Source organism: Lissotriton vulgaris, chromosome 5, assembly GCF_964263255.1.
Source record: "Lissotriton vulgaris chromosome 5, aLisVul1.2, whole genome shotgun sequence".
Classification (NCBI taxonomy): domain Eukaryota; kingdom Metazoa; phylum Chordata; class Amphibia; order Caudata; family Salamandridae; genus Lissotriton; species Lissotriton vulgaris.
The window spans coordinates 156,955,893-157,100,071 of NC_141693.1; the positions used below are offsets into that span (position 1 = coordinate 156,955,893).

The 144,179-nt window shown below is 46.3% G+C and overlaps 1 protein-coding gene across 1 annotated transcript; it reads right to left on the minus strand.

Annotated features, from left to right (window-relative positions):
* Nucleotides 1-12,512: 12,512 nt before the first annotated feature.
* Nucleotides 12,513-115,669, minus strand: LOC147710404 (uncharacterized). The gene is made up of 2 exons (XM_086919352.1): nt 114,612-115,669; nt 12,513-12,573 (listed from the first exon to the last, which is right to left on the minus strand). The coding sequence occupies exons 1-2, from the start codon at nt 115,667-115,669 to the stop codon at nt 12,513-12,515; spliced, it is 1,119 nt and encodes a 372-aa protein (XP_086775478.1).
* Between the last annotated feature and the right edge of the window lie 28,510 nt (nt 115,670-144,179).

A 144,179-nucleotide genomic window follows, 5' to 3' on the forward strand; every position in this document is an offset into this window, starting at 1 on the left:
TTAAATATCGATCTAAAACAGTATTAACTGCACAATATCAACTTGCACAATATTGTCAAGATAAGCAGAACAGTGTAGCCAACTTAAGTAGACATAGGGGTAGAAAAATATATCTACACTTACTTATGCGTACCATGCCAATATTGTACAAGTTGATATCATGCAGTGTATATTGTTGCATATTCTGCTATGCAGTATTTTGACTTGCAAATCTTGTACCATGTGTCCACTTGCTCTGTTTCTCATCGGCCTGTATGAGTCAACCATGTTAATGATGCTAGGCTCCTGCTTTGTTTGGCTGTATCAAAGAGCACATATCCAGCATACTATGATTATGATGCACATTTCTTGCACTGTAAGTCAATGCACATCCCACATCTGGATTAAAACGTGCCTGGGATTGTTCTCATTCCTTTAGCTGTTCTTTGGTTTTAAGTCTACCTCCAGCAAGGCAGGCAGAGGTATAGGTCACAAATGTCCATTTGATGCTTCCAGAAATATTTTATGAGGCAAATGCAAGTAGTCCTATCAGATCTGATGAAAACTCAGTTGTTTGATGTCCAAATGTGGTTTTATCATGTGACCATAGAGTACGAAGGTATTTTCAATTATTTACATATTGGTTCATATTAATGCTTCACCAAGTAAGCTCCCCAGTAGGGGTGTCTATCATAAATTCAAAGGGCAGTGTGCCCGCAGATTTTCATGGAATTAACTTTTAGTAACCGAATAAAACTGATCATAATAAAACTCATTTACATAGTGACTGGTTTTGCTTAAAAATAGTCATGGTTTTGACCCTTCCAAACCTAGGGCCTCATTTATGAAAAGTGACGCTGCGCAAGGAGTTACAGATATGTCAGTATTTCTGAACGTTTCTGTAAGCGCAAAAGTGACGCATTGCTGGAGTGTGTCACAAAAGTGACACAACTCCAGCAATGCGTCCATTCACATGGGGCAAGCCCCATGTGAAAGGGCCTGCGTCAGTCTTACGCCTGCTGTGAGGCAGGCACAAGATTGTGACGCAATGGCGTCCTAGAAGTGATGCAGAGATATCTCATAGATTTCACTGCGTCACTTCTACGACCCTTTCTTGCATCAATACGCCCCCCTTGCATACATTATACCTGGCACAGGTATAATGTGGCGCAGGGGTTTGCAAAGTGACGCATCTATCTAGATGCGTCACTTTGTAAATATAGCGCAACAAGGCGCGTTTTTTACGTCACTGGTACGACACAAAATGTGACACACCGGCCGCGTAAAAGTGACGCAAGGGCTCATAAATGCGCGCAAAATTCACTTAATGGTAATCAGGTGCACGTGTGAAACCAGCGCAACCGAATAGAAGGGGGGTTGCAAGGACTCAAATGGTAAATATAGCACCCAGGCTGCCTCGTTCTGCACCAATACGTGTTTCTCAGCCTTCACGAGGGTGGATTCCTTTTATAAATGACATTTTTATATTAAAAATGGCTCAGCGGACCAGTGAACCAGGATTCAGAAATGACAGGAGTGGGTAAAACTCTTGGGACGCTAAAAGGAAAACTATTTCACCGATGCTGCAATTTGGCACTCAGAGCTGCATACTCAGAAGCATTTGAGGCTAACAGCATGCTTTTAGCCATCCTTCAGAACTTATGTATAAGCTTAGATGTGGAATTACCTCCAGAAATTTCTTCTGCATCCTTGGAGATACATATGAATACAAGTTGAAAATGAGATGTGGTTTAAGGATGAAAGAGGCTTCAAATGGAAGTTTTTTTTGTAACCTAAAATAAATGCTTGCACATCTGTGGTACCCTAAGTTCCGAAGAGTCAGGCACAAAAAAGTGCTACCTGAAGCCTTGACTTACTGACAACCGCCCCCTCACAATCTTCAGGGGGTCTTTGTGAAGTGAAGATGTTGTACAAGAAGACCATGACAAGGTAGTGCTCCAAAAGAGTGAAGCCAATGAAGGGTTAATACTTGATTAGTAGTTCAATGAATAGTCTAGAATTAGTATGCGGAAGTCACATAACTTCCTTTTTTAGGTCGCGCTTAGACAGCGCATGCGCTGTGGCAAGACCTGAAGTAAATAGAAAATCGAGGGTAATTTCTCCTGCCGCTTGCCATTGGTTAAATCTGGCATTGCTCTTCTTATCTTGCTTATTGTTTGCTGGCGATTGGATGTGTCACTTCCGTTTTTTTTGAGGAAGCAGCACGACCAACTACAGTTAAGTTACACTGCAGGGCTGTATCTATTAATTTAGGGACTACTTTGTTGTTTTTTTGCCATGGCGTCTAGACGTCATGCGCATATGTTCAATATACACGGTTCCATGCCCCACTACGGCCTGTCCCTATTGTGTGTGTGTGTGATTTACTGTCCCATGACTGATTCTCAGCGTCCTACTGCACAGCTCCCTGTCCCTGTACGTCCTCTCCTCCATGTCCTCAGTGTGTGTGAGTTACTGGGAGAGTGACTGATTCTCTGGGTCCTACTGCGTGGATCACCTCTGTCCCATTACGGACTGTCCCTAGGGTGTTTGTGTGATATACTGTCCCATGACTGATTCTCTGCGTCCTACTGCAGAGTTCCCTGTCCCTTTACGTCCTCTCCTCCATGTCCTTAGTGTGTGTGTGATTTACTGTGAGAGCAACTGATTCTCAGCGTCCTACTGCGCGGCGCCCAACTGCCCCATTACGGCCTGTCCTCAGTGTGTGTGTGATAACTGTCCCAGTGACTGATTCTCGGCATCCTACTGCGCAGCTCCATTCTGCCCGATTAGGGCCTCTCCGCCCTGTCCTCATTGTGTGTGATTTACTGTCCCAGTGACTGATTCTCCACGTCCTACTGCATAGCTTCCTGCCCCATTGTGGCCTCTCCTCCCTGTCCTCAGTGTGTGTGATTTACTGTCCCAGAGACTGATTCTCCACGTCCTATTGCATAGCTCCCTGCCCCATTGTGGCCTCTCCTCCCTGTCCTCAGTGTGTGTGATTTACTGTCCCAGAGACTGATTCTCCACGTCCTATTGCATAGCTTCCTGCCCCATTGTGGCCTCTCCTCCCTGTCCTCAGTGTGTGTGTGATTTACTGTCCCAGAGACTGATTCTCCACGTCCTATTGCATAGCTCCCTGCCCCATTCTGGCCTCTCCGCCCTGTCCTCATTGTGTGTGATTTACTGTCCCAGAGACTGATTCTCCACGTCCTATTGCATAGCTCCCTGCCCCATTCTGGCCTCTCCGCCCTGTCCTCATTGTGTGTGATTTACTGTCCCAGAGACTGATTCTCCACGTCCCACTGCATAGCTTCCTGCCCCATTGTGGCCTCTCCTCCCTGTCCTCAGTGTGTGTGTGATTTACTCGATTAAAGAGGCCTGAGGTGGACTCCAGACCACCAGCCTTTGTATAGGCGCCCCTGACATCCCATAGCCCCTCCCACTGAGTTGGAGCGAAACTTCGGGCCCCTGCTTTTATTCTTTTACAAATTAAGCACTGCAGAAATATTGCCTTTTCAGGGTACTGAGAGGACGGGTCACCCCTACATTGCATGTATGCAAAGGAAGTTTACATTAGCATTCTCCTTGTATCCGAAAAAGGCTAAATGAGAAATTAACTTTTCCGTATGATTCACCCACATGCAATTCTTCACTGGGCTTACGTTACACGTGGGCTCTAAATACCGATTTCTGCAGAAGGAGTAGTGTCTGCTTCACTCAGTACTACAAGACCCGTGGTACTACCTCCTGAGGTAATGCAATATGACGTAGTATTGCAGCTTACCCGGGGACAAGACCATCAGTTCAAACCCAGTAGAACGTGTCCACACACTATCTCAAAATTCTGTAACATAGTGCAGAAATCAGCAAGGTAACGAGGTCTGGGCAGTAAATTCCATTCCGCTCACGGAATTTGGGTAGTTTTGCATTCCGTGGAGAACGCGGAATTGCCAAAAATTCGGAGTGTAACTAGTACTCCCCCTGTAATCCCTCATCTCAGAATTACTGATGCTAGAAGCAGAGGTAAAACATGAGTCCTTCCCACAGAGGGTTTAATACTGGGAGCCCTGGGAGAAAATTATTCTAAGTAAATTGTGCGCGCCAGGCACACTTACGTAAACCAATAACTGTTGTATTTCACTTGTCTATTCCTGGCATTCTATAACAAGCATTTTCAATGCAATAGGTCTCTCATTTACATGAGTCTGAGGTATTGACATTGCAAATAACAATGCCTTTTATTTTTGCTTTCGATTTTAAAACATAAAGAAAAGCCATTATCATTTACAAATTCCAATAGCTTAAAGTTGCGTAAACCCGAAACCTATTGCATTGCAAATGCTTGTTTACAATCTTCCTTACAAATAGGTATCAAAAGGTTAAGAAGATGGACGTGGTCACAGTTGGAACCATTTACTTGAAGGCCTTCGTTGGCATCCATAGGGGCGTCAGTTTAGATCGAAACACGCTCACAACTTTCCATCTGTGATCAGTATGCAGAAGATGAATACATGAAACTAGTATTGACATAATTAAAAACACTACTGTTTAAACATGTCTAATAAATATTTGGTGGTAAAGTTTTTACTCTAATTTTGTGCGTTATTGTTTGTTTATTTTCTATGTATTAGGCACTGCATGTAGCGTGTACTCCAACAGAGCTGAGTAGCTCATAAGAGTAGCTTTCAACATCAATTGTCCTAAAAAGGGTGATCAGCCTCTCTGACCCATGACTCACTGTGGGATACCTAGCATTGTGTCCACAGAAGCATATAGCTGAACAGGCTTATTTGCCCTGGAATCCATTTTCCCCCATCCCTGCAATGGAAGAGTCACAAAAAAAGCTTATCCGGTTTTCATTGACATATATAGGAAGACACATTGGGCCGTATGTTGCACTCACGTGAACTGTTCACATTACAAATGTATGCACAAAGGCAAAAAGACACCTGGTGGGGATGCTGAATGTGGCAATCATGCACCTTTCTGACCATGTGTTCTTCTTAGTATATTTTGGTTATCTGCTTAAAGGTGCGCGGAGTCAAATACTACTGCTCTCCATGGTAAGACCAGAGTCACCTCAGTCAGGGTCAGTAGTGGCCAGCATTATTCACGGGTTTTGGGGTGGGTGCATGCGTGCAGAGGGGGGAGGGAGTAGGGCGAGGGGGGCAGTAAGGGAAATGTTAAAAAAATAAAAATAAAAGTAAAACTTACCTTGCCGTCTGGTCCTGCATCTCTGCTCCTGCAGTCCTCATCAGACCGAGTCACAGGAAGCAAGTAAAAGGCTCCCCTGACCAATCACAACTCTGCAATGCAGCGTTGAGATTGGTTTGGAGCATCCTGGTTCAATGCTCCACCAGGGAATGGGGGCCTGGGCTTGTTCTCCATGGAGAATGGGGAAAGTGTGCATGACTTGTTTGGGCGGCTCCATACAGTCATTGCGCACATAGGAGTGGATAAACCACTCCTGCCCTGCTCCGAGAGCAGAGCATCCCCGCTCACTCTGCCGCCCGCAAAGAAAACATAAAGGGGCAGATTTATGATGCCCTTGCGCCTCTTTGCACCGCAATTGCGTCACTTTATTTGACGCAACGGTGGCGCAAACAATGCGCCCTATTTACAACGTGACACATCTAGGAGATGAGTTACGTTGTAAAGCCCTGCGCCATAAGGAGGCGTTCCTGCGCAGGGGGGGGGCGTTCCTGTGCAGGAACGCCTCCTGAAAGTGGCTGAGTGAAATCTATGAGATTTCACTCAGTCACTTTCAGGCCAATGCTGCGTCAAAACCCTGCGCCTGCTTGAAGCAGGCGTAGGTCTTGATGCAGCACTGTGAAGATGGGACAGGCCTGAGCCTTGCTGGAGCTGCGTCACGCTTGCGACGCAATCCAGCCACCTTTCCGGCACAGATGCAGTTTTTGCACCATGGTGCGCCGCATTGTAAATGCGGCGCACCATGGGCGGCGGAGCTGTGGCGCACTGTGGCGTACGTTAACTGGCGCATCCCTGGGGATGCGCCAGTTAACATAAATCTGCCCCAAAGTGATAATAACACAGGGGCAGATTTACTACTTCTGGCGCATCTCTGCTAATCAGCAGGGATGCACCAGAAGAGTGGCAATACATCTTCCCACCCGTGCGCCACCACTGATGCGCCACATTTACAATGCCATAACATAACACGGTTGGTCCTTGAGGGCTCATTTATCTCTCAGTTAATGTTTGGTAAAGTCACAGCAGTGAACATAATTTGACAAAACTCATAAGATTCATAGAAAAACAGCTTTTTATGTGATAGAATGAATCAATTATCACAATTACAATGCAGCGCACCGTGGCGCACGGATGGGCAGATGCGTGTCGCATCCCCCATCGGAAAGGCGGCGCATTGCTGGAGTTGCGTCGCAAGAGCGACGCAGCTCCAGCAAGGCTCGGGGTGCCCTATCCCTAACATGCTGCATCAATCCTTACGTCTGCTTCAAGCAGGCGCAGGGTTTTGACGCAGCATGGCCTTAAAAGTGACAGAGTGAAATCTTGTAGATTTCACTCAGCCACCTTTGTGAGGGGTTCCTGTGCGGAAACGCCTCCCCCTGCGCCGGAACGCCTACAGGTGGCGCAGGGCTTTACAACGTGCTGCATCTCCCAGATGCGTCATGTTGTAAATGCCCTGCAGCATGGCGCTGGCTTTACTCCGTTACAAAAGTGATGCAACGGCGGCAAAAAAGAGGCGCAAGGGGCTTGTAAATCTGCCCCTTAAAGTTATTATAATTTTATATTTCCTTTACTTCACTACTCAAAAGGAGTGGGGCGACGCTCCTCCTGCCCAGGGTGCCTAGTACCTTGATAACTGCAGGCAAGAGCTCAGGGCCTCTGCAAGGCAGGTTGCCTTACGGAACAGCGTCATGGCACTCGCCAGGGCATCCATCAAGAGCTAGACAGGCCATGTGTACACTGCTCACTTGGGCAGCAGAGCACACGTTTTGTAATAAGAATCATGATAACTGGGGCTGAGACAGCAATGATGCTGTGTTTTCCCCACAGTGAGAGGAATGAGAGCTTTCACCAAACCATGTTAACCTCCTGAGCTTTAGTTTGTGATTTGCAGACTGGGAGCACGTCATTACGTTATCACGTGTGAAGCTGGCTGGAGAAGAACAGAACTAAACACTATCCATTGCTTTGTGTGACAAAGTCAGTTATTTACAGCGCTTGGAGCTGCAACTCTGTTGCCCTTTGCGCTACATGATTACGAAGATAAAGCAGAATGTAGTAAATCGCCCGTTCAGAAAGGGAGCCGGGCGTCTGGAATCTTCTGTGCCATCTAATGCCCACGACGGTGGCTCCTCTCAGCTCGGAGATGGTGCCTGGCATCCAGTGTGAGACAGGCGCCGGATGTCCCTGGCAGCCATCACCCAGGCTCAGGCAAACATCACATCGAAATGTATTGCCCAACCTGCTCCCAGTACATTTGTTGATGAACAGCGCAGAGTAAAGGGATTATTTGTTACAGATTTTGCTGTGGTAAAAATCTTTATAGCTCTAAAGTGTTAGCTATAAATGTTCCAAGTGTTTGCCAGATGAGAGTACAAGGGAGAGTGGGGAGGGGGTGAGGCAGAGGGAAGTACAGAATGAGGTGAGAGAGGGTCTCTATCGTGTATTGGGTGAGACAGGGCTGAAATCAGGTTTTTGCATTGAGACACTGCACATTATGGGCCTGATTTTTATGTAAGTTTATGATTGTTACCTATTCACACAGGTATTTTACTAGTAGTTTCTTTATGACTGTGGAGTCTTCGTGCATAAAAAGATAACATAGCCGTTCTTTTTTGTATGTGCGGAGACTCGCAGTCGTAAAGAAACTACTAGTGAAATACCTTTATTTTATTACAAAACCTTGGGCTCATATTATGCTGTCTTTTCTTGCTTTTCATTAACAGCAGCCAAGCAAGATAAAAAACTACATTTTCCAGAAAAACTGGTAAAAGGAGTACAAACAGTGACATCACAATAGAACAACCAATAGGACGTTGAGTACCCAATAATTATCTGGACTGAGAGCAACAAATACTCTTTTCTTGCTGCTCGCAGTCAAGATAAGTATTATATTCACTTTCCATTGTAATCTGCCTTTATTGTTAATATATATGTCAGTTTCTACCATTTTATTAATGTTCTTTGTGATATTCTCACTTGCCTCAGCGCATGCGCACACTTCCTTGTTCCTCTGTGCTCCTCAGGTCGCCTCTTCACAGCCGCTTTGCGGCAACATCTTTCCACTACTTGCTCTTTCTGGCTCGCAGTCCTTTCTTAACAGGCAAATCCTACGCTTCTACACGCCCATTCTCCTCATTGCTATGCTCCTTAAATGTTCCTTGACCTTTAATTCCTGCCTCCAGTACCTCTTTCTATTCACCTTGAGGCAATATTTAGGAATTATTCATTGTAGTTGTATTTCCTGGGGTTTTGAAACTTGTTTAGTGATATAAAAGGTTTTTTATTGTCCTGTTTTTTAGTCATAATGTCTGAGGAGGAGGAAACTCAGGTTTTTAAGAATAATTTAAAATCCTTTAGTAAGGATATTGTTCAGCAGGCTGTAACTGTTTCTATGCTGGATGTATCTAAAAATTTAGAAGCTTTCCTTTCAAATGTTTTTTTCCCCTTCTGAAGTTCCATCAAAAAAGGGCAAGAAACATCCCTTTTGATAGGCTCAACCTTGGTATCCCACTCTGTTGAAGCTGGCCTCAGACTTCCCAGTCGGGTTTCCTCACATTCCTGATTTCCTTCTCAACCCTCAGGGAGTTTGGCACAGCATTTTTCTAGAGGGGTTTCTTTTTCTGATCGCCTGCAGAATTTCAGGTCTTCCTGGAGAACCCCAAGAATTTCGGAGGATGCCATAAACCTCATTAAAAAATCCTGGTCCCTGGCACTTCAAAGCTCAACAAGTCAGCCTATTTGGCCTGGTGTAGCTGGTGTATGTACAAGAATTGAGATCCCATTTCAGTAGATGTAACTCTGGTAGTTAATTTCTTAGCCTCTTTAACTTATCAAGAAAATGCCTATCGTACAAACAATCAATACAAGTCGAACCACTATCTCTCCCAGCCATCACCAGTATCCATGGGGGTCCCCCAAGGTTCCACCCTATCCCCCATACTCTTCAATCTGTTCTTGGAACCCTTAGCTAATGCACTCAATTCTGCTGACATTCTCTTCCATATGTATGTGGATGATTCACAACTCTATCTGAAAATCTCCTCCCCGAATAACCTCATATACATCAACTCTACCCTAATACTCAAAACTGGTTAACTGAGAACCACCTTTTGCTGAACACCGCCAAAACAGAATTCCTTCTCATTTCTCCCCCGAATCACATCCCAAAATAGACCTTTGGATGAACCACCTCACTTCCTTCAACTGCTCCCCCTTCATTGTTGACTCAGCCAAATCTCTCAGACTCACTCTAGACAAGCATCTGAACATGAAAAAGCATATCAGCAATGTGTGCAAGGGAGGTAATCACCTAATGAGGATACTCAGGAATCTAAAACCTTTCCTCCTACAAGTGGACTTCAAGCAAGTGGTATAAACGCTTGTTTGCCGAGGCTAGACTATGGCAGTGCTATGCTCTGTGGCCTCCCCAAATATAACTTGGCCCCACTAAGGGCTTCTCTGAATGCGGGGCCAGATTGGTCAAAGGTACCTAAAGAAACAAGCACATCTCCCCAGTCTTAAAATCCCTAAATTGGTTGCCCTAAGAAGAAAGAATTTAGTTAAAGATTCAATGTCTTTCTCACAAAGCCCTCCATTTCAAAACCCTCGGTTATCTAGCGCAAAAGCTAGAATTATCTGGAGGGGGTAGACCTTCTAGGAGTGCTAACACTCTCCTCCTGAAACCACAGATCTTTTGCAAAAAGAGAATGTGTCAACAAACTTTCTCCGGCTCTGCGCCGAAGATCTGGAACTCTCTCCCACTGGAAATATGCAGAATCTCCTCCAAGGTTTCCTTCAAATTGGAAGTAAAAAGATTCCTCATGAGCATGTTCCCACCTTAAAAGGGTCTCAGATCATCTGTGCTAATGCTCTGGACTTACACCCTAAGTCCTGCCTTCGGTATTATTCTGCTTTACTAGTCACTTGCTCCCCCCCCAGTTCTCGATGGTCCAATTATTATATTTCCCTTTGTTGTCTCTTTTGTTCGTAACCTTTTGTTTGATATGCATATTTGATCTGTTTGGGTCGGTATTCCTTTTGATGAGTGTACTGCAACTATTACCTTCCTCTCCCTCAAATTGTAAAGCGCTCTGATATCCTTCGGGATCATGTTCGGGCTATGTAAAACTTTATAAATAAATAAAAATAAAATACAAATAAATACATATAGATCGACCAATTCAGCGGATTATCTCAGGGTGGATGGAAGACCCATTAGAGAACAACCTGCCTATAAAAGGAAGTAAGATATATGAATCCTCCAGTTCCCAAATATAATACAATGTGGAATGTTACTTTGGTGTTAAAAATGTTTATTTCATGGCAAGATAATGTACAACGAGGATTTTATGTTTAATTTCCTTGAAACGTTCTTCCAGTGTTAAAGCATTAGATGTGTCCTCTTTCCACTATTCACCCTTTGGAGTTTCCTTTCAAGGTCACAGGTGTTCCAAAACCAATTTATCGACAATTCAGTATTCTTTTATCCCTTCTCAACGAAAATTATGTGTAGGAATCTTACATTTCACAAACAGCAGACTCAAGGTCACCCGCTCTGTGGAAAATTAATACGGTTTGGTAAACATTATCTGCGCCATCTTGCCTTCTGTCCCGATGCCACACTCTTTGTCGTGCACACCCGCCATTTTAGGTACCTTGGTCAGAACCACCCTCTGCACGCCACTGACCCCCACCACGGCTCTTCGCCCTCACAAGCACCCCCCACGCACTGGTCACCCCCGCTCTCTCATGCATGGGCCATAAACCCTCCCCATCTGCGCGGCTCTGCCTCGGAATCCTATCCTGTTCCCAGCGCGACACCTCCCTTCATCCCTTTCATGGTCCCAGGTCCTTTGATACAAACCCCTTTTCCTGTGTGCCCGTTTGTCTTCCTCGTTCCCAGACAACCACCTGGCCCTGCGGATACTGTTTATTGCCCCCCCCGTACAGTAGGAAGCTTCCCCCACTAAAGGACCCTCAAATTGATCAAAGCCCCCACCCTATGAGATCCGATCAACCCCACACATTCCGTGAATCGGCGGAATGTCCAGCTGCGCGATAATCATCACCTGTTGTGACCGGGGTGGGACTTAAACTGTAAATGTGTGTGGGAACGGGCCTGAAGGGGAGATTCCGAGGATATCCTTTCATACTTCAAAGCATTGCAAGAATGTGTTACATGCAATAAAGATCATAAACTTGTGTATAAGAGGCCAGGCCTCAGAGATGCGGTTAGAGCACCTCGTGACGATACTTGCTGTCCGAACTGATGTGTTTCTCCTCCGGAGAGAATAAAACTTCTGTTTCCTGCCTTCCAGTCTCCAGCGCCTGCCTCTATGTTTGGTAAACTTGAGTGGGTATAGAGGCGGCTAACGCCGGGCAACTTCGGAAAAGGTCTTCTGCCTCCACCTTTTTCAACAATTGGCGTCCCAAACGTGGGGCCCATCAGCGACACGTGGATCCAGTGGGAGAGGTCCTGACGACAGAGTGAACGACTGCAACGATCGGGAGAGCTCCTGCCCAATAGACCCTCGTCTGGCAGCCGATCATCCGAACTTCACTGGTTCCGAACAGACCTCTCTCGAGTGATCTACGGTCCTGACTGGGAACCATCAGGAGTGCCGCGAGGAATACGGAGAAAAGAGGACGATCGGGCGCTGGATTTGGAAGACAAGAAACTGACCATGCGGTCCGGGTAAGGTCGTGTAAACACGACAAATTGCGAAATGATTGTTTGATTGTTTGGAAAATACTTTTCTCCCACTTTGGTCAGTTAGGTAAAATGGATCATGTCTATGACTGGTATTAATATTGATTCCTATGGCGCTTATTCGGCCAGAGGGTCTATTGACTGTAGGGCCTTTTGAGCATCTGGTAGTTTGCATAACATTCTCAAATATGCAGATTGGTCGAACATTAATATTTTCTGAACATTTTAATGTAAACAAATTTCCCATTTTCTGTTATTGCAATGATTTCAACAAGGATTGAATGAGAATCCGGTCTTGTAATAAAATTACCAGCAGCCAGGCAAGCAAAAAAACTACATTTCCAAGAAAACTGGTAAGAGGAATTAAAACAGTGACATCACAATAGATCAACCAATGGGATGCCGGGCAACACAATAATTATCTTGACTGAGAGCAACACATCCTCTTCTCGTGAAGCAAGTAAATCAGTAAGAGGCATGAAGAGAAATACCAACACTGAATAGAAAGTAACCAGCATAGTCAAAATGTCTGCCAGGCAATCCAAAAGGAGGTGAGGAACTCTGCTCTGACCAGGAAGAGACGATCCGTGAAATGGTTCAGCAAATTGAATCAGAGAGGAGAATCAAGCTGGATCAGGTTGAAGTAGCAGAAGTGGAAGAAGGTGTTGGAACTGCAGAAAAAAACAGACCAGGGAGGGTTAATGAAACAGTGGTGGGATAATACACACCTCTGTGCCTTTAAGAAAATCTAGTATTTCTGACACAAAGGCTAGGAAAATCTAACTTAAAAGCAAGGAAAGACAGTATAATCCTCGCCTTCTTGCCTTTAATAAAATCTAGCCTTTCTGACATCAAGGCTAGGAAAACCTAACTTAATAGCAAACAATCATAAACTCACACAAAAATGTAAGTTTACCTTTCTGAATCAGGCCCAGGGTGTTCGGGTGCCGCAGCATGAGTGCGTAAATGTGAGCTCATGTAGGTTGGGAGCGAGAGCTTGTCAGCCTGGATTTTTTCACATCACACTGGCTAAGCAGCCAATCAGCATAATTTTAATAATTATGTTTTGTTATTTCAAAGCCTGTAATTGTGCATTTTACTATTATGCAAATTCATGCCTCAAAATAGTGATAACTTGTGCAGAATGCGAACAACAGCCTCCAATATTCGATTTGTTCAAACTGTTGAACAAAATCTTGATTATGCAATGTGATTAAAGGTATAATCTCAGGTATTTTGATATTTGATATTTATTGGTTTATAAAGCGCCTGAATCACCCCCAAGGGGTATCTCTGCGCTATGGAATTGCTACAGCTGGCCACAGAAGAGGAACAGATTAGAACAGTGCAGTTTTGAGGAGCAACCATTGTGGAATTGGCCACCCCAGTGGTCTGTTATTACACAGGTTGAACAAGATCTTTGCACAACACAAGCACCTCAGAGGGGCCAATGTTTTCTAACATGGTGACTGTAATGGGGGTGCTGCTGTGTAAAAAGTGTCCAGAACTAAGCAGCTTTAGAAAAACGTTCCCATTTAATGAAAAATTTGAAAAACTACAGTAAAAGGCTATAAAATAGCAGGCGGTGACCCAACCTAATTTGGCATTAGCGCCACTGGGTTAATGGCAAGGCTGCCCTTGCCACCATACACTTCTGACACAGGTTAGTTTCCCAAAACGGAGGGATTTTCCAGGTTGACTTCCCCTCACTGCTGGGATCTCAGGAAAAAAGCGCCCAGCAAGTTACCACTAATAGAACTGGCCTCTCAGAATAACAGAGAAGCCTCATACTTGCCTGGAGGGCTAAGGTTGTAAGCACCAGGCTCTCACAGCCTTCACCTGTAGGCTTCACCTGACTTCCAAGCCATCCAGTCTCTCAATTGTTACAAAACACTTATTTGGTATATGACTTCTGGCCCGCCGCGACAACAGAGATGCAGCCGCTTCGGCCGTCTTCCCGCTGTCGCACCGGTAGCCCGGATTATGGCTGTGCGCTGTGGCGGGAGAGAAAAGACGCTGAAGAGGAGCCGAGGTGGCGGTGATTACAGCGCCGAGGCGGCGGCCACCATTACGGCTGCGATTCCCTGCACGCAGATCGCAAGACTGGGAGAGGCAGGCAAGTGCACTTTGAGACCCCGATTTCCCCCCCCTGTTGTCGGTGCAGACCGATGGGACAACAAAGAACTTCGGCCCGCATCTACACCCGGACCTGAGGCTGACGAAATGGTAAAACATAACTGAGAAGTGATAGAGTGAGACTTTCCTTCTCAGGGTGGTGTCTTTCGGCACACTTCAGGGGGAGCAGATCTGTGGACCTCAAAAGGGTGGCAACATTGGCTTGGTTTAATAGACTGGTGGGACCACCCCCTCCTCTACCCCTGTGACCGATTTTCTACGCTACTAGGGGCGGAGGTCTTAGCCTTGGACACGCTAGTGACTACCTAGCTGGGAGCTGTAGTATGTAACGACCTGGGGACGGTGAACTGGATGTGAGCCCGAGAAGACCAGCGTTACTACTAGGTGGGACTGAATCCACTGGAGCTGCTCCGAGGGAGGCCCTCACTGGATGGTGGAATGATCAGGAGTACTGGAGAGATGATGCCCCATGCCGAGGTGACACATTGAGGGCGGACAAACTGACACTGGGCCTCTGAAATCCTCCGGGGTTCGTAACTGGATTGTTGACCCTGTACTCGGCACATCGCGCACGTGGAGGCTACTGTTCCGACCCTGGCTGTTTGCTCTCAGCTGAGTCCTGCCTTGGACGGTGGAATAGATCGTGGAAAAGGTTCTGGTGCCAAGAGCTCAAAGGCGGTCCAAGCTAATAAATAAACTAGATCAATATACAATCACTAAGGAGACGGAGCGGGGAAGATTATCTGAGGAGACGGTGAAGGGTAACCCCAGTGAGGAGGAGCCAGAGATTTCCCTGAAAGATGTCATGGAAGCTATCACAGGGGTAAAAGCCTCGAACACAGAATGGATTCCATAGCCATAGACATTAATCTGACTTCCTTTTTTTCGTTCTTATTCACTTATATTCTTGTGTGTCTTTCTTTGTTTTGCAACTTTTACCACAACAAAACTCTAATCACCTAATCACAACAAGTCCATCAGCAGCACTGTCTTCATCTTATTTTCCTTATTGATTTGAAGGTGCTGCAGTCTGCATTCCTGAGGTTCACAAGTTCACAACTCAATCATGCTCCTCTATACTCCTTCTCCAGACTCCCCCTATCCACTTCCCTCAAGGCAGATGGATGGATTATGACGAGTCCCCTGAAGTGGGACTGAAATTACTGACTGGCTACATGCCTGCTGATTGCTGACAGAGTTGCTTCTGATATTGACAGGAGAGGCTGCCCTGTGGGCCCTCACTTTCCGAAGAAGATGCGGACAAAAAGTAGAACAGGTAATGATATAGAGAAGATGGCATGCAGTGGACAGCAATGGCTGTCTGGCTCTGATGAAACCAATTGCTGTTTGTTTTTTGTGCATGAAATGATGAATCATATGTCTTGTCTTATTATTTAATCTTTTACACAGTAATTGTAACTCATGTCAACTATGTTAATTTTTACCTTGTTTAATTCAAATTGTACTTCAAATTCAGGGGCCACTATGTTGCATTTTACAATATGCAAAATGTCCTTGGAGTGGACTCACTTGCCAATATACCATGATGATTGATTAAATAATATATCTTTTTTCTTTACAGTTACTCACTGGGATGGATTGATCATCAGCGATAGTTTACGGAAGAACTATGGCCAATTCGTGAGTGGCAAACAGGTAAACCAGTCTACAACAACTACTACAGCAGAACTACATGTCTGTCTATTCGTGGCAGTGTACTGTTGTTGTTATGCCAGGCAGAGCCCACTCCAGACAGCAGTTCATGTGAAATTGGGGCTATGTGGCTTGCTGCATACAATTAGATATGCTTTGTCTGTCTGACAAAGAGCCAAGGTATGCTACATCAGGTTGCTTTACTCAGTGGTGCCTGCCTTGACCGTCTGCATGGCACTGCCTCAAGCTTGGGCCAAACATCCGGTATTTTTGCGAAATTTGCTGTTTTCCCCAAATCTCACGAAATTACCGAAAAATCGCAAATTTGTGAGCGGAACGGATTTTTGGCCCATGCATGCGGCAGGGCCATGCAGACGGTCAAGGCAGGCACCACTGAGTGAAGCATCCTCCTGTTGTAGCATACCTAGGCTCTTTGACACAGACAGACAAAGCATATCTAGGGTTTAGGGTTCAGTGCGATTTACTAGGGTTTTTAGGTTTAGGTTGGTAGGGTTCCCGCTGAGTCTAGGGCTCATGGCCCGATGCAGGCTCGTTCATAATGATGTTGGCAAGGTTTTAGGGGGGTTGGGTGTTCTTTGGTCCAGAATTGGCAGAATTATGGCCATTTTTGGTGTTTTGCGGGCACGTGTGTTTGGGTGACAACTAGTCGTAGACCTTCTTCTTCTACTTCTTCTTCAAAGAGCGCAGTGGTTCGATTTTGTTCTGCCTTGCTGAGATTCTTGGGAATGGCTGGAACAAGTGTCCAGGTAAGTTTCAAGAGGATCGAAGTAGTGGAAGTGCTCAAAAGAGCATTTTTTTGTGAACAGCGCAATTTGCCATGTTTTGAATATACCAGTATTGCATGTTTTTGGGGGGCTGTTTGGGGGTGTTCTAGATTTGTGGTGGTGAGTCGGGGGTTTTGGTAGCACTGCTGGGATAGTCTATTTTGATTGCGAGTGGTTTGAAGAAAATCCATGGTGGAAAAGGGGGGTATTGGCCTAGTTGCAGACAGCGTTTGGCACAATTTAAACTGAGGCCTAGCAGTATTGCGTGTTTTTGGGGGGCTGTTCGGGGGTGTTCTAGATTTGTGGGGGTGGTCTGGGGGTCTTGGAGCACTGCTGGGATAGTATAATTTTGATTGCAAGTGATTTAAAGAAAATCCATAGTGGGAAAGGGGAGTTAGGGCCTAGCTGCAGAGCGCGCTTGGACCGATGTTGCTTGGTTGGCTGAAAATTTTCTAAGTGTGAGATTTTGCATTTTTGCTTTTTGCCTGTTTGGGGGTGTTCTACTTTTTTGTGGGTTGGTTGACGTGTCTGGGGGCATAGCTGGGAAGGTCTAATATCGGGAGCAAGTGGTTTAGATAAAATCCATGGTGAAAAAGTTTTTCCGTTTTTGCTCACTTGCCTGTTTTGGGGGGGCTGTTTGGGGGCTTCTAAGTTTTTGGGGGTGGGTTTTGGGGTCATGGAGCACTGCTGGGATAGTATACTTTTGATTGCAAGTGATTTGAAGACAATCCATGGTGGGAAAGGGGAGTTAGGGCCTAGCTGCAGAGCGCGTTTGGACCAATGTTGACTGGTTGGCTGAAAATTTTCTAAGTGTGAGTTTTTGCATTTTTGCTTTTAGTCTGTTTGGGGGTGTTCTACTTTTTTGTGGGTGGGTTGGCAGGTCTGGGGGCATAGCTGGGAAGGTCTAATATCGGGCGCAAGTGGTTTTGATAAAATCCATGGTGAAAAAGTTTTTCCGTTTTTGCTCACTTGCCTGTTTTTGGGGGGCTGTTTGGGAGGCTTCTAAGTTTTTGGGGGTGGCTTTTGGGGTCTGGGAGCACTGCTAGCACAGTCTAATTTTGATTGCATTTGTTTTTAAGAAAATCCATGGTGGAAAAGGGGAGTTAGGGCCTAGCTGCAGAGCGCGTCTAGACCGATGTTGACTGGTTGGCTGAAAATTGTCTAAGTGTGAGTTTTTGCATTTTTGCTTTTTGCCTGTTTGGGGGTGTTCTACTTTTTTGCAGGTGGGTTGACGGGTCTGGGGGCATAGCTGGGAAGGTATAATATCAGGTGCAAGTGGTTTGGATAAAATCCATGGTGAAAAAGGGGGGTTAGGGCCTAGGGTTAGGGTTAGGGTTCTAAAATCGCAGTTTACATTTTTACACCTAGCTTGAGGGAAAAGATCCGCAAATTTCGCCCACACTAATTTATCCTTGAAAAGGAGACACAGAGTACGCACTTTCGAAATGATGCTTGTATGTTTTGTAATACTGTCGACTCTGAAACTGAAAGTGTTATTTTTGCACTACACAGCGTCCCTTATATTTTATTCTCTGTGGTGTTGCAATATCACTTCCTGTTTTTCCATCAATAATTACAGGCCGGCTTTTACCCTGTGCAATGGCAAAAAGGATGACCTCAGGCTTAGCGAACCGCAATTCAGCATCCACCAGGCAGGCAGTGGACAAGGTATCTTCTGGTCCCCAACATTGATCGGCGGAGCGTCAGATGGAATGGAGGAGTACCGCGAAAAAGAGGAATGGCTGGATGCATGCAACTTCCCAAATTCAACAGGACAACTACAACAACATACAGTTACAGTATCCATCTTCATTTCTACTTATCTTTTAAGTAATGTTATTGCTGTGAACTTCTGTGAGTGTGACTCTGTGCATTTTTGTGTGCTCTCTGCTTCAATTCATCCCTCCAGCCATTGTATACTTTTTTCTTTGCTATTTTTTAAACTCATTTAATGTACTAAGTGGTTCTTCTCTCTGAGGGCAGATAGGCAAGTGAAATTGAGTAATTACTGCAGCCCTGTACTGTTACATTGTTTCTTCATAGTTAGTACATTGTACTTCACAGTAACCTATCCATTTAGCAAACAACTTCATACATGCAGTAGGGCATGCACTTCCTTTATGTCCCTTAAAAGATTTATGGATAGCTTTGTATCCAAAGATTTGTTTATCTTCATTTGTTGTTTGTCCATGCTGTTTTTTTTCCCCTCTCCACAAAACTTTCCCCACAAACCCCATTCCCATCCAAGTTTCAAACCCTAACCCTCTTTCCCCTGTGTGGTTTTCATTGAGGTGTGAGTAAATTGCAACAATAATTCCACACACTTTCTGGGGAGGATAAGGTCAAAGCAACAGAAAACATCCTCCTCCTACACGTGGCGAATGATTACCCTGCTGTGCTCTTCACCTTCAGTACTATTTCTTGTAGTAGCCAAAGCCAAACTCGACGCAACTAGTATATGAGTGTAGTTCTGCAGAAAGTCAGCCCTGCCACATAAGTTAGAATTGTAATACACCTTGCTTTTATAGGTTTTTAACACAGATATGATAGGCTTATTTCTTGTACAGTACATGGGATTCTGTAATTCCTGTATATCCACCAGTCTCTAATTTCTTTATAATTGGCAACTAGTGACGCTCCCAGTTGCTGTTTATAAAGAAAAAATACCAGAACTCAACTATTATGAGTTATTACAGTCAACCTCTGATGTCACAATGCCTGCTGCCAGAGCCAGCAGCTGAGGTGAAAGGCTAGTCATGGAGCCTAACTGAAGCCGCTGTTTAGAGAAACAAAAATAGTATGCTGCTTTTCTTTCTCTGCTCTATTTTAATAACTTTCAAGGAGAAAGAATATGTTTATTTTTTGACAGCTAATGAGGAGTCTGGCCCTGGTTTTCCCCCTTGACCGTCACCTACCCATCCGGACATTGGGCATTGCTCTTTCTCGTCTACCCGCTATTACTCCTTCCTCCCGTTGTTTGTTCACTGTACCTACTACGCTACTGTAACTGATGTCATTTGTAACGCAATCTTCCTCTGCTATAGCGCTCTGATACCTACGGGTCTAGCCAGCGCTTCATAATCCTTTTGATGTACCTTCTAATGCAACGTTCCCCTGGTTATGCGCTCTGATACCTCCGGGTCTAGATAGCACTATGTAACCTTCGCAAATTCAAATAAACTAAAACTGTTTTTTCCTGAACGCTGAGACCTGAGCAACATGGCTGCTGACCAGTGGAGCTGCTTGACAGCTAATGAGGAGTCTGTCCCTGGTTTTCCCCCTTGACCGTCACCTACCCAGCCGGACATTGGGCATTGTTCCTCCTCGTCTCCCCACTATTACTCCTTCCTCCCCTCTTCGAATTACTGTAACATCGGTTATGTGTACTATTCCTTACTATGCTTTTGTATCTGATGTAACTTGTAACGCAACAATTCTAAATGTAAAGAGCTCTGATACCCTCTAGGGTCAAGTTTGCGCTATATAAAACTTTATAAATAAATAAATACTTTGGAAACGTTAGCATTTGTTAGGCTAAATTTTGACACTGTTCTTGTGTACTATGCTATTTATCGTACTGTTGTAATGATCCGCTCAGGCCACTCAAGGTTTCATTTGCTTTTTTTTCATATGCTGCTACTGCCACTGTGTACCACCACTACCACTACAACAATACCATTTCATCCGCCCAGGATTGCCAACCTTCATCGCCAGTTGCCATGCAGCTAGCCCTGTGCCTAGCCCTAGGCCTATTCTCAAACACAAATCACAGGTAAGATAAGCGTTTGGGGGGGAGGAAGAATAATGGAGTAGGAGAGAGGAGAGACTGACGGTAGTACTAATAAAGTAGTAGGACAATTGAATTCACTAACTCTGTGAGTGGCACTTACTTTTGTAAACATTTGGGCGATTACTTAGACAATTTGAATCAAGCAGTCAGTTAAGTTTCAGGAAAACAAACGAACAGTTAACCCCCCCCACCCCTGCAAAACAGTAAAAACGCGTATGCAATGTTTAAGTTGAAAGTAAATAATTATTTAAATCCATAACAAAAATAAACTATCCTGCAAGACCCGACCCACCCCGCTCCCTAACCCCAAAGAATGTCTGTGAAAAAGACCCCAAAGTCCAAGAAAAAACCCAACTCCCAATTCCCACCCCCCAAAAGTCTTTAAAAAAGGGGCAAGGGGCAGTCTCTCCTCCTCTACTGCCACCAGCGGTGTCCTTTGGCCAGGTGGGCCCGTTGCTCCCCGGAGGTTCTTCTTGAGCAGGCTCTTCATTCTCTTCATCTCCTGCTCAAGGTTGGACACCCTGAGGGTTAGGCGTTGGATGCGGGCCTTGCACCTGCTGTGGGGGGCAGCTGATTTTTAGGCTGCTTGGCGGTGGCGGGTGGCTGAGGTACCACGGCTCCATACCGCTGGAGGCTTGCGTTGACTGGCTGACCCAGGGAGCGCGGAGGAGGATTCAGCTGTCGCTGTGGATGTTGTGGTGGACTGCAACTGCGTGTCCTCCTCCTCCTGGGCCACCAGCCGCCGATATTCGCGACAATCGCATCCAGCTTCCTTTGCCGTGCCCGTCTAGCCTGCTCCTTCAGTGTCAGTTTGGATGGAGCATCTATATGAAGAAAGGAAGACATACTGTAACCAATGCTCTTCAAAATTAACACAAAATAATTCAGCAGAAAGTTGTGTTACAGTAGAACTAGCAACTTGCAAGCACAGTACATAACATTTGTGGCCTGTATCTATCTAACCTCCCACTTCATCAGCCTCTGCTCTAACATTAGTGGGAGTTTCAGGAATCAATTCTACGGACATTATATGGACTCACTACATTAGAGTCAACTATGACAGTAAACCAGTCTTATTCTTCTTCTTCTCTCTTGTTTAGTGAAATTGATACGTAAACTTGTGGAAGCCGGCATAATGCCAGCGCAGTCAACTTGCACCCGAGAAAAACAGACGCAAGCCATGATGACACAGACTTACATTACTGTACCAGTCCAGTACATGCAGGTGGTGAAGCTCTTACTTTTCTATTAAGGGTGGCACTGAAAATACTCTGTTACAAGTGCTACTGCTTCATTAATTTAACTTTCATCCTACAGTGCCAATGACTACTAGAAAAGGAAAATGAAGAAGATAAATAATATGATTATCTATCCCTTCACATGATATTTGCTTACATATGGGACGACTGTAGGTGCTTTGTTTTTTATTTTCGTGAACACTGATAGGCCACACATGAATGACAGAGTTGTACTAAAATTATTAACAGAGGTAGTGAGTGGCCCCCATAATCGCCGGATATATGCTATGCTTGCAATACAATCTACTGCTACTATTCATGGTAGTATTCGGAAAAATTACAACTTCTTTTCCTTGCCTTTGCTACACTGGTACGGACGTGCTGGTGCGGTGTTACATGCTCTTCAAAGTAACACTTACTTCATCCAGTGATCATCTACTCTGTCTACAGACACATATGCTATCTATGAGTCAGATAGTATCATGATCCAGGCATCCATCCATTCAAAGTAAATGTCAATCATTCTTCTTAATGTACAAACCTTAATTTTTCTCACGGAAAAACAACATTTTCATTTTATTTTGGAAACCACAAGCCATACATCCGTGCTTGACTTGCATTTGAATTTGAAGCAAAAGATATATTGCGCACACATACAGTTTCTGTTTCACCCACCCAGGCAGTCCTCTTCCCTTTCTCCTTCCACCCATCCTTGCTTCATCCTTCAACCGGCCATGGATCATATTCCCAGCCACCTTGGGCAGCATTCAGAAACACGTATCATTCTTTACCAGTCATCATTACTTTTTAACTTGCTCGTCCTTCCACACTTATTTACACCCTTCTTTCCCTTTTCGTTCATCCCATCCATCAAGTTCATCTCTGTTCTGACTTGGCTTCTCGATAAAACTTTCACAGCTGATTTGAATTCAATTTAGAGGAGGCTACTACCTGGTTGATAAAAACTTAGAGGCATATTACCAAGCAATAGCGATAATTATCGCTATTGCTTGGTTAGAGACAAAAATGTACAGCTGAGCTGCGGCGATTTTTACCGCAAATAAACCTTGGTAATACCAAGGTTTATCGCAAATGCGATAAAAATCGCCGCAATGCATGAATATCGCTGAAAAGTCAGCGATATTCATGCATTACCGAGCTAATGCTCTTAGCCATGTTATCCACCTCCCATTGGATAACATGGCTAAGAACTGCTCAGGGCAGGTGTTAGCTTTTGGAGATATTCCCGCTTAGCGCGAATATCTCCAAAAGTTGGTAATAGGAGATAGCGATGTTAGCGACTGTTTCCAGTCGCTAACATCTTGGCACGCCCATTTTGCATGTCATTAGTGATAAATATCACTGACATGCAAAGTGGGGCCCAAGATGGTCGCTATCTCCTACTAGCTGTCGCTAACTGGTGTTAGCAACAGCTAGGTAATAGGGAGATAATTTTATCTCCGCTTTCTTGGCTTTTAAAGCCAAAAAAGCGGAGATAAACCCCCTTGATAATATGCCCCTTAGTTCTAAATTTGTAAGTCTTCTTAACAGTAAAGTATACTTGTACTGTACAACATTTACACCCGTGCAGAGAGCACACTCTGCAGTCTGCAATCTCAATAAGTAAGGAATATAATAGCTAACCACTGCCCGCCACTCCCTTGGCATCCCCCACAGCAGTTCCCGCTGGCTGTTGCACCGCCTCCGCCCCAGGAGTGCCCACCTCCGCGCTGGCCCCGGCACCGGTGGATGGCTGTGCCGATGTTCCGCCTAAAAAATACATTTCAGATTCTTAGATGCCATATAGACCACTCCCTAGTATTTTGTCTAGGAATGAAAATTTTTTACTATGACTACACAAACAAATTTAATAATTTCTGACTCTCTAGTCTAAACTACAAATTGCCCTTTTTTTAGGGAAGGGTGTTTTTTAGTTATGCTTAGCCGTAACATGTCTTGCTACACTTTTTGGCACAACTGATGAATGCTTGCTTTTTAACACACACCATTTTTCTCATAACAGACAGAAGCTTCCCTTCTAAGAACAAGAGCAAGATCAGATCATCATCACTTGGTCGGAGTCAGCAACGATTCAGCACCACAAAGAAGACTTGAAGTTCCAACCTGGTGAGGGCTCGCCCACAATTAATGTGTGAAATCACTAAGCACTTTTCAATTTTCAATCCACCATTTATGTTGTATGCTGAACTTGATTTTAATAAATGTTTTTACTTTTAATAAAGCTTTAACCCCTTCCGTGCGGGGCTGTTTTCCCCGCTGTGCTGGGGGTGCGGGGGGCGCGTACAGCGCCCCGGTGCTCATGACGAGGTCAGCTCGTCATGAGCTACGGCGCTCCGGTGCTCATGACGAGCTGAGCTCGTCATGGCCACACCTGTTCCAATAGAACGTTCAGCACAGAAGGGGAATCAGCCCAGCATGCGAGCGTTCCACGGAACGGGCGAGTTCATAACGAGCTCAGCTCGTCATGAGCACCAGAGCGCCGTAGCTCATGACGAGCTGACCTCGTCATGAGCACCCACGGGGTTAAAACTTACATAGACTCTGTGGTTTTAGTTCATGAGTGAGTGAGCGAAAGGGTTTGCAATTTGCAAGCATGAGTCCGTGGCTCTGAGAGGTCGGGACTCTGACTCCGTAGTCTTATGTCCTGGGTTGTATAATCATTGGGGATCAATCATCAATGAATTTGGAAGCTAAATGACTCTGATACACTAGCTAGTCAGTAAGGAGATTGGGGGTTAAAATTCTGTTATGACTAAGGTATGTGGAAAGTCTAACTGCGCCTATTTATAATAAACAATGCACTGTTTCGTGTCCATAGTTCTGTTTGTGCCGAATAGTCCCTGCAACAGTAGTAGTATGGATTGTCCTCCTATCTATCAAAAAGTAAACTAGTATCTTATTCTTTCTTGGTGGCCATTGACATTTTATTGTTGGGAATTGTCAAAGCATAAACATTTAGAAGACTTCCAAAGACATTATGGACAACCCAGTGGACTGCACTCAGTGCATAGAGCTATTGCTGAATAGAATGGGAGTTTTGTTTAACACCTTTTGCCGACTGTGCAAGCTTAGTTAGCTACACAGACAGACTAATAATAATCTAGTAGTACCACAGGGAGTCATAGCAGAGGCAGGATAAGAATTTAGAAACAGTCTACAAGAAGATCAAAGACGATTTAGAAAAAATCGAATGAGGAACGTTAGGAAAAAATAGGTGCTGTAAAAGATAGGGAAGTACAATTATTATTATTAACAGGAAAACTTACTGGGGCCAGCAGAGGAACCCTCGCTGTACTGATCCTGGCCTTCCTGATCTTGTCCCTTCTCCGCCGGCGCCGCTACCTCCTCCTGTGTCCCCTTGTCCCTGGGGGTTGCTGATGTACAACATGAAAAAAAGACACAAACATGGATGATTGTTGTCAACCAAATCAAACATTTCAAAAAAACAATAGCAAATTATTTCGGGGAAATAGACAACAATTGCACTAAATTTATTGACCTATCTGATGTGGTGTACTAGGATATTAGTATTGCTGGATTCGCGGACCGTCTACTTGGAAAGTTATGTAACTCACTAAACCAACTACAAAAAGGTTCGACTAGGACTGGCAGGCAGCACTCCGCAGCACGCGAAGTGACAGACACAGTCCATCGTGATTGCACACCAGTGAGAAGTTGAACACTAAAAAGTTTCTTACTAAATAACCAATCATAATATACTCAGACTATCAATCCACCACCACTATCTCTTCTTAGTGGCAGGAGTACAAAGGAAGGACTGGACTTGAGTCTCTAGGGGCAGATTTACAAGCCCCTTGGGGCTCTTTTGCTCCATCGTTGCGTGACTTTTGTGACGCAGCGTCAGCGCAAAAGAGGCGCCATGGTGCGGGGTATATTAACAACGTGACGCATCTGGGAGATGCATCACGTTGTAAAGCCCTGCGCCATCAGGGGGCGTTCCGGTGCAAGTAAGGGCGTTCCTGCGCAGGAACGCCTTCTAAAAGTGGCTGAGTGAAATCTAAAAGATTTCACTCAGTCACTTTTAGGCCAATGCTGCGTCAAAACCCTGCGCCTGCTTGAAGCAGACGTACGGCTTGACGCTTCATTGGGGAGATAGGGCACCCCAGAGCACTGCTGGAGCTGCGTCGTGCTTGCGACGCAACTCCAGCAATGTGCCGCCTTTACAGCACAGATGCGTGACGCATCTGTGTCGTTTTTGCCCCATGGTGCGCCGCATTGTAAATACGGCGCACCATGGGTGGTGGAGGCGTGGCGCACAATTACTGGTGAATCCCTGCTAATTTGCAGGGATGCGCCAGTAATTGTAAATCTGCCCCTTAGTGTCTAGCATTACACAGTTCTGTAAAGTACACTCATAAATAATCACTCAGGCCAATGAAATGAGCACAAAATTGAAAACAAGTAAGCATAGTAGCACCGCCATTGAGCAGGCGAGCAGTGCACCTGCTATGCAATTACAGAAGATTTTGAAACATTATTTACCTACAATGTATTCGGCAGCATTATTGCTCTTCGGAAAAAAAAACATTTGCAATATGATGACATAGAGCAGGAGAAAACAGAGTAGTGATTAAATAGCTACTACTACTCACCAAGCCCAGGGATCTTGATGCCTAGCAATTCGTGTTTACGGTCCAGGCTATCGGACCACCGGTGCGTGGCCTGGCTGTAGGTGCGTCAGACCCGAGACTGCCGATACATGGCCCGGCACACCTTCCCCCACAGCTGCCGACGCACCCGGAGCCCGTACCCGCCAGCCATCCTGCCGCCTGCCGCGGTGGTCTTGGGGAGGCGGCGCTGGACATAAAAAATCAGTGCGACCACCTCCTCTGCGCTAAAGATCTCCCGGGCTATGACTTGCTCCCCCCTCAATCGCCCGCATGGGAGCCGGGTACGGGGTGCGGGATGCTTCCCCATGTCCTTACGGGCTCCCTTTGCCATGGTCCTGGACAGGAATGGAAATAATAAATAGGAAAGAGAATAGGGAAAAAGTAAAAAAAAAGAAGATGTAAAAAAAGTAGTTTTAAAGTAACCAAAAGAAGACGAAAACACAAAATATAGACCTAGAAAAATAGAGGGATAGATAATAAGTAAAAAAATCCCAAAAAATTCAAACAAACAAAAGATGGCACAGATTGAAGCTGGATAGAAAAAGCATGCCCAGAACCATAGCAATGAATGAAAAACAAGATGGCCGCGCCCATTGAGGACCGCGTGGGTAAGTTTGCACGATATTTCCCCCGCGAGTACGCAAAAACACACGCGAACTCGTAATAGCGCGCCGCACACAATGCAAGATTGATAATAGCGCCCAGAAACGGAAATACGCAACGCGCACAAGATGGCCGTGCCCCTTGGTAACTTTTGGTCGGTGTGCTGCAAGCGGCCAGTGAATACGCAAAAAACCCACGAACACGCAAAAAAAAGAAATCCGCAAATTTTGCGGATCGCAAATTCGATTTTGCACGAATTCGCGGACCGCAAATTCACAAATTTCGCCCATACTTAATCTGCATAATCCCATAATTCGCAAAGACCTAATTGCAACGCTGGATGAATACTTTACTAATAATGTTGGATTTGTGTCCTCTTCCCAGTCCCTATGGGAGGCCTTTAAAACTGTAATCAGGGGTCAAGCCCTGTCTTTGATAGCGGGCTCTAAAAGGGAGAAGCAGAGGGAGGTGGTGGAGCTGGAGACTGAAATTAGAAGGCTGGAGGGAGAACTGGAGCCGGGAGAAACGCGGGCCAAACTTCATCTGTTGAGCCTGAAACAGCATGACTATAAGGCGTTGGTCACTGATAGGGCTAAGGCTCTTGGTTGGGAACGGCAGGATAGGTTCTATGACCTAGGGGACAAGGCATGGAAACTCATCGCATGGCTGGACAAAAGAGATTGGGCTTGCCGTCTCGTCCCAGAACTCCTAATGGAGGAGGGGGTATCACTTACCGAACCACAGGATATACTGGATAAATTTGCTGACAACTTTCAGACGGTTTACACCTCAGTCTCCCCTCACTTGGAAGTTTACTCCGAGCTACTGCTCTGTGACATACAGCTCCTGTGTCTTTCCCCTGTGGATACAAGTTTATGGATAGCGCGTTAGCAGTGGACGAGATTGCCCAGGCCATCCGTTCACTAAACTCTGGTAAGGCACTAGGCCCCAATGGGCTCCCTATCAAACTCTATAAACTCAAACCGGATAAACTGGCACCTTATTTGAAAGACATGTTTCTGTACTCTAGAGAGAAAGAGGTTCTGCCTAGGGATCAGAGACTGGCTACGATAGTCGTGATTCATAAGGAGGGCAAGATTAAAACGAACTGTGCCTCGTACAGGCCTATTTCTCTATTAAATGCCGAGCCGAAGGTTCTGGCCAAGCTCCTGGCAAGTAGACTGGTAAAAGTAATCAGCGGTCTGGTTCACCCCGACCAATCGGGCTTCATGCCCCATAGGAACACGGCCCTAAACTTACGTAGATTGCATGGGGTGATAGCCAGAGTTCAAACTCTGCGAGAGCCAGCTATAATTACATCGCTCGATGCAACAATTACTTTTGACACGATTGAATGGCCCTATTTGTGGGCGGTCTTGGCCAAATTTGGTTTTGGTCCCGAATTCATCAGATGGGTATGTCTGCTATACACGGAACCGCTTGTCCAAGTAGTGGTAAACAACAGAGCTTCAGCTCCGTTTTTGCTGGGTCGGGGCACCATTCATGGTTGCCCCTGTCCCCCCTTCTTTTTTCATTGGCCTTGGAGCCTCTTGCCACCTGGATACGTTGGGAACCTTCGATCAGAGGCATGCAGTGGTCCCCTGGATGGGAGGACCGCTTATTATTATATGCAGATGATATTCTGCTTTACTTGACCTCTCCCCGTAAGTCCCTTATTGTGATCTTTGATGTCCTGGCCTCCTTCGGGAGAAATCCAGGACTCTCAATCAACTGGGAGAGATTTGTTGTTTGTGTTGAGGGGAGATCCCCCTGTCCTTCCGCAAAACTGTCTCATACAGATCAACACAGAAGGCTTCAAGTAATTGGGAGTCTTTGTCTCGTTGGATCCCTCTGTTAGATATGCCTGAAACCTCCTTTCCCCCCTGCAGACCCTGTGTATGCCATGGATAAATGGCTTCTTCCCGGGGGTGGGTATAACAGAGCCTTGTATTCACGACCGAAGAAACTGACACTAACGGGGCCAACTAAACACACAGTTCAGATCTGGCATGATGCCACAGGTTCACTGGGTTGGAAAATCAAACTGACCATGGCCACCCCTGCTGTGGGACTCTGAAAGGCTTGGTAAGCTCTGGAGAACAAAAGGTTTCAATAAGTGGGATCTAATAGGAATCTCCACGGTCAGGGATATCTGGGAGAAGGGGAGAATTAAATAGTTTGAGAAAATGCAGGTGGAGTATGAACTAACATATGCCGAATACTTGAGCTATGTGCAGGTTCGTCTCAGCACTGCCCGGGGATACGGAGCCCCAGAGGCCTCCCCCCTGGAGGAAGGATACTGGATGGCCACCTTCCTGAAAAACCGATCTCCGTGATATATAAAAAACGAATCAACCACAGAACCTATCCTCTTGAGGCGCTAAGGGACAAATGGATGCAGGATGGGATAGAGCTGGATGAAGAGGATTGGCAGACAGCAGTATCATCCCCAAGGGAAGTCGCAATCCCAGCTCGCCTGAGATTGGTTCAGCTTAAGATTCTGCATAGGGTCTACCTCACGGGACCCCGACTAGTACATATGGGATTGTCAGATATGGGGTTATGCAAGTACCTTTATGCATATCATTTGGGAGTGTGAACACATCAACACATATTGGAGCAAGATACATGACACTCTACATAAAGTGCTGGGGGTCTCACTGTCACCGGAGGCGAGGAGGTGCTTACTGAACATCTGGGAGCGTACCAACTTAAATACCTCACAGACGCAATGGGCTACTCTGGTTTTCTTGTTAGCTAAAAGAAATATAGCCCAGTTATGGGGAGGGGAGCAACCTCCCACTCTGGAAGTGTGGGAAAACAATTTAGATTGGTGTATGTTTATGGAGAAAACTACATACCTTGCGAGGGGACGCCCTCGAAAGTGGTCACTGGTTTGGGGGCCCTAGAATAGTTACAGAGGAGAAATTTGTACGCCTCCCAGGAAAGCTGTTCTTGATGACCCCACCCCGTGAAGTTCCTTTACAGTTGTAGGTATTGCTTATCCTGTGACCCCCCCGATGGGTGCTCTGCAGCTTTGACTGAACCTCTATAATGTGATTTTTGCTGATGTTTTCTTCAATAAAAAGAATTATTAAAAAAAGAAAGCTCCTGGCACCAAATCCACTATGCCTCCTAAGTCTGCCCGCTCTGTTCGTGATCGGAGTGGAGAAGTCGGGCAGCCGGGTCCAACAGCTGTCACTAAGGGGGTGTGCCCTCCCCCACGCTCCAAGGGACTAAGGACTATTCTCTCCTGTGGAACTAAGAACGCCCACAAAGGAAATAAGTGCTTGGAGACCAATCCCAACAAGAATAATGCCAATGAAGATAAGGAAGGGACAGGGGCAAAAGTGGACTCTCCCCTGCAGCAGTCAATCAGCTCTCCACCCACATGATGGCAGCCGCTGGAGGATGACAGAACATCACCAGTGAGATAGGAGGTAATTGGGGCAGTGCACCAATCTACAACTCAATGTAAAGAACTGAACCCCAATGATGGTGCTAACATTAAGAGGGGCGGGTCCGGGCCAGAACAAGTGGTATACAACCCAGGGAATGAGACTTTTTCAACAGCCCCAGTCCATGAAGACCTAGGGGTAGGGCAAGGGCAGAGTGTCACCCAACCCGAGGAAGTGCCTCAGACCACAGAGTGCAACAAGACCATGCAGAGGCTTCATGTCTCTCGTCTTGTAACAGGGTAGGGCTTGAGACAAAGGCGTTAATTAAGCGGGTCGCAACTCTCAGGTCCCTTGAAGAATCCCTAGACCTAGGGGACAAGTGCTTTTCCCTGACGGATGGCTCTGATACGAGTGCAGCAGTATCTGAGGGGGAGAGCGTGTCTATTGCCTCCAGCTCTGACCCTAGCAGCCAGTTGGATGGGCCCGATACAGTAGTCCGCAGGAAGAAAAATCTCAGGCAAAGCAAAGAGCAGATGTCCCTGGGGCAGGGCAAGGAGGGTCTGAAGAAACAAGGAAGTCTCGCCATAAAGTGGGATTATTCTGCCACACAAAATGCATAGGAAGAGCCTTATACTGAGGTCAGAAAGGTGCACATTAGTCAAAACCCTGAGGAACTGACCTTGAGATTGATATACGACTCGATCAAACAACATCAAGAAGAGACGCAATGAGACAGCAAAACAACCCGCCTGACAACAAAGAAATTACAATGGGCAGTCAGAAAGGTAGTGAAAGCCTGTACTGAAATTGGTGAAAGGATTACAGAAGTAGACGAAGCACGACTGGCTTAGAGAATGAAGTTGCGAAAGGACAAGATCAAACAGATGCCCAGGGAGCAAAAATAGTGGGCATGCAATGGAAGCTTGAGGACTATGAAAATCGGCTAAGACGCAACAACCTAAGGATCTTGGGCACAGAAGAAGGCATAGAGGGAGGAGACATCAGAGCCTATGTCCTAAAACTGCTGAAAGGGGCTTTACCGGAGATCCAGCAGTGGAACTGGGACATTGGAAGCCCAACGGGTCCTTTGCCATCCTCTTTTGCTTAAAAACTCCAGGCAGACTTCCTTAGGGGGTATATAACAACCAAGAGCCATCATAGTTTATTTTGGGAACTTTTATTGCGTGAGGCAGTATTCCTTACAGCTTGTCTGGATTCCAAAAGATCATATGAAGGACAGTCATTCTTCACTCGACCCACCTTTTGTCATGTGACTGTGGAATGACGCTGGCGCCTGAGACAGCTGATCTAAACTTGTGAAGCGCAGGGGGCAGCGGCGTATTTGTTCAATCCAGCATGCTTGAAAATAGTTTACAACAGCAATGGGAGAGTCTTCACATCTGAAATAAAGGCACAGGAATATCTGGACGAAATATGGAAGTAGAGACAGAACAAGAGTGATGAAATAAATTTGTCATTGATACGATGAAGGGACAAAATGGGGCAGTGAAGAGGGGATTTGCCTAGATGCTCCCAGACACAAGGGTTGGTTATTGATGGGGGTATTGAGAGGCGAGGGGACAAAGGCACCATCACCCAGACCTCAAAGGGTCTGCTTGTCTCACTAATCGGTTGGGGGGACGTAAAGGGGGAGGGAGGGGGTTTGAGGGGGAAGGGAGGACTTTTGGGGAGGGGGAAAAGGGGAGGGAATCGTGGGGACAGGGGTAGTAAAGGGAGGAAATGGGGCACAACAAGCACTAGGGAGAATGCAGACAAAAACAGAAAGCAAATCTAAGGAAAGGAACAGCAGAATAGGGTATTCAATAGAGGGAGCCAGCTTTTCCTGGAGGCAGAAAAAAGACTGTTATGACTAACTTAAGGATAGCCTCGGTTAACATCTGTGGCCTAAACGACCCTGGAAAGCTACGTAGAGTTGCAGAGACAGGAAAATGCTGCAGCCTGACATCGTCTGCCTCAAGGAGACGCATTTTTGTGGATGCTGAAAAAAAGCTTTAGAACAACTAGGGAATAATCCCCTAAGGCATACCACAGAGTGCACTAGAACTAGAGGGGTTGCTATTTTAACTCAGAGAAATGAGATTGCGTGCAAGAAACAATCGGCTGACAAATAGGGGTGCTGGTTTATTGTAGAGCTACATATTTCTGCATTTTCATTCACCTTGTGCTCCATATACAGGTCAAGGGGGACAACTCTCAGGTCTTTAAGTTTCTGAATCTGGAAGTGGCTGGACGGCGGACCCTGATTATAATGTGTGGGGATCTGAACATTAACAGGATCAGTGTGCGGTAGGGCGGTAGCCCGGGATCATATAAAGGCCGGAAGCCCAGGGACTATAGGGCTCTGTCCCATTTAGTGGAAGGGAATGTGTTATTAGATGTATGGAAAAAGTTAAAAACGACAAACCTTGATTCTGAAAGCACCTACTTTTTGGCTCCTCACATAACAGTTTCCTTGCTGGATTACTTTTTTGTTTCTCGGTGTCTAATTAGGAAATGCGCTTTGAATAATGTCCCAGAGTAATATCAGACCACAACGCCCTAGTCCTAGAGATATCGCTGATTGAGGGGGGGAGGGCAAAAATAGAATTGGACCTTTGAAAGGGGGATGCTAGTGGATGAGGAGTATATTGCCCATATGAAAACATGGTAGAAGAGTTCCTGGGACATAACAGAGGGAGTGCCCGTATCAGTATGGTCTGGGATGCCCTGAATGCGGGCATCCGTGGAGAGACACTAAGTTTTAGCCTACACCGCTCTAAAAAACAACATCAGCAACTAACTGAACTATATCAAAGATTAAGAGTAATTGGAGAAGAACTAGTCAGGGCGATAGAGGCTGGAGAGAATATGGAGGTTATATTGAGCAGGCTTGTAGTTATAGCCAAGGTTACTGCGAAATATATGACACGAAGAGAGGAATGCTATGACTGCAGTGAACGGGCAGGACGTATATTGGCAGTGCGTATAGACAGAAAAAAGTGCGAAGCGAGATAACAGCAATTTAGAATGAGAAAGGGAATCTGACCATCACAGCTCTCTCTGAGAGGAATTTGCAGGTTTTATATTAAATTATATGATCCTGAGATGGGCAGCAAGTATAGCGGAGAGAATGCAATTAGTGAATATCTGGCTTCTGACTGGTGTGAGAAATTCTCCTCGGAGGATCAAGACGTTCTGGTAGCTGCCTTCCTACCCAATGAAATATTCAGAGCGCTTAGTGAACTTGCAGCAGGAGAAGCCGTTGGGCAGGACCGAATTTCGCTCGAGTTTTATAACGTTTTTTGGCCCTCTCTCGGGGCAGATTTTTCAAGCAAGCTCTATCAGGTACAGACAGGGGAGTCTCCCCCAGAATCCTGGGTACAAGCTAGTATAGTGGTATTCTTGAAGAAGGGGAAGCCAGCCATAGACCCAGGTTCATATCGACCAGTTACTCTGATGAATACGGGTACCAAAATACATTCCACAGTTTTGGCGAATCGTTAGAGCCCGGTCAACGGATGAGTCATCTCGTCCAGGCAGCATGGTTCATACCTGGGAGGGAGATCACAGAACATGTCAGAAGAGTCCTCATGCATTTGATGCTGCTCCAGTCGCAGTCATATTATTTGACGCAGAGAAAGCATTTGATAGGTTCTCCTGGGAATTTCTGTGCACGGCCCTTGAACAGCTGGGGGTCAGAATGGGTTTTATTAAAGCCTTACATGTTTTGTGTGCCTCTCCTACATCTAGTCTCGTATTAGCAGGAGGATGAACTGAGGAGTTTAAGATAAAAAGGGGGACCAGGCAGGGCTGCCCATGTTCTCTAATAATGTTCGCCTGCTATATCGACCCTCTAATTCGTAGGATTGATGCCAACCTAGGGATAAAACCTATAAGCGTTCATGGGTATGAAACCAAAATCTTAGGTTATGCAGATGATTTAGCGGTCCTTACATCACTAGCGGAGTCAGCACTGGTTGAAATACCGAAAGAAACACTGGCCTTTGGGACAGTATCAGGGTACTCAATCAACACAAAACACAAATTTTAACTATCAAATATCTTGGGTTGAATGATCCTCGGGTCGACAAGTCAGCAATGTATTTAGGGGTAAATATTTCATCAATATAGGGCAAATCGTGGAGTTGAATCTATCCCCTATCATTCAGAAGGGGTCACAGGATTTTTTGCGGCTGAATAATCTCCACTTATCATTGATAGACCACTGTAAAGTGGTGAAAATAATTTTTTTGCCTAAACTTTTATTCTTTTTCAGGTCAATACCGTTGATATTAGATACAGTGTAAATCAAGAAGTTAGAGGGGATGGTAAATAGATTTATATGGGCATACGGGAAGAAAAGACGGATCCTGAAGTTCATATCTCTCCCCAGGGAAAGAGCAGGATTGTCTGTCCCAGATTTTAGATTATGTCACCCTGCAAAATATGTGTGGATTAGTTGGGGGAAATCCATTTGATCCCTGGAATCGGGGAGGTTACCGATTATCTATGAGTTACTGGTAGGGAAAGATGCCAAAAACCTCTATTTAAGGTTTACTGAACCTTGTTACTACAAGAAGGTGAGGTTAAAGACTTTATTAGCAGCAGGTCAGGTCTGGAAGGTGACGAAAAGAAATGGGGATAGGGAGAATAAATGACTACACCCCCCTATACATGAATCCAGCACGACCAATAGTCTTTCACGATAATATAATGAGACGGTGGAAGGGCTTAGGAGTAGACATGATTGGGGACTTAGTTGATGTAACTGGATTCAGGTCATTTTCAGAGATATGAGATAGATATGGGGTAGACAGGAAATATTTGTTAAATATCTACAGGTACGTAGTTACTGGGGTAAGAAAACAGGGGGCCCAAAAGGGTTAGCCAAGAACATTTAGATGGACGGGCTAAGGGACGAAGAAGGCTGTACCATCAGTAGGCTCCATAGCGAGCTGATTGACATGCAGCTAGACAACCTAGATAGACAAGCCGATAAATGGGACCAAAGGCTTGGGATAGAAGGATCCGGCTTCCTCGACTCCTTAGATAAGGGACACAATATACTCTGTTCGTCAAAACTACAGGCGCAGCATTTTAAAACGATTTTAGACTTGTACTACACACCAAACAAAATAGAAGAGTGGGGGGTATCTGTGGGTATCAGCTGCCCCCGTTGCCAAGCCCTTAGGGCAGATGTGGTTCACATGTTCCCAACCTGCCCACGGCTGGATGCCCTTAAGAAAGATATAGAACAGTTCCTAGAGCTAACCCTGAAGGTGAATGTGGTTTTAACCCCAGTACTAATGCTACTGGGGGTAGGTAGCTCAGGATCAGTTGGTATCCAACCATACATCATGTTACTGGCGATGGCAGTGGCCAAAATCTGTATCGCCACAGCCGGGTTAGACCCGGTGTCCCCATCCTTTTCACAATTGCTTGCCCGGTTCCTTTCCACTTTTAATTTGGAGAAATTAATCTATAAAAGAAAAGTACAAAAGGCCCAAAAAATGGGAAAAACAATATGGGCTCCAGTCTATCGGTGGAAGGCCGAGGTTGGGGGCCTTTCAAGCAATAATGAACTGAAATATTGAATATCAAAATAATGCCTCTATTAAAGTATAGGTTTTTACCCCAATGCTTATTTTAATACTATGAAATCTCTCTGAATAATTGTCTGTATATGTAATAATGAGCTGTAAATACTGCATATGAAAGTAATGCTGCTTCTAATGTATAGGTTTTTACCCCAATGCGTATTTTATCTCTATGAAATCTCTCTGAATAATCGACTGTACATGAATTTATTTCTGTGCCCCACTCAAAAATACCTCAACAAAAATATTTTTTATTAACAATAATCCAACATACATGTAATAAGAATATGACTTTAAAAAGGTTTCAAACAACTTGGTCCACAGAAAACTGTGATGCGTAATTTCTCACAAAGTACCTGTAGATGCATCAAAACTCACAAGGCCAAATAGCAGTAGAGATGGGAAGCATTGAGAAACAAAGAGATGCATCAGTTCCTAAGACCATGGGGAGGGGATGCAACAGTTCTGCTGCATGCAGGAGAAGTGATGATTCGAATATGGTTTGTAGGGGGAAGTGATACATCAACTCCAAGACGGGTCTGGTCCACACAGGTCATGCGTCGGGAAAACTCAAAGTAAAGTTCCAGTCTTTGGGGCCGATTACGACGCCCGCCCGCCATTGCAGCTGGAAATGGGACTGCTCGCCATAGGTGTGGCGGTCTCGCTATACGGATTAGGATGCGCCTGCTACATTGGCGAGCGCATTCTGTATTTTTACATTGCAGCGGGCGGAAGCACCCGCCACAATGTAAGAATTAACTTTTTGCATTTGCATGTACAACGTGACAGGCACCGTGCGGTGCCTGCCACCTTGTACATGCAAATGCAGGGGGGTACCATAGGTCCCCCCATGTGCACCCCCCACTCCCCGGGGGCCCGCAATGGGCCCCAAAGGCATTCTCCACCTGTCTTTTTTGCGGTGGGATCTCTGCTGTTTACGGTGGGATCTCTGCTTAAAAAGACAGGCATCGTAATGCCCACGGCAGTGCCTTCACGGCACCGCTGCCATTGCCCCATTGTACCGTGTCCCTCAAGGTGGGTGGAAAAGGACTACCTTGCAGGACCATGGCGGACGGTCTTTCCGTCTGCCGCAGTACCATTCCCATTCCCACCGCCATCCTAATTTGGCGGTGGGAATATTCAGGCTAATGGCGGGTGGATCGCCATCGCCGAGCCGGCGGTCCTCACCACCGGCCCGGTAGTGGCGGACTGCCCGGCATGGTAATCATCTTCTTTGTCCTTTCCTTGGCAGAAACAGCAACTGCAGGCCAACCCCCACACAGCCCACACCAAAGGGGCAGTCATCCTCCTCACAGATCATCAGCTCTTCTCCTTGGCAAAGGTTCCTCCTAAGTCCAGAAGTAATCTAAATCTCTTGAGTTTTAGGTCTACTACATATACCCCAAAATGCCTTTGTTCACTTTGTGCAAGGTTCTATGAGCCCAGTCAAAAACCGGTTCTGTCCACAGGCGATGGAGAAAGCATTGTACAAGGAAGACAGGCCCTATTGAGGTGCAAGGAAATCTCCTCCCACTACTCTAAATTCAGCCAAGGTCTATTCAGCTCAGATTCATCCACGAAGGGCCAGGCACACCTCGACCCGGTGGTTGTCTACAGAGAATGCACATCCCCAGCCGCTTTCACTCCAAAACCGGACAGTCAAACACAAACTGACAGAGGCATTTTAAAACACATAATTTAAAAAACATCTTTTCTAAAAGATGTGTTATTGAAGTCTGAGTTCAGAGACACTAAACTTTATTTCTCTATCTTGTCCCAACAGGAAGTTATACTTGTAAGAAGTAACAATGCATTTCCAATTCTATCCTATGGGGCAGGATAGCCTTTTAATAGTGAAAAATAAAATTGGTAGTATTTCACTATCAGGACATGTTACACACACCAGTACAAGTTAACATACACTGCACCCTGCCCGGGAGGGTTCCTTGGCCCAACATTAGGGGTGCCTTACATGTAAGAAAAGGGAAGGTTAGGGCCTGGCAAGTGGGTGCACTTGCCAAGTCGACATGGCAGTTAACAACTGCAAATGGTTGTATGTCAGAACAACGAGTTCCTCAACAACGCCTACCTTTACAATGCGGTCCCTACAACAACCGTGTCTCAACCATGAATTGCTTTACCACACATTCCTTTACCACAAATTTTCGTGGTAAAAGCATGCATGGTAAACGGCTATTCGTAGCTAATGTTACCAACTCCTCCCTCTCCCACTGAGCCCTAAATACACGCCCAACCTCCTAAGAACTACCCTGAACCCCCTACCCCCTAAAAACTACCCTGAACCCTCCACCCCTAAAAACTACCCTGAAAACCCCCCTAATCCCTAAAAACTACTCTGAACCATCCCACCCCCTAAAAATTACCCCGAACACCCAATCTCCCTAAAAAGTATTCAGAACCACTCTCATCCCCTAAAATGTAGCCTGAACACTCCCCACTCCCCTAAAAACTTCCCCGAACCATCACCCCCTAAAAACTACACATAAACCCCCACCCCCTAAAAACTACCCCAAACCCTGCCCACCCACTAGAAAACTACTCTGAACCCCTCCCACTCCCTAAAAACAACCCTGAATACCCCCACCCCCTAAAAACTCATTCAAACCCTTCCTACCTGTCCTTTTCACTTTCCAACGCTCCTTTCTCCCCATCCATCCTGAACACTAGACCAGCTTTGCCTTGTTCACGCACATGCGTGGTTAAGGCAAAGTCGTTGTTCGGGCAAGTCGCTGTTCGCCTTGCAGGCTTGCGGAACTCGTGACTCTGGCCTTGTTGTTCCGGATGTTTCCCACGGCGCACAAACCCTGCCGTGGCAGGTCTGAGATACCTTTTCAGGGCTACTCATGTGGGGCACAATCAGTGCTGCAGGCCTACTAGTAGCATTTGATTTGCAGGCCCTGGCACACTTCAGTGCACTTTACTAGGGACTTACCAGTAAATCAAATTTGCCGGTCAGAGTGAACCAATTGTAACAACAATTTACACAGGGAGCACTTGCACTTTGACACTGATCAGCAGTGGCAAAGTTCCCAAAGCATCTAAGCCTGCAAAAACGATATCCACCACAGAATCATAAATACAGGAGGAAGAGGCAAAAGTCTGGGGATGCCACGCCAAAAATGCCATGTCTAACAGGAAAATGCCAGGGTACTGAAGGCAGAGAAATTCTGTAGGTACAACAACCAAATATTTGTTTGACAAAATAGCGACAACAAAGATATTTTGGTACAAAAATACTGTAGTCAAATCATTGACCACAAAAATACGGAATTTACATACGAAGAAAGAAAAAAAAAAAGAAAGAAAGAAAGAAAGAAAGAAAGATGGGTTTCAAAGATTGAGCACACTCATGAACTTATATTCAGAGTTCATGTGAGCTGCTGCTTGTATTACTGTTGTCCTTTAAAAGGCTGCTTCTCCACAATTTTTTCAGAGTTGTTCCGGAGTTAATGCACTATTTATTGCAGGGTGAGGATTTTGATACAAACTATTTCACAGATACTTTATGACACAAAGAATGCTGACCATTTATAGACTACATAGCACCAGAAGGACACATTTTGCCTTACATATTCGGATAGCCTGCTCATAATCAACCCACTGAGATATTTTAGCAGCTCGTGAAGGTATCATTGATTCCACTGTAATGAGCTGTCTACCTGGCTCATGGATGCATACATAATTACACTAATAACTAATGATCTTGCGGGCTTCAAATGTATCCATGATATATTGTAAATTAAGTAACTTCCTGACACATGAAGATAAATGTAATTCCATTTTCAGATACTGAAGCGCCCAGAAGTTTCTAGTTTTTTTTTTCTAAAGGTCACAGGATAAAATATTGGACGCTAAAACCTAAATTTCACCCAACCTATGTTTAAAAATAAGTTTTACATGTTTGCTACAAATTAAATACAATAAAGGTCAATTTGCTCCTGGACAAAGTTAATTAAAGAATCATTGGTGAAACTGAGACCCGGATAAAAAGATTCTGCAGAATTGTCCACCTTTGTGTTCACATCCGATAATATTGAAGCTTTGGTTTCTGTATCATGTTGGAATAGATAGATGTAATTAAACTTCACTGTATGCTTAATGAAAAGAGGATAACTTAATACAGAACCATTTCAATAAATACATTCTGGTATGCTGTGAAGCAGCACCAATCAGATAATCAATCACTCTCAAAGGAATTTACAGCAGCATTGGCAGGAGACAGAAACTAATTTTGCTGAATTGTGTCCTGGGCTCACATCAAAAGTGTCTTGCCATCACTCCCAGCTTTAAGCACAAAGTCAACACTAATGTAATTATAAAGTAAAAATAAAAACACTGGCATTGAGGAACTACTTTGTGTGCAGATGTCCTCTTGTGAAACGGTGAAATGGAGCCAATCAAAGGGAAGTTAACAAGTGGCTTAAGTAGGCTGACCCCTTGAGCCATGTTACATGCTGTAGTGGGTGGAGGCAAAACATTTATAACACAACAACAATAGATGTCGAGAGGTTGCTGTAAGCCCCTTTAAGTAAGGAAAATATACGTAAAGTTTTACTAAAATCGAAAGGTCTGGGCTAACCAAGGCCTTAAAATAAAGCGCTTGCTGGACAATGACTTTTCATGCACATGTTTGAGCTCCAACTCCTCGTCACCTCTTAGAATAATTCTATAGTGCTTGCCCACCTCTTCTTTGTAGATTTAAATTTCAATAATACACTTTCAGTACTCAATAGTGCGGTAACGCATAAGGCTCTGGGATACCAGTAGGGAAGAAGATTTTCTCATCAGAGAACTGCCTATTTGCTACTAAGTGGCCCAGGAATTGAAGGCAAGGCCTTACATGATCCCAGACTCTGCACAAACAATGCAGGAAGCGCAGCGGGAGCGCCGTTTTCGCGCCAAAGGCGCGCCTAAGGCAAACCCGTCTGTGCCCGTCATCGCCAGGACATCGCCTCTTGCCTGTAGCCCTGCTCAAATCACACAGCACAAATATCGTTATGATAGAGAATGCCTCCTTGCACTTAACGCAGATACTAGATGCAGCAAGCTCGTAGGCTGCCTTGGACAAACGTGTCTGCATTGTAAGTCCTGTAACTTTGCCACACCCAAACCCGGTCTATCTGGGCATAGAACTATCGTGCCAAAATATCCCCCCTTCTGGTCCTCCAATTGAATGTCAGGTCCCTTGTTAAACACCATTCTGAAGTTAACACTCTCCTAACGGATGAAAGCCCAGATATCTTGTTTCTATGCGAAACCTGGCTCCGTGATGATCTGACTAGCATTCGGAACCTCACGCTGCCTGAGGGATTATCTATGAAATCTATAATAGAGACACTAGGGGTGGCGGTATAGCTGTTATATATCGAACGGCATACACCTGCTCCTTCACGAAGGAAGATATCTGGGGATGCGAAAGCGCACGTTTTAAGATCATTACGAGTCCTCAGTTCGCCCTTTCGGGACTCTATATCTATCGTCCCCCAGGTCCTACCTCTAAGTTCATTGAAGAACATTTAGAGGCAGCTCACACCCTTGTAGTGTCTTCACCCAACTTCACTATACTGGGAGATCTTAACCTCCATTTCGATTCCACCTCTGACCCAACCATCAAAAATGTGTTGGCGGATCTTACAGCCTTACAGCTTAACTCTCTCATTCATACCACCACTCACTCTGCCGGACATTTATTAGATCCCGTTTTTACCAACATTCCAGAGGCCACGGCTGACCTACCCAAACCCATGGGTTGGACTGACCATTTTCTTATTAGATTTACCATGAAGGTTAGAGAACCGCCCACTACAAATACGCCTAGTTCCTGTTATAAGAGGCCATGGCCTAAACTCCTACCTGGCGATCTTATCACAAACTTAGGAGAATTTCACCCCACTGCTACGAATAGTGACATTAACACGTCCTACGCTGCCTTCCAAGATTGGATTACTACAGGGCTTGACGCCCTAATCCCAGCTAAATGGACTAAAACTCGTAGTTCCCCATCTAACCCATGGTACAATGAAACTCTTAAAACCATGCGGAAGGAGTGTAAAAAAGCTGAACGCTGCTGGAGGAAGGAGTATAATGACAGTGATAAAGCCCTCTACTTGTCTAAGTTAAGACTTTACCACAAAGCTATACGTACTACGCGTGCATCCTTCTATGCCAAGGAAATTAATTTAAGCACCAATCCCACTAAAACAATTTTTAAATTAGTGCAAAATCTCCAAAACAGTTCCAACCCAGTACCTTGTATCACTTCTTCACAACAGTGTGAGGATCTCGCCACTTTCTTCATAGAAAAAGTGAGGAAAATATACAACACCTTCCCACAGGATTTTCCTGAGCTCCTTTACCCCCTTAACCCGTCGGCCGTAAATTCTAGGCTGTCACTTATACCCGAAATATCCCATGACGACCTAGCCAAACTGTGCAGACAGGTTAAGTCCGGCTCCCCCACAGATCCTATGAGACCGGCCAAATTCCTTGAATCTTTAGACCACCCTACTTAACCTCTCCTTTTCCTCGGCTGTGGTCCCTACCTGCTGGAAGCAAGCATGGGTCTCCCCATCATCAAAAAGCCTACGTTAGACCCCACAAAGCCAGAAAACTTCAGACCTATCTCGCTGCTTCCATGGGCGTCCAAACTGGCAGAAGCCCATGTGAAGAAAGTCTTGTCCCACCACATGGTCCAAAATAACATGTTGGACCCATCCCAGAATGGTTTCAGACCGGGACACAGTACAGAGTCCGCCCTGCTGACTACCACTGAACACTTCCGGAACATACTAGACGCCGGTCAGAGTGCTGCGCTGATTCTACTTGATCTCAGTGCAGCCTTTGATACGGTCTCCCAAAATATCCTGTTAAAACGTCTCGAAGATATAGGGATTTGTGATCTTGCCCTTGAGTGGTTTCGTTCCTTCCTGAAAGATAGGTCCTTCCGGGTTTCGGCCCTTCCATTTATCTCCCGGTCCCATTCCATCGACCAAGGAGTTCCCCAGGGTTCGGCGCTTAGTCCATCCCTTTTTAATCTGTATGTTCAGCCTAACTCAGTAGTGGCGAAAGAGTGGGACCTCATGCTGGTGTCGTATGCTGATGACACGCAGCTGGTCATCACTCTTACTGAGGGCCCCTCAATCTCAGCTGCTAAATTTAGGGATGGCCTAGCTGCAGTCGCTCAATGGATGACGCGCAACTGCTTACAACTGAACGCTGGGAAAACGGAGGTGCTGCTCCTTGGAAAAAACTCCTGCTATTGGAGTGAACACTGGTGGCCTTCTCTACTTGGCCCCATCCCCGCACCAAAAACTTTGGTGAAAAACCTGGGCGTCTGGCTGGACGCCTCGCTTAATTTTCAGACCCACACAAAGAAAGTGGCAGCTACTTGTGTGGGTCTGCTGAGGAGTCTCAGCCCGATACTTGGCTTTTTTGACTCAAAAACGTGCCAACTAATTGTTCAATCGATCATTCTTGCTCGGCTGGACTATGCCAGTGTTTTATTTCTAGGCGCCAATAAAGCAGAGACAGCACGGCTGCAACGGGTTCAAAACTCAGCAGCAAGGGCAGTGGTGGGCCTTCCCCGTAGGTGCTCTGTTAGAGCTACCATTCGGAAATTACATTGGCTGCCGATTGAGTCTTGAATTCAATTCAAGACCCTCACCATTGCTTTTAAAATTCTTAGATCAGGCTGCCCTGAACTCTTACGCCCGCTCCTGGTACCCTATACTCCCCAGCGCACGCTGCGCTCCTTAGGTCAGCACCTTGTGTCTGTCCCTCGCACCAGGCTCAGCAGAATGGGTGGCCGCTCCTTCAAAGTTTTGGGGGCCAAACTTTGGAACTCCCTGCCACTTCACATTCGCTCTCTGACCGACCTAACTGCCTTCCGTAAAGCAATTAAAACTCATCTGTTCACTCTGACCTAGAATTCCTGCTGTTTCTCCCCTCCCCTCAGGTGTCTTTCATGGTTTAGCGCCCGGACGCCCCGTTTCTGGGGCAGCTGTTTTGCACTTTAACAAATTTCTAACATAACATAACATAACACTCAAAGCATTCCTAAGGTGCCAGAACCGAGACACACAGTCAGAGTTCGTGCTGCATTAAGGCCACTCTAGGCAGCTGACTTATGGAACCACCAGAAGCAATTATATGAGGGTGCCCAAGCTCAAGAAAATGTCCTAAAAAATCGAGCTTTGTTAGGGGAGAGGAAAAGCATAAATGATTACCTTTCACTTGCAGGAGGGCATCAAAATTGCACCAAAACTACCAGCTTTGTCAGTGTAGTTCCGCAACAGCTTCTTCATCCGGTACTGGGAAGGCACAGCATTAAAGATGTATCTCTTAGGTTTTAAGTTGGCTTTGTATTGCAAGGATCTCTTGTTTCTAGCCCTGGACTTTAACTGACAACCTCAATTCATTCAGGGGCAGCCAAACCTGAAAACAAAAAAGTTAAGTTCAGGAGTGGAAAAGATGAGTACTTCTGCATGGTGCTATATTGTAACACTAAGGGCCAGATGTAGGTAGCCCTTTACTGATCGGAATCGGCCGAAAATACCGATTTTCGCCCGTTTCCGATTGGTAAAGGGCTATGGAGATGTAGGTGCACATATTCGGTAATTTTACCGAATCGGTATTATTACCGAATCGGTAAATTTACCGATTCGGTAATATTTACCGATTCGGTAAAATTACCGAAAATGCTAGATTGAAATGTGGGTAGCCAATTTTCCATTGGCACATGGCTTTCAGAATCGGTATTTTACCATGGAATACAAATCCATGGTAAAATACTGATTCCTGTGTACATGCACATCTGTGCATGTACACATGTGCCATGTGACAGACAGACGTGCCCTTAGGGCATGTCTGTGTGCCACATTGCACACATGCCCGTTTTGGGGGTGCTAGAGGGTGTTAAAGTGACCCCCCCCTGCACCCTTGACAAACTCGGTATTTACCGATTCGGTAAATACCGAATCGGTATTTGCATTGAATCCTATGGGCTTCAAGGCCCATAGGATTCTATAGCAAATACCGATTCGGTGTTTTAAGGTATCGGTAAAAAATCCAGATGTTGGTAACTACATCCCATTTACCGATTTTGAAATACAGAATCGGTAAAATTCGGTAATATTCGGTATTTCAAAATCGGTAAATGTGATTTACCTACATCTGCCCCTAAGCTCCTTACCTGCAGCACCCCCTGTTTTTCCATTTCAGATATTTAGCTAATGGCTCTGTTAGCTCCGTCATGATCAGTGGTCCCTCTGTTATACTAGGTCAGGGACCTGTGTAAGCACCTCCCAGTGCCAGATATAGAACATTTAAATGGATCCTAATTATCTCCTTGAACAGATAAAGTTTCACAGCGAAGCCTTTCTTTTTAACGATCAAGTGATCTTTCAATGCTCAGTTGCTTCATTCTAGAATAGCACTTTGCTCAATGTTGATCCTGGTAAATTAGTGTGGGTGCCTCTCCCCCTTTGGGATGGATCTAAACATGGACCAACCTTGTATTTTAAGAGTCGACCAACCCATTTCACTACATGATCTTATTTGGTGAAGACAAAAGCCATCCTCACTGTTCCAGTGGTGTACTTTGGCATCTACTAACTGCCTTACTTTCAGCAATGGTTGGTGACACCACACAACATCATTAAGCATGTCAACAGGTCTCCATATTTTGTGACGTTTCCATGGTCCTCTCTCAGAGTTTGTCTTTGAGTGTGTGCACACTCCTATGCCAATGTTTGTAGACACATGGTGCAAACAATTGAGGGAATACTTCCCTGACATTTGTGCCTCTATGACATATATATGCATTTCCTATGAGTATTCTAAGCACACCTTTTCAATGTTTGTCCATGCCTATATGGGAGTCAAAGGATTCAGTGGCAGTGGCTGGTCACCAGAGAAGGTCAATGTGAAAATATGTGCCTAGGCCTCATTAGCCAGTTTCCCTCTCATGGGTGTTTGATCAATTCTAAAGCTAGGAGAGTTTCTTGCACAGGTGATGGGATTTCCTTACTCAGTATCAGTTAATGGTTATTTATGGAGTAAGGAGCGGCGAGCAGAGGTTCCCCTCTCTTTTGCGGACCTCCTGCCAGAGCGTTGCCCTTATGCCTGTCCCACCTGTCTCGGGGTAGCTTGTAGCTATCACATGGAGCACACTCCCTGTACTATGAACATCACACGATGGGGGAATCTCTTCTCCAAACACTCGACTGGAGCAATTCTGTTCGGTGCAGCAATTTACAAGCACAAATTCAAGACTCTGCTTCTGATTACAATTGAGCCTCAAATGCGGCTTTGGCTTCAAACCTCCTTTTGACTTGGAAAAGGGATTACAAATTGGGTGGAAACTAAAATGAACGTAGTTAAAGCCTGCTGCAAATCGTGAGGGCAAATAGTACAGATTGCCATTTTGAGCACCTCTGAATGGTGGAAGAGAAGCTCGGTTAGGGAGTTACCACTCATTCCGACGTCTGTAACTCAGACTTGTGTATAAATTGATCACCCAATAATTACCACAACCCATGCATATGGTAACTTGCAGGAATGACATTTGAGCCCACAGTAGCACCCAATTCAATCAAAATACTTTATTTCCCAGAATTAACTTCTTACAGAAATATTGCACATCATGAATAGGCCACATTACATTGCATGTGTTTACAACGCATGACATTACAATGTGGTCATTACAACGACCGCATTGTAACATCACATACCATTGCAGCGCAAGTCATTACAACGACTTGCTGTAGGGGGGGTGTTGGATTTTGGAATAGTATAATTTACAATTCCAATTCCAGGCTGTGCAACAGCAGGGAAGGTGTTGGATTTTAAATCCAACACCTTCTGCCCACTACAGCAAGTTGTTGTAATGACTTGCGTTGTAATGGTATGTGATGTAACAACGCGTTCGTTGTGATGATCAAGTTGTAATGGCTTGCATTGTATCGTATGCGTGGTAAACAATGTTTCCCGTTTTATCCAATTCATAAATAGACAGTCCCAAATTCATATTCAGTTCTCCGATTCCTAATCCTCTCTAAACCCACTGCAGTCAGAGAAATGGTCTCTTGTCTCCTTTGGTCACGTGGGAGATGAAGTGACATCAGACACGTGCTGTGTGAACAAAAATGGCAAGAGGGTTATGCTTTATATGGTTTATGTTCGCCATCACCTTGATTTAGAGCAGGGCGCATATTTTTGTTGACAAACTGTACTGTGTCCTTGCACTAACAATCCTAACCTCTGCTGCTTCACACTGTGACAGTTTATGCTTCTGGTAGTTTATTGTTCTGGCAGAAATCCTTGAGTCTAGTGCTCTTGAGAGTCTCTCTTATTCCCTACCTGGTTTCCTTTCCCCCAGCAGCGGTTTATCAAAAGCTCTCTAATCTTCTTTCTCCTAATGTTGCCTCTTTTTGCACATAGCTCTTAATTTGTCTTTTTTGTCGTTTATCCATTTCTCTTCTCCTCTCTCTTCTCTTTCCTCTTCCCCCTTCTTTCTCATGGCTTCCCTCTTACTTTTCCTTTACACTAACTGCACTTCCTTTCAGTCTGCTTTTATTACTGTCCCGCCTGTTTCATCCAGGACTTCTCATTTGTTTTTCTTTCCCTAGTTTCTCCCTCCACCTCTCAGCCACCCTCCCCTTCCATTTCTCTTCTTTTGTAACCTCCGCCATCTTAATTCCATCTCTATCACTGTCCAATTGAAAATTATATTCATAACTGAAAGATGTTACGGCAGATTGTCTTACAGAATTCCTGGTAAATTTTGGTCTACCAAAGTCCTCGTCATGGCATCTACCTTCAGAACAGAGAGCTTGAAACAGTTTGTTGTGGAACTCGTGTAATTCCGAAAATCATGTCCAAAAACTCAGTATTGTGCATGCGTCCTATCCTTTAACTCGTTGGGGGAGATTTACGAAAAATTCATGCAGCACAGCCCCCGCGAGGCTGCGCTGTGTTGCGCGACAGGGAGGGAGCGTGAGAGCTACATATTTTCTATATGGTTCTCTCCTCCCCTTTCCCTTGTGCAGTGCGCCACTCACACAATTTAGCGCTAAAGCACTAGGGTGTCTGTGTGTGAGTCCAGCATAGGTTGTGTACTGGAAAGTTACCCTTCCTTTACAAAATTCTATGCCCAGACACGAGGGAAAGCTTTCTCCACGTTGTATGCGTGCTCCACAGTGCAGCACGCGTGCAAAGGACGTAAAAGGAAGAAGAAATTAAAGCATTTCTCCTTCCTTGCGTCTAGTTTAAAAGGGCGCAGTTTTCTCACCCTAATCCTAATCTACTGTGTTTAGTAAATTGGGTTTAGTGAGAGAAACCTTGGTTGCTTGCATGGGAATGCCCATGGACCGTTCTTGGCACGCCCCATTGGTGCAAAGTGCTTTGCATGGCTTTTCTGCTATTTCCAGCTCTAAACAAGCTTAGTGCTGGAAAGTAAATGAGAAAAATAGGTTTTTGCGCATTTTTTGCATCACTTTTGGGACGCAAACACCGCACAAAGCTTAATACATCTTCCCCTTTATCTTTCAGCTGAAGGCATCCATCGAGTCCATGAGAGAAGACTGGTACTGTTCTAGGTCCGGTCCCTGTCTCTTTTTAAAATTCCGTAATCACTTGTTTCGACCCCTGCGAGAAAAAAGCAATTTTCAGCTGATTCTTATTGCATCTATTGATCCTTTCAGTTTTGCCAAAATTCCATCGTAAGTGCTCTATAGGCCAGGCTGGTTTCAAGTGTGCTCCTTGAGAGCCTGAATAAATAAACCTGATGTTCTGTTGACAGACATGATATTATATTTTGCATTTATTGCTTTAATATCTCTGGGGAGGCATGAAAGGGAACAGAAGCAATGGCTCTAATGAAACAGAAAAATGGACTCAAACCAGGGACGATGCAATGTTTAAAAGCTATAATTATTGTATTGTTTTATGCGAATAATGCATTTACGTTGGCAATTCCGGTTTGTCTGGGTTTGCTGACAAAGCATTATCACCTAAAGTCTTTGAAGAAGCGTCAGCAAATGCGAGAAAGGAAGGAGGGGAAAGAAACAAATATGGGTCTGGAGATAAAGGCTTATGCAGCACTGATGAAAATAAAAACACGCATTGGCACAGCCAACAGGTCTCGCCTTTTGGACCTTATAAGAGTGTGCTGGGGGCCACAGTCCATATGGATGGACTGTTGAGTGTGCTGGTGGCCACAGTCCATATGGATGGACTGATGAGTGTGCTGGAGGCCTCAATCTGTATGGATGGACTGTAGAGTGTGCTGGGGGGGCCGCAGTCTGTGTGGATGGACTGTAGAGTGTGCTGGGGCCTCAGTCCGTATTGATGGAGTGTAGAGTATGCTGGGACTCAGTCCGTATGGAGTGACTGCAGTGTGTGCTGGGGGGGCAGTCCATATGGATGGAGTGTAGAGTGTGCTGGGGGACATAGGCTGTATGGATGGAGGGTAGAGTGTGCTGGGGGCCACAGAGTGTGCTGAGGGCCGCAGTCTGTACAGATGGACTGTAGAGTGTGCTGGGGGCTGCAGTCCACATGGATGGGCTCCAGAGTAAACTGGGGGCCACAGTCCCCAGCCTTACAACGTATGGGGTATTATCACAGCGTGCTTTCCATGCATTATTGGACACCGTGTTTAATGACAGGTTACTACATAGGGCTGTATATTACTGCTCTGTATTTCATTTACTTACCGTTCTGCAGCAGTTCTGTCTTCGATACCTTTGATGTATCATGTACTCTGTGTGTTCTGTTGAATCTTCCGTGTGGTCCTCCACGGTACATCATTCTGTTTCATTCACTGTGTGTGCACAGTCGCAATCTCGAGCATTGCGCTTTTCTGCATTGTAATGCTTTGCACAGATCTTCTCCAGTTGTGCATGTTCAGTTATCCTGCGTGTTTTGGTATGCCAATCTCTCCCACTTTGCGCAGTTGTGCTGGTTTTAAATGAGTCAGTTGAACTCTGCAAGTTGTTGCATCTTCAGATGTTTGTCCTGCATCGAACGGGGACGCCTGTTCCCAGGCACAGCCTTTTTGGGGGGCCGTTGTTGTGTGTGATGAGGAGGCAATGAAACTTCTGGGCATAATGTGGACCATGCGTGCAGTGACTTTTGTACAAATCTTTGAATCCAAAACATGACACGGGTATCTCGTGAAGCACTTGGAAGCCCCGCCTGTCTCGAGGGTCCCTATATGACGTCATGTTCGTGTAAAGCGCCTAGGGCGTGTTTCGAGCAGATCACAAAGCCCCTTTAAAAAGATCTGTATTGGTAAATAGCTATGTACTTGAAGTTACCCGGGGCCTTTGGGTGTGTGTTTGTGTTTCTGTGTGTGTCTGTGTATTTGTGTCTGTGTGTCTGTCTGTGTTTGTGTGTTTTTCTGTGTGTGTCTGTGTGTGTGGGTGTGTGTGTGTGTGTGTTATTGTTATTATTATTATTACATTTATATGTCAGCGCAACAGCTACCCAAGAAGGGTTTCCCGGTGCCGTGAGTGGACAGCAAAGAGACGGGAGAGCACTACTGGCTAAAAGCCAGGTCTTCAGAGACTTGCGTAACATAAGGAGGTTGGATTGTGCATGGAGAAATAAAGGCAGGGCATTCCATAAGACAGGACCCAAATATGCGAAGGAGTGCCCTCCATATGGGAAAGTCTGACCTTGGGGACGTGGACTTTCACTTGTGTGGAAGACCGGAGAGTGTGTGAGGGACATAGAGATAGACTAGGCGGGGAGACGTTGCATGCTTAAGGCGGAACATGTACGTGAGGGATTTAAACACAGACCATTTCTCCATCAAACGCCAATGAAGGTTCCACAGCAACCTGGAGGCCAATGCGGTTCCGGAAGCTCGGCAAAGTAATCTGGCAGCAGAATTTTGAACTCGCTGCAATTTACACGTTACATCTTTATTGACGCCCAAATAAATGATGTTCCCGTAGTCCAACCTAGATGTAACAAGGGCCTGGACTACGGTAAGCTGGGTATGAGCAGGCAGTATCCACACAATCTTCCTCAACCATTTTAAGATGGTGAAGCAGGTGGCTGCAACCTTGGTGCCTTGCTGACGCATGGATAGTGACTCGTCGATGATAAAACCAAGGTTGCGTACCTGGGTCGAGGGTTGTGGGAGAATACCCATTTCTGAGGGCCAATTTTGGGGGCCCCAGAGATCTTTATCTTTGCCCAGAATCAGGACCCCTGTTTTTTCGCCATTAAGTTTTAAGAGGTTGGCGTTCATCCAGGTCTTAGCTTTGCTGAGGCCTGTCCTGAGAGTTGACGGATCAGAAGACTTGCCAGCTGAAAGGGAAAAAATTATCTGGGTGTCGTCAGCGTAAGAAAAAAGCGACAGCCCGGGATCCTCTGCCAACTCTGCCAGGGGTCTAACATAAATGTTGAAAAGCAGGGAGAATTGAACCCAGTGGGACCCCAAAGGGTAAAGAGTAAGGCTTGGATTTACCGGTAGATGAAAACACCTGGAAGTTTCGATTGGAAAGAAAGGACGAAAGCCAGTCCAGAGCCGCTGAGATAAAGCAATACCAGGGCCATAGTTCCACCTGCATCCAGGCTCTGTTGGAGCATTTCAGTAACACCTAAAAGTGTAGACTCCTTGGAATAACCGGTCTTAAAGCCGGATTGGGAAAGATGTAGAAGCTCATTGGTTTCGATGAACTTGGATAGATGTCCATTTATGTGTCTCTCCAAAATTTTAGAGAGAGAAGGGAGTTGCGAAATTGGACGGTAATTTGAGGGAAGCGCGGGTTCCGAGTTGTTTTTTTTTTTAGTAATGGGATGACCATTGTATGTTTCCAATCTGGGGGGATAAGGGACTCCGTTAGAGATGCATTGAGAAGGTCAAGGATATAACACAGTGATGGTTGTTCAATTTGCTGTAGCACCGAGATGGGAAGTAAATCGCAGGGAGATCCCGATTTGATTTTACTTAGGTATTGTATAAGTGTCACCATGTCCAAAAGTGGCCAGGCATCATGTGTATTCTTACATGTGTGATCAAAAGCAGAGGTAGTACAGCATTCAGGTGTAGGACCAGGTCGGTCAGAGATCTCAGTAGGCGAAGGGGTGGAAGGAGGGATGGACCTAGCCAATGCAGAATATTTTGTTTCCACTTTGTTTAAGAAGAATTGTGTCTGTGTGTGTGTCTGTATGTGTCTGTGAGTGTGTGTGTCTGTATGTATTTCTGTGTGTCTGTCTCGGTGTGTGTATGTCTGTCTGTGTGTCTGTGTGTGTCTGTCTGTGTGTATCTGTGTGTCTGCCTGTGTGTCCGTGTGCCTGTGTGTCTGTCTGTGTCTGTGAGTGTGTATAATAATAATAATAATAATAATAGGGGGTCTTATAGAGCGCTTGGTGACGCACCACGGCGTGTCCCCGCGCTGAAAAACGAGTGCTACCAGGAAAGTACCGGGACAGGGACCCAACTACCGGGCAAATAAGAAGGTTTTTAACTTGGCTCTAAAGGTGCGCTCTGAGGGTTCCAGGCGCAGTGCCACAGGAAGTTTGTTCCAGCTTGAGGCCGCCAGATACCTAAAGGATCTGCCGCCCATCCGTGCTTTAGATACCTTAGGAATGGATAGGCGCCCCGAGCCAGAAGATCTGAGATCACGGGGGGCTCGTATTGTGTTAGCAGGCCCTGCAAAGGGAGAGGAGCCCTGCCGTTAACAATCCGGTGGCATGTGCATAGTACTTTGAATTCCACCCTGGTTCTCACCGGAAGCCAGTGCAGGGCCTGGAGCGCATCTTTAGATGATGCTCTTCTGGGTAATTTGAGAACCAGCCGCGCCGCAGCGTTCTGCAGGACCTGCAGGCGGCTCAGGTTCTTCTCAAGAGTCCCCAGGTAGAGCAGGTTGCTGTAGTCCATCTTGGACGTAACTAGTGCATGCACTAGAGTTTGACGGGCTTTGATTGGCAGAAGCTCCAAGGCCTTCCTAAGGCTCTTAAGAATCCCGAAACAGGCACCAACTACCCGATTCACCTGGGGTCCAAAAGTCAGCTTAGAGTCGAACCAAACACCCAAATTCCTCGCCTCCTGGCAGGGAATTGGTGCTAGTCCCAGGCAAGGAGGCCACCACGCCGATGTCCAAGCTGCTTGGTCTCCCCCACCACCAGCACCTCAGTCTTGCCTCCGTTGAGTTTAAGGCAATTGGCAGACATCCAGGCAGCAAGATCTTGCATGCATGCTCTGAAGATGTCCGCCGCGAGACTTGGTGCTCGCGAGAGGGAGATGACCAGCTGCGTGTCGTCAGCGTACGACACCATGCTCAGCTCGTGACTCTCCACTATGGTAGCAACCGGGGCAACATACAAATTAAAAAGGGTTGGACTCAGGGATGAGCCCTCCAGCACCCCCTGGTCCAAGGCAACTCGCTCGGAGTAGCAGTCTCCCTGCCTGACTTGAAAACCTCGGCCAGAAAGAAATGATTGGATCCATTTCCGCGCTGCCCCTCCTACTCCCCCTTTGTTCAGACACTGTAGCAAGATGGAATGTGCTACAGTGTCGAACGCAGCGCTAAGATCCAAAAGGATCAGGGCCATAGTCTGGCCCTCATCGGCACCCTTCCTAATGGTTTCGGAAGCCATGAGGAGCGCTGACTCCGTCGAATGTCGGGGCCGAAATCCAAACTGGGTGGGGTGTAGCCGGTTAGTGTCTTCTACATAATGCATTAACTGCATATTAGCCACCTTCTCTGCCACTTTGGAGAAGTAGGGTAGAAGGGAGATGGGACGCAGGTTGTCCAGTTTCTCAAAGCTGATATTCGGCTTCTTGCGGAGGGGAAGCACCACGGCTTGTTTCCATTTCTCTGGCATGGTGCTGGACCTAAAGGAGACATCCATCAGATGCCTAATGTAAGGTTCTAGCGTTGTCAGGCTGTCCCCCAGCCGCTTGGGTGATGCTGGGTCCCGTGGAGAGCCTGATTTCACAGATCTACATATTTTAATCAGGTCGTCTGCTGGGGGGGTGGTGAAATTAAGCAGCAGATTTTGTCCACCTGCCTCTCTAGCAGATGCTTCAAACTCTCCTCCTGCCTTGGGTTGGGTAGGGAAAGCTGAATAAATTTTAGACACTTTGTCACCAAAGTAGTCAGCAATACGATTACAGGCGGCAACTGAACAGCCCTCCAATCCTACTGAGGACTTGGGGACAGTCAGGGATTTATAGACACTAAACAGTTCTTTAGCTGAGTTATCAGCACCCAAGATCCTGTCTGCATAATAAGCAGTTTTCGCTCTCCTAATCAGGTTATGATATGCTCGTCTAATGACGAGATATCTCTCTCTCGCCAGGCTGTCATAGGCTGCTCTCCACTGCCTTTCTGCCCGCTTGCAGTCCCTCTTAGCGCCTCGTAGTTTCTCATTGAACCACGGTGCCGTTCTCTGTTTACGGCCGCCCTCCTTCGGTCGGCCTAAAGCGACCGTACGATCCAGTGCGCCAAGCTCAGCGCCCTCCTGAAAAACCAACAGCGGACCCCACCGACCTCAAGAACTTCCGCCCCATCTCGCTCCTCCCTTTTTCGGCCAAAGTTGTCGAGAAGACCGTCAACAGACAGCTGGCCGCCTTCCTCGAGATGAATAGATCCCTCGACCACTCGCAGTCCGGCTTCCGAGCCAACCACAGCACCGAGACCGCCCTCATCGCAGCCACTGACGACATCAGATCCCTGCTCGACAACGGGGAAACAGCTGCCCTCATCCTCCTGGACCTCTCCGCAGAGTTTCAACACTGTCTAGCACCGCACCCTAGTTCAGCGCCTCAGCAACATCGGAATCCAAGAAAAGGCGCTGGAGTGGATCATCTCGTTCCTCGCCGGAAGAACCCAGAGAGTCCGCCTCCCCCTGTTCAGATCCGAGGCCACAGAAGTCATCTGCGACGTACCACAGGGATCATCACTCAGCCCCAACCTCTTCAACATCTACATGAGCCCCCTCGCAGCCATCGCATGCCAACACAACCTCAACATCATCTCCTACACCAACGACACCCAGCTGATCCTCTCCCTCACCAGCGACCCAGCCACCGCCAGAACCAGCCTACACGAAGGGATGAGAGACGTCGCCGAGTGGATGAAGAACAGCCGCCTGAAACTGAACTCAGACAAGATGGAAGTCCTCATCCTGGGGTCATCGCCCTCCGCCTGGGATGACTCCTGGTGGCCTCCGGCCCTGGGCACTGTTCCCAAGCCAACGGACCACGCACGTAACCTGGGCTTCATCCTGGACTCCTCCCTCTCGATGACCAGACAAGTCAACGCCATCTCATCATCGTGCTCCAACACCCTAAGCATGCTCCGAAAGATCTTCCGATGGATCCCCACCAAAACCAGGAAGACGGTCACTCAGGCACTTGTCACCAGCCGACTAGACTACGGAAACTCCCTCTACGCCGGAACCCCAGCCAAACTCCAGAAAAGACTCCAACGCATCCAGAACGCCTCGGCACGACTCATCCTGAACATCCCCCGACACAGCCACATCTCCGGCCACCTGAGAGACCTACACTGGCTCCCTGTCAGCAAGAGGATCATGTTCAGACTCCTCACCCACGCACACAAGGCTCTCCACGACCAAGGCCCCTAGTACCTCAACAACCGCCTGACCTTCTACACGCCCACCCGCCAGCTACAGTCGACCAGTCTCGCCCTCGCCGCCGTCCCACGCATCCGCAGAGCCACCGCCGAAGGAAGATCCTTCTCTTACCTGGCAGCCAAGACATGGAACTCCCTCCCCATCCACCTTCGGCTGACCCAGGACCATCTCACCTTCAGGAAGCTACTCAAGACCTGGCTTTTTGAGCAGTAGAGGACCCCTCTCCCCCAGCGCCTTGAGACCCTGCCGGGTGAGTAGCGCGCTATACAAATGTCATGATTGATTGATTGATTGATTGATTGATTGATTGATTGATTGATTGATTGGTGGCAGAGTGGGAAACGCAGTTTTGGAGTGCATCTTAAAATAGTTGAATAGATTGCGGTTTATCATACCTTCCAAAACCAGCATGAAAATCAGCCCGACTGGAAAAAGAGTGTTTCTATAAAAAACAATAATAATAACAGGCTTGATAAAGGTGCCACACTCACCTCCATCGCCGCTATGAAATGTTAATAACTTATAGTTATGAATGACGGCGTGAAGACAGATGAAATGGCGCAATACCGAGGCAGGCAAACAAGGCACAGCGCAGGACCAGTCAATGTAAAAAAGGAGTGCGCCAAAGACACACTATGTTAAGCAATGAATGAGACGACATGTGAATGGGTCAGTCGCCACCAACGTCACAACACACCTAAAGGCGGGACAACAAGCAGCGTTTCGCCAAAGAAAAGTGAGCAATTTTGACTGGCATAGGATGGAATAAATGGAAAGAGGTGGGCATGGTCTATGGCACCAGAGTACATATCCCATGCCTCAAAGAGCAGCGCATGCGCGCTACTAGTCTCGACCTAAAAATTGATATGCATGGCATAGTGCGGCCATTGAAATGAGTGCATACTGCATATCGATACTGGGCTTATGTGTCATATGGACCCGGGAGGATGGGTTATCTATAAGACTAGTGCTTTAATGAGCGGAAGGGCCTAATCTAGTTAGTCGCATGTGAAGTCTGAAATATGACGTATTGTGCTCTATAACTACCAGCCTTTCAGAGACAGATTGGATGACCTGGACATTGAGAGGTCACCTGACATGACTAAATCGGTGGAGAGTCAAAATATCGATTTCTAAATATCAAAGCACATTTATATTGAGTTTTAAATATCGTAGGGACAGAATATCGAAATCAAGAATATCGACAACCATAATATCGATGTTGCAAATATCGATGTTAGTAATATCGATAGTTTCAAGGCTCTCTGCATCGCCTATAAGGCCATTCATCAGACTGGACCAAAGTTCTTAAAGGAAGCTTTTCAGGTGTACATACCTGGAAAGAATCTAAGATCAGCAGCAAGCTACCTATTGCATGTTCCTCGAACAAGAACGGCAACATGGGGAGAGAGACGCTTCCTGGTAGCGACTCCCATACTGTGGAACATACTTCCCCTGCATATTAAAACAGCACCAACACTCATTGCCTTTCGTAAGGCCCTGAAAACTTGGTTATTTAATCAATAAGTACGTTTCCTGAATTTGTGTATCCTAGAGTATCTCATTGCGCCTAGACACCCTAGGGTATTAGTTGCGCATTAAAAATCCCATAAATAAATAAATAAATAAATAAATAAATTATCGATGTTAATAATATCGATATTTATATGCGTGTTATGTATTTTAGTATGTATTTTATATATATGTGTTCTATATTTTTTGTTAAGTATTGTACTGTTTTTTAAATATATATATATATATATATATATATATATATATATATATATATATATATATATATATATATATATATATATATTTTTTTTTTTTTAGAAATTAGTAATTTTTTTTAAAGTAAATTTTGCGTTTTCGTACCGTAGCTGGTTGTGGGTTTATAGGGGAATAGGGTGGGAAGTAAATTATTTGTAACTAAGTGCCCGATGTAGGTCACCAAATACCGGTCGGTAACGGCCGAATTTGGCCGTTACCGACCGGTATTTGGCGATTGAGATGTAGGGGCCATTATTATACAGAATCGGTAAATTTACTGAATTGGTAAATTTACCGATTCTGTAAAATACCGAATCGGTAATTTTTCCCGATTCGGTAAATCCCAGATGTAGGTTGCACTGTTTACAGTGCTACAGGCCTTCAGAATTCGGTATTTTATCACCCAATACAATTGGGTGGTAAAATACCGAATTCAGGTGTACATGCACATCTGTGCATGTACACCTGTGCCATGTGACACACAGACATGCCCTTAGGACATGTATGTGTGCCACATGGCACACAAGCCTGGAATTGGGGTGCTACAGGGTGTCAAAGTGACACCCCGTTCACCCTTGCAGGATTCGGTATTTACCGATTCAGTAAATACCGAATCGGCATTTCCCATTGATTCCTATGGGCTTCAAGGCCCATAGGAATCAACAGGAAATACCGATTCGGTATTTACCGAATCGGTAAATACCGAATCTTACAGATTCGGTAATTCTAAAATAAGAATTACCTACATCTGCCCCCTTCCTATTTACCTACTCTTAAATACCGAATCGGTATGATTCAGTATTTAAGAGTAGGTAAATAGGAATTACCTACATCGGGCCCTAAGTAATTAATTAAGAACAATCGAGTATTGAAAAGTATTTTTTCTATTTAATTATTAATTGGTTATTAATGTTTAATAAATATCGTGTATTGGTATTGATATTTATTTGTTGTTAATTAGTTATTAATTGCCTATTAATATTTATTAAATATTATTTATTGGTAGTGATAATTATGTTTTTGTTCATTCATTGCTAACTCGTTATTCATTTTATTACATATTATTTCTTGTTATTGGTAATTAATTGTTATTTAATTATGATATGCAAATTATTATTTTTTAATTGGTTAATTGAAAATTCATTTCATTTTGTGAAATTTTATGTGGAGTGGGTTCTGTGGTTATTGAGGAATAGGGTGGGAATTATTTAATATTATTGAAGTAATTATTATTTTTGATATGTTTGCAGTTTTCTTTTTTTTCTAAATTTATTAATAAATCATTACTTAATTAGCATATTTATTTCATTTATAAGTATGTTATTTTTACTACTATGCGATCCAGCGCTTTCCCTACTGTTGCACTCTCTGGAGTGGGGAAAGTAATTTTTATCCCTATGCTATCCAACGCTTTCCCTACTGTTGCACTCAGTAGAGTGGGAATAGTAATTTTTACCCCTTTGTATCCTACGCTTTCCCTAATGTTGCAATCTCTGGAGTGGGAATAGTAATTTTTACCCCTACGCGATTACAACGCTTTCCCTACTGTTGCACTCAGTGGTGCGGGAAAAGTAGTTTTTACCCCTACGCTATCCAGCGCTTTCCCTAATGTTGCACTCTCTGGAGTGGGAATAGTCATTTTTAACCTACACTATCCAACGCTTTCCCTAATGTTGCACTATGTTGAGTAAATATATATACATTTATATGTATATGTTTAATTTATTTTAACATTATATATTAATTAAAAAATGTAAATATGTTTTAATATTTTTAACTATATTTCTTTTAATTATATGTATTATTTACTTAATTTTACATTATTATTAAAACATTTTTAAAAACGATATTTTTAACATCGATATTTTTGACAACAATATTTTTTTTAAATATTTTTGCACTTACCTTTATGTATATTGGACTTTGATATTTTTTACTTTGATATTTCTGTGTCGATATTTTTGTAGGTCGATTTTCTGTCTGTCAATATTCTGTCAGACATTCGACTAAATCAGAATATGTTTATTGGGCTTCTGCATAGTTAGTCTCAGGCCTAATATGTGATTGATTGTTCCTCACCTCTATTGGCCTTGCAGAGAAAGGCTAGTTTACTTGGAAACAGACATATTACCTCACAGGATTGTTACCATATACCATTTGTTCTGCAACACAGCAAGGGGAATATTTACAAAGAAGTGGCCAATCGTGGAGTCAGTCTCCTTTGATTACCGCCGCGCTCCCCCACTTCAGAAACGCAAGGCTGCACCCTGGCGCTACATTTAGCAGCCTAGCTCCAACGCAGGCACCCTTGCGTCATAGTGCAAGGGTGTCTGCATTGAGAGAAACATTGTTTATGTACAGAATTGTCTCCCTTCCTGCACAAAAACAATCTTTAAATGGCGTTTTGCTTAATGCAGCACACATAGAAGTGGCAAAGCATCTTTTTTTATTGTTTATGTGCAGGAAGGGACAACTTCCTGCACATAAACAATCAATGGGGTTTTGCTCTTTCTATGTGTGCTGCACAACAAGGCAGCATTTAGCCTCATTAAGTGGCTTAATGCATGCCTTGTAAATAAGACAAAGCCCCTATCATCACCTAAAAGTGATGCTGAGGTGGCAATAGGCAATATCAGAAAAACAATGGTCCAAACCGAAATAGTTCATTGAAACAATAAATAATGCACTCACAGTTATTCATTTTTCATTATTCATTGAGTATTTGAATTGATCTACTCTATAGAATCAATCAGTAGAAATTGTTTAACAAAGCAAAATAAAGCAACTACCTATAAAAACTGAATTTATTCCAAAAAGGAGTTTTTAATAAATTACTCCATCACAGCAAAGTTAATTATATACATTTATACATCTTCAATACTAACAGTAAAAAGGGGGAAGCAACCTGCTTCTAAAGAGGGGAGTGCCAGAAAAAGAAGAAATTGGTGATTAAAGAAAAGGGTGTAAGCCTCAACGAAAAAGTGACATAAGATTTGAGATAAATTGAAAAACAAAGCTGTAAAAAATCCAGCTGGTTATGCAACAAGGCCACTGTTATTTGTTATTCTTTTATCATTTATACAGTCTGAACTAGCATGTATAATGACATTTCTTTTAAATAGTGGTCCTATTTGCTTCTAAAAAGAAGAAGCGTCGACGTTTCGACCCGTCTTGGGGTTCAGGGGTAGCTAGGAACCTCGACCTGCGGGTCTTCCTCAGGACGTGTGTGACACAACCTTCATACCGTAGATTTTCGAAATGTGAACCTAGGGTAAATCAAGGCAATGTTCAGGGAGTTGCATGGATTGGAACTATAAAATGGATCACCAACCTCTATTTTTCGCTTACCCAAGAATTTTTCAAGGGGTGCCCTCAGTCCTCCTACACCTGGATGGACGATATATGTGCTTGGCCGTTGTTTGCCCAACACCTGTAATTAATAAGGTGCAAACGGTCTATCAGAGTCAATTCTTTGTCTACAGTCATAGTTGTAAGACTTTCTGGAGTCCTCAAAGTTAACTTACCAATTGAAATTGGGGTGGCCGTGTGTCGTGGTCAGTCTTGGACGTACCAAAAATGGGGGGCCAGTTGAAGACCCAGAGGAGGCAGACACAGCTCACAAACAGACACCGTCAATTGCTATAAAGGGACACATTAAATGTGTGTTACCAGGATGCCGTTTCTAAATGTATGTGATTTCTACAATAATGGTGGCAATAGGAGCTTGTAAATAAACCCTTAAGTCTCTTGCCCATTGGAGCGCCCTGCCTGCCAGGATCTAGCTTGAGATCTTCTGCACTGTTTCCAAGCCTGTGAAATCTACAACACACTGTAGCCTGGAGCCAAGCATAAGACCTCATCTGCACTACATACAACACACAGTGGCGGTGCCTTCATGAGAACGGAGGATTGTTGCCTTTCCGCTGGAGAGCAGAAAACATGAAAAATAAAATGATATTACAACATATTTATTACCATTTTTTTAATGTGCTGGCAGCAGCCACGTATGGGTGCTGGGCAGCAGCCGAGAGGAATACTGTGCACTTCAGTTTAAAGTGCGTATGTCACTTTGGCCGACTGTCTTGCAATGGCCATCCTGACATGCACACTTTAAACACTCCAACCCAAGCTTTCTCAGACAGCTAAGTGGAGAACGAGCACAGATCCCCAGTACTTTGAGGAGCATCGCACCAGGACGCTGCAGACAATCCTGGTGCTTCTCTCATGCTACTGAGAGAAGCATCTGGATTGTTAGAGGCAAGTTGCTGGCTGGAGTTCCGGGAGCCGCTGCTGCTCAGAATAAGAGCATTGCACCGATGCAGTAAGTAAGTCGATCTTTTTATTTTTTTTCAAAAGTTGTTTGACGCACTGTGGGAAACTCGCACTGCCTTCAGTCTCAACTCCAGGGCTCTCAATTTAAAACAGACTACTATTGAGAGCCTTGGCTTTGAGACTAAGGGCTCTGCTGGTTATTATTAGTGCCTGTCAGTGGTTATACATTTTCTCATCACCTCACCTGTTTTGTTGGCCACTGGCCACCACTGATCAGAGGACTAATCAGTCTGAGAATCAATAAAATGCTGGAAGGTGAGGACAAGATGCCAGGAGTTCTCTTTCCATGCTCCTAGAATATTGAACACCATCCAAGTTCAGATCCGCCATGCTCCATTCTTTGACCATTTCTTCGATCTGATTTGTATTGAAATAGAGGGAGCACCTAACAAGATGATACATGAAAATGGTCCAGGCAGCTGCAGTGTAGTGGATCTCATGATAAATCTGAAATGTAACTGAACAAGCCCAATCCCAAACTGGCCTTGCAGGCCTGAGGTATACACAGAAATCTCCTTATTTCCCTACAGCCCAATAAGAGAGTCTCTAACTTCTTAAATGGACACTGAGAATCAGGATCATCTTAACCTTGATGAAGTCCAATCAAGTAGTAAGCATGGGCGAATTTTGCGAATCTGGCGTTCGCAAATTTGCGTATTTGCGAACTCGCAATCCGCAAAATCCGCGAATTCTCGCGAATTTGCAGATTTAATTTTTTTGTGTGTTCGCAAGGGTTTCTGCCAGTTCGCGAGGGTTTTGTACCAGTTCGCAATTGCGAACTTACTTGTCGGCTCGCAACGGTCGCGACTATGTTGTTTCTACGTCTGGTTCATCATCACAGGTTCACAGCACCCTCTGTTTAAACACTGCCACCCTCTGTTTCACCCATGCCACCCTCTGGTACATCAATGCCACCCTCTGGTTCATTACTGTAGACTATGGGGGGGAAAAGCAAGCACACCTGCCCTGCTTCAACTGACATCAATTAATTTGGGGTTGATTTATTAATGTGTCACTGTTTTAAAATTCCAGTCTGGCACCTGCTTCCTTATCTGTAATTTGCTTTCTGTTGCAGTGCAATTTTTTTTTCCAGGACCTTTGTGGCCTACTTGTATCTATTCTATGAGCCTGCTGTGAGGGTCAGAGCAGGGTCATACAATTGTTGCAACTAGCAACTGAACTCTGGAGGGGCCCCAGTCAGGAAGCACTACAGGGAATGGTTACTAATGATGAGTTTGAACTTTTGCACCTGCTGAGTGCTTTCAGTTTTGCAAAACTCATTTTTCTGCAATTTCGCAGGATTCGCGGGGCGCGAACTTGCGCGAGATCGAATTCGGAAGCCGCGAATTCGTGCGAATATGCGATTTGTTTTTTTGCGGCGTGTTAGTTCGCAAGGTTTTGTGCGTTTTAGCGAGCCGCTTGTAGCGCAAGGCGCAAATTTACCCTCACGGTCGTTCACGGGCGCGGCCATCTTGTTTGCATGACGTATTTCCGTTTCCGGGCGCGATGTGTAATCTCGCAAAGTGTGCGGCTCGCTAGTACAATTTCCTGTGTGTTCGCGAGGAAAATCTCGCGCGAACTTACCCACGCGGTCGTGAACGGGCGCGGCCATCTTGTTTCTCATTCATTGCTATGGTTCTGGGCATGGTCTTTGTATCCTCTGTCAATCTCTGCCATCCTTTGCTTGTTTGAAGTTTTTTTTTATCTATTTTACTTATTATCTATCCCTCTATTTTTCTAGCCCTATATTTTTGTGTTTACTGCTACTTTTGGTTAATTTTAAACTACTTTTTTAAACTCTTTTCTTTTCTTCTCTTCCCTATTCTATTTTCTTTATTCCTTTCCGCCCAGACCATGGTGAAGGGAGCCGGGAAGCATCCCGAGAAGGGGAAGGGTCCCGCACCCCGTGTCCGGCTCCCGTGCGGGCGTTTGAGGGGGGAGGAGGTCGTACCCAGGGAGATCTTTACCCCGGAGGAGGTGGGCCAACTCATTTTTTATGTTCAGCGCCGCCTCCCCGGGACCATCATGGGAGGCGGCAAGATCAGTGCCGGGTACGGGGCCCGGGAGCGCCGGAAGCGGTGGGAGAAGGTGTGCCAGGCCATTTACCACCACTCTCGGGTCTGGCGCACCTACAACCAGGCCACCCACCGCTGGACGGATGTCCTGACCCGTGAGCGAGATCTGCTCGACCTCCTTGGCCTTGAGATCCCCGGGCTTGGTGAGTAGTAGTAGCTATTTCTTTACTACTATGTTTTCTCCTGCTGTGTTATTCTATTGCAAATTTTTGTTTTTTACCAAGAGCAATAATGCTGCTCATTACATTGTAGGTAAATTATATTTCAAAATCTTCTGTGCATTTCAGGTACACTGCTCTCCTTCTTCTCAGTAGTGTTGCTACTATGCTTATTTGTTTTAGATTTTGTGTTCATTTCATTGGCCTGTGAAATTATGTATGAGTGTAGTTTAAAGAACTGCGTAATGCTACACACTAAGGTTCTGATTTTTAATTACCGGCGCATCCCTGCAAAGTAGCAGGGATGCGCCAGTAATTGTGCGTCACGCCACCATCACCCATGGTGCGCCGTATTTACAATGCGGCGCACCATGGGCCCAAAACGTCACCAAAGCATTACGCATCTGTGCCGTAAAGGCGGCGCATTGCTGGAGTTGCGTCGCAACGATGGTGCAGCTCCATCAATGCTCTGGGGTGCCCTATCTCCCCAATGCTGCGTCAAGCCGTACGTCTGCTTCAAGCAGGCACAGGGTTTGAGTCACGCATCATTGTCCTCAAAGTGACTGATTGAAATCTTGTAGATTTCCCTCAGCCACTTTTAGGATGCGTTCCTGCGCAGGAACGCCCTCCCTTACGCCGGAACGCCCCCTATTGGCGCTGGGCTTTACAATGTGATGAATCTCCCATATGCGTCACGTTGTTAATATACGCCGCACCATTGCGCCTCTTTTGTGCTGTCGCTGCGTCACAAAAGTCACGCAGCAATGGAGCAAAAGAGCCGCAAGGGGCTTCTGAATCAGCCCCTACAGACTCAAGTCCAGTCCTTCCTTTGTACACATGGCGATAAGAAGAAATAGTGGTGGTGGATTGATAGTTTGAGTATTTTAATGACTGGTTAATGTAGTAGGAAACTTTAGTGTTGTCGCTGATCTTCAATCACGATGGACTTTGGCTGTCACTTTGCGGGCTGCGGACTGCTGCCTGCCAATCCTAGGCAAACCTTTTTAGTACTTTGTTTAATAGTGAGTTACATAGGGTAGTTTCCAATTCGACGGTCCGCAAATCAAGCAATTCTAAAGTAATAACGTAGTCGACCACATGAGATTGGTCAATAATATATCCCGTGGAGTCGTTCCCTATTTGCTATTTCGCAAAAATATTTTGTTAGTTCTTTTGAAATGTTTGATTTGGTTGAGAAATATCATCCATGTTTTCTGTTTTTCTTTCTTTCATGTTGTACATCAGCTTCCCACAGGGGCAAGAGGAGGACACAGGAAGAGGAGGAGGAGGGTGCTGTTGACGATGCAGGCCAGGACCGGGCAGGCGAGGGCTCCTTTGCTGGCCCCAGTAAGTTTTAATTTTAATATAGAGTACTTATTTTTTCCTAGCGTTCCTCATTCGATTTTTTCTATATCGTATTTGATCTTCTTGTAGACAGGATCTAAATTCTTATCCTGCCTCGACTATGACTCCGTGTGGTATTACTAGATTATTCTTATTAGTCTGTCTGTGTAGCTAACTAAGATTGCACATTTGGCATTTCCATTGGACTCCCATTCTAGTCAGCAATAGCTCTATATGCACTGAGTGCAGTCCTCTGGGATTGTCCATAATGTCTTTTCAAGTATTCTAAATGTTTATGCTTTGACCATTGCCAACAATAAAAAGGTGAATGACCACCAAGAAAGAATAAGATACTACTTTACTTTTGGTTTGGATAGGAGGACAATCCATTCTACTACTGTTGCAGGGACAAATCTGCACAAACAGAACTATGGACACTAAATAATGCATTGCTTAGCTTATCAATTATAATAGGTGCTGTTAGACTTTCCACATACCTCAGTGATAACAGACTTTGTAGTTGAACCCCCAATCTCCTTACTGACAAGATAGTGTGGCAGAGTCATTTAGCTCCCAAAGTCACCGATGGCAGAGGCACGGACTCATGCTTGCAAAAATTCCAAAACCTTTAGCTCATCCACTCTAGTCTGGAGGACCAAAAACCACAGAGTCCATTTAAGTTTAAAAGCTTTATTAAAAGTAAACACATTTATTAAAATCAAGTTTGTCATAAAAGTGAACGTGTAACTGAAAATGGAAAAGTGCTTAGTGCTGACGATTAATTGGACACATTTCTTGTGGTCGAGCCGAGCTCTCACCTGGTTTGAACTTGATCCTGCTCGTGTTCTTAGAAGTCAAGCTTCTGTCTGTTAGGAGAAAAAGTGTTGCGTGTTAAAAAGTAAAAAGCAAACATTCATCAGTTGTGCCAAAAAGTGCAGCAAGACAACAGCCTTCCCTGGAAAAAGGGACATTTTTACTTTAGAGTACACAGTCATAAATTATTAAATTGTATACTGCTTTTTTTCACATTTCTTTCTTCCTCCTAGACCAAATATTATATAGTAGTGAGTGGTGTATTCTAACATTATTAAATGTACTTTGTAGGTGGAACATCTGGAGACGGGGCCAGCGCGGAGGTGGTGGTGGCATTGGACGAGGAGGACAACTCTGGGGAGGAGGCGGTGCAAGTGCCGGACAAGGACATGCCTGTGAGGGTTCACACGGTGGTGGCGGGCAGAGGTAAGCTATACATTCCTTAGTCATTGAGATTGAAGACTGCAGAGTGTGCTTTCTGCACGGGTGTATTATAAATAAACCAGGTAGTAGCCTCCTCTAAATGTACTTCGACTTAGCTGTGAAGATTTTGGCGAGAAGAATCCCAATCAGATCTGAGGTGAACTTGATGGATGGGATGAACGAAACGCCAAAGAAGGGTGTAAGTAAGTGTGGAAGGACGAGAAATGTAATGATGACTGGCAAAGAAGAATGAAATGTGTTTGCTTGGTCCCCGAGGTGGCTGGGAAGGAAAGAATATGGCATGGTGCATGGCTGGGTGAATGATGAAGCAAGGATGGGTGGAAGGAGAACAGCCTGGGTGGGTGAGACAGAAACTGTATGTGTGCATATACTTTGAATGGATGGATGCCTGGATCATTCATGGTACTATCTGACTCTTAGATAGCATATGTGTATCTAGAGAGAGTAGACGGTCACTGGATGAACTAAGTGTTACTTTGAAGAGCATGTAACACCGCACCCCCGTTCCAGTGTAGGAAAGGCAAGGAAAAGAAGTTGTAACGTTGTCCAAATACTACCATGAATAGTAGCAGTAGTTTGTATTGCAACTGCAAGCACAGCATATATCCGGGTATTACGGTGGACACTCCCTACCTCTCTTAATAACTTTAGTTTAGTAGTAGTACGTCATTCATGTGTGGGGGTATCACTGTTCACTCAATAATAAGCAAAGCACCTAAAGTCATCCCATATGTCATCAAATACATCCCATGTGAAGTGATAGATAATCAGATAATTTAGCTTCTTCATTTTCCTTTTCTAATACTCATTTGCACTGTAGGGTGAAAGCTAAATTAATTAAGCAGTAGCCCTTTTAACAGAGTATTCTCAGTGCCACCCGTAATAGAAAAGTAAGAGCTTCACCACCTGCATGTACTGGACCGGTACAGTAACGCAAGTCTGTCTTACTCACAATGGTGTGCGTCTGTTTTTCTCGGGTGCAAGTTCACTGCGCTGGCATTATGCCGGCTTGCATAAGATAACGTACCAATTTTCCTAAACAAGAGAGAAGAAGAAGAATAAGAGTGGTGTACTGTCATAGTCGACTGTAATGGAAGTCCATAGTGCTCGTAGAATTTGTTCCTTAAACTCCCACTAATGTTAGAGCAAGGATGAAGAAGTCGGAGGTTACATAGATACTGTCCTCAATAGTTATGTACTGTGCTTTCAATTTGCTACTTGTACTGTGACAACTTTCTGCTCAATCATTTTGTGTTAATCTTAAGGAGCATTGGTTACAGACTATGTCTTTCTTTTTTCATGTAGTTGCTCCTTCCAAATCCAAGACACCATCAAGGAGGAAGGAGCTGGCTCGAATGGCCCGGCAACGGAGGCTGGATGCCACTGTCGCTGAATATCGGCGGCTGGTGGCCCTGGAGGAGGAGGAGACGCAGTCTGGTACAACAACAACGTCCACTGGGACAGCTGCATCCTCCTCCGTGCGGGCTGCCAGCCAGCGTAGTGCTCCAGCGGTACGGAGCCGGGCTACCAAAGCCAAACGCCACCGCCGAGCAGCAAAGAAAGCAGCTGCCCCTCACAGGATTTGCAAGGCACACCGGCGCCGCTTATCCCTCAGACTGTCCTACCTGGAGCAGGAGGTCCATAACTATAAGAACTTGGTGGAGGGCCTCCGCTTCGAACTTGCCACCCTCCGCAAGGAGCATGATGCCCTGGCTGCTAAATCCAACAGCACCCTGCCATAGTGTCCCTTGCCCCTTTTTTAGAGACTTTTGGGGGGTGGGAATTGGAAGTTGGGTTTTTTGGGGACTTTTGAAGGACAATCGTTGGGGTTAGGGAGGGTCTTGCTGGAGATTCTTTTGTTAGGGCTATAAAAATATACTTTTTGAAACTTTATCTGACCATACCTGTTTTTTACTGCTTTTGAGTCTAGTGGTGGGTGGGGGTTTAACAGTAAATTTGTTTTCCTGAATAGTCCTAGGACTTTGGTAGTACTACCGTCAATCCAATCTCTCGTCTCTCCTAATACTCCATTATACTACCTCCAACCAAACGCCTATCTTACCTGTAATTTCTGTTTGCAAGTAGGGCTAGGCCCAGGGCTGGCTCCACGGGAAACAGCGAATAAGGTTGGCAATCCTGGGCGGATAAAATTTCCTCATAGCGGTGGTACTAGTGGTGTGACACAGTGGCAGTTGCATGCCTATGAAAAAAAAGAAAATGAAATCTGGTTTGTCCTCTTGAGCAATACAACGGTACAATAGAGAATATAGCAGGTGACAGAAGTACACTAGAACAGTGCCACATTGTAGCCTAACAAATGGTAAAGTATAACTAATTCGGTTGAAGTTCTTTGACATTAGCCATGGGTCTTTGTCAAGCAGAGTAAGAATATATCCTCGGATTTCTTCACCAGCCTGTTGCTATCACCTTATCCTCCCCAGCAAGTGTGTGGATTTATTGCTGTAATTTAGTCACACATCAATGAAAACCACACAGCCCGGGGGAAGAGGGTTAGGGTTTGAAAAATGGATGGGTACGGGGGTTTTTGGGAAAGGTTTTGGGAGACAAGAAAAAATAGCACAGCATGGACAAACAATTGTGAACATAAACAAATGTTTGGGTACAAACCAATCCATCAATCTTTGAAAGTGCATGCACTACTGCATGCATGTCAGTGAAAAGTAAGTAGTACTTTCGACAACTGTGGAAGAAAGAATGCGACAGTACAGGGCATGTGTGGAATTATTGATAACTATATTCAACATAAGGTCTCTGTTGCCAGATACCTGAGAGTCTTGCTGGTCACTATAAATCCATTCACAACACTCAATGGGGTTGGTCTGGAAGGTATAGTAGATAGAAAAGGAGAAATTGCTCTTTTTATAGGTGTCCCCTCACTCACCAGGGTTGCCCCTTGGTGACATGCTTCATCATTGGGGCCATCCCAGTCCTCTACGGGCTGGGGCGTGCTGCGACTTGCGAATTACGTAGGAGCACTTACAAATGACTATGTGGGGTGCAGATGTGATAGTGGAGTGGACTAAGTGATGTGTTAAGGGATCAATTTACAAGCAGAGAGAGATCCAAGAAATGCAGTCACAGTCAGAGAAAAAGACAAAGGATACTGTATCTGTATGTTGTTGTAGTTGTCCTGTTGAATTTGGTAAGTAAGTTGCCTGCAGAAAAAAAATCCTCTTATTAGCGGCACTTCTCCATTGCAGCCGACGCTTGGTCCATCGATGTTGGTCACCAGAAGACACCCTGTAAAAAAAGCACAGCATGGACAAACAATTGAACATAAACAAATCTTTGGGTACAAACCTATCCATCAATCTTTGAAAGTGCATGCACTACTGCATGCATGTCAGTGAAAAGTAAGTAGTACTTTCGACAACTGTGGAAGAAAGAATGCGACAGTACAGGGCGTGTGTGGAATTATTGATAACTATATTCAACATAAGGTCTCTGTTGCCAGATACCTGAGAGCCTTGCTGGTCACTATAAATCCATTCCCAACACTCAATGGGGTTGGTCTGGAAGGTATAGTAGATAGAAAAGGAGAAATTGCTCTTTTTCTAGGTGTCCCCTCACTCACCAGGGTTGCCCCTTGGTGACATGCTTCATCATTGGGGCCATCCCAGTCCTCTACGGGCTGGGGCGTGCTGCGACTTGCGAATTACGTAGGAGCACTTACAAATGACTATGTGGGGTGCAGATGTGATAGTGGAGTGGACTAAGTGATGTGTTAAGGGATCAATTTACAAGCAGAGAGAGATCCAAGAAATGCAGTCACAGTCAGAGAAAAAGACAAAGGATACTGTATCTGTATGTTGTTGTATTTGTCCTGTTGAATTTGGTAAGTAAGTTGCCTGCAGAAAAAAAATCCTCTTATTAGCGGCACTCCTCCATTGCAGCCGACGCTTCGTCCATCGATGTTGGTCACCAAAAGACACCCTGTCCACTGCCTGCCTGATGCTGAATTGTGGCTCGCTAATGTGAAGCCTGACTCCATCCTTTTTTCCCCATTGCACAGACTGAAACCCGGCCTGTAATTATTCAACGAAAAACAGGAAGTGATATAATATTACAACACCACTGATAAATAAATATAAGGTATGTAAGCTGTGGAGTGCAAAAAGTCACACTTTGATTTTCCTAGTAGACAGTACAATATTTTTGAAAGTGCGTACTCTGTCTGAGTCACCTTTTGAAGGATAAATAAGTATGGGCAAATTAATGTAGCAGATCTTTCCCCTCAAACTAGGTGTCCTGTAAACTGTGTTTTAGAACAAAATTAGATCTTCCCAGCAGTGCTCCCACCCAGACCCTTACTAAAGCCAGTCGCAAAAATGTAGAAGACCCCCAATCAAATCTCAAAAAACGAGGCCTAGCAGAAAACTGGTGACAAAACGTACTTTGAAAGTAAAAGTAGGCCCAAGTACCCCCTTACCCACCGTGGATTGCATTCAAACCACTTGCAAGCAACCAAGCAAAAGTATCCATAGCCAGCATCGCTCCAAGACTCGAAAACCCCCCCACCCAAACACATGCAATAGAAATACCGCTAACCCTAACGAACCCCAAGTTAAGAATAGTGGCAAAGGCTTTCTTTAACTATGCCAAATCCCCCCTTTCCCACCATGGATTTTCTTCAAATGACTTGCAACCAAAATTACACATTCTCACGAGTTCTCTAAGATCCCAGAACTCAGTTGCAAAAATCTAGAACACCCCGAAACACATGCAATCCTGCTGCTAGGGCTAACCCTAATGAACCCTAAGTTACAAAAAGTGCCAAAAGGCTTTTCCGCGATGATTTTGTCCCAACCACTTCTACCCGGTATTAGACCTTCCCAGGAGTGCCCCAAGACCCCCCAACCCACCCGCCAAGAAGCATAACACCCCCAAACAGGCCAAAAGCAACATCTCCTACTTACAATATTTCTCGGCCTTCGGTCCAAACGCGCTGCGTAGCTAGGCCATAGGTCCGGTTTGCCACCACGGATTTCCTGAAAAGCAAATGCAATCAAGATTAGAGTGTCCCAGCAGTGCTCCCAGACCCCGAAACTCACCCACAAACACCAGGAAGCCCCCCAAACAGGCCCCCGAAAATGCTACATTGAGAAAAATGTCAGAAATAGCAACAACAACAAAAAATCGGCGTGGATTTTGTCCCAACCACTTCTATCTGGTATTAGACCTTCCCAGGAATGCCCCAAGACCCGCCAACCCACCAGCCAAGAAGCATAACACCCCCAAACAGCCCAAAAGCAAAATCTCATACTTGCAATATTTCTCGGCCTTCGGTCCAAACGCGCTGCATAGCTAGGCCATAGGTCCGGTTTGCCACCACGGATTTCCTGAAAAGCAAATGCAATCAAGATTAGAGTGTCCCAGCAGTGCTCCCAGACCCCGAAACTCACCCACAAACACCAGGAAGCCCCCCAAACAGGCCCCCGAAAACGCTACATTGAGCAAAATGTCAGAAATAGCAACAAAAAAAATCGGCGTGGATTTTGTCCCAACCACTTTTATCCGGTATTAGAGCTTCCCAGCAATGGCCCCAGAGCCGTCAACCCAGGAGAAAACGAGTAGAAGACCCCCAAACAGCCAAAGAGCAAAAGTACAAAAATGGGGACTTTGTCATTTTTTTCCAAATTTCCCAAATCACTCCGCGCGCGCTCTGCAGCTAGGCCCTAACTCCCCTCTGCCACCATGGATTTGCTTCAAACCTCTTGCAAAGTAAAGTATATGTAGCCAGCAGTGCGCCCAGACCCCGAAACACACCCACAAACACCAGGAAGCCCCCCAAACAGGCCCCCGAAAACGCTACATTGAGCAAAATGTCAAGCAACAAAAAAAACATCGGCGTGGATTTTGTCCCAACCACTTCTATCTGGTATTACACCTTCCCAGGAATGCCCCAAGACCCTCCAACCCACCCGCCAAGAAGCATAACACCCCCAAACAGCCCAAAAGCAAAATCTCATACTTGCAATATTTCTCGGCCTTCGGTCCAAACGCGCTGCGTAGCTAGGCCATAGGTCCGGTTTGCCACCACGGATTTCCTGAAAAGCAAATGCAATCAAGATTAGAGTGTCCCAGCAGTGCTCCCAGACCCCGAAACTCACCCACAAACACCAGGAAGCCCCCCAAACAGGCCCCCGAAAACGCTACATTGAGCAAAATGTCAGAAATAGCAACAAAAAAAATTGGCGTAGATTTTGTCCCAACCACTTTTATCCGGTATTAGAGCTTCCCAGCAATGGCCCCAGAGCCGTCAACCCAGGAGAAAACGAGTAGAAGACCCCCAAACAGCCAAAGAGCAAAAGTACAAAAATGGGGACTTTGTAATTTTTTTCCAAATTTCCCAAATCACTCCGCGCGCGCTCTGCAGCTAGGCCCTAACTCCCCTCTGCCACCATGGATTTGCTTCAAACCTCTTGCAAAGTAAAGTATATATAGCCAGCAGTGCGCCCAGACCCCGAAACCCACCCACAAACACCAGGAAGCCCCCCAAACAGGCCCCCGAAAACGCTACATTGAGCAAAATGTCAGAAATAGCAACAACAAAAAAATCGGCGTGGATTTTGTCCCAACCACTTCTATCTGGTATTAGACCTTCCCAGGAATGCCCCAAGACCCGCCAACCCACCCGCCAAGAAGCATAACACCCCCAAACAGCCCAAAAGCAAAATCTCATACTTGCAATATTTCTCGGCCTTCGGTCCAAACGCGCTGCGTAGCTAGGCCATAGGTCCGGTTTGCCACCGCGGATTTCCTGAAAAGCAAATGCAATCAAGATTAGAGTGTCCCAGCAGTGCTCCCAGACCCCGAAACTCACCCACAAACACCAGGAAGCCCCCGAAACAGGCCCCCGAAAACGCTACATTGAGCAAAATGTCAGAAATAGCAACAACAAAAAATCGGCGTGGATTTTGTCCCAACCACTTTTATCCGGTATTAGAGCTTCCCAGCAATGGCCCCAGAGCCGTCAACCCAGGAGAAAATGAGTAGAAGACCCCCAAACAGCCAAAGAGCAAAAGTACAAAAATGGGGACTTTGTCATTTTTTTCCAAATTTCCCAAATCACTCCGCGCCCGCTCTGCAGCTAGGCCCTAACTCCCCTCTGCCACCATGGATTTGCTTCAAACCTCTTGCAAAGTAAAGTATATATAGCCAGCAGTGCGCCCAGACCCCGAAACCCACCCACAAACACCAGGAAGCCCCCCAAACAGGCCCCCGAAAACGCTACATTGAGCAAAATGTCAAGCAACAAAAAAAACATCGGCGTGGATTTTGTCCCAACCACTTCTATCTGGTATTACACCTTCCCAGGAATGCCCCAAGACCCTCCAACCCACCCGTTAAGAAGCATAACACCCACAAACAGCCCAAAAGCAAAATCTCATACTTGCAATATTTCTCGGCCTTCGGTCCAAACGCGCTGCGTAGCTAGGCCATAGGTCCGGTATGCCACCACGCATTTCCTGAAAAGCAAATGCAATCAAGATTAGAGTGTCCCAGCAGTGCTCCCAGACCCCGAAACTCACCCACAAACACCAGGAAGCCCCCCAAACAGGCCCCCGAAAACGCTACATTAAGCAAAATGTCAGAAATAGCAACAACAACAAAAAATCGGCGTGGATTTTGTCCCAACCACTTCTATCTGGTATTAGACCTTCCCCTGAATGCCCCAAGACCCGCCAACCCACCCACCAAGAAGCATAACACCCCCAAACAGCCCAAAAGCAAAATCTCCTACTTGCAATATTTCTCGGCCTTCGGTCCAAACGCGCTGCGTAGCTAGGCCATATGTCCGGTTTGCCACCACGGATTTCCTGAAAAGCAAATGCAATCAAGATTAGAGTGTCCCAGCAGTGCTCCCAGACCCCAAAACTCACCCACAAACACCAGGAAGCCCCCCAAACAGGCCCCCGAAAACGCTACATTGAGCAAAATGTCAGAAATAGCAACAACAAAAAATCGGCGTGGATTTTGTCCCAACCACTTTTATCCGGTATTAGAGCTTCCCAGCAATGGCCCCAGAGCCGTCAACCCAGGAGAAAACGAGTAGAAGACCCCCAAACAGCCAAAGAGCAAAAGTACAAAAATGGGGACTTTGTCATTTTTTTCCAAATTTCCCAAATCACTCCGCGCGCGCTCTGCAGCTAGGCCCTAACTCCCCTCTGCCACCATGGATTTGCTTCAAACCTCTTGCAAAGTAAAGTATATATAGCCAGCAGTGCGCCCAGACCCCGAAACCCACCGACAAACACCAGGAAGCCCCCCAAACAGGCCCCCGAAAACGCTACATTGAGCAAAATGTCAGAAATAGCAACAACAAAAAAATCGGCGTGGATTTTGTCCCAACCACTTCTATCTGGTATTAGACCTTCCCAGGAATGCCCCAAGACCCGCCAACCCACCCTCCAAGAAGCATAACACCCCCAAACAGCCCAAAAGCAAAATCTCATATTTGCAATATTTCTCGGCCTTCGGTCCAAACGCGCTGCGTAGCTAGGCCATAGGTCCGGTTTGCCACCACGGATTTCCTGAAAAGCAAATGCAATCAAGATTAGAGTGTCCCAGCAGTGCTCCCAGACCCCGAAACTCACCCACAAACACCAGGAAGCCCCCCAAACAGGCCCCCGAAAACGCTACATTGAGCAAAATGTCAGAAATAGCAACAAAAAAAATCGGCGTAGATTTTGTCCCAACCACTTTTATCCGGTATTAGAGCTTCCCAGCAATGGCCCCAGAGCCGTCAACCCAGGAGAAAACGAGTAGAAGACCCCCAAACAGCCAAAGAGCAAAAGTACAAAAATGGGGACTTTGTCATTTTTTTCCAAATTTCCCAAATCACTCCGCGCGCGCTCTGCAGCTAGGCCCTAACTCCCCTCTGCCACCATGGATTTGCTTCAAACCTCTTGCAAAGTAAAGTATATATAGCCAGCAGTGCGCCCAGACCCCGAAACCCACCCACAAACACCAGGAAGCCCCCCAAACAGGCCCCCGAAAATGCTACATTGAGAAAAATGTCAGAAATAGCAACAACAACAAAAAATCGGCGTGGATTTTGTCCCAACCACTTCTATCTGGTATTAGACCTTCCCAGGAATGCCCCAAGGCCCGCCAACCCACCAGCCAAGAAGCATAACACCCCCAAACAGCCCAAAAGCAAAATCTCATACTTGCAATATTTCTCGGCCTTCGGTCCAAACGCGCTGCGTAGCTAGGCCATAGGTCCGGTTTGCCACCACGGATTTCCTGAAAAGCAAATGCAATCAAGATTAGAGTGTCCCAGCAGTGCTCCCAGACCCCAAAACTCACCCACAAACACCAGGAAGCCCCCCAAACAGGCCCCCGAAAACGCTACATTGAGCAAAATGTCAGAAATAGCAACAAAAAAAATCGGCGTGGATTTTGTCCCAACCACTTTTATCCGGTATTAGAGCTTCCCAGCAATGGCCCCAGAGCCGTCAAACCAGGAGAAAACGAGTAGAAGACCCCCAAACAGCCAAAGAGCAAAAGTACAAAAATGGGGACTTTGTCATTTTTTTCCAAATTTCCCAAATCACTCCGCGCGCGCTCTGCAGCTAGGCCCTAACTCCCCTCTGCCACCATGGATTTGCTTCAAACCTCTTGCAAAGTAAAGTATATATAGCCAGCAGTGCGCCCAGACCCCGAAACCCACCCACAAACACCAGGAAGCCCCCCAAACAGGCCCCCGAAAACGCTACATTGAGCAAAATGTCAGAAATAGCAACAACAAAAAGATCGGCGTGGATTTTGTCCCAACCACTTCTATCTGGTATTAGACCTTCCCAGGAATGCCCCAAGACCCGCCAACCCACCCTCCAAGAAGCATAACACCCCCAAACAGCCCAAAAGCAAAATCTCATATTTGCAATATTTCTCGGCCTTCGGTCCAAACGCGCTGCGTAGCTAGGCCATAGGTCCGGTTTGCCACCACGGATTTCCTGAAAAGCAAATGCAATCAAGATTAGAGTGTCCCAGCAGTGCTCCCAGACCCCGAAACTCACCCACAAACACCAGGAAGCCCCCCAAACAGGCCCCCGAAAACGCTACATTGAGCAAAATGTCAGAAATAGCAACAAAAAAAATCGGCGTAGATTTTGTCCCAACCACTTTTATCCGGTATTAGAGCTTCCCAGCAATGGCCCCAGAGCCGTCAACCCAGGAGAAAACGAGTAGAAGACCCCCAAACAGCCAAAGAGCAAAAGTACAAAAATGGGGACTTTGTCATTTTTTTCCAAATTTCCCAAATCACTCCGCGCGCGCTCTGCAGCTAGGCCCTAACTCCCCTCTGCCACCATGGATTTGCTTCAAACCTCTTGAAAAGTAAAGTATATATAGCCAGCAGTGCGCCCAGACCCCGAAACCCACCCACAAACACCAGGAAGCCCCCCAAACAGGCCCCCGAAAACGCTACATTGAGCAAAATGTCAGAAATAGCAACAACAAAAAAATCGGCGTGGATTTTGTCCCAACCACTTCTATCTGGTATTAGACCTTCCCAGGAATGCCCCAAGACCCGCCAACCCACCCTCCAAGAAGCATAACACCCCCAAACAGCCCAAAAGCAAAATCTCATACTTGCAATATTTCTCGGCCTTCGGTCCAAACGCGCTGCGTAGCTAGGCCATAGGTCCGGTTTGCCACCACGGATTTCCTGAAAAGCAAATGCAATCAAGATTAGAGTGTCCCAGCAGTGCTCCCAGACCCCGAAACTCACCCACAAACACCAGGAAGCCCCCCAAACAGGCCCCCGAAAACGCTACATTGAGCAAAATGTCAGAAATAGCAACAAAAAAAATCGGCGTGGATTTTGTCCCAACCACTTTTATCCGGTATTAGAGCTTCCCAGCAATGGCCCCAGAGCCGTCAACCCAGGAGAAAACGAGTAGAAGACCCCCAAACAGCCAAAGAGCAAAAGTACAAAAATGGGGACTTTGTCATTTTTTGCCAAATTTCCCAAATCACTCCGCGCGCGCTCTGCAGCTAGGCCCTAACTCCCCTCTGCCACCATGGATTTGCTTCAAACCTCCTGCAAAGTAAAGTATATATAGCCAGCAGTGCGCCCAGACCCCGAAACCCACCCACAAACACCAGGAAGCCCCCCAAACAGGCCCCCGAAAACGCTACATTGAGCAAAATGTCAGAAATAGCAACAAAAAAAAATCGGCGTGGATTTTGTCCCAACCACTTCTATCTGGTATTAGACCTACCCAGGAATGCCCCAAGACCCGCCAACCCACCCGCCAAGAAGCATAACACCCCCAAACAGCCCAAAAGCAAAATCTCATACTTGCAATATTTCTCGGCCTTCGGTCCAAACGCGCTGCGTAGCTAGGCCATAGGTCCGGTTTGCCACCACGGATTTCCTGAAAAGCAAATGCAATCAAGATTAGAGTGTCCCAGCAGTGCTCCCAGACCCCGAAACTCACCCACAAACACCAGGAAGCCCCCCAAACAGGCCCCCGAAAACGCTACATTGAGCAAAATGTCAGAAATAGCAACAAAAAAAATCGGCGTAGATTTTGTCCCAACCACTTTTATCCGGTATTAGAGCTTCCCAGCAATGGCCCCAGAGCCGTCAACCCAGGAGAAAACGAGTAGAAGACCCCCAAACAGCCAAAGAGCAAAAGTACAAAAATGGGGACTTTGTCATTTTTTTCCAAATTTCCCAAATCACTCCGCGCGCGCTCTGCAGCTAGGCCCTAACTCCCCTCTGCCACCATGGATTTGCTTCAAACCTCTTGCAAAGTAAAGTATATATAGCCAGCAGTGCGGCCAGACCCCGAAACCCACCCACAAACACCAGGAAGCCCCCCAAACAGGCCCCCGAAAACGCTACATTGAGCAAAATGTCAGAAATAGCAACAACAACAAAAAATCAGCGTGGATTTTGTCCCCAACCACTTCTATCTGGTATTAGACCTTCCCAGGAATGCCCCAAGACCCGCCAACCCACCAGCCAAGAAGCATAACACCCCCAAACAGCCCAAAAGCAAAATCTCATACTTGCAATATTTCTCGGCCTTCTGTCCAAACGCGCTGCGTAGCTAGGCCATAGGTCCGGTTTGCCACCACGGATTTCCTGAAAAGCAAATGCAATCAAGATTAGAGTGTCCCAGCAGTGCTCCCAGACCCCGAAACTCACCCACAAACACCAGGAAGCCCCCCAAACAGGCCCCCGAAAACGCTACATTGAGCAAAATGTCAGACATAGCAACAAAAAAAATCGGCGTGGATTTTGTCCCAACCACTTTTATCCGGTATTAGAGCTTCCCAGCAATGGCCCAAGAGCCGTCAACCCAGGAGAAAACAAGTAGAAGACCCCCAAACAGCCAAAGAGCAAAAGTACAAAAATGGGGACTTTGTCATTTTTTTCCAAATTTCCCAAATCACTCCGCGCGCGCTCTGCAGCTAGGCCCTAACTCCCCTCTGCCACCATGGATTTGCTTCAAACCTCTTGCAAAGTAAAGTATATATAGCCAGCAGTGCGCCCAGACCCCGAAACCCACCCACAAACACCAGGAAGCCCCCCAAACAGGCCCCCGAAAACGCTACATTGAGCAAAATGTCAGAAATAGCAACAACAAAAAAATCGGCGTGGATTTTGTCCCAACCACTTCTATCTGGTATTAGACCTACCCAGGAATGCCCCAAGACCCGCCAACCCACCCGCCAAGAAGCATAACACCCCCAAACAGCCCAAAAGCAAAATCTCATACTTGCAATATTTCTCGGCCTTCGGTCCAAACGCGCTGCGTAGCTAGGCCATAGGTCCGGTTTGCCACCACGGATTTCCTGAAAAGCAAATGCAATCAAGATTAGAGTGTCCCAGCAGTGCTCCCAGACCCCGAAACTCACCCACAAACACCAGGAAGCCCCCCAAACAGGCCCCCGAAAACGCTACATTGAGCAAAATGTCAGAAATAGCAACAAAAAAAATCGGCATAGATTTTGTCCCAACCACTTTTATCCGGTATTAGAGCTTCCCAGCAATGGCCCCAGAGCCGTCAACCCAGGAGAAAACGAGTAGAAGACCCCCAAACAGCCAAAGAGCAAAAGTACAAAAATGGGGACTTTGTCATTTTTTTCCAAATTTCCCAAATCACTCCGCGCGCGCTCTGCAGCTAGGCCCTAACTCCCCTCTGCCACCATGGATTTGCTTCAAACCTCTTGCAAAGTAAAGTATATATAGCCAGCAGTGCGCCCAGACCCCGAAACCCACCCACAAACACGAGGAAGCCCCCCAAACAGGCCCCCGAAAACGCTACATTGAGCAAAATGTCAAGCAACAAAAAAAACATCGGCGTGGATTTTGTCCCAACCACTTCTATCTGGTATTACACCTTCCCAGGAATGCCCCAAGACCCTCCAACCCACCCGCCAAGAAGCATAACACCCCCAAACAGCCCAAAAGCAAAATCTCATACTTGCAATATTTCTCGGCCTTCGGTCCAAACGCGCTGCGTAGCTAGGCCATAGGTCCGGTTTGCCACCACGGATTTCCTGAAAAGCAAATGCAATCAAGATTAGAGTGTCCCAGCAGTGCTCCCAGACCCCGAAACTCACCCACAAACACCAGGAAGCCCCCCAAACAGGCCCCCGAAAACGCTACATTGAGCAAAATGTCAGAAATAGCAACAACAAAAAATCGGCGTAGATTTTGTCCCAACCACTTTTATCCGGTATTAGAGCTTCCCAGCAATGGCCCCAGAGCCGTCAACCCAGGAGAAAACGAGTAGAAGACCCCCAAACAGCCAAAGAGCAAAAGTACAAAAACGGGGACTTTGTCATTTTTTTCCAAATTTCCCAAATCACTCCGCGCGCGCTCTGCAGCTAGGCCCTAACTCCCCTCTGCCACCATGGATTTGCTTCAAACCTCTTGCAAAGTAAAGTATATATAGCCAGCAGTGCGGCCAGACCCCGAAACCCACCCACAAACACCAGGAAGCCCCCCAAACAGGCCCCCGAAAACGCTACATTGAGCAAAATGTCAGAAATAGCAACAACAACAAAAAATCAGCGTGGATTTTGTCCCCAACCACTTCTATCTGGTATTAGACCTTCCCAGGAATGCCCCAAGACCCGCCAACCCACCCTCCAAGAAGCATAACACCCCCAAACAGCCCAAAAGCAAAATCTCATACTTGCAATATTTCTCGGCCTTCTGTCCAAACGCGCTGCGTAGCTAGGCCATAGGTCCGGTTTGCCACCACGGATTTCCTGAAAAGCAAATGCAATCAAGATTAGAGTGTCCCAGCAGTGCTCCCAGACCCCGAAACTCACCCACAAACACCAGGAAGCCCCCCAAACAGGCCCCCGAAAACGCTACATTGAGCAAAATGTCAGACATAGCAACAAAAAAAATCGGCGTGGATTTTGTCCCAACCACTTTTATCCGGTATTAGAGCTTCCCAGCAATGGCCCAAGAGCCGTCAACCCAGGAGAAAACAAGTAGAAGACCCCCAAACAGCCAAAGAGCAAAAGTACAAAAATGGGGACTTTGTCATTTTTTTCCAAATTTCCCAAATCACTCCGCGCGCGCTCTGCAGCTAGGCCCTAACTCCCCTCTGCCACCATGGATTTGCTTCAAACCTCTTGCAAAGTAAAGTATATATAGCCAGCAGTGCGCCCAGACCCCGAAACCCACCCACAAACACCAGGAAGCCCCCCAAACAGGCCCCCGAAAACGCTACATTGAGCAAAATGTCAGAAATAGCAACAACAAAAAAATCGGCGTGGATTTTGTCCCAACCACTTCTATCTGGTATTAGACCTACCCAGGAATGCCCCAAGACCCGCCAACCCACCCGCCAAGAAGCATAACACCCCCAAACAGCCCAAAAGCAAAATCTCATACTTGCAATATTTCTCGGCCTTCGGTCCAAACGCGCTGCGTAGCTAGGCCATAGGTCCGGTTTGCCACCACGGATTTCCTGAAAAGCAAATGCAATCAAGATTAGAGTGTCCCAGCAGTGCTCCCAGACCCCGAAACTCACCCACAAACACCAGGAAGCCCCCCAAACAGGCCCCCGAAAACGCTACATTGAGCAAAATGTCAGAAATAGCAACAAAAAAAATCGGCGTAGATTTTGTCCCAACCACTTTTATCCGGTATTAGAGCTTCCCAGCAATGGCCCCAGAGCCGTCAACCCAGGAGAAAACGAGTAGAAGACCCCCAAACAGCCAAAGAGCAAAAGTACAAAAATGGGGACTTTGTCATTTTTTTCCAAATTTCCCAAATCACTCCGCGCGCGCTCTGCAGCTAGGCCCTAACTCCCCTCTGCCACCATGGATTTGCTTCAAACCTCTTGCAAAGTAAAGTATATATAGCCAGCAGTGCGCCCAGACCCCGAAACCCACCCACAAACACGAGGAAGCCCCCCAAACAGGCCCCCGAAAACGCTACATTGAGCAAAATGTCAAGCAACAAAAAAAACATCGGCGTGGATTTTGTCCCAACCACTTCTATCTGGTATTACACCTTCCCAGGAATGCCCCAAGACCCTCCAACCCACCCGCCAAGAAGCATAACACCCCCAAACAGCCCAAAAGCAAAATCTCATACTTGCAATATTTCTCGGCCTTCGGTCCAAACGCGCTGCGTAGCTAGGCCATAGGTCCGGTTTGCCACCACGGATTTCCTGAAAAGCAAATGCAATCAAGATTAGAGTGTCCCAGCAGTGCTCCCAGACCCCGAAACTCACCCACAAACACCAGGAAGCCCCCCAAACAGGCCCCCGAAAACGCTACATTGAGCAAAATGTCAGAAATAGCAACAACAAAAAATCGGCGTAGATTTTGTCCCAACCACTTTTATCCGGTATTAGAGCTTCCCAGCAATGGCCCCAGAGCCGTCAACCCAGGAGAAAACGAGTAGAAGACCCCCAAACAGCCAAAGAGCAAAAGTACAAAAATGGGGACTTTGTCATTTTTTTCCAAATTTCCCAAATCACTCCGCGCGCGCTCTGCAGCTAGGCCCTAACTCCCCTCTGCCACCATGGATTTGCTTCAAACCTCTTGCAAAGTAAAGTATATATAGCCAGCAGTGCGCCCAGACCCCGAAACCCACCCACAAACACCAGGAAGCCCCCCAAACAGGCCCCCGAAAACGCTACATTGAGCAAAATGTCAGAAATAGCAACAACAACAAAATCGGCGTGGATTTTGTCCCAACCACTTCTATCTGGTATTAGACCTACCCAGGAATGCCCCAAGACCCGCCAACCCACCCGCCAAGAAGCATAACACCCCCAAACAGCCCAAAAGCAAAATCTCATACTTGCAATATTTCTCGGCCTTCGGTCCAAACGCGCTGCGTAGCTAGGCCATAGGTCCGGTTTGCCACCACGGATTTCCTGAAAAGCAAATGCAATCAAGATTAGAGTGTCCCAGCAGTGCTCCCAGACCCCGAAACCCACCCACAAACACCAGGAAGCCCCCCAAACAGGCCCCCGAAAACGCTACATTGAGCAAAATGTCAGAAATAGCAACAACAAAAAATCGGCGTAGATTTTGTCCCAACCACTTTTATCCGGTATTAGAGCTTCCCAGCAATGGCCCCAGAGCCGTCAACCCAGGAGAAAACGAGTAGAAGACCCCCAAACAGCCAAAGAGCAAAAGTACAAAAATGGGGACTTTGTCATTTTTTTCCAAATTTCCCAAATCACTCCGCGCGCGCTCTGCAGCTAGGCCCTAACTCCCCTCTGCCACCATGGATTTGCTTCAAACCTCTTGCAAAGTAAAGTATATATAGCCAGCAGTGCGCCCAGACCCCGAAACCCACCCACAAACACCAGGAAGCCCCCCAAACAGGCCCCCGAAAACGCTACATTGAGCAAAATGTCAGAAATAGCAACAACAAAAAAATCGGCGTGGATTTTGTCCCAACCACTTCTATCTGGTATTAGACCTTCCCAGGAATGCCCCAAGACCCGCCAACCCACCCGCCAAGAAGCATAACACCCCCAAACAGCCCAAAAGCAAAATCTCATACTTGCAATATTTCTCGGCCTTCGGTCCAAACGCGCTGCGTAGCTAGGCCATAGGTCCGGTTTGCCACCGCGGATTTCCTGAAAAGCAAATGCAATCAAGATTAGAGTGTCCCAGCAGTGCTCCCAGACCCCGAAACTCACCCACAAACACCAGGAAGCCCCCGAAACAGGCCCCCGAAAACGCTACATTGAGCAAAATGTCAGAAATAGCAACAACAAAAAATCGGCGTGGATTTTGTCCCAACCACTTTTATCCGGTATTAGAGCTTCCCAGCAATGGCCCCAGAGCCGTCAACCCAGGAGAAAATGAGTAGAAGACCCCCAAACAGCCAAAGAGCAAAAGTACAAAAATGGGGACTTTGTCATTTTTTTCCAAATTTCCCAAATCACTCCGCGCCCGCTCTGCAGCTAGGCCCTAACTCCCCTCTGCCACCATGGATTTGCTTCAAACCTCTTGCAAAGTAAAGTATATATAGCCAGCAGTGCGCCCAGACCCCGAAACCCACCCACAAACACCAGGAAGCCCCCCAAACAGGCCCCCGAAAACGCTACATTGAGCAAAATGTCAAGCAACAAAAAAAACATCGGCGTGGATTTTGTCCCAACCACTTCTATCTGGTATTACACCTTCCCAGGAATGCCCCAAGACCCTCCAACCCACCCGCCAAGAAGCATAACACCCCCAAACAGCCCAAAAGCAAAATCTCATACTTGCAATATTTCTCGGCCTTCGGTCCAAACGCGCTGCGTAGCTAGGCCATAGGTCCGGTTTGCCACCACGGATTTCCTGAAAAGCAAATGCAATCAAGATTAGAGTGTCCCAGCAGTGCTCCCAGACCCCGAAACTCACCCACAAACACCAGGAAGCCCCCCAAACAGGCCCCCGAAAACGCTACATTGAGCAAAATGTCAGAAATAGCAACAACAAAAAACGGCGTGGATTTTGTCCCAACCACTTCTATCTGGTATTAGACCTTCCCAGGAATGCCCCAAGACCCGCCAACCCACCCGCCAAAAAGCATAACACCCCCAAACAGGCCAAAAGCAACATCTCCTACTTACAATATTTCTCGGCCTTCGGTCCAAACGCGCTGCGTAGCTAGGCCATAAGTCGGGGTTGCCACCACGGATTTCCTGAAAAGCAAATGCAATCAAGATTAGAGTGTCCCAGCAGTGCTGACAGACCCCGAAACTCACCCACAAACAGACGGAACCCCCCCTAAGAGCACCTCAAAGGCAAGCAAGTCAGCAAAAACACTAAAACATTTGCGCCTCGGATTTGGTCCAAACCACTTTTATCCGGTATTAGAGCTTCCCAACAATGGTCCCAGAGCCGTCAACTCACCTGCAAAGAGGTAGAACAGCACCCCCACAAGTGCTGAGTCTTTCTTCATTGGGCGTAAACCAGCCCTCTGCTTTGATGGAAATAGGAGTCTGGAGGAGGAGGATAGAGGAGCATGTTCTTCTGAACTTGTGAACCTGAGGAATGCAGACTGCGGCACCTTCAAATCAATTAGCAAACCAGTGAAGACAGTTCTGCTGATGGGCTTGTTTTTGTGATTATCTGATTAAAGTTTGAAATATATTAACTGTGCACAACAAAGAAAGACAGACACACAGGAATAAAAGTGAATAAGGACGAAAAAGAAAGTTATTGATTCGTTGTCTCATTTTCAGGGCTCGGTATCACGGTCCAGGAATAAGAATAAACTTCGTCATCATACTCTGCGAATTCAGGCAGGGTGAGCTCAGTGTCACCTGACAGAGTAGAAATTCCCTCATCTATGTTGCTGGCCACCTCGTCTTCATCAGGCGCGCTTTCTAGTACTCTGAAATCTGGTGGTATGAGGTGCTGATTCATCTTGATCATTGTTAACCTCTCCACATTTTTGGGCGTGAGGCGGCTCCGTTTGGAAGTTACAATGCCACCAGCAGCACTGAAAACACGTTCAGAAGACACGCTTGCGAGTGGGCAAGACAAGTAGTTTAAAGCCAGGTTGGTGAGCTCTGGCCACAATTCTTTTTTCCCATGCCAAAACGCCAATGGGTCAGCATTAACATAGACCTCTGTTGAGTCATTCAGATAGTCCTTCAACATCGACTCAAGGTCCTCTTCCAAGGTTCCTCCACTTTGCTTAGCTGTTGCTGTGCCTCTGCCCTTTTGAGAACCATACCCAAGCCGAGCTAGCCAATCCTCTTCAGCCTCGAATGTTTCTGTTGTGTCTGGTGCAGATGATCCGGTTGCTGGTGTCTTTAACGGCTGAGAGGTCACTTGTGCCACAGCCACAGGTGCAGAAGTAGATTGTTTTGACTGGGGATGGCCTGCTGATGTACTGCCATTTCCTTCAATTTTCTGCCGTTCTCTTTCAAACCTCTTGGCTGACAAGGCTAGCCAACGTTTGTACTTTGGAACATGTTCATCATCAAAAGGAAAGAATGCTTGGCCTGCCAGCACCTTTTTGTAGCGTGGATCCAGAATAGTAGCACAAATGTAATGCTGTTCTGAGTGGATCATTTTAAGACGTTCATCACCTTGTAGGAGCTCTAATAATTTCTCAGCCAGAACAAAAGAGTCTTGGTTTTTTACATCTTTTTCAAACACAGAACACACCTCCTTCAGTTGGTGCTCCAGCATGTACAACAATGGGATAGCTTTTCCCAAATTACAGTCCTCCTTGCTGACTGCACGTGTGAAGAACTCAAAAGGACGAAGCATGCGTGTCAGGCTTTGAACTATGTTCCATTGCGCCGCACCCATCCTCAGGTCCTCCTGAGCTGTACCCTCTGTAAAGAAATATTGATCGAGTACCGTATACTGCTCATACAGACGCTCAAGCATGTAGAAGGTTGAGTTCCAACGTGTTACCACCTCCTGGATGAGTGCTTTCACTGGCATTTGACGTTGATATAGCAGGCTCCTCAGCTGCTTCCGGGCCTTAAAAGAATGGCTGAAATGGTTGCACATTTTTCGGCAGGTGTCCAATACTCTGTACGCTGCACTGCCTTTATTACCCAAGAATTTTTGGACAACCAGGTTTATACAGTGCGCCAAACACGGCACTCTGAAATAGTGACCCAGCTTCATGGCCTTAACTATATTGGTGCCATTGTCCGTGGAAACATAACCAACCAGGCGTTTTTTTGGGGACAGCCAGTTAAGGACCTTTGTGTTAAAGACATCCAAAATGTTTTCTGCTGTGTGACGTTTCTCCAAACCAAACATGGCTAGTGTTGCATGTTTCTGAGCAGCTTTAAAAACAATGTCCGGGTCAACACCTGTGTTTAGCTTTGCTTTAGCCCCTGAAAAAGAGACCCAGTGTGCAGTGATGCACATGTAATCAGCGCCTGGCCACTGGTCCACATGTCTGTTGTCAGATGTATAGTGTGAACAGCACTCTTCTGCAAAGCTGCCCCAATCACCTCCAGAACATCTTCATGTAGTGCTGGAACAGCAACTCGGGCAAAATAGAACCGGCTAGGAACCTTCCATTTAGGGCAGAGCGCTGCCACTAATTCTAGAAAACCAACCCCTTCTACAAAAGAAAAAGGGAGAAGGTCCAGAGCTAGCATTTTAGCCAGCTTAGTGTTATACAGACGCGTCAGTGGGTGGTTGCGTTCATATTGCACTTCTGTAAACAACATCTTTTTAATGTTGCCCTGGACCAAGGATTTACGGGATGATGATGATATCTTCGACCCAGTTACGCTCGCTGATGAACTTTTCCGCCTTGATGTCTCACTCTCTCCCAAACTCTTAGTGTGGCTCACATGAGGTGTGCTGCTGACAGGGGTACTGGGTGTAAGTGAAGTGTTTGAATTGTCTTCTTCCTCCTCGTCATCATCAGATGAAAAATCAACGTTTTCATTACGTGCAATTCGGGCTTCCTTGACCGCCTCTAGGTGCGCAAACCATTGGACAGGGTGCGCTCTCCTAAGATGACCTCTCTGGCCTCCGGTACCATAGTTGGTACCAAACTTACCACGACTAACTCGAAACTTACACATGCTACAAATGGCTACGTTTTCCATTCTTGGGCAAACACTAAAGAAGTCCCAAACTGGAGACTTGAAATGTCTTTGGGGGCCGGAGGAGGCGGCGATACTGGTGGTGGTGGTCCTGCTGCTAATGCCAGATGAAGTGGAGGATGTGGATTGCCGAACTTCAGTACGTTTTGTACTTTCACCACCACTAATTGAGGTCGAGGTGGATGGAAGTCCCTTCTTGCGAGGAAGAAATATGGAAGCGGTAGGTGTTGGTGTACTAGTTAACTCCAAATCCAATGATTGTTGTGTTTCCATTGACTCCTCGTCGACATCATCATCACGCTCAGCAGCTTCTCGGGATAGGGTCAAAATGTCTCTTTGCTGCATGCCCGCTGGGGCTGCAGTGACCATTATGATGACTGGATCGTCGTCGTGAAGGGCTTCATCAGCAGCAGTATGCGTCACTTCTTGTTGAGCCTCATCACACTCCATAGCTATGAGTTTTTCGACGACTTTCCTTTTACGCTCAGGTATCTTTGTCAGATCATGGTGTGCCTCACTCTCAGACTGCCGTGGTGGTATCCATTCGTCATCCAGATCATCAGTAGGAGGTGAGCTTGAAGAAGATGTAGACACCCCCCTTGATCTTTTCCTTGCTAGGGATGTGGAAGACAATGAATGATCATCAGGAGGAGTGGCTTCCTCAAATGATACCTCGGTCTGATTGTCAATTTCCTGATGTGCCCCTACTTCGGGAGGAACAACTATTGTGGGCACTTGTGACCCTCCATGCACCTCTGCTTGCGCATCTCCTTGCGCTGCCTCTCCTTCCACATGTACTTGGGCTTGTACTACTTGCACATGTTGTTGCGGCTGTGGTTGTTCAACACTTGTCAGATGAGTTACAACAACCTGTGTTGATTCAGGGACATTGCTGCTACTTTCTTGCGATGAGCCAACATCACTGGTCGATGGTGATTGGAGAAGTACACTGACTGCCTCTGAAGCACTCAAGGGCTTTGACTTAAGTTGGCGTGGTGGTGGAGGCACTGAACCCAATGGAGCGGGGGTGCTGCTCCCAGCTTGGTCCCCAGCAGATCCTGCTGCTGCAGGCGTACTTTTTTTTTTGCTCCCAAAAAACGTGGCGGTTGGCACACCAGCCTCCTTGGTAACTTGCTTCTTCTGCTCCTTACTAGCAACTTTCTTGCTAGAGGAGCTACGGAGACCTTTTTTTGGGGCCATCTTCTTCAGAGCAGGTCAGACAGCAGGCCGCAGTTGCACGAATTGTAGAGTTGTCTGAGGCCAGACGTGACGTCGCGTGACGTTATGCTGCACACACACACCGCTGCAGGACTTCTTCCTGGCACTGGTGGTTCTCTTGAGTCTTGTGCACCTAAAAACAATGGAAGACAGAGGAACATCAGTTCAGTTATACACCCCAAAAAAATCGAAAAAAAACCCAGAAAAATCAGCACAATCCCATTCCATCCATGCCCTCCATGATGTTTAAGTTCAAGACACACCACAGAAAGACTAGGCCCATGCAAGACTCAAATACCCCTAGTGAAAAGGCCACAAGTACAGCCCCCAAAAACGAAAATCACTGAAAAATCAGCACAATCCCATTCCATCCATGCCCTCCATGATGTTTAAATTCAAGACAACCCACAGAAAGACTAGGCCCATGCAAGACTCACTACCCCTGGGCATGAAGGTTGAAAAGTAGGCAAAATGGTTGCAGGCCTAACAACAATGCCTACATTCAAAATGGCCACTTGCCTCCCTGCACATGGCCAGGCCCTGTAGCAGCACTCAAAATGGCCCCCAGCCACATGGCCTGTCCCTCCCCATGAACACCCCCAAAAATCGAAAATCATTGAAAAATCAGCACAATCCCATTCCATCCATGCCATCCATGATGTTTAAGTTCAAGACACCCCACAGAAAGAAAAGGCCCATGCAAGACTCAATACCCCTGGTGAAAAGGCCACAAGTACATCCCCAAAAAACGAAAATCACTGAAAAATCAGCACAATCCCATTCCATCCATGCCCTCCATGATGTTTAAGTTCAAGACACCCCACAGAAAGACTAGGCCCATGCTAGACTCAAATACCCCTAGTGAAAAGGCCACAAGTACAGCCCCAAAAAACGAAAATCACTGAAAAATCAGCACAATCCCATTCCATCCATGCCCTCCATGATGTTTAAGTTCAAGACACCCCACAGAAAGACTAGGCCCATGCTAGACTCAAATACCCCTGGTGAAAAGGCCACAAGTACAGCCCCCAAAAACGAAAATCACTGAAAAATCTGCACAATCCCATTCCATCCATGCCCTCCATGATGTTTAACTTCAAGACACCCCACAGAAAGACTAGGCCCATGCAAGACTCACTACCCCTGGGCATAAAGGTTGAAAAGTAGGCAAAATGGTTGCAGGCCTAACAACAATGCCTACATTCAAAATGGCCACTTGCCTCCCTGCACATGGCCAGGCCCTGTAGCAGCACTCAAAATGGCCCCCAGCCACATGGCCTGTCCCTCCCCATGAACACCCCCAAAAATCGAAAATCACTGAAAAATCAGCACAATCCCATTCCATCCATGCCCTCCATGATGTTTAAGTTCAAGACACCCCACAGAAAGACTAGGCCCATGCTAGACTCAAATACCCCTAGTGAAAAGGCCACAAGTACAGCCCCAAAAACCGAAAATCACCGAAAAATCAGCACAATCCCATTCCATCCACGCCCTCCATGATGTTTAAGTTCAAGACACCCCACAGAAAGACTAGGCCCATGCTAGACTCAAATACCCCTAGTGAAAAGGCCACAAGTACAGCCCCCAAAAACGAAAATCACTGAAAAATCTGCACAATCCCATTACATCCATGCCCTCCATGATGTTTAAATTCAAGACACCCCACAGAAAGATAAGGCCCATGCAAGACTCACTACTCCTGGGCATAAAGGTTGAAAAGTAGGCAAAATGGTTGCAGGCCTAACAATGCCTGCATTCAAAATGGCCACTTGCCTCCCAGCACATGGCCAGGGCCTGTAGCAGCACTCAAAATGGCCCCCAGCCACATGGCCTGTCCCTCCCCATGAACACCCCCAAAAATCGAAAATCACTGAAAAATCAGTACAATCCCATTCCATCCATGCCCTCCATGATGTTTAAGTTCAAGACACCCCACAGAAAGACTAGGCCCATGCTAGACTCAAATACCCCTAGTGAAAAGGCCACAGTACAGCCCCCAAAAACGAAAATCACTGAAAAATCTGCACAATCCCATTCCATCCATGCCCTCCATGATGTTTAAGTTCAAGACACCCCACAGAAAGACTAGGCCCATGCAAGGCTCACTACCCCTGGGCATAAAGGTTGAAAAGTAGGCAAAATGGTTGCAGGCCTAACAACAATGCCTGCATTCAAAATGGCCACTTGCCTCCCAGCACATGGCCAGGGCCTGTAGCAGCACTCAAAATGGCCCCCAGCCACATGGCCTGTCCCTCCCCATGAACAGCCCCAAAAATCGAAAAACACTGAAAAATCAGCACAATCCCATTCCATCCATGCCCTCCATGATGTTTAAGTTCAAGACACCCCACAGAAAGAAAAGGCCCATGCAAGACTCAATACCCCTGGTGAAAAGGCCACAAGTACAGCCCCAAAAAACGAAAATCACTGAAAAATCAGCACAATCCCATTCCATCCATGCCCTCCATGATGTTTAAGTTCAAGACACCCCACAGAAAGACTAGGCCCATGCTAGACTCAAATACCCCTAGTGAAAAGGCCACAAGTACAGCCCCCAAAAACGAAAATCACTGAAAAATCTGCACAATCCCATTCCATCCATGCCCTCCATGATGTTTAAATTCAAGACACCCCACAGAAAGACTAGGCCCATGCAAGACTCACTACCCCTGGGCATAAAGGTTGAAAAGTAGGCAAAATGGTTGCAGGCCTAACAACAATGCCTACATTCAAAATGGCCACTTGCCTCCCTGCACATGGCCAGGCCCTGTACCAGCACTCAAAATGGCCCCCAGCCACATGGCCTGTCCCTCCCCATGAACACCCCCAAAAATCGAAAATCACTGAAAAATCAGCACAATCCCATTCCATCCATGCCCTCCATGATGTTTAAGTTCAAGACACCCCACAGAAAGACTAGGCCCATGCTAGACTCAAATACCCCTAGTGAAAAGGCCACAAGTACAGCCCCAAAAACCGAAAATCACCGAAAAATCAGCACAATCCCATTCCATCCATGCCCTCCATGATGTTTAAGTTCAAGACACCCCACAGAAAGACTAGGCCCATGCTAGACTCAAATACCCCTAGTGAAAAGGCCACAAGTACAGCCCCCAAAAACGAAAATCACTGAAAAATCTGCACAATCCCATTCCATCCATGCCCTCCATGATGTTTAAATTCAAGACACCCCACAGAAAGACTAGGCCCATGCAAGACTCACTACCCCTGGGCATGAAGGTTGAAAAGTAGGCAAAATGGTTGCAGGCCTAACAACAATGCCTGCATTCAAAATGGCCACTTGCCTCCCAGCACATGGTCAGGGCCTGTAGCAGCACTCAAAATGGCCCCCAGCCACATGGCCTGTCCCTCCCCATGAACACCCCCAAAAATCGAAAATCACTGAAAAATCAGCACAATCCCATTCCATCCATGCCCTCCATGATGTTTAAGTTCAAGACACCCCACAAAAAGACTAGGCTCATGCTAGACTCAAATACCCCTGGTGAAAAGGCCACAAGTACAGCCACAAAAAAACGAAAATAACTGAAAAATCAGCACAATCCCATTCCATCCATGCCCTCCATGATGTTTAAGTTCAAGACACCCCACAGAAAGACTAGGCCCATGCTAGACTCAAATACCCCTGGTGAAAAGGCCACAAGTACAGCCCCATAAAACGAAAATCACTGAAAAATCAGCACAGTCCCATTCCATCCATGCCCTCCATGATGTTTAAATTCAAGACAACCCACAGAAAGACTAGGCCCATGCAAGACTCACTACCCCTGGGCATAAAGGTTGAAAAGTAGGTAAAATGGTTGCAGGCCTAACAACAATGCCTACATTCAAAATGGCCACTTGCCTCCCTGCACATGGCCAGGCCCTGTAGCAGCACTCAAAATGGCCCCCAGCCACATGGCCTGTCCCTCCCCATGAACACCCCCAAAAATCGAAAATCACTGAAAAATCAGCACAATCCCATTCCATCCATGCCCTCCATGATGTTTAAGTTCAAGACACCCCACAGAAAGACTAGGCCCATGCAAGACTCAAATACCCCTAGTGAAAAGGCCACAAGTACAGCCCCAAAAAACGAAAATCACTGAAAAATCAGCACAATCCCATTCCATCCATGCCCTCCATGATGTTTAAGTTCAAGACACCCCACAGAAAGACTAGGCCCATGCAAGACTCAATACCCCTGGTGAAAAGGCCACAAGTACAGCCCCAAAAAACGAAAATCATTGAAAAATCAGCACAATCCCATTCCATCCATGCCCTCCATGATGTTTAAGGTCAAGACACCCCACAGAAAGACTAGGCCCATGCTAGACTCAAATACCCCTAGTGAAAAGGCCACAAGTACAGCCCCCAAAAACGAAAACCACTGAAAAATCTGCACAATCCCATTCCATCCATGCCCTCCATGATGTTTAAATTCAAGACACCCCACAGAAAGACTAGGCCCATGCAAGACTCACTACCCCTGGGCATAAAGGTTGAAAAGTAAGCAAAATACTAACAACAATGCCTGCATTCAAAATGGCCACTTGCCTCCCAGCACATGGCCAGGGCCTGTAGCAGCACTCAAAATGGCCCCCAGCCACATGGCCTGTCCCTCCCCATGAACACCCCCAAAAATCGAAAAACACTGAAAAATCAGCACAATCCCATTCCATCCATGCCCTCCATGATGTTTAAGTTCAAGACACCCCACAAAAAGACTAGGCCCATGCTAGACTCAAATACCCCTGGTGAAAAGGCCACAAGTACAGCCACAAAAAACGAAAATAACTGAAAAATCAGCACAATCCCATTCCATCCATGCCCTCCATGATGTTTAAGTTCAAGACACCCCACAGAAAGACTAGGCCCATGCTAGACTCAAATACCCCTGGTGAAAAGGCCACAAGTACAGCCCCAAAAAACGAAAATCACTGAAAAATCAGCACAATCCCAATCCATCCATGCCCTCCATGATGTTTAAGTTCAAGACACCCCACAGAAAGACTCAGTCCACCCACCACTGAGTACCCCTGGGCAAAAGGCCCCAAAACAGCCCAAAAATCGAAAATTCCAAAATTGTAGTTGCAGCAACTGTAATGCCCCAAACAAACTTACTTGTAAAATTTCTAATCCAACAGTGATCCAAAGAAAGTCAAAAAGGCCTCAAATCCAAATATCCAGCAGCATCCACAAAAAGTAATCCTTCCAGCTCCAGATCCAAATGAAAAGTGACCAGGAGATGGACAAAGCACTGGGAGGAGCCTGCTGGACAGGAACAGGAAGTTGAAGACTGTGGGGCACTTCCTTCCTCCCACCCCCCTCCTCTCCTCCCCAAAATGGACTCCTCGCTAAAAAAGTGCAGGCAAATGTCAACCTAAGGAGTTATTCAGATAAAAATCATCATTTCAAGAAGGTTTATGCTGCTTGCTGGTGGATTTCTTGTGCAGAATTGCAAATTTTATATTTTCGCTTGTGCGAGATTGTTGCTGCTCGCCGCATCTCAAATCTCGCAATTGCGAAGTACCGCGAGACGCGATCTCGTCGTACTCGCGTTGACAAACTCTCGCTGTGCAAGTTGGCAAGCCGCGATGACGTAATCGCGCTCGCCAAATTCCCGCAGGATCCCGCAGCAAGATCCAAAATGGCACTCGCAAAATATCGAGAAAAACAACTCGGCAAACGATGATAAATGGCGCGCGCCGCAAAATTGTATCACCAAGAAAAAAAAAATCTGCTGCATGCGAATTTGCGGATTTTGCGGGAAATTCGCAAATCTCGCGGATTGCGAATTTACCGAAAATCCGCAAAATCCGCGAGCGTAACGGATTTTCCGCCCATACTTAGTGCTCCCGCATGCGCAACAATGGGATAGCTTTTCCCAAATTACAGTCCTCCCTGCTGACTGCACGCGTGAAGACCTCAAAAGGACAAAGCATGTCTGTCAGGCTTTTAACTAGCTTCCATTGCACCGCATCTAGCCTCAGGTCCTTCTGAGCTGTACCCAGTGTTAAGAAATAGTGATCGAGTACCGTATACTGCTCATACAGACGCTCAAGCATGTAGAAAGTTGAGTTCCAACGTGTTGGCACCTCCTGGATGAGTGCTTTTACTGGCATTCGACGTTCATGTAGCAGGCTCCTCAGATGCTTCCGGGCCTTAAAAGAATGGCTGAAATGGTTGCACATGCTTCGGCAGGTGGCCACTAACTCGCACGCTGGACTGTCTTCACTCAAGAATTTTTTAACAACCAGGTTTATACAGTGCGCCAAACACGGCACTCTGAAATAGTGACCCACATCCAATATCCTTAACTACATTGGCGCCATTATCCGTGGAAACATAACCAATCTGGCGTTTTTTTGGGGACAGCCAGTGAAAGACCTTTGTGTTAAACTCATTCAAAATGTTTTCTGATGTGTGACGTTTCTCCAAGCCAAACATGGCTTGTGTTGCATGTTTCCGAGTAGCTTTAAAAACTTGGTCCGGGTCAACACCTACGTTTAGCTTTGCTTTAACCCCTGAAAAAGAGACCCAGTGTGCAGTGATGCACATGTAATCAGCACCTGCGCCACTGGTCCACATGTCTGTTGTCAGATGTATAGTGTGAACAGCACTCTTCTGCAAAGCTGCCCCAATCACCTCCAGAACATCTTCATGTAGTGCTGGAATCAAAACTCTGGCAAAATAGAACCGGCTAGGAACCTTCCATTTAGGGCAGAGCGCTGCCACTAATTCTAGAAAACCAACCCCTTCTACAAAAGAAAAAGGGAGAAGGTCCAGAGCTAGCATTTTAGCCAGCTTAGTGTTATACAGTCGCGTCAGTGGGTGGTTGCGATCATATGGCGCGTCTGAAAACAACATGGTTCTAATGTTGCCCTGAACCATGCATTTACGGGATGATGATGATGATGACTTCTTCGACCCAATTACGCTCGCTGATGAACTTTTTCGCATTAGTGTCTCACTCTCTCCCACACTCTTAGTGTGGCTCACATGGGGTGTGCTGCTGACAGGGGTACTGGGTGTAAGTGAAGTGTTTGACACGTCTTCTTCCTCCTCGTCATCATCAGATGAAACATCAACGTTTTCTTGACTTGCAATTCGGGCTTCCTTGATCTCCTTTAGGTGCGCAAACCATTGGACAGCGTGCTGTCTCTTAAGATGACCTCTCTGGCCTTCGGTACCATAGTTGGTACCAAACTTACCACGACTAACTGCAAGCTTACAAATGCTACAAATGGCGAAGTTTTCCTTTCTTGGGCAAACACTAAAGAAGTCCCAAACTGCGGACTTGAAATGTCTGTGGGGGCCAGAGGAGGCGGCGATACTGGTGGTGGTCATGCTTCTAATGCCAGATGCAGTGGAGGATGTGGATTGCCGACCTTTACTACGTTGTGCACTATCACCACCACTAATTGAGGTCGAGGTGGATGGAGATCCCTTCTGGCGAGGAAGAAATATGGAAGCGGTACGTGTTGGAGTACTAGTTAACTCCAATGATTGTGGTATTTCCATTGCCTCCTCGTCGACAACATCATCACGCTCAGCAGCTTCTCGGGCTAGGGTCAAAATGTTTGTTTGCTGCATGCCCGCTGGGGCTGCAGTGACCTTTATGATGACTGGGTCGTCGTCGTGAGAGTCTTCATCAGCAGGAGTATCCGCCACTTCTTGTTGAGCCTCATCACACTCCATAACTATGAGACTTTGGACGAACTTCCTTTTACGCTTAACTACCTTTGTCAGATCATGGTTTGCCTCACTCTCAGTCGGCAGTGGTGCTGGTTCCCAATTTTGATCCGTATCATCAGAAGGAGGTGTGCTTGAAGAAGATGTAGACACCACCCTTGATCTCTTCCTTGCTAGGGATGTGGAAGACAATGAATGATCATCAGGAGGAGTGGCTTCCTCAAATGATACCTCGGCTTGATTGTCGATTTCCTGATGTGCCCCTACTTCGGGAGGAACAACTATTGTGGGCACTTGTGACCCTCCATGCACCTCTGCTTGCGCATCTCCTTGCGCTGCCTCTCCTTCCACTTGTACTTGGGCTTGTACTTGCACATGTGGTTGTTGTTGTGGCTGTGGTTGTTCAACACTCGTCAGATGAGTTACAACAACCTGTGTTGATTGAGGGACATTGCTACTACTTTCTTGCGATGAGCCAACATCACTGGTCGATGGTGATTGAACAACTAGACTAAGTGCCTCTGCAGCACTCAAGGGCTTGGACTTAAGTTGGCGTGGTGGTGGTGGTGGCACTGAGCCCAATGGAGCGGGGGTGCTGCTCCCAGCTTGGTCCCCAGCAGATCCCGCTGCTGCTGCAGGCGTACTTTTTTTTTTACTCCCAAAAAATGTGGCTGGCAGCACACCAGTCTCCTTGGTAACTTGCTTCTTCTGCTCCTTACTGGCAACTTTCTTGCTAGAGGAGCTACGGGGAACTTTTTTTGGGGCCATCTTCTTCAGAGGTCAGAACAGCAGGCCGCAGTTGCACGAGTTGCAGAGTTGTCTGTGGCCAGACGTGACGTCGTGTGATGTTATGCTGCACACACACACCGCAGCAGGACTTCTTCCTGGCACTGGTGGTTCTCTTGAGTCTTGTGCACCTAAAAGCAATGGAAGACAGAGGAACATCAGTTCAGTTATACACCCCAAAAACTCGAAAACCACACAAAAATCAGCACAATCCAATGCCATCCATGCCCTCAAAGATGTTCAAATTCAAGACACCCCACAGAAAGACTAGGCCCATGCACCACTCAGTACCCCTGGTCAAAAGGACACAACAACATCCCAAAAATCGAAAAACACAGGGGGGCCTATTCCAGACGGGGACACTTACCTGCGGGCACCTGCTCTTACACACCCGCTGCTGCACTCGCTCTCCCCCCTCGCCGGCGCCGCTCCTGACATCGTGGTCGCCGCGGGGAGAGAGCGAAGGGGAGAAACTACAGTTCCCGGCGTCCCCTCTCTGCCACCGGGGGCGCCGAACCGCCAGATCAGCCTGCAGCGCCCGGAGGCGCATAAGAGGCAGCCGCCCCTGCTGTTGAGCGGGGGCCTATTCCAGACGGGGACACTTACCTGCGGGCACCTGCTCTTACACACCCGCTGCTGCACTCGCTCTCCCCCCTCGCCGGCGCCGCTCCTGACATCGTGGTCGCCGCGGGGAGAGAGCGAAGGGGAGAAACTACAGTTCCCGGCGTCCCCTCTCTGCCACCGGGGGCGCCGAACCGCCAGATCAGCCTGCAGCGCCCGGAGGCGCATAAGAGGCAGCCGCCCCTCCCGCCTCGCGGGACGCTCGCGGGACCAGCCGGGCTAAGCCCGGGCAAAGGGCGGGCCCTCTGTGGCCCTCAGAGGACCCGAGGAGGACGGGGCGGGCCACCCCACTTGGCCCCATCACTGAAGCAGGTACTCAAAACATTTGTCATTTGTCCCTGACCCGTTCTGTGTCTTGTTCGTAGGAGCTCCTGCTGTCCCAACAATATGTCTATTTGGGAGGAGCTGAATGCCTGGTGTGGCACAAACTATGTCCCTAACATATCAACTCCGCCCACAGTTGGCAGAAACATTGACCCTACAAACCACCCTCCCCAGGAAGTACTTTTCTCGCCTGAAACGACATCCACTCAAGCCAACACGCTGCCCCAGGCCCTATTCACAAAAAGGAACATCGAGGAGATTCCAGCAAATGTTGATCTAATGTCCTGTAGCCCCTCATTACCCCCCGATAACTCAACTGTTTTAACGCCACATAAGGTGGGGGCCACATCAAATGACTCTGTTTCCCCCTTCCAATCGACCCTACTGGCCCACATTGAACGATTGCTGAATGCGGCCCTATCACCCCTGGTCACAAAAATTCAGGATCTGGGAGAAAGGTTGTCCAGCGTGGAAAAAATAGTAAAAAGGATTAATCCATTAAATGCAAACACTGCTCCCCCTTTATGTTATATACCCTCCACCAACCTTGAGAAACCTAAGTCTACAGAACACAGGAAAGCACGATCAAATGATTCCTCTACCAGCAAATCCATCCCAAAAAGTTGTAAGATTACTCCCAAACCAACTTATGTACCTTTAATAGCACCTAGGATTCCTCTTGAAAGAAGGCCCCGAATTAACCTACCCCCTGAAGCCGCCCCCTAGGTGACCGTCCTCTCTGGGGTGCCAGAGCTTACTCAGGGCAAATTTGAATCAAACCAGGACCTGCTGAACAAAGCCATCTTCTGGCTTAATAACAATAGACCGCTGCCACCTGACCTAGATGGCGGAATTCTGAGCGTCAGGAGGGTGGGATGGCTGGGCACACTGCCCAAAACCTTTCCAGGAGATCTGATTTTAATTAAATTCAAACACAGGAACATTGCCCCCTATCTAAGATCTTCACACCCCAAAACTGGAGATGGCCCTATTTGTATCTGTGATTTGTTTGACTTTTATCCTGGCCCCAGAGTATCGAACTATAAAATCAGTTGAAAGGGGGGTTCCTGTGTACCATGCGCTTTTATTTTTTACAAGATTGTTTTTAGATTGGTTTAAATAGCCGGATTTATTTTTTTTCCCCTTTTTTATCTTTCTTTTAAAACCTGCAACCAATTGTGTCTCTATATATGTATGTATTTTTTCTCTGCTGCTTTTATGGTTTTAAATTTAAAAACCGAATAAAGCTTGATTTGATGATTGATTGATTGACACCCCACAGAAAGACTAGGCCCATGCACCACTCACTACCCCTGGTCAAAAGGCCACAACAACAGCCCAAAAATCGAAAAACACAGAAAAATCAGCACAATCCCATGCCATCTATGCCCTCTATGATGTTTAAATTCAAGACACCCCACAGAAAGACTAGGCCCATGCACCACTCACTACCCCTGGTCAAAAGGCCACAACAACAGCCCAAAAATCGAAAAACACAGAAAAATCAGCACAATCCCATGCCATCCATGCCCTCCATGATGTTTAAATTCAAGACACCCCACAGAAAGACTAGGCCCATGCACCACTCACTACCCCTGGTCAAAAGGCCACAACAACAGCCCAAAAAATCGAAAAACACAGAAAAATCAGCACAATCCCATGCCATCCATGCCCTCCATGATGTTTAAATTCAAGACACCCCACAGAAAGACTAGGCCCATGCACCACTCACTACCCCTGGGCATAATGGTTGAAAGCTAGGCAAAATGGTTGCAGGCCTAAGAACACTGCCTGTATTCAAAATGGCCACTTGCCTCCCAGCACATGGCCAGGGCCTGCCTGTACCAGCACTCAAAATGGCCCCCACCCACATGGCCTGTCCCCATGAACACCCCAAAAAATCGAAAAACACAGAAAAATCAGCACAATCCCATGCCATCCATGCCCTCCATGATGTTTAAATTCAGGACACCCCACAGAAAGACTAGGCCCATGCACCACTCACTACCCCTGGGCATAGTGGTTGAAAGCTAGGCAAAATGGTTGCAGGCCTAAGAACACTGCGTGCATTCAAAATGGCCACTTGCCTCACAGCACATGACCAGGGCTTGCCTGTACCAGCACTCAAAATGGCCCCCACCCACATGGCCTGTCCCCATGAACACCCCAAAAAATCGAAAAACACAGAAAAATCAGCACAATCCCATGCCATCCATGCCCTCCATGAGGTTTAAATTCAAGACACCCCACAGAAAGACTAGGCCCATGCAAGACTCAATACCCCTGGTGAAAAGGCCACAAGTACAGCCCCAAAAAACGAAAATCATTGAAAAATCAGCACAATCCCATTCCATCCATGCCCTCCATGATGTTTAAGGTCAAGACACCCCACAGAAAGACTAGGCCCATGCTAGACTCAAATACCCCTAGTGAAAAGGCCACAAGTACAGCCCCCAAAAACGAAAACCACTGAAAAATCTGCACAATCCCATTCCATCCATGCCCTCCATGATGTTTAAATTCAAGACACCCCACAGAAAGACTAGGCCCATGCAAGACTCACTACCCCTGGGCATAAAGGTTGAAAAGTAAGCAAAATACTAACAACAATGCCTGCATTCAAAATGGCCACTTGCCTCCAGCACATGGCCAGGGCCTGTAGCAGCACTCAAAATGGCCCCCAGCCACATGGCCTGTCCCTCCCCATGAACACCCCCAAAAATCGAAAAACACTGAAAAATCAGCACAATCCCATTCCATCCATGCCCTCCATGATGTTTAAGTTCAAGACACCCCACAAAAAGACTAGGCCCATGCTAGACTCAAATACCCCTGGTGAAAAGGCCACAAGTACAGCCACAAAAAACGAAAATAACTGAAAAATCAGCACAATCCCATTCCATCCATGCCCTCCATGATGTTTAAGTTCAAGACACCCCACAGAAAGACTAGGCCCATGCTAGACTCAAATACCCCTGGTGAAAAGGCCACAAGTACAGCCCCAAAAAACGAAAATCACTGAAAAATCAGCACAATCCCAATCCATCCATGCCCTCCATGATGTTTAAGTTCAAGACACCCCACAGAAAGACTCAGTCCACCCACCACTGAGTACCCCTGGGCAAAAGGCCCCAAAACAGCCCAAAAATCGAAAATTCCAAAATTGTAGTTGCAGCAACTGTAATGCCCCAAACAAACTTACTTGTAAAATTTCTAATCCAACAGTGATCCAAAGAAAGTCAAAAAGGCCTCAAATCCAAATATCCAGCAGCATCCACAAAAAGTAATCCTTCCAGCTCCAGATCCAAATGAAAAGTGACCAGGAGATGGACAAAGCACTGGGAGGAGCCTGCTGGACAGGAACAGGAAGTTGAAGACTGTGGGGCACTTCCTTCCTCCCACCCCCCTCCTCTCCTCCCCAAAATGGACTCCTCGCTAAAAAAGTGCAGGCAAATGTCAACCTAAGGAGTTATTCAGATAAAAATCATCATTTCAAGAAGGTTTATGCTGCTTGCTGGTGGATTTCTTGTGCAGAATTGCAAATTTTATATTTTCGCTTGTGCGAGATTGTTGCTGCTCGCCGCATCTCAAATCTCGCAATTGCGAAGTACCGCGAGACGCGATCTCGTCGTACTCGCGTTGACAAACTCTCGCTGTGCAAGTTGGCAAGCCGCGATGACGTAATCGCGCTCGCCAAATTCCCGCAGGATCCCGCAGCAAGATCCAAAATGGCACTCGCAAAATATCGAGAAAAACAACTCGGCAAACGATGATAAACGGCGCGCGCCGCAAAATTGTATCACCAAGAAAAAAAAAATCTGCTGCATGCGAATTTTGCGAGAAATTCGCAAATCTCGCGGATTGCGAATTTACCGAAAATCCGCAAAATCCGCGAGCGTAACGGATTTTCCGCCCATACTTAGTGCTCCCGCATGCGCAACAATGGGATAGCTTTTCCCAAATTACAGTCCTCCCTGCTGACTGCACGCGTGAAGACCTCAAAAGGACAAAGCATGTCTGTCAGGCTTTTAACTAGCTTCCATTGCACCGCATCTAGCCTCAGGTCCTTCTGAGCTGTACCCAGTGTTAAGAAATAGTGATCGAGTACCGTATACTGCTCATACAGACGCTCAAGCATGTAGAAAGTTGAGTTCCAACGTGTTGGCACCTCCTGGATGAGTGCTTTTACTGGCATTCGACGTTCATGTAGCAGGCTCCTCAGATGCTTCCGGGCCTTAAAAGAATGGCTGAAATGGTTGCACATGCTTCGGCAGGTGGCCACTAACTCGCACGCTGGACTGTCTTCACTCAAGAATTTTTTAACAACCAGGTTTATACAGTGCGCCAAACACGGCACTCTGAAATAGTGACCCACATCCAATATCCTTAACTACATTGGCGCCATTATCCGTGGAAACATAACCAATCTGGCGTTTTTTTGGGGACAGCCAGTGAAAGACCTTTGTGTTAAACTCATTCAAAATGTTTTCTGATGTGTGACGTTTCTCCAAGCCAAACATGGCTTGTGTTGCATGTTTCCGAGTAGCTTTAAAAACTTGGTCCGGGTCAACACCTACGTTTAGCTTTGCTTTAACCCCTGAAAAAGAGACCCAGTGTGCAGTGATGCACATGTAATCAGCACCTGCGCCACTGGTCCACATGTCTGTTGTCAGATGTATAGTGTGAACAGCACTCTTCTGCAAAGCTGCCCCAATCACCTCCAGAACATCTTCATGTAGTGCTGGAATCAAAACTCTGGCAAAATAGAACCGGCTAGGAACCTTCCATTTAGGGCAGAGCGCTGCCACTAATTCTAGAAAACCAACCCCTTCTACAAAAGAAAAAGGGAGAAGGTCCAGAGCTAGCATTTTAGCCAGCTTAGTGTTATACAGTCGCGTCAGTGGGTGGTTGCGATCATATGGCGCGTCTGAAAACAACATGGTTCTAATGTTGCCCTGAACCATGCATTTACGGGATGATGATGATGATGACTTCTTCGACCCAATTACGCTCGCTGATGAACTTTTTCGCATTAGTGTCTCACTCTCTCCCACACTCTTAGTGTGGCTCACATGGGGTGTGCTGCTGACAGGGGTACTGGGTGTAAGTGAAGTGTTTGACACGTCTTCTTCCTCCTCGTCATCATCAGATGAAACATCAACGTTTTCTTGACTTGCAATTCGGGCTTCCTTGATCTCCTTTAGGTGCGCAAACCATTGGACAGCGTGCTGTCTCTTAAGATGACCTCTCTGGCCTTCGGTACCATAGTTGGTACCAAACTTACCACGACTAACTGCAAGCTTACAAATGCTACAAATGGCGAAGTTTTCCTTTCTTGGGCAAACACTAAAGAAGTCCCAAACTGCGGACTTGAAATGTCTGTGGGGGCCAGAGGAGGCGGCGATACTGGTGGTGGTCATGCTTCTAATGCCAGATGCAGTGGAGGATGTGGATTGCCGACCTTTACTACGTTGTGCACTATCACCACCACTAATTGAGGTCGAGGTGGATGGAGATCCCTTCTGGCGAGGAAGAAATATGGAAGCGGTACGTGTTGGAGTACTAGTTAACTCCAATGATTGTGGTATTTCCATTGCCTCCTCGTCGACAACATCATCACGCTCAGCAGCTTCTCGGGCTAGGGTCAAAATGTTTGTTTGCTGCATGCCCGCTGGGGCTGCAGTGACCTTTATGATGACTGGGTCGTCGTCGTGAGAGTCTTCATCAGCAGGAGTATCCGCCACTTCTTGTTGAGCCTCATCACACTCCATAACTATGAGACTTTGGACGAACTTCCTTTTACGCTTAACTACCTTTGTCAGATCATGGTTTGCCTCACTCTCAGTCGGCAGTGGTGCTGGTTCCCAATTTTGATCCGTATCATCAGAAGGAGGTGTGCTTGAAGAAGATGTAGACACCACCCTTGATCTCTTCCTTGCTAGGGATGTGGAAGACAATGAATGATCATCAGGAGGAGTGGCTTCCTCAAATGATACCTCGGCTTGATTGTCGATTTCCTGATGTGCCCCTACTTCGGGAGGAACAACTATTGTGGGCACTTGTGACCCTCCATGCACCTCTGCTTGCGCATCTCCTTGCGCTGCCTCTCCTTCCACTTGTACTTGGGCTTGTACTTGCACATGTGGTTGTTGTTGTGGCTGTGGTTGTTCAACACTCGTCAGATGAGTTACAACAACCTGTGTTGATTGAGGGACATTGCTACTACTTTCTTGCGATGAGCCAACATCACTGGTCGATGGTGATTGAACAACTAGACTAAGTGCCTCTGCAGCACTCAAGGGCTTGGACTTAAGTTGGCGTGGTGGTGGTGGTGGCACTGAGCCCAATGGAGCGGGGGTGCTGCTCCCAGCTTGGTCCCCAGCAGATCCCGCTGCTGCTGCAGGCGTACTTTTTTTTTTACTCCCAAAAAATGTGGCTGGCAGCACACCAGTCTCCTTGGTAACTTGCTTCTTCTGCTCCTTACTGGCAACTTTCTTGCTAGAGGAGCTACGGGGAACTTTTTTTGGGGCCATCTTCTTCAGAGGTCAGAACAGCAGGCCGCAGTTGCACGAGTTGCAGAGTTGTCTGTGGCCAGACGTGACGTCGTGTGATGTTATGCTGCACACACACACCGCAGCAGGACTTCTTCCTGGCACTGGTGGTTCTCTTGAGTCTTGTGCACCTAAAAGCAATGGAAGACAGAGGAACATCAGTTCAGTTATACACCCCAAAAACTCGAAAACCACACAAAAATCAGCACAATCCAATGCCATCCATGCCCTCAAAGATGTTCAAATTCAAGACACCCCACAGAAAGACTAGGCCCATGCACCACTCAGTACCCCTGGTCAAAAGGACACAACAACATCCCAAAAATCGAAAAACACAGAAAAATCAGCACAATCCCATGCCATCCATGCCCTCCATGATGTTTAAATTCAAGACACCCCACAGAAAGACTAGGCCCATGCACCACTCACTACCCCTGGTCAAAAGGCCACAACAACAGCCCAAAAATCGAAAAACACAGAAAAATCAGCACAATCCCATGCCATCTATGCCCTCTATGATGTTTAAATTCAAGACACCCCACAGAAAGACTAGGCCCATGCACCACTCACTACCCCTGGTCAAAAGGCCACAACAACAGCCCAAAAATCGAAAAACACAGAAAAATCAGCACAATCCCATGCCATCCATGCCCTCCATGATGTTTAAATTCAAGACACCCCACAGAAAGACTAGGCCCATGCACCACTCACTACCCCTGGTCAAAAGGCCACAACAACAGCCCAAAAAATCGAAAAACACAGAAAAATCAGCACAATCCCATGCCATCCATGCCCTCCATGATGTTTAAATTCAAGACACCCCACAGAAAGACTAGGCCCATGCACCACTCACTACCCCTGGGCATAATGGTTGAAAGCTAGGCAAAATGGTTGCAGGCCTAAGAACACTGCCTGTATTCAAAATGGCCACTTGCCTCCCAGCACATGGCCAGGGCCTGCCTGTACCAGCACTCAAAATGGCCCCCACCCACATGGCCTGTCCCCATGAACACCCCAAAAAATCGAAAAACACAGAAAAATCAGCACAATCCCATGCCATCCATGCCCTCCATGATGTTTAAATTCAGGACACCCCACAGAAAGACTAGGCCCATGCACCACTCACTACCCCTGGGCATAGTGGTTGAAAGCTAGGCAAAATGGTTGCAGGCCTAAGAACACTGCGTGCATTCAAAATGGCCACTTGCCTCACAGCACATGACCAGGGCTTGCCTGTACCAGCACTCAAAATGGCCCCCACCCACATGGCCTGTCCCCATGAACACCCCAAAAAATCGAAAAACACAGAAAAATCAGCACAATCCCATGCCATCCATGCCCTCCATGAGGTTTAAATTCAAGACACCCCACAGAAAGACTAGGCCCATGCACCACTCACTATCCCTGGTCAAAAGGCCACAACAACAGCCCAAAAAATCGAAAAACACAGACAAATCAGCACAATCCCATGCCATCCATGCCCTCCATCATGATTAAATTCAAGACACCCCACAGAAAGACTAGGCCCATGCACCACTCACTACCCCTGGTCAAAAGGCCACAACAACAGCCCAAAAAATCGAAAAACACAGAAGAATCAGCACAATCCCATGCCATTCATGCCCTCCATGATGTTTAAATTCAAGACACCCCACAGAAAGACTCGGCCCATGCACCACTCACTACCCCTGGTCAAAAGGCCACAACAACAGCCCAAAAAATCGAAAAACAGAAAAATCAGCACAATCCCATGCCATCCATGCCCTCCATGATGTTTAAATTCAAGACACCCCACAGAAAGACTAGGCCCATGCACCATTCACTACCCCTGGTCAAAAGGCCACAACAACAGCCCAAAAATCGAAAAACACAGAAAAATCAGCACAATCCCATGCCATCCATGCCCTCCATGATGTTTAAATTCAAGACACCCCACAGAAAGACTAGGCCCATGCACCACTCACTACCCCTGGTCAAAAGGCCACAACAACAGCCCAAAAATCGAAAAACACAGAAAAATCAGCATAATCCCATGACATTCATGCCCTTCATGATGTTTAAATTCAAGACACCCCACAGAAAGACTAGGCCCATGCACCACTCACTACCCCTGCTCAAAAGGCCCCAACAACAGCCCAAAAATCGAAAATTCCAAAATTGTAGTTGCAGCAACTGTAATGCCCCAAACAAACTTACTTGTGAAATTTCTAATCCAAAAGTGATCCAAAGAAAGTCAAAAAGGCCTCAAATCCAAATATCCAGCAGCATCCACAAAAAGGAATCCTTCCAGGTCAAGATCCGAATGAAAGTGACCAGCACATGAAGAAAGCACTGGGAGGAGCCTGCTGGACAGGAACAGGAAGTTGGAGACTGTGGGGCACTTCCTTCCTCCCACCCCCCCTCCCAAAATGGACTCCTTGCAAAAAAAAGTGCAGGCAAATGTCAACCTGAGGAGTTATTCTGATAAAAGTCATCATTTTCAGAAGGTTTATGCCGCTTGCTGGTGGATTTCTTGTGCAGAATTGCTAATTTTGTAATTTCGCGAGTGCGTGATTGTTGCTGCTCGCCGCATCTACGTGTTCGCAATTGCGAACTCCCGCGATACGTGATCACGGCGTACTCGCGTTGACAAACTCTCGCTGTGCAAGGTGGCATGCCGCGATGACGTAATCGCGGTCGCCAAACTCCCGCAGGATCCGGCAGCAGGATCCAAAATGGCGCAGCACTCGCAAAATATCGAGAAAAACAACTCGGCAAACGCTGAATGACGGTAAGTGAACGCCGCACGCTGCAATATTGTATCACCAAGAAAAAAAATCTGCTGCGTGCGAATTTGCGGATTTTCTGTAAATTCGCGAGAGTTCGCGGATTGCGAATTTACTGAAAATCCGCAAAATCCAACAGCGGAACGGATTTTCCGCCTATGCTTATCAAGTAGTTGCAAAAATGGTACCCATGGCTCAAATGTGATTAGCAGACATAGTAAACAAATGTTTGACAGCTATGGCTATGGCCCCAGAATCATTGATAAAGGCCTTTATGAGACATGCCTACGTTAAAGAAAGGGTGGCCTCCTTTAAAAGTATTGATAGACTGCTTTTGAGGAAAGAGCAAGCAAAGCACCTCAATAATTGTGATATATAAATTGATCTTCAAAGCCTAGACTTCAAATGTTCCTAAGTTGCCAGAAATCGAAAATATATCAGGATAAAATAGCAATTATTATGGAAGAAGTATCCCACCTTTCTAGTCATCATCTATAAGGCAGCATAGCTTCTCTCTCTTAGAAGCTGAAAATTTCAAGGTGGTTTCACTTACAGCAAAGATGTTGGCATCAAAGAATCAAGACTGTCAACCAATGGTAAATACATTAACTAAACCGCAGAACTTTTTCCTCTTTCAGAGAAGCCTTGGATTTTCCATCAGTGGGAGTATTATGGAGATATTGTAATTGTATTTATTTAGCACTTGGTACCCTTGACGAAGTGTTGAATCACTTTGCAGTGAGTAACACAGTACTCTGGACAAGGTTAGTGGTAGTAGGATAAAAAATAATTATTTGGCTATTCTTGTGCTCTTGGAATTCCAAGTACTCACTACCAGTTTGGTGAATAAAAGTAGAATAATATGTTACTGAGGTGAGGCAGTAATGGAGAAAGAGTGAGGTGTACCTTGTTAATTGGCACAGACCAGAGTATTTAAACATGCAAATACACACAGATGTATTTCTATAGGGGGAACAGTGCACTGTTTTATGAAACTAGGTTCCCTGATGTGTGCAGGTGATGGTATGTTCCGTTTGAGGTTAGTTGTGCCTTCTGTGAGCTGGAGAGCCTCTTCTTGGCTATGTGGTTTGAATTGTAGGTTGGCATCAAATGATGCAGGTTCCATTTCGATGTCATATTCTTCATACTGCTTTAAGTTGTTAGAATGATCTAGGGTACTTGCTTAATTGTGATCCTGTTGGAGAGAGCCAGCATTTGGCCACTCTTCAGAAGGTCCGATGATCCTTAGTAGCCCTTATCTGTGCTGGGAAAGAGTTTTAAAGTTTGGCTGCTTGTGCTCAGAACAATATGCCATCAATGTTTTGTTTCTTTTATGTGTGCTGATATTATGAGATAAGGTGGTAGTCCAGAGCAGAGGTTCCTTTGTTGGAAGCATTTGCTCCAGCTTGAAGGTAGATCTTCTAGCAGCTGGTAGACAGTGAAGCGCTTTCAGGCAGGAGCGGTGAGGGCTTGTGCCTTTTCATGTAGGAGGAGCTTAGCAGCAGAGTTCAGAATTGTCTGTAATTTTTTTATGATTCATGCAGTAGACCTGTTCTATAGGTCATTAGCATAATATAATGAAGGATATTGTTCCTTGATACAGAAGTAGGAATCCTAGGAGTAGAGAAATGCGTTGCAGGGTTTTCATGATAAGCAAGCCTTCTTTTTATTAGTCTTTCATCTTGGGTGTTCACTGGAACGTCTGGAATCCCTGGTAATTCCAAGCTTTTATACCTCTTTAGATATTTTGTGTGCTAGGTCTAATTCGCCTGTCGAGAAGCAAATGTGATCGTAAGCTTTCCAATCTCCACAGGTGAGTATCTCAGTTTTTGAAGCATTTAATTGGATTTTGAGTTCTGATATCCTTGGTATTTTCCAGACTAATTATTATCTGTGCAGCTTTACTGTAATTATAGAATGTGAGGTTAAACTGCTGACTAATTCTGGTAATGAGTTTCACAAAATAAGGGACCCCCTGAACATAATCGAAGTTCCTAGGACAGGGAAACAAACATCAAATGCATAACATTCCTAGGCATCAAGGGACTTTATAGCGAATAGAGCCCTGTACATAAAACAATAATAACCGCAAATGCTCAGTGTACCAGACAAAAAACTGTTAAAACTGTATCAATTTATTTGTATAAAAATTAAAAAATTATGACAAAACATACATAAAAATGATCATATATGGCATGAGTTCCAAATGAGGTATTGGTTAACTCATATAAACATAAAATAATCAATTACTTATTGACAAGAATAAAAAAATATAGTTTCAATGAAAACAATTACAAGTAATTAAGATGTAGTATCATTCATAGAGCCTTCAGAATAAAAAACATGGGGCCATATTATCAAGAAAGGGCGATACATTATCGCCGCTTTTATCGGCAGGAAACTGCAGCTAAAGCGGCGATAATGGGCTTGATAAGATGCCCTTGTGAATTCCCATAGAAGCCCAGGTTAACACCAGAACCTGGGCTTCTATGGGAAGCCCATTATCGCCGCTTTAGCAGCAGTTTCCTGCCGATAAAAGCGGCGATAATGTATCGCCCTTTCTTGATAATATGGCCCCTAGTTTCCATAAAAACAATTACAAGTGGCTAAGATGTAGTGTCATTCATAGAATCTTCTACGCGCGTTTCGGCATGCCAGCACCTTCTTAAGGAAGAGCCACGATAAGTTCTGTCCAATACAAAACAAATGTACAATACATGTATTAAAACAAAAATTGGTACACTAAAACTTGAGCAGGGATGACAGTTGTGCGTCAAAATGTCAAGACGGGCTCCAGTTTTTTGTCTGGTATATTGAGCTTTTGCGGTTATTATTGCTTTATGTACAGGGCTTGATTCTCTATAAAGTCCCTTGTTGCCTAGGAATGTTATGCATTTGATAATTCTGGTAATGATTCATGTACTTTTTTTAATGAGGAGGTGAAACGTTAGAACCTTTTGCGACTCCTTCTTTTGCACTGTAGAGATTTGATGCAAAAATAGACATATTGATAATGATTAATGATTATATATGTTGAATGGCAACCATGTGAGAGGGGTACCCCAATATCAATTTAGTTAAATCTAAGGATTAAAATTGTGACAGCAGAATCCCAATATTCTATTGCACCCCAAAATTCAGATCACCTCAAAATGTATCTTGGGCGATTCTGCTCCAGCACCTTTGATCCTACAATAAGTCACCACCCTCCTCAACATCAGTCCCAACCAATTAGCAGAAGAATATAAATAGTCACCCGGACCACTGAATAACCGATTTTTAAATCAATGAAAAGTTAAAGGGTAATAGGATATATAGAGAAATGCAAAATATATGCAGTGAAGGCTCAGATATAGGTTACATAGTCAGAAATCTGAATTTTCTAAGTCCCAATAAGCAATCAAAGTCATAAAGATGGCATTTCTAATGGAAAGGGAACTCACTTGAGAAATGGACAGAGGCATGTGAGGAAAACGAAGGCTCAGCCTTAAGACATGGGGTTTTTATACATATTTTATCAATAGGTAATAAGAAAAAACTGCAAATTCAGCATTGCGTGACTAGTGATAACACATATTGATCAAATTAGAATGAAGATAGTCACCCAAAAAAATAACACTAACCCATTTCTAAAGAAAAGAAAAATAACTTCTTGCTGGAGTGAACTTCAATTTGATACACCCAGTACAAGAAGACGGTTTCATTCACAATACATGCTCGCTAAGGAAAATAACCAGTTGCCTCACAGTATCTTGTGCTCTGCGAAGACTGTGTGGAGAGAAAATATGCAGGGGAACAGTAATTGGGAGGGATAATGAGCAGGTGCATGATGACCAGAACGCCAAGACAGAATCCATATTAATAAAAGGGTGGCTCTGCAAAAATGTGGCACACCCAAACAACATTAATAAACACACTTCTAAACACAATACAAATTGCTTCAAGTGTAACACTAAAAACTCATCGGTAAATGCATCATAAAAGGCATTATTATGAAAAAATAATGTGTCACCTAAAAAGTCCACATTCAGAAAAAGCTAAAGCAATATCATGTTCCATGGTGATGAATGCATCTGAGAAGTCCAAAATTAGCAGGGCAGCAACCCCATTTATGTCGACTGTGTTTTTAAGATTATCTGAGGTGACGATAAGGGACTATCATGTGCTTCTTTCAGGTTTCAGTCCAATTTGGAACCCTATGAGTAATGCATTTTTCACATCTGAGTAAAAGCTGCTCTTTTCGTACGTTTACCATGGGACTGATCTTCCATTTGCTATTGATCTGTAATTGATGGGTGCTTGAGATATCAAGTTGTTTTCCTTAGTAGCGAGCATGTGCATGCCTATTTAAAGCCTTCTGGAAAATACTACTGATAGGGAGTTGTTGATCAGGTGTCTGACTGGGATGACTGCTCATGTTCACAGAAGGATGTTCTTGAAGACGTGTGGTGGGCAAGGAACAGAGGGGCAGCCAACTGACCTGCTTCCTTTCACAAGTTCCTCAAATTAAGTAATTGACAGTGCTTGGAAAGGTGGAAAAGGCAGGGTTACCCTTCCACTGCAGACATGTTTCAGGAAATGCATTTGGTTTTCGTATGTAAAAAGCATCTGCTTTGTATCTGCTTTGGCTTTGTAGTGCCTTGCCATTTTAATACAAAAGTCCTGCTATGATCCGTGCCTTGGATGCTTTCTGGTATGTAAAAGTCTGAGAGTATTTTAAAATGTTGTTTATTGAGGAATTTTGCTTTGGAGACTCTGTCTGAGAAGAACTTTTTCGGCCTTTTTTGATTCGATATTTGTATGTTTCAATATGGCTATGTAAGTTGTTAGATTTGTTCCAGGTCAATTGAAGAGTTGTGATTTGTTGTTTATGTTCTTTAGTTCTGCATTCATCCCTGGGGCTATTTTTTCTCTTGCACTGTTTTGATATTTCCTGTGGGATTGTAATATCACAAATCTGTGCGGGGCCATACATTCAGTTTCTATATTGAGTCCAGATCAGTGTTAGAGGTTATTATCGTTTGTAGGTCCTGCATGTTCAGCTTCTTTCAAGGTATTTCTGTGGTTGCAGGTAAGTTAAGCATGGCTGAGGTTTCTTGGGGAATCTTGTGCTGGAAGACAACTTTGTGTTGATCTGATAATGAGACTGAAGTTATCATTTTAAATAAGACTAATTCTGGGTTTCTGAAAATGGCATCTAAGATGTGCCCTGCAATGTGGGTGGGTTTGGGGTGGAGTTGTTATAGATGGTGGGTGTCCAAGGCAATGAGGATTCATCTTTGGTGAGGCTTATTTGGTTTGTCAAACTAGATGTTCAGGTCACCCAGGATTGATAAGTTATAGTGTTTGGCAAATAAATAGGCCTGAGACTATGTCTATAAAGGTGTTTGTAAATGCTCCAATGTTGGGTGGTGGTCTGTAGAGCACGAGAAAGCTGCACATAAAGGTTGGGCTAGGGTTGCATCTAACAACCTTGTATGAAGTCATCCTCAGCTTTGATTAGAGTAATTACTTCTTTAAAATCAGTGGCTAATCTGCTGCCTCATTTCCCCATGTGTTTGAGTGTAAGGGTGTGATAGCCGTTTGCAATGGCTTCATGTAATATTGGTGGCATGTTGTCCTCGAGCCATTTTACAGTTAAGAAATGTATGTCAGGTTCTGTCTCTGGGCCTGATTAAGATCTCGGTAGACGAATTACTCCGTCACAACAGTGACTGTTATCCTGTACAGCAAAATAATAAATTCCATTGCATCCTATGGGGTTTATATTTTGGCAAATGGGATATCCATCACTGTTCTGACAGGGTAACCCATCCACCAAGATCGAAATCAGGCCCAAAGTCATGTCAAAGATGTTTTTGTTTTAGCTCATTGATTGTCCTTTTATTAACAGGCAGTTTAAGTGAGCTGGTTTGTTATTGGTAAAAAGGGTAAGTTAACCCCTTAACCGTGGCGTAAATTCCGCTGCGGTGCGGGGCGTTCTATTGAGTGGTCGGGGCTGCATCAGCCAACGAACGTGCGCAGCACTACCGAGGTAGTGCTTGCGACGGCCGTTGGCCGACGGGCGCAACAAATGAGTTAAAGCAGCAGAAGTCTGGTCCAAAGATCATGGGCGATATTGTATTGTAGCTTGGCATTTTAATCTCTTAAAACCTGGTTAAATAACGATATACCCTTGAACCATTGTATCCTTAAAGACTGCATGGAGTTAGATAAGGTAACTAACATCTCTTGGCTTGCATATATTAAGAATACGCTGAATAAACTGGGTAGGCCAGATCTTTATAATCACCCGAACACCATAGTTAAAGGTGACATAAAATGGATAAAGGAAAATTTTCTGCTCAGGGCCAACCAAGCAAGGGAAGAAGAGGAACTAATCAAGCCTAAAGTAAGAGCGAATTTTTTGCTCCTAACTACTCCTTCCCTAGAACCCTATCTGAAAATTGTCAGTAATCCATTTCATCAACACCTCCTTATCAGATTCAGGTTTAACATCATACAATACTCCCTAGAGGATTTCCCTGTGTGGGGGGTACCTGATACTCTAAACCCATGCAGTTGTGACAACTTCTCAGAGCAGGCCCTTATGCACTTTGTTATGTTCTGTGATCACTTCAAGGAGAGTAGAAGACGATTTTTAGCCCCAATTGTAAGTGATGCAGGTTTTCTCCAAGTTAGCCCAGCTCTCTTGTACCTACAACTACTAGGAACCACAAGGGTAATTTTCGGGGTTGCTAGCTTCCTGGTAGCTGCTATCCGTATTAAGACCAGGAAGCTATCCCCGAATAATTAGGCAGGCTAAACGAATATACTGTGTCTTTTTACCCCTTTTTAGGTCTCGCCTGTCGATGCGCATGCGCATCGAGCAAGGCGAGAGTATTGCAAGTTATCCACTCTTTATCTACACTGCAAGGAATCGTGGCGATTCCTTGCAGTGCCCGTGACTTTTAAGGTCAATGCGCATGCGCATTAAGCTTATGCGCATGCGCATTGACCTTAAAAGTCACGGGCGCGTGCATGTCCGTCTTTGTTTACCCGCTCCGCCCCCTCCCGCCGTGTCGCCTTGCCTACTCTCTTCCACAGCCTCCCCCAGCTCCGCCCCCTCACTACTTGATTGCACGGCCGCTAGGCCGTGCCTCCCCTACTCTCCTCCCCCCTCCTCCTCTCCTCCCCTGCCTGCCTGCCGCTAGGCCGTGCCTCACCTACTCTCCTCCCCCCTCCTCCTCCTACTCTCCTCCCCTGCCTGCCTGCCGTGTCGCACCTCTCCCCTCTCCGCCCCCTCCCCTGCCCGCCCCCTCCCATGGCCTGTTTGTTATCAGTTTGAGTGTTTCTGAAGGATTGCGCTTCTTCACTACTCTCTTGTCCTTCAACACTAATCATCAGCCTTTGTTTTGAGGGTGTCACTGGTTTGGTTGGGTTGTACAACAGGATAGCATTACTGTTACATTTTTCAAGAAGCAGGTCTTTGCACAAAGAGGTATTGTGTCTCCTGTTTTCCGTGTCCCCTGTTCCAGCCTTCTTTGGGTAGCTGCGAGGATTTTCCACATGTAAAGTGTCCTCCGTCCACTGCTCTGCTACTCTATCATGGACATTTCTCTGCCTGGAGGTTTCAACAGTTCTGTCTTGGCTACTCATAGTTTCTGCAATCTCTGTATCTTTCTTTTCAGCTGAGGTTGTGTGGCCACTTGTAAGTTTGTTGTTGATTGGTGTCACTGCCCCATTGGACTGCGACTCATTAGTGTGTCTTGGTAAATGGGACATATCAATCGTCTTTTGCTTCTCAGAACTCACTTCGACCTCCTGCACCATGGTGGGGCCCTCATGGCACTCCCACCAAGGCTTCCAGGGATTGACCAGAGCCCCAAGTCCACCACTGTCCAATAGCCTTTGGAAATCCTTCTGCTCCGCCCGAGTAAGCCTCTTCCACAGTGCCTGTGTATCCGTGTCATCCTCGTCCGGTGGACTTGCACACTCCACATCTTCCTCTTCTGTGATCGAGTCCTCCAGGCTTATCCCATCCTCCTCTTCTGTCCGGAGCTGGGCTTCTCTCATCCTTTTTAATATACCTTCGATATCCCCTTTTCGCCCTTCGCTCCTAGCTGCCTCCTGTAGTCCCCGAAGCACCTCATCCCGGTAGAAAGCCTCGGAACAAGTACGATGCCGCACGCCACGGTAACAGCTCAAGCCACAGTAAGACACGGTACATCGGGGGCAGGTATAGCGCGAAGGGACTGTCATGCACAGGGCACACGGGCCACCCCCTATAGGGGAGGACATCCCTTCAAAGTTAGGAGCGCGATTATTAACGGCAGGCTCCATTACTCATCAGTCCTTCCTCAAAAGTTTTGTATTAATGGCACAGCTGCTCATGGAATATTGAGCCAGTCACAAACACAGTAGCAAAGCATATTTAATTACGCACAATGCCAGCAAATCGGATAGCCGGACAGTGAGCGCTCGCTCTACCACAGCCAATCACAAACGCTTTCAGTTTTATAGTACTCCCCGAGCCACATGGATTGTGTCTTACTCGATCTGAATGGATTGCAGATAGAGGGAAGGCGCGGTTGAGGAGAGGCTAAAGTTGAAGTTGATAACCTGTGACGGCCGCTTCGAAATGCTCTTGATTGCATAAACATATATTAACTAGGAATACAAAGGTTGTACTTCAATGAGCCTTAACTGAGATAGAAACCAATTTGATGTTGGTTATCGTGGGTTTGATGACCGAAAACTGCAAATCTAGCGGCCATTTTAGAATGGGGTACTTCTTGAGCACATTAGCGTAAAGTACTACAAACGTTACTAAATCATTGAAATTACTCTTAAGATCTTAGTTAATAATTGTTAGGTATAACAGTAAATACATTATGTTAAAATAGTAGGTTTAGCCTCATATGTATTACGTAGTGCCGAGCCCTGCCGATAGTACGAACGTTATGCTTTTATGATGTAGACCCGAGAAGTAGGCGTACTTGTATTGCAGCTCATCGGAATACACGACAATTCAAGATGGCGGCCAGGCATGTCACCCGCTGTCAAAGGGTTGACATGAGGTACTGATAAGTGCTCAGTGCTAGAATACTAGCTGAGCTGCTTGTTTGATCTTCTAAGCGTTTTGTGGCAGTTTGTAACAAATGCATTTACTGAGAGCCATGACGTTTCTGAACCTAACCACTGAATAACCGTACTGGAGGGGAACCTGCTATAGTGTTTTAAAATTGTATTTGTTATCTAGTGGGTGTTTCTGGGTGTATCATGTACGTCTGCTTTTCGTGGGAGATGTTTATCTATGTGCTTTAAACTATCCCTGGCCTAACAGAAATTGGGGGGGGAGGGGGCAATGCATGCAGACAGAATTTAGAGGGTTTTGATAAGGGCATGTAGTAAGTCCTTCCACGCATTCCTCGCAGATATGTGGTACTTGGTATCATGTTCTGTTTTGTATGAGGGAGACTTATTACCATGTTCCACTCCTTAAAGTACTATAAAGCTGCCTCTCAGAAGAGGAGGCCCCATTTCCCACGTGTGAGCGCAAACAGCTGCTGACCCTCTTGGGCTGAGGACGTTGAACAACCTGTCCCGTGGGATGCCTTCATCGTCCTCCAACGGCACATAAGAGGCTGCAATTGACCGGGGTCCCCACTTTTGGGACGCCCATGTCACCCTCAACCCCTCACCCTCAACCCTTCAACCCCTCACCCTCAACCCCTCACCCTCAACCCCTCACCCTCAACCCCTCACCCTCAACCCCTCACCCTCACTCACCCTCACTCACCCTCAACCCCTCACCCTCACTCACCCTCACCCACACTCACCCTCACCCACACTCACCCTCACCCTCACTCACCCTCAACCCCTCACTCACCCTCAACCCCTCACTCACCCTCACTCACCCTCAACCCCTCACCTACCCTCACCCTCACTCACCCTCAACCCCTCACCCTCACCCTCACTCACCCTCAACACCTCACCCTCACTCACCCTCAACACCTCACCCTCACTCACCCTCAACCCCTCACCCTCACTCACCCTCAACCCCTCACCCTCAACCCCTCACTCACCCTCACTCTCACTCATCCTCACTCACCCTCAACCCCTCACCCTCACTCACCCTCACTCACCCTCAACCCCTCACCCTCACTCACCCTCAACCCCTCACCTTCACTCACCCTCAACCCCTCACCCTCACTCACCCTCAACGCCTCACCCTCAATCACCCTCAACCCCTCACCCACCTTCACTCACCCTCACCCTCACTCACCCTCACTCACCCTCACTCACACTCACTCACACTCACCCACCCTCAACCCCCCTCAACCCCTCATCCTCACTCACCCTCAACACCTCACTCACCCTCAACCCCTCACCCTCACTCACCCTCAACCCCTCAGCCTCAACCCCTCACCCTCACTCACCCTCACCCTCACTCACCCTCAACCCCTCACCCACCCTCAACCCCTCACCCTCAACCCCTCACCCTCAACCCCTCACCCTCACTCACCCACACTCACCCACACTCACCCTCACCCACCCTCACTCACCCTCACCCTCACTCACCCTCACCCTCACCCTCACTCACCCTCAACCCCTCACCCTCACTCACCCCCACTCACCCTCAACCCCTCACCCTCAACCCCTCACCCTCCCTCACCCTCCCTCACCCTCATTCACCCTCAACCCCTCACCCTCAACCCCTCACCCTCACTCACCCTCAACCCCTCACCCTCAATCCCTCACCCTCACCCACACTCACCCACACTCACCCACACTCACCCCACTCACACTCACCCACCCTCACTCACCCTCACTCACCCTCACTCACCCTCACTCACCCTCAACCTCATGCTAAAGATTTACAAAAAAACCCATTAACAATTCTAAAAGCATTAACTCTAATGCTGTGAGACCTATTGCATTTGTAATGCTTGTTAAATTTGTCTTTTTTACATGCCCATTTTTATCAACTTTTAATGATTTTTGTATGTATTGATATCATCACAAAAGTTTACTGTCTTTTTGAATTGATGAAATGTGACACTGTATTTTCATTGTTTTACTGTGCTTTTATGATTTTAACAATCGAATAAAGCTTGTTTTGACTTGACTTGACTTGACTAATCTCTTATGTGTTATGTGGGTGGTTTGTTAGAGATGTGATAGATCTGCTGGGACTGCAGTCACAGTCCTCATTTAGGAGTCCTAGGAGGGATTTGTTTGGGGCCATTATGTGTTGGAGGTAAGCAGTCAGAGGTGACTGCGGGTATAGGATGTTTAGCTGCCTTTGAACGGGGGATGGCAAGACCAAGGAAATTGTATTATAGTGTGATACTATAGATAGGAGATGTTGTGAAGTGACTTTCTTTTGTGTTTCTTAAATGAGAAAAGGGTATGCATAAGAAGAAGGGGAGGAAAATGAGGGTCTAGTTTTAAGGAAATTCTATAACGGAAGAGAGATGTGGGTGTGGGAGTTCTTGCTGAGGCTTTCTGAGCTGAGTGGTTGGATATACCTACAGGTTAGTTTAAGATTCCTGGTTGTGCTATGTAGGAAACATGTTTTTGTTTCATTCCCTTAGCGACATTTCTCCTATTATTTTGCTCTGGAACGCCCACTTTGCATCTCATTAGAGATGCAAAGGGAAGCGTAGTGAAAAAGGGTGCTAACATGCGATTTTACCTGTTAGCACCCTGTTGTTGATAGGGCGATATTTTTATCTCCGCTTCCTTGGCTTTTAAAGCCACAAAAGATAAAAGAAAAAGCCCTTGTTAATATGCCCCATAGACCTTTTGAACGCTTTGAGCAGCAATCTAGAGGGGTTGTAGCACAAAACACGATGGGTTTATCTTAACAGTAAGAAACCTTTGTGAAAAAGGGACTGGCTCACCCTGTAGGAAAACCTAACTTGGTAAAATACAAAAATTGTGCCATTACTTACCTGGGGATTGTAGTCAATGAGAGCTGAGTTGACCTTTTCATAAGTGCTGAAAAGCACTTTGAAGGAGAGAGCTAATAAAGGCAGACAAAGATTAAAATATGAGTTGCTTGCCTGATGCTTGCTTGTCATGTGCGTGAAAAGGACTGGTGATAAACAGTATCCAGCTTTAGCCTGAATCTCTTTATCTGGAAACCTGTTCCAAGGGCTCGGGAAGATAGTGGATTGCAAACCCACAAGGACAAATGAATCCAGAGCCCGGCCAGAAGAGCCTGCTTTCCTGAAGCGTATTCCTGATGTTAGAGAGAGAGTGACAACTTCTCGAGAAAGCTGCATTCTGCTAGGAGAGAACCCGTAGACCTGGGTCAATTGGTAATTTCTTCAACTGGCCCTGATGAAACTTCTCTGTGGAGTGAAAAGGCCTTGACCCATGCATTAGATTAATTTCCTTTTTTTGTCATCTTAACTATTAAAATCTGATATTGTTCACTAACTTGTTTTGGACCTTTTACTTTTCATTTGCTTAACTCTTTTGCTACTTTGGTCAGCGGTCATGCAAAAATTGCTGTCCACTATCTCTGGGAGGTAGTGTAGCGTGAGTTGTATTTGTGACATAAATCAGTTTGTCTGATAGGAATCAGATTGTTCCATCCTTGTAGGAGTTAAGACGGAATGAACATCTAGACAGTAACCACCCTTTCCCCCTTTCCTTCTCTTTAAATCATTTTCCTGCATGCAGGAACACATTTGAAATGCACTTTTGTTGTGAATGTGGGTAATCCAGTAAATATTAAAAGAGACAACATTTCCAACAAGTAAATAAGGGGTATATTTGCAAAGGATTTCACAACCAGAATGTCAATTTTAGTGAAGTTCTGGTGGCGATCTCTCCTTCTCCTTATTTACAAAGCGGCATTAACGTTGCCTTGTAAATGAGTCCCCTTCTCACACTTCGCTTAGCGCGAAAGGGGCATGGAATGTGTGTTGTATTGGGTGTTCCGCCACAACACACATTGCTTTTTGACACTATCCCATATTTACAAGGATGGGACAGCGCCGCAACTAAGGCCATGTAACATCTGGTCTTAGGAGAGCGCTACGAGGTGAAATAATATTTCTCCTCGCATTTTCCGTTGCATTCTGCAGCACACATAGAAGCAGTAAATCGCCTTCAAAGTTTTTTTTTTTGCACCAGCACTAGAGGAAGCACAGGGGCGCGCCATATTTTGAAAATGTCAGAGCACGGCATTACCAATTTTGGAACAACACTGTACTCCGACATTTTATTGTAAATATCCCCAAAGGGGCATATTTACAAGGGGATATCACCACAAGAACATCTCACTTTCCGTGAGGTGGCAATATCCCCTTCTCCTTATTTACAAATCGGTGTTAAGCCACTTAACGTAGCTTAATGCCACCTTATAAATAAGGCCCCTTCTCCTGCTTCACTTAGCGTGAAAGGGGAGTGCAATGGGTGTTGCATTGGACATTCAGCCGTAATACCTAATGCTTTTTGATGCTGTCGACCCATATTTAGGATAGGGCAATGCCAAAAACTAAGGCCAGGTAAAATCTGGTCTTAGGTTGGCGATACGAGAAGATATTATGAATTTCTTCTCGTATTTTGCTCTATCTATGTGTGCTGCATTCTGCAGCACACATAGAAACAGAAAATCGCCTTTCAAGATTGTTTATGTGCGGGAAGGTGTTCCTTCCTGCACATGAACGATTGCCCCTGCAGCGCAGTCACCCTTGCAATGTGGCGCATGGGTGCCTGTGCTGGCGCTAAACAGCTTTTTTAGCACCAGCACTAGGGGGGACACAGGGTTGCGCCGTACTTTTGAAAATACGAGGCAGCCCTGCATTTAAAAAATGTCAGAGTGTGGCTTTGCCAATTTTGGCATAACACGGCGCTCCAACATTTTAGTGTAAATATTCCTTTAAATTCCACCATTGTTTTTCACTACATTGTTTGTCCAGTCTTTTGAGAGCAATATCTAAGTTATGCATTTCCTTTTGACCCATGACCAGACACTAGTACCTATTTCACGTTTAACAACAAACGATTTATGTTTGTTTTCAGCATATTGAGCAATTGGCCATAGACAGCAAAACTCATGTTAAGTGCACATGTAGGAAGTTGGAATAAAATCGAGGGTCCCAGTTTAGAGAGTACCTTCGAGAAAACCCCTTAAGGAGGCCAGAGACAGCTGATATTGAAGAGTGGACTGAATCCATCTCCAGCCAGATATCATCTGCCATTAACCTCATAGATGCGGCGCAAATATCCCTCCCCAGTGCTGCGCTGTCCATTGGAACTAGTGCTGAATGGACGTCCAATGGTCGTGCGCAGCACTGGGGAGGTAGTGCTGCCGTCGGGCAACGCCCCGACGCAGCACTTAGGGGGTTAATAAATTAGCCCAAGTCAAGGAAATAAAAACCGGAAACAAGAGCAAGAGCGCACCTTGGTTCAAGGAGGAGCTCAGGGCTCTGAAACGCACACTTCGCCACCACGAAAGACAGTGGCGTAAAGCTTATGAGCCACAGGACCTCTTAGATTACAGGGCAAAAGTCTCCACTTATAGAAAAGCGCTTCATAGCAGGAAAGCCGAATATTATGAAAATAGGATCTTGGTGGCAACTAACAAACAACAAGCATTTACAATGCAATGGTCTCGGCATTATTAAAGGTAGAGCTATTGGCATTGCTCATGATTTTTTTTTTTTTAAATCATAAATAAATGGCATTGTCATTTACATTGCCAATAGCTTAATCGTTAAATAAATGTCATTGTCATTTACAATGCCACTAGCTTAATTGCTCGCAAACGCATGACCTATTGCATTTACACCCACACAGAGCCACACACACAAAGCCACCCACACACACACTCAGAGGCACCCACACAGAGCCACCCACACCCGCTGGAAGCTGCGTGACTCACCTGCGGCCTTCAGCCAATACCGCGTCCGTGCTTGGTGCATCAGTGGGCAGGGCGGCACCAAAGCAGACAGAGGGCCAAGCACTTAAACAAGAGAGGAGCGCTCCACACTGCTCTCACACTGCTGTCTCTCTCACACTGCTGTCTCTCACACTGCTGTCTCTCACACACACACACTGCTGTTTCTCTCACACTGCTGTCTTTCTTACACACAATGCTGTCTCTCATACTCACAGCTGTCTCTCACACTGCAGTTGTGGGATGTGGGTTTCCAGCTTATATCTGGAGGGTGGGCGCTGCTGCGTTTCATGGGTATCTCTTAGACATGCACTCATATGTAAATGCCTGTTCCGGTTTAGCAAATTGAGCAGTCCTATAAAGCAAAACACTACACCCAAAGGCACTTTATTTATTTACAGACATTGTGTATTGAGCGCTCAACCAAAAAAAAAGTCCCTAACTGTGAGCAACATGGGGATGGAAGTAAGCCAAATGGAGTGATGGAAATAGGCTGTGCTCCATGGGAGGGACAAGCATAAGATGAAAATGCTGAAATATGGAAAAATATTAAATAAGGAGCAAGCAAATAATAGTGACAATGAATCCAACGAACGGTAACCAATAGGCAGGCAGCAAGCTGCTGTAAGGTCTTGTAGGTCCACAACAGGCCTTTCACAGCCCAACAGGCAAGACCTAAAAAGGACTGTGTCATACCCCAAGGGCCGGACTGGGCGTAGCGGGACGGGCATTTCCCCCGTGGGCCGGATGGGGGAGGGAGGGGTTGGTTTTGTGCCTGTCACGTGGGCTGGTTATTGGGCCCCTGTAATAAAAGAGGGGTCGGTGCTGCTTGCTAGCACTCCCCCCCCCCCTGTCTCTTCCAGGGCCGGTCGAGCAGGGCTGGTTGCTGTTCTCAGTCCAGCCTTGCAAACCCCTACAGCACAACCTCGAAAAACACATGGAAGTCAATGACTCAAGGAGCTTGACCAAAGCCCACAGCTGGCTGTCCTATGGTGCTGTTTGGAAGAATTGGTTACATGAAGGATACAGACAACTTCTCTTTGCATCGACCTGAAATTGTGCATTACAACATGTATAACCCCATCCTGCCTTGCGCTGTCTTAATAAAATAATCATAGCCCGGTATTTGTAAGGCACGAACTAAGCACCCCTAAGGCGCTGGGGGCCATCGAGAAGGTTAGGGGAGCTATTGCACAGAATCACGTGGTGCTGAGCAGAGCTGCCCCCGGGGCCGGGGATGGAGCAGTGAGCCCCGGGCTCCGGAGTCAGCCACCCTGACCGCTGCGCCACACCTCTCTCGCGTGAAGGGAGATGGAATTTCCTTTTGAACTGATGTTCCAAACAACATGGTCATTTTGCAGGTGGTATTGCTGCACTCGTGTGTACCAAGGAAACCTTTTGCCAGGTCTCTCTTGGAGGCTTCTTAGTTCGCAGCACAGGACGCTCCGCATCTTATTCTGGTGAAGAGCTGAGCCGGGATGGTGCCTGGGCCAACCATGGAGAAACCCTGCGTTTTCCCTGTTCTGGCCTCCTTGGCCCTCTGCCTGGTGCCTTCCTCCTCGGCCCTGCCCACTGGGGCGCCCCCGTCTGCGTGCGCAAACATGATGCCCATGCATATAGGGGTCGTGCCTCAGTCGAGCTGAGCCCCCTACACTATGAAAATGACGACGCCTTACCAGATCGGTCAACCAGTGAAAGGTAACACTTTTGTATTTCTACCTATTCGACTTACGTCAGCAGTAGTCAATCAATCAGGATATGTAGAGCGCGGCTGCATCGCCCGTGGGGGTCTCAATGCGCTGTGGTTCAGCTGGAGAAGATGACAGACAAGGGCAATATCCATTGGTTACAGTTCAGGCATGGCTGACTCGCCCTTCATGCTTCTGAGGTGATGAGAATGAGGACAAACCCTTACTCGGTATTGGTAGTATGTTACTTCAGGTTCTTGAATATCAAAGCTTTTCTGGGGGGGGGGGGGTGTTTTTAGTGGGGATGGGCAATGGAAGATGTAGAATAAAAAGATTTAAAGACAGATCGTTGGTGGCACCTTACTTATTTTGCAATATTTGTTTTTTTATCAGGTTGCTGAGCAAGTGTATGTGTTTTTCAAACCACAAAGCGGTATCGGAAGAGCTAATAGCGCAACTTTGTTATTTTGTATTTTCATACTACTGCTGATGGTTGCTGTGGTGTAAACGTAGCTCCAAGAAGCAGCGCACTGTATTTTGAGGAACTGTTTAAACTCAGAAAGAGGCATCTCTTATATGAGGCTCTGATCACAGAACAGTATGCAGCAGTATTGGGGGTGGGGGTAGTTACAAGTGCTGTGGACTCCCGGTCGGCCCTGCTAAATTATTAATACGATGGGGAGCGAATGAAGCCACATTTTTTAAACTAAGGGGTGAATTTACTGAAGATTTGTGCGGGAACTTGCCGGGCACACCATTATAAAGGCCAGGGAACCCAACCCTATAACATAACGGGTAAAAAAGTAAGTGCCATGCCCAACTTATTGAGGATCACACCACCCACTGCCCCTGTGAGGTTTTCTAAATGCCAGTTCCGGTGCACCCACTCACCATCAGACAGATACAGGTGTTACCCTGTGGACGCTTCCCGGCCACCTCACACTGTATGGATGGACTAGACGAGCCAGTTCGTTATGTTTTTTAAGTATATGGACCTGGAAACACTTTGCTGGTCTTAAAAACAGACAGGCATCCCCACCACATGGTAGAGTGTCATAATGAAGGGCCGGTGTTTATAAATCGGTGCCAGTGCCGAGCACCAGCTAACACTGGCACAAATTAGGCGCTGATAACAGAGCTGATTTGCCAATGTTTTACATGTGCCTCCATGCACATAACACAGCACAAAAAGTAGTGTGCATTTATCATGAACTGTGAATCCCCACAAACACAGTGCACAATTGTATTGTACCCCATCATGATCTGAGCAAACCTTAGCAATCTAGGAGGACACGCCAGCAGGTTCATGGGAGGGGCGAAGCCAGAGCCGAGCCCAGTGCCTGACTTGGCTCTATGAGCCACAGCAGGAGTCAAAGCTGCTTGAAATATATATCCACTCTCACGATCCCTTTCTGGTTTGTCCATCTCTTTCTCCTACCGCCTTTCTCTTATCTCTCTACCCCTGACACAGGTGGTGCCCAGCAAACGTCACGTCCCTCCCAGCCCGCTCTCTTCCCAGCTGGCACACCGGACTCCGGTGCCTGCCGCCATGTCCTCTGTTTACCCAATCTTTTGCCCTCTGAGCTCTTTATTTAGCTGTGGCCGCGTGCAGCGTTGCTGCCTAATTGTTTCAATTGCAGCCTCTGACTGTGTAGTTACGATTTAAAATGCCCAGATTACGCTCCTATTAAGCGAATGTTCTTCCTGTGTGCTGCGGGGGGAGGGGGGTAGGATGCTTAGATAAGCGCACAACGTTAAAGATTGTGAAGCATCCATCTCTGTCACCACGCCCGAGAGCTCCACTTTCATTCCTTAATGGGAAGCACTTGATTAATGCTGGCGGGATGGGAAAGCGGGGAGAAAACCTGCATAATAGAACGCAGATTTATCCCCGGAGTCCAACGTGAGCTATGTAGGGTAGACTGTCCCACACAGGAGAAATATAGCGCATACAGCATCGGGACAATGGAGGGTCTGTCGCGTCTGGCGGTCGGGCAGAAATGGCGGCCTCAAGCTTCTGAAATTTTTCGGATTCGGAGGCGTGTTTTGCTGTCCTGAGTGACGGACGATGTCACGAGCTAAAGAACAGCAAAATGTACGCCCCCGAATCCGAAAAAAACGGGGCTTCTTTGGAGGGACGGCTCTTTCCTCCAATGGCTGGCCTCCGTTTAGGAAGCCAGCTAATGGAGGAGAGAGGAGGGTTAAACAACCCTACTAAGAAACATAAGATCTGGCAAGCCAGCATTTCCGGTCCTCGACCTAAAAAGGAATATTTGAAATACTCAACGAACTGAGTCAAAAACAGTCTCTGGATGCGCCGTCCAGCCAGGAACAATGTAATAAATTCTTATCCTACTTCTCCGATAAAGTACAAGATACCTTGGCTGACATCGACAAATCCCCCTTTAAGCAACTCCTCAATGAAGAGGTGGAGACACGGGGAAATAGGGTAGAGCTGATCTCTTCCTTTCAAACTCTCGACCTGGAGACCCTGCGATGCATTGCAACTAAAATCAAATCTGGCTCATCCGCTGACCCTTGCCCACCTAGGATCTTTAAACTTTCTCTCCCAGCGATTGAGGAAGAAATCCTTGCTTTGATGAACCTATCACTGGAAACTGGGAAGGTCCGCAGGTAATTTAAAGAAGCTAGAGTAATCCCCCTACTCTAGAAGACAGGAGCTGACACTTCCAATATGAAAAATTACAAACCCATATCTCAACTCCCTTTCCTGGCCAAAATCATGGAACAACATGTCCTGCACACCCTATGCAGGTTCATGGAGGACCATCACCTACTTGGAGATAGGCAGGCTGGCTTCAGAACTCACCAAAGTACTGCGTTGGTGATGTTGTCTGTACTTGATGAAATCAGGATCACAGAAGACAAGAAGAAGCCATGTGTCCTAGTCCTCCAAGACCTGTCGGCAGCGTTCAACATGGTCAACCACTCCCAACTGCTGGAAAGAATAAAAGACATTGGCATTGGAGGGTCAATCCTCCAATGGATTACTTAATCTCTGACAGACTGCACCCAAAAAATTCAGATGGGCGACTGGGTGTCAGAGAATGGGGTCCATTCCCTGTGGAGATCCACAAGGGTCGGCACTGTCCCCCCTCCTGTTTTACATACACCTCAGACCTTTGATAAAGGATATTGCCTTGATGAACTGTCAGGTATTCAACAATGCTGACGACACGCAAATCGTTCTACAAATAGATAACACCCAACATGCCCACACCTGGGTGAAAGTCGTACTGCAATTTGTGGTAAACTGGATGACAGACAATTCACTCAAGATCAATCGGGACAAAACGGAGGTGCTGGCCGTCACTAATGATAGCAAAACTTGGAACTCCAACTACTGGCCGCACGAGCTGGGTGATACTCTAGCCCCAGCTCCGGTGGTAAAAAGTTTGGGAATCAAAATAGATACCAAACTTTCATTGGCCAATCAAGTCTCCAGCGTGTTAGGAACTTGTGTGAGCCTACTCAGGCTCTACCCCATCCTCTCCTTCTCAACCATGAGGACAGTGGTGGCCGCCCTGATCCTGGCCTGGTTTGACTATGGGAACTCGCTCTACAACGGACTACCGGACTCACTGCTGGGCAAACTCCAGGTGGTGATGAATGATGCCCCAAGGATGATTTTCAAGCAACCGAGGCGCACCCGTTCATCACCCCTACTGCAACAATGGCACTGGCTGCCCATCAAGCAGAGGGCCAAATTCAAAGGCCTCTGCATTACACACAAGGCCCTATTTGGACATTCACCCAATCTCATTAAGGAAAGCCGGGAGAAATACACCCCCTGTCGCTCACTAAGGTCCTCCACGGAGGGCCTTTTAAAATGCCCACGATTCAACTACACCACTAAAGGCGGTTGAGCCTTCTCGGTCCTTATGCCGCAACTTTGTAACAGGCTGCCTGGTCAGCTTCGCTCTGAAAGCTGCCTCCTTCCATTCAGGAAGAAACTTAAGACCATATTATTTACAGAATTCTGGGCATAACATTCCCCTCTGTGATGCAACTCTCCCTTGGAACTTCTGTGGATCTGCTTGAAGCGCTTAGAGACCTGCAGGTATTTAACGCTCTACAAGTCAAAATTAACATTAACATTAACAAGGCTTGTTACGTTTTTGATCTCTTTGGCACAGTATAATATGAGAATATGATTTCAACATAATATAGATTATGTGTGTGCCATAGCAAAAGAAACTTGTGGGCACATGATGAGGTGATGACACAAGCTAAACTAACAAATATACAAGTGACTGTTCACTCGAATTCTGGATGCACAGCGTAAAATGCAATTTTTCACATAATCAAATCTGAAAATCCACGATAAACAGTAAGTAATCTCAAAGATTCTTGTGTTTAATCTTTTTGAGATTACTTACTGTTTATCGTGGATTTTCTACTTTGATTTTTTGAAAAACTGAAAAGTCACTTGTATATTTGTTGTTCTTTGAGAGGTTGGCGACCCGGTCTGGTTGGCATGCATACGACTTTAACTTTTGATTTCAGTGTTTCATGAGTTCATAATAGGTGTGTGCTAACTTTAGCAATTCACAAACTAAACTAAACCATATCTGGCAGCAGCAAAGCAAAATCTATTGCAGCTTTCTTCAAACTTGTGGCTTGAAAACCCCTGTGGAATAGCTCTTTTTCGTCACCTTGGGCTGTATTGCTCTGAATGCCCAGGTATTCAGCAAGTATGTGCCCCTGCTCTTTGCCCACCGGGCACCCCTTGGCAGTACTGGACAGGGATCCCAAAGCAGCCCTGGCAATTTTGAAGGACCAGCCAACGTGGTTTGCAAGTTTGAAGCACTGCTGCTTTTGATGGTTAATCGTAAGTTGGTTCAGGGTGGTCTAGGCTCCCAATTCCGTAACCAGGTTCTGCAGGCCTACGGAATTTTGTGCTAGCAAGACGATATCGTCCGCATATTGGAGACACAGTGTCAGTATTTTGCTCAATTTTGGGGGGTTGGCTTGGATTAACCGAAGGCGCTTATCAAGATTGGAGGTGTAAATGTTAAATAGACAGGGCGGTAAAACGCAACCCTGTTTTAGCCCATTAAATGTTGGATTCTTGCCGGTTTAGCTGGACTCCTCTCCTTTCTTGACTTGGGCCCAAATGTGTGAATATAGATTAATGATGGCCTTAAGGAGTCTGGGCGGGACCCCCCAGTCTTGCATTTTTGCCCATAAATTTGTTCTTGAAACTTTATCAAAGGCCGCTTTGAGGTCGATAAAGCAGGCAAAGAAAGGCCTAGATTTTCTAAGGAAAGCCGCCTCTGCGGTCAAGGGGAGGAGTCACTATTACATCTACCATGTATGTGCCCTTTTTTATTGGAAACTCGAAAAGCCATCCTTCGGGGGGGCTCTAAGGAAGGAACAAATAGGAACATGTAGAGCAGCAGTCATCAGGTGTCTTGGAGGATCGTCGATTCCCCTGTTCTGTAGAGCCATAAAACTTTGGAAAATTGTGGCAAAAGAACTGGAAAAAAAGCGACTCTAGCCAAGTAGACAACTAGTAACCTTAAGGCCTTTTAACGTTTTTAAAATGTATACTTAAAGTATTGTGTTTCTTGATGGTTCTCCATCCTTTTATGATTTTTTACCGAATCAAATAAAAGTATATTTGACTTGACTTGACACTGCTGCTTTTGTTACAGGGGGCCAATATTGCAACACTGCTGCAAAACCAGCCTCCAGTAACAAAACTGGTACCCACAGCTGTAAAACCAGCCCTCACCCTTCCATCCTCCCAGGGAAATGCCTGCTACAGCCAGTCCAGCCACGCCCTTTGGAATCACAGGGAGGTTGCAGATGATTGCTCAGCTCATTCTATAATGCAGACTACGAAAGTGCTACATGGATGCCGGCACGATCTCTAGGGGGTGGAACCTGATTTGTATGAGGGTAGAGGACATACAAATGAGGAAACATTTTGACTCTGTGCACTCACCATAATATAAACGCAGACATTAAAATAAAGTAGCAGTTAGGAGGCACGCTGACTGCACACCTCAAAGATGTGGTGCACAGTCAGTGAGCTATATGAAGGTAGTCCTACAAGGAGAGTGCCTAATGTCCCAGAGGCCTATGGCATCGACCCGCAAGTGGCAGGGGGGAGGATTTATTCCCTAATTCCACCTGAAGGGGAATGAAAGGCACACTGGGTGCTTCAAACAGCTGGTTCATTTTTCACTAACGGGCTGCCTGCAAGGCAGGGCAGGTAGGAGATCATAGCTCTTCTGGAGGCAGCAACTAAACTGTAAAAGGGTGCACCTCACCCGTCTGTGCCCTGGCGCACCCCGTTAAAGGAGTACCCTTTACATAATACAGACCCTCATTTGCCAGACCTCTGTAAATATTCACCCGTTTTTAAATAATCATACTTCACTTTTGTAATATCTATGTATTAGAAGTTGTGAATAGTACCAAATGTAATAGTACTCAACTAACCATCATCTGAAAGATCGAGGGTTGAACGGCCTGGCCAAAACGAAAACGTGACCTGCAAATGACAGTACATTTTTGAATCACCAAATAGAAGCCAATACTTGCTTAATGATTTTAAAACTGAAGTTTAAAGCCTGTCAAATGCAGGATACTAATAAAAATATTGGTATAGTCAATGAGAACATTGAGATATGCAGGGTTGTTGGAAGTGGGGGTCCTTAACCTCACCGCCGCCATCAAATGCTGGAGGCGGGAGTCCCTTACCCCTCGTTTCAACGTTAGGCTAAGTAAGGGCACCGTCTGAGATAGCCCTGCTCACCCCCTTAGTAGCTTGGCACAAGCAGCCAGGCTTATCCCCAAGGCACAAGTGTACAGTATGGGCAACCACACTCACAGCAACACAATGATGTCACCACAAATAGACTCCACACGAGTTTTTATAAAATGAGTATAATCTTTATATAAGAAGTTATACGATATGACCACATGATACACAATCAACATATAAAAATAGGTAGTATTCCTTCCGGTGGATTGGTAGGTTCTAATCCCAACCACCCCTTCTAACCTACATTTAAGCACACTTCTAACTGTTTCCAAAAGGTTAGGCAAGTCGTATTGCTAGAATCACACACATTGCAAAAGAAAGAAATACTGCAAAGCGTAACGATATTCTCTTGTACTGTGCAACGAAGAAACAATGCCATACGTAGAGCCACAGTCATGCACTTTGTAATAGAAGGAATAATGCAATGCGTATAACTACCAGCATGCCCTGTACCAGGAAGAAACAAAGCAATGTGTCACGCTACCATCACGTACTGTGCAATGAAGAAATAATGCACTGCGCCATGTTATTATCAGGTACTGTGCGATGAAGAAATAATGCAATGCACCACGTTACAATCATGTACTCTGCAAGGGAAAAATAACGCAATACTTAGCACACCCAGCATGCAGTTCATCAGGCACAAATGAGGTCAGGCGTCGTACGACAGTTCGATAGTTCTTCAGCAGCAATAATGCAAAGTGTAATACAACATTTTAGGTGCTCCGTTAACAGTGCCCCCAATATGGATCAATGATGACACAAAAGTACTGCTTCTCACTCAGGCCCGAGTGCTGCCCCTTCTTGGGCCAGCACGGTCCAAGATCCGAGCAGAAGCAACAGGCTTGCGCAGATGACAGAAGTAAGAGGCAGAGAGAGTGCTCCACCAGTCCCACATCCCACCCCAGGTGGTGATCCACGTTACCTGGGAGGCGCAACTCCACTCTCCTCTCCTACTTCAGCGACTTGGGCCTTGATCCAGAACTCCGTCACGGGGTATGGCCATCTCGGGCCAGCGGCTCAGCTCCTCCGCGGCTGCCGGTCTGGGCAGCTGCTGTTTCACTCCACGGGCCCACTGACTTGTCCTTCTTTCGGCAGTCTCAGTGAACACTGAGACCCGCCCTCAGCACTGTGCAGACTTACTTCTAATTCCGTGCACACACTGCCCAGGCACTCCTCACCAGTGCCTAAGATTGCATCTCTACACACACTCTGCGCATCCAAGACTTGAATCTTCTCTGGTGCTCAGGATGACCTGGTGCACTTCACCAACGCCTCTGCTTGCACCTCAACAAGCACCCTGCGCGTCTGAGTCTCTCCTCTACTCCCGGTGCACACGATGTCCAGGCAGTCTTCACCAACACCCTGGCTGCACCACGACACGCACTCTGCATGTCCGAGTCTGACCTCTTCTCCAGGTGCCCACGATGATCAGGCGTTCCTCACCAACGCGCTGGCTGCACCACGACACGCACTCTGCGCGTCCGAGACTCACTTCTTCTTTCGGTGCACACAATGTCCTGGTGCTCTTCACCAATGCCCTGGCTGCCCCACGACACACAGTCTGCGCGTCCGAGTCTCACCTCTTCTCCCGGTGCACAGGATGACCAGGCGCTCCTCACCAACACCCTGGCTGCACCACGACATGCACTCTGTGTGTCTGAGTCTCACCTCATCTCCTGGTGCACACAATGTCAAGGCGCTTGTCACCAATGCCCTGGCTGCACCACACCACGCACTCTGCGTGTCCGAGTCTCACCTCTTCTCCCGGTGCACACGATGACCAGGTGCTCCTCACCAATGCCATGGCTGAACCACAACGCGCACTCTGCACATCCGAGTCTCACCTCTTCGCCCGGTGCACACGATGACCACGTGCTCCTTCTTAAACAGAGGTTCCTCTTGACAACAGAATGGGTCCAAGCCTTTTCAGTCATAACCCATCTCAGTTTCATTCCAATGTTCAGGGGTTTCAGCTCTCATAGTTATACCCCTTAATGTCTTTGAAGTTCGTTTGTGCTCAGGGGTCCCTGGCCCCTCCCTAAATCAGTTCTGGGTGTCTCCCTCCCAGTGTCACCTCTCTCCCTTTGATACTGGGGATCTGGATCCTTAATCACTCTGCAGGAGATAGGTCAATTGGTTTATAGCACCAGCCCAGGCCTTTTCACCTCCTGGGCTTCTCCTCCCCTACTCTCCATATGCAGAGCAGGCTGGTGCCATCTCAACCCCTCCCTGGATCAAGACCTCTCCCAGCTCCTTTCACCTTCCAGATCCAGACAGTCAATCCACATTTCAGCAGAGACACATAGAAATGCTTAAAGCACAAAACTCAGCCACTTTCTAAAAGAGTGGTTTCTGAACACACAGTAAAAAAAACACCTTCACAGAAAGATGTGTTATGACACTGTGAGTTCATAAATACTAAACTTCACTTCTCCATTATAAACTTACGGGAAACTAGGCTAACAAACACAACACCCAGCCTCTCCCATTCTGTCCTATGGGCCAGATGGCCTTTCAACAGTGAAAAACGAAATGGAGTGTTTTTACTGTCAGGACATAACACACACCCTAGGATATGTCCTGCCTTTTACCTACACTGCACCCTGCCCAGGGATTACCTGGGACCTACCACAGGGGTGCCCAATGTGTATGCAAAAGGAAAAGTCAGGCCTGACACGTGGTTGTACTTGCCAGGACAACATGCTAACTTAGCAAACTGTGCGCAGGCCATACACTGCAGGCCTGAGTTCCCTTCTCCGCGTGCCTTTGCATTACTAGTCCTGGCACACACAGTGCACATCACAAGGGACTTTACTAGTAAGGCAAACATATCAATCATGCCAACCAATTACCATTACATTTTGCATAGGGAACACTTGTACTTTGACACTCATCAACAGTGGCAAAGTACTCAAAGCATCTAAATTGGCAACTCTGTGTCAGGAAAATGGTCTAGGGGGAAAGCAAAAAGTTTAGGGAACTTTACCCAAAAAGGCCAAGCCCTACAAGAGTCATGCAAAAACATACATACACATGGTATTTATTAATTGTTCTGTTATAAAATCAGTGATCATGCCAATAAGGCCTGCCACAAAGCACTGGGTTTCTGGTGCATTCCTTTGGCGATGCAGATGAATCATAACAGGAAATGAAACAGATGGACCTCATATTCTTCAGGCAAAACTACATGCGTACATTTGAAAACAAATGATGACCCTTACAATGTTGATATAACAAGCTTTTACACGGCATTTGTGAAATTGGTGAATCATTTGTGAATGATGCGCAGCATAGGTATAAAAGAAAAAACTGCTGCTTAAGTCAGACCTTCTACAAGGACCACAGAGAGGTGGAAATAAGGCCGGTCCATCCTGGCCCTGTCTCGCCTATGTCAACATCAAGGGCAGCTAGTGCCTTGGCAACATCGTAAAAAAAATCTAAATAATGTGAACTTATTTTGCACTCCTTTCTTTTTTTTGCAGCCTTTAATTATTGAGAGTTTAATATTTAAAAAAATACAAGAACATGTCAGGGTAGGCATGAGGAGGATACATGTGGCAAAGAGTGGAACCCATTACGATACAGAGTAAAGGACGAGAACAGAGGGAGAAGTATGGGAAGACACTTTGGAATCAAAATGGGGTTAGCCCGGAGAAGACGAACACAAATGTAGTTCAGGATAAGTACATCGGTGAAATCTTCCGTCTATTGTAGGCAAAGTGTGGAAACGTCCTCGGTGTGAGAGCAAAGGGATTCCAGTGCATATTCCCTCCTTTTCAGATTGGGGAGCACTGTTAGGCACTGGGGGATGTGTGTGTGGGGGGGGGGTGGGAGAGGGAGGAGAGGGAGGGGGAGGGGAGGGCATGATGAGAGACAAGTTTGACGGGAGGGCTGCTGTGGCGAATACAGTGGCCGCAAATCGGCAGCGGACATCCGCTTTAATATGCATGGGGCTCGGCTCATTGTTCAGTGTCAGTGTATCTCCAGTTGCGGCCGAAACAGGTCAGAGAGGTGTGTGTGTGTGTGTGTGATGGGTGAGGGTCGGGGAAGTCGACATACGACGAGATTAGTTAAATTGAATTAAAAAAAATAAAACACTTACCTTGCGCTTGCTGACTCGGTGATGCTGCGATCGCAAGGTAAGTAGTTTTATTTGTTTTTAAATGTATTTTAACTTATCTCGTCGTATGTCGACTTCTCCGATTACCACCAATCCATTCCCCGCCATGCCCCATCACTCCACTGCTTTAAACTGTGCCGGCCACCCCTGGTGATATGAAGTCAAAGGAGCCAATCAGTTGACAGGTGAAGGGAGGGTTGCGTCCAGTGACGAAGTATGCAGAGTTTGACTGTCGCAAGTGATGTGGCAGCCATCAGTGGTATTTGGAGGTCGTGCTAGGGAGTTCCTAAAAATCATGAAGAAGGGTGAGTTGGGGCAAAGGAGTAATTTGGACGGCACTACACCGTTGTAGGTGCCCTAAACTTGGGGCCAGCATGAGGCCATAGCATGCCAAGACCACACGTCGTGGAGCAGATCACAGTGGACGGGGTGACGCTGCCAGCATAGGTCATGGGGTAGGAGCTTGGCTTCACAGAGCTTTTCAGTACCAGCCTTGCAGCCCTGCACTATTTCAAAGTTCAGGAAATTCATGTGGCTCCCTCGAAGGGCCCTAGCATAATCCAAGAGAACGGAATCACAGTCTTCTGGGGACTATGCTTCCCCCCCACCAAGAGAGGTTGCAGCAGAAGTCTATTGCCTGAGAGGGGTGGGAGAGAGTGTTGGCCCTGCACTTTTGTAATATCTAAGTATTAGAAGGAAAGTTGTTCATAGTGCCAAATGTAATAGTACTCAGCTAACCATCATCTGAAAGATGGATGGTTGAGCAGGCCTGGCCAATATGCAAATGTGACATGTAAATGACAGTAGATTTTTGAACCACCAAACAGAAGCCATTACTAGCTTAATGTTTTTAAGACTGAAGATAATAACCTGTCAAATGTAGTATACTGATAAAGAATTGGTATAGTCCCTATGAACATTGAGATGTCCAGTGCCTGCCCCAAAAAAAAAATCTATATATATACATATATATATATATATATATATATATATATATATATATATATATATATATATATATATATATATATATATATATATATATATATATATATATATATATATATATATATATATATATATATATATATATATTACCTACTGGCGATCGCCAGTAGGTATATATAGTTAGGATTTTTTCTCTATGGGATTTTTGAAAATTCTATGTCTAATAACTTTGGCGTTTGTGGACGGAATTGGCTGAAATTTTCAGGAAAATGGAACATTTTGTTTCTGAGCAGCCCCTGACAATTTGGGGGGGTTTCATCAAGGGGGGGCCGAGAAAAAAGGGGGGTCCCAAAACACGTTTTTCCATGTTAATTTCCATAGGGCGGTTGGCCTCACTTTTAGCTCGAACGGCTGAATGGATTTGCACGAAACTTGGCAAAATTGTAGGGACTGTTAGCCCGATGTGCCTTTGCTAGGTCTCAATATATGTGCTCCAGTGGATTTTGAGTAATTTAGGTTCAAAAAAAGATATATATCTGGGCGGAGCCTAACCACACATCTGATCTGATTGGCTGTCAGCACTTCATCCAAGAAGTGTTGGCAGCCATCTTGGGACCAATATACATGATAGCACCTCATTAAAAAGCATTGTAGTTAATAGAGGGTTTTAGGACTTTAGTTACATTATAAATCATTTGTTGATGGTACCATACTCGTTTTAGGAATTGTGGTGGGTTCTAAGGTGATTTTACCATGTGAAAAAACCTTCTGCTGTGATATCATGAATATTGTTTGAAAGAAAACTAATATATCATGATTTTCCCACAGTGGTTTGGAAGGGGATCTATAAGCTAAACTGAAAGCATATTTTCTGTAAATTCACATTATCTTTCTCAGTCATGTGAAAATGAAGTCTGACATTCTCAGTAAAACATGTGCATCCAACAAGGACAGAGACTGTCAGTTGATTCCTTTGTGTTCTACTGCAGCCTCCTAGAGTGTTCTAAAGAACAACTAGAGCGCTAACAGTCCTACTTATTACAAAGGTATATTTACAACAAGGGGTGGTGAGGGACAGAGTCTCTGAATTAAGCAGAAAGCTCTCACCCAGTCAAGAGATCAGGGCTAGATCCAACACCGTTTTTTAGCTCACTGCACCATCCCAGTTTCAGAACCTGGCTGTATGCAAATTAGTCTGTTCCTGTCCCAGTGCATGATGGGAACAGGGCAAACCAAACTACAAAAGCCAATTCTTACACTGGGAAGGAAACAAGCTCCCGGGGACCGGTTTCTGGCATTACAGCCGTCTTCGGCCCGGTTTGCTTGAATCCTGATGGTGCAATGAGCAAGGGTCTCACATCTGAGAATACCCTTCCACGCTTAGGGTGGACAAAAATATTTACAACAAGGGGTGGTGAGGGACAGAGTCTCTGAATTAAGCAGAAAGCTCTCACCCAGTCAAGAGATCAGGGCTAGATCCAACACCGTTTTTTAGCTCACTGCACCATCCCAGTTTCAGAACCTGGCTGTATGCAAATTAGTCTGTTCCTGTCCCAGTGCATGATGGGAACAGGGCAAACCAAACTACAAAAGCCAATTCTTACACTGGGAAGGAAACAAGCTCCCGGGGACCGGTTTCTGGCATTACAGCCGTCTTCGGCCCGGTTTGCTTGAATCCTGATGGTGCAATGAGCAAGGGTCTCACATCTGAGAATACCCTTCCACGCTTAGGGTGGACAAAAATATTTACAACAAGGGGTGGTGAGGGACAGAGTCTCTGAATTAAGCAGAAAGCTCTCACCCAGTCAAGAGATCAGGGCTAGATCCAACACCGTTTTTTAGCTCACTGCACCATCCCAGTTTCAGAACCTGGCTGTATGCAAATTAGTCTGTTCCTGTCCCAGTGCATGATGGGAACAGGGCAAACCAAACTACAAAAGCCAATTCTTACACTGGGAAGGAAACAAGCTCCCGGGGACCGGTTTCTGGCATTACAGCCGTCTTCGGCCCGGTTTGCTTGAATCCTGATGGTGCAATGAGCAAGGGTCTCACATCTGAGAATACCCTTCCACGCTTAGGGTGGACAAAAATATTTACAACAAGGGGTGGTGAGGGACAGAGTCTCTGAATTAAGCAGAAAGCTCTCACCCAGTCAAGAGATCAGGGCTAGATCCAACACCGTTTTTTAGCTCACTGCACCATCCCAGTTTCAGAACCTGGCTGTATGCAAATTAGTCTGTTCCTGTCCCAGTGCATGATGGGAACAGGGCAAACCAAACTACAAAAGCCAATTCTTACACTGGGAAGGAAACAAGCTCCCGGGGACCGGTTTCTGGCATTACAGCCGTCTTCGGCCCGGTTTGCTTGAATCCTGATGGTGCAATGAGCAAGGGTCTCACATCTGAGAATACCCTTCCACGCTTAGGGTGGACAAAAATATTTACAACAAGGGGTGGTGAGGGACAGAGTCTCTGAATTAAGCAGAAAGCTCTCACCCAGTCAAGAGATCAGGGCTAGATCCAACACCGTTTTTTAGCTCACTGCACCATCCCAGTTTCAGAACCTGGCTGTATGCAAATTAGTCTGTTCCTGTCCCAGTGCATGATGGGAACAGGGCAAACCAAACTACAAAAGCCAATTCTTACACTGGGAAGGAAACAAGCTCCCGGGGACCGGTTTCTGGCATTACAGCCGTCTTCGGCCCGGTTTGCTTGAATCCTGATGGTGCAATGAGCAAGGGTCTCACATCTGAGAATACCCTTCCACGCTTAGGGTGGACAAAAATATTTACAACAAGGGGTGGTGAGGGACAGAGTCTCTGAATTAAGCAGAAAGCTCTCACCCAGTCAAGAGATCAGGGCTAGATCCAACACCGTTTTTTAGCTCACTGCACCATCCCAGTTTCAGAACCTGGCTGTATGCAAATTAGTCTGTTCCTGTCCCAGTGCATGATGGGAACAGGGCAAACCAAACTACAAAAGCCAATTCTTACACTGGGAAGGAAACAAGCTCCCGGGGACCGGTTTCTGGCATTACAGCCGTCTTCGGCCCGGTTTGCTTGAATCCTGATGGTGCAATGAGCAAGGGTCTCACATCTGAGAATACCCTTCCACGCTTAGGGTGGACAAAAATATTTACAACAAGGGGTGGTGAGGGACAGAGTCTCTGAATTAAGCAGAAAGCTCTCACCCAGTCAAGAGATCAGGGCTAGATCCAACACCGTTTTTTAGCTCACTGCACCATCCCAGTTTCAGAACCTGGCTGTATGCAAATTAGTCTGTTCCTGTCCCAGTGCATGATGGGAACAGGGCAAACCAAACTACAAAAGCCAATTCTTACACTGGGAAGGAAACAAGCTCCCGGGGACCGGTTTCTGGCATTACAGCCGTCTTCGGCCCGGTTTGCTTGAATCCTGATGGTGCAATGAGCAAGGGTCTCACATCTGAGAATACCCTTCCACGCTTAGGGTGGACAAAAATATTTACAACAAGGGGTGGTGAGGGACAGAGTCTCTGAATTAAGCAGAAAGCTCTCACCCAGTCAAGAGATCAGGGCTAGATCCAACACCGTTTTTTAGCTCACTGCACCATCCCAGTTTCAGAACCTGGCTGTATGCAAATTAGTCTGTTCCTGTCCCAGTGCATGATGGGAACAGGGCAAACCAAACTACAAAAGCCAATTCTTACACTGGGAAGGAAACAAGCTCCCGGGGACCGGTTTCTGGCATTACAGCCGTCTTCGGCCCGGTTTGCTTGAATCCTGATGGTGCAATGAGCAAGGGTCTCACATCTGAGAATACCCTTCCACGCTTAGGGTGGACAAAAATATTTACAACAAGGGGTGGTGAGGGACAGAGTCTCTGAATTAAGCAGAAAGCTCTCACCCAGTCAAGAGATCAGGGCTAGATCCAACACCGTTTTTTAGCTCACTGCACCATCCCAGTTTCAGAACCTGGCTGTATGCAAATTAGTCTGTTCCTGTCCCAGTGCATGATGGGAACAGGGCAAACCAAACTACAAAAGCCAATTCTTACACTGGGAAGGAAACAAGCTCCCGGGGACCGGTTTCTGGCATTACAGCCGTCTTCGGCCCGGTTTGCTTGAATCCTGATGGTGCAATGAGCAAGGGTCTCACATCTGAGAATACCCTTCCACGCTTAGGGTGGACAAAAATATTTACAACAAGGGGTGGTGAGGGACAGAGTCTCTGAATTAAGCAGAAAGCTCTCACCCAGTCAAGAGATCAGGGCTAGATCCAACACCGTTTTTTAGCTCACTGCACCATCCCAGTTTCAGAACCTGGCTGTATGCAAATTAGTCTGTTCCTGTCCCAGTGCATGATGGGAACAGGGCAAACCAAACTACAAAAGCCAATTCTTACACTGGGAAGGAAACAAGCTCCCGGGGACCGGTTTCTGGCATTACAGCCGTCTTCGGCCCGGTTTGCTTGAATCCTGATGGTGCAATGAGCAAGGGTCTCACATCTGAGAATACCCTTCCACGCTTAGGGTGGACAAAAATATTTACAACAAGGGGTGGTGAGGGACAGAGTCTCTGAATTAAGCAGAAAGCTCTCACCCAGTCAAGAGATCAGGGCTAGATCCAACACCGTTTTTTAGCTCACTGCACCATCCCAGTTTCAGAACCTGGCTGTATGCAAATTAGTCTGTTCCTGTCCCAGTGCATGATGGGAACAGGGCAAACCAAACTACAAAAGCCAATTCTTACACTGGGAAGGAAACAAGCTCCCGGGGACCGGTTTCTGGCATTACAGCCGTCTTCGGCCCGGTTTGCTTGAATCCTGATGGTGCAATGAGCAAGGGTCTCACATCTGAGAATACCCTTCCACGCTTAGGGTGGACAAAAATATTTACAACAAGGGGTGGTGAGGGACAGAGTCTCTGAATTAAGCAGAAAGCTCTCACCCAGTCAAGAGATCAGGGCTAGATCCAACACCGTTTTTTAGCTCACTGCACCATCCCAGTTTCAGAACCTGGCTGTATGCAAATTAGTCTGTTCCTGTCCCAGTGCATGATGGGAACAGGGCAAACCAAACTACAAAAGCCAATTCTTACACTGGGAAGGAAACAAGCTCCCGGGGACCGGTTTCTGGCATTACAGCCGTCTTCGGCCCGGTTTGCTTGAATCCTGATGGTGCAATGAGCAAGGGTCTCACATCTGAGAATACCCTTCCACGCTTAGGGTGGACAAAAATATTTACAACAAGGGGTGGTGAGGGACAGAGTCTCTGAATTAAGCAGAAAGCTCTCACCCAGTCAAGAGATCAGGGCTAGATCCAACACCGTTTTTTAGCTCACTGCACCATCCCAGTTTCAGAACCTGGCTGTATGCAAATTAGTCTGTTCCTGTCCCAGTGCATGATGGGAACAGGGCAAACCAAACTACAAAAGCCAATTCTTACACTGGGAAGGAAACAAGCTCCCGGGGACCGGTTTCTGGCATTACAGCCGTCTTCGGCCCGGTTTGCTTGAATCCTGATGGTGCAATGAGCAAGGGTCTCACATCTGAGAATACCCTTCCACGCTTAGGGTGGACAAAAATATTTACAACAAGGGGTGGTGAGGGACAGAGTCTCTGAATTAAGCAGAAAGCTCTCACCCAGTCAAGAGATCAGGGCTAGATCCAACACCGTTTTTTAGCTCACTGCACCATCCCAGTTTCAGAACCTGGCTGTATGCAAATTAGTCTGTTCCTGTCCCAGTGCATGATGGGAACAGGGCAAACCAAACTACAAAAGCCACTATAGGTGTGGCAGGGTATACTCAGACATGAGTCCCTTTCTCACTGCACCATCAGGATTCAAGCAAGCCCGGCCGAAGAAGGCTGAAATGCCAGAAACCGGTCCCCGGTAGCTTGTCTCCTTTCTGGTGAAGAATTGGCTTGGTAGTTTAGTCTGCCCTGTTCCCATGATGCACTGGGCCAGGGACAGACTGATTTGCATATAGCCAGGTTCTGAGCTGGGATGGTGCAGTGAGATAAATAACGGTGATGGATCAAGCCCTGATCTTTGGACTGGGTAAGAGTGGTCTGCTTAATTCAGACACTCTGTTCATCACCACCCCCTTTTCTGAATCGTTTTTGGCCACTATAGGTGTGGCAGGGTATACTCAGACATGAGTCCCTTTCTCACTGCACCATCAGGATTCAAGCAAGCCGGGCCGAAGAAGGCTGAAATGCCAGAAACCGGTCCCCGGTAGCTTGTCTCCTTTCTGGTGAAGAATTGGCTTGGTAGTTTAGTCTGCCCTGTTCCCATGATGCACTGGGCCAGGGACAGACTGATTTGCATATAGCCAGGTTCTGAGCTGGGATGGTGCAGTGAGATAAATAACGGTGATGGATCAAGCCCTGATCTTTGGACTGGGTAAGAGTGGTCTGCTTAATTCAGACACTCTGTTCATCACCACCCCCTTTTCTGAATCGTTTTTGGCCACTATAGGTGTGGCAGGGTATACTCAGACATGAGTCCCTTTCTCACTGCACCATCAGGATTCAAGCAAGCCGGGCCGAAGAAGGCTGAAATGCCAGAAACCGGTCCCCGGTAGCTTGTCTCCTTTCTGGTGAAGAATTGGCTTGGTAGTTTAGTCTGCCCTGTTCCCATGATGCACTGGGCCAGGGACAGACTGATTTGCATATAGCCAGGTTCTGAGCTGGGATGGTGCAGTGAGATAAATAACGGTGATGGATCAAGCCCTGATCTTTGGACTGGGTAAGAGTGGTCTGCTTAATTCAGACACTCTGTTCATCACCACCCCCCCTTTTCTGAATCGTTTTTGGCCACTATAGGTGTGGCAGGGTATACTCAGACATGAGTCCCTTTCTCACTGCACCATCAGGATTCAAGCAAGCCGGGCCGAAGAAGGCTGAAATGCCAGAAACCGGTCCCCGGTAGCTTGTCTCCTTTCTGGTGAAGAATTGGCTTGGTAGTTTAGTCTGCCCTGTTCCCATGATGCACTGGGCCAGGGACAGACTGATTTGCATATAGCCAGGTTCTGAGCTGGGATGGTGCAGTGAGATAAATAACGGTGATGGATCAAGCCCTGATCTTTGGACTGGGTAAGAGTGGTCTGCTTAATTCAGACACTCTGTTCATCACCACCCCCTTTTCTGAATCGTTTTTGGCCACTATAGGTGTGGCAGGGTATACTCAGACATGAGTCTCTTTCTCACTGCACCATCAGGATTCAAGCAAGCCGGGCCGAAGAAGGCTGAAATGCCAGAAACCGGTCCCCGGTAGCTTGTCTCCTTTCTGGTGAAGAATTGGCTTGGTAGTTTAGTCTGCCCTGTTCCCATGATGCACTGGGCCAGGGACAGACTGATTTGCATATAGCCAGGTTCTGAGCTGGGATGGTGCAGTGAGATAAATAACGGTGATGGATCAAGCCCTGATCTTTGGACTGGGTAAGAGTGGTCTGCTTAATTCAGACACTCTGTTCATCACCACCCCCTTTTCTGAATCGTTTTTGGCCACTATAGGTGTGGCAGGGTATACTCAGACATGAGTCCCTTTCTCACTGCACCATCAGGATTCAAGCAAGCCGGGCCGAAGAAGGCTGAAATGCCAGAAACCGGTCCCCGGTAGCTTGTCTCCTTTCTGGTGAAGAATTGGCTTGGTCGTTTAGTCTGCCCTGTTCCCATGATGCACTGGGCCAGGGACAGACTGATTTGCATATAGCCAGGTTCTGAGCTGGGATGGTGCAGTGAAATAAATAACGGTGATGGATCAAGCCCTGATCTTTGGACTGGGTAAGAGTGGTCTGCTTAATTCAGACACTCTGTTCATCACCACCCCCCCTTTTCTGAATCGTTTTTGGCCACTATAGGTGTGGCAGGGTATACTCAGACATGAGTCCCTTTCTCACTGCACCATCAGGATTCAAGCAAGCCGGGCCGAAGAAGGCAGAAATGCCAGAAACCGGTCCCCGGTAGCTTGTCTCCTTTCTGGTGAAGAATTGGCTTGGTAGTTTAGTCTGCCCTGTTCCCATGATGCACTGGGCCAGGGACAGACTGATTTGCATATAGCCAGGTTCTGAGCTGGGATGGTGCAGTGAGATAAATAACGCTGATGGATCAAGCCCTGATCTTTGGACTGGGTAAGAGTGGTCTGCTTAATTCAGACACTCTGTTCATCACCACCCCCTTTTCTGAATCGTTTTTGGCCACTATAGGTGTGGCAGGGTATACTCAGACATGAGTCCCTTTCTCACTGCACCATCAGGATTCAAGCAAGCCGGGCCGAAGAAGGCTGAAATGCCAGAAACCGGTCCCCGGTAGCTTGTCTCCTTTCTGGTGAAGAATTGGCTTGGTAGTTTAGTCTGCCCTGTTCCCATGATGCACTGGGCCAGGGACAGACTGATTTGC

Bases quoted from the DNA above. Each gene is read 5' to 3' on its own strand.
- LOC147710404 (XM_086919352.1), bottom strand. From the start codon at position 115,669: ATGGAGCCTGCCGTTAATAATCGCGCTCCTAACTTTGAAGGGATGTCC. The intron at 12,574-114,611 runs GTGCGACACGGC...TTTTTTCTGCAG, and splicing joins AGGGGGCGGAGAGGGGAGAG to TTCCAACACCTTCTTCCACT.